Source organism: Doryrhamphus excisus, linkage group LG4 (genome assembly GCF_037039965.1).
Source record: "Doryrhamphus excisus strain RoL-2023G ecotype Guam linkage group LG4, RoL_Dexc_Guam_v1.1, whole genome shotgun sequence".
NCBI lineage: Eukaryota > Metazoa > Chordata > Actinopteri > Syngnathiformes > Syngnathidae > Doryrhamphus > Doryrhamphus excisus.
In genome coordinates this window covers 20,592,225-20,736,403 of record NC_136360.1, presented here as the reverse complement: position 1 = coordinate 20,736,403, position 144,179 = coordinate 20,592,225, and the positions used below count along the sequence as shown (strand labels likewise).

The 144,179-nt window shown below is 40.5% G+C and overlaps 7 protein-coding genes and 1 long non-coding RNA gene across 9 annotated transcripts in view; 4 read left to right on the top strand and 4 right to left on the bottom strand.

Moving 5' to 3' along the window:
• Positions 1 to 23,856, top strand: part of arhgef18b (rho/rac guanine nucleotide exchange factor (GEF) 18b) — a 79,605-nt gene extending 55,749 nt beyond the window's left edge. Inside the window, exons 26-32 of the mRNA XM_058072732.2 lie at positions 410 to 478; positions 598 to 645; positions 1,548 to 1,829; positions 1,914 to 2,063; positions 17,629 to 17,980; positions 20,995 to 21,138; positions 21,369 to 23,856. Of these exons, the coding sequence (XP_057928715.2) occupies positions 410 to 478; positions 598 to 645; positions 1,548 to 1,829; positions 1,914 to 2,063; positions 17,629 to 17,980; positions 20,995 to 21,138; positions 21,369 to 21,658 (1,335 nt within the window). The 3' untranslated portion in view covers positions 21,659 to 23,856. The remainder of the gene's footprint in view (positions 1 to 409; positions 479 to 597; positions 646 to 1,547; positions 1,830 to 1,913; positions 2,064 to 17,628; positions 17,981 to 20,994; positions 21,139 to 21,368) is intronic.
• Positions 23,857 to 54,284: 30,428 nt separating this feature from the next.
• Positions 54,285 to 67,300, bottom strand: enc3 (ectodermal-neural cortex 3). The gene is made up of 4 exons (XM_058073578.2): positions 67,038 to 67,300; positions 63,958 to 64,994; positions 62,765 to 63,540; positions 54,285 to 55,847 (listed from the first exon to the last, which is right to left on the bottom strand). The coding sequence occupies exons 2-3, from the start codon at positions 64,978 to 64,980 to the stop codon at positions 62,794 to 62,796; spliced, it is 1,770 nt and encodes a 589-aa protein (XP_057929561.1). The 5' UTR covers positions 64,981 to 64,994; positions 67,038 to 67,300; the 3' UTR covers positions 54,285 to 55,847; positions 62,765 to 62,793.
• A 3,511-nt stretch (positions 67,301 to 70,811) lies between these two features.
• On the top strand, positions 70,812 to 74,452 carry timm13 (translocase of inner mitochondrial membrane 13 homolog (yeast)). Its single transcript, XM_058073711.2, has 3 exons — positions 70,812 to 71,079; positions 71,256 to 71,324; positions 73,973 to 74,452. Exons 1-3 carry the CDS (start codon positions 70,960 to 70,962, stop codon positions 74,069 to 74,071), a joined length of 288 nt encoding a protein of 95 aa, XP_057929694.1. The 5' UTR covers positions 70,812 to 70,959; the 3' UTR covers positions 74,072 to 74,452.
• A 1,258-nt stretch (positions 74,453 to 75,710) lies between these two features.
• Positions 75,711 to 93,595, bottom strand: tmprss9 (transmembrane serine protease 9). Its single transcript, XM_078790355.1, has 16 exons — positions 93,585 to 93,595; positions 92,106 to 92,310; positions 91,896 to 92,023; positions 91,753 to 91,820; positions 91,496 to 91,671; positions 91,369 to 91,413; positions 87,991 to 88,104; positions 87,749 to 87,914; positions 86,293 to 86,567; positions 84,370 to 84,512; positions 81,817 to 82,063; positions 81,618 to 81,731; positions 80,013 to 80,181; positions 79,629 to 79,894; positions 79,420 to 79,556; positions 75,711 to 76,223 (listed from the first exon to the last, which is right to left on the bottom strand). Exons 2-16 carry the CDS (start codon positions 92,251 to 92,253, stop codon positions 76,062 to 76,064), a joined length of 2,358 nt encoding a protein of 785 aa, XP_078646481.1. The 5' UTR covers positions 92,254 to 92,310; positions 93,585 to 93,595; the 3' UTR covers positions 75,711 to 76,061.
• On the top strand, positions 82,400 to 92,499 carry LOC131129822 (uncharacterized). 2 transcript variants are annotated; one of them, XR_009129895.2, is made up of 3 exons: positions 82,400 to 82,436; positions 91,913 to 92,018; positions 92,113 to 92,499. It is a non-coding gene; the product is annotated as an uncharacterized LOC131129822 (long non-coding RNA). The 2 variants fall into 2 exon arrangements; XR_013627307.1 differs by lacking the exon at positions 82,400 to 82,436 and adding an exon at positions 91,270 to 91,563.
• A 919-nt stretch (positions 93,596 to 94,514) lies between the features above and the next one.
• On the bottom strand, positions 94,515 to 97,002 carry lsm7 (LSM7 homolog, U6 small nuclear RNA and mRNA degradation associated). The gene is made up of 4 exons (XM_078790356.1): positions 96,888 to 97,002; positions 96,558 to 96,648; positions 96,407 to 96,478; positions 94,515 to 94,921 (listed from the first exon to the last, which is right to left on the bottom strand). The coding sequence occupies exons 1-4, from the start codon at positions 96,891 to 96,893 to the stop codon at positions 94,779 to 94,781; spliced, it is 312 nt and encodes a 103-aa protein (XP_078646482.1). The 5' UTR covers positions 96,894 to 97,002; the 3' UTR covers positions 94,515 to 94,778.
• A 3,361-nt stretch (positions 97,003 to 100,363) lies between these two features.
• Positions 100,364 to 102,757, top strand: LOC131130079 (kelch-like protein 23). Its single transcript, XM_058074203.2, has 3 exons — positions 100,364 to 101,294; positions 101,937 to 102,348; positions 102,409 to 102,757. The coding sequence occupies exons 1-3, from the start codon at positions 100,364 to 100,366 to the stop codon at positions 102,710 to 102,712; spliced, it is 1,647 nt and encodes a 548-aa protein (XP_057930186.2). The 3' UTR covers positions 102,713 to 102,757.
• A 516-nt stretch (positions 102,758 to 103,273) lies between these two features.
• Positions 103,274 to 131,342, bottom strand: LOC131129735 (ceramide synthase 2). Its single transcript, XM_058073552.2, has 11 exons — positions 131,298 to 131,342; positions 131,028 to 131,228; positions 123,481 to 123,598; positions 120,026 to 120,144; positions 118,670 to 118,727; positions 118,430 to 118,480; positions 111,766 to 111,858; positions 111,210 to 111,338; positions 107,642 to 107,748; positions 106,518 to 106,674; positions 103,274 to 104,871 (listed from the first exon to the last, which is right to left on the bottom strand). Coding segments are annotated over exons 1-11 (1,233 nt in total). The 5' UTR covers positions 131,300 to 131,342; the 3' UTR covers positions 103,274 to 104,673.
• Between the last annotated feature and the right edge of the window lie 12,837 nt (positions 131,343 to 144,179).

Below are 144,179 nucleotides of genomic sequence, written 5' to 3'. Positions count from 1 at the left end.
CAGCAGTGAATGAGATCTTAACCTCACTATTGGAAATAACGTAGGCCTGCCTAACGTAGGGCGTAACAGGGCCTAGCTTAATTAACAATTTGTTATGCTCAGAGTCCAATAAAGTTCAATTCTCATTACCTTACGTCTCTTTTCATTGCCCAGTCCAGGTACATTGGAAACATAGTCAAGGAAGTGCCTTTTTATAACGGATAAAATCCGATTTACGGACATTTTCCGGTATACACATATAACGGATTTCGCTTATATCGGACAAAACCAGTGGGAACAATTGAATCCGATATATCCGAGGTTTACTGTAGTATGCTGTTCTCAGCTACAGTATGTTTATAAATATTTGTTTTCCATTTGATGATTTTGATAGCAAAAGATAACGTTGCGTACGGCTGGTGTTGCTTAGGTTCATGAAAGCCGCTGCACTCCAACCAGATGGAACCGGTTCTGGTCCAGCTCGTTCCCCGAGGCAGAGGTTGGCCCCACTTCTTTTATCCATCGCTTGTTTACATGCAACGTTGGCGGATTGAGGTGTTAAAGTGTGATGGGTTGGGATATTTTAATGTGGGATAACCTTCTCTCTTCCCATTGCAGTTCTTCGACAAAGTGCTAATGCTTTCACAACGGCTCTACAGTCTGCAGGTAACACGATGCCATTTGCACGCTGCCACGCTGTTTATTCATTCGCTATACATACACTTTAGGTACACGCCCCATAAAAGACCTTGTACAAGAGCAATCAAAAACGTTTTCAACCAAACAGATTGGTATCATCTTGGTGAAGGCATAAAAGCATCTCATTGATTACAATAATCCATTGTTCCAGACCCAGCCGTGATAAGTGAATTTCCACAAAGTAGGATTTAATCTTAATGAATTGAATATTTTCATAGTTAAAGCATAGAGAGCCTGTTTACAATTTTCTATATTTGCTTTTTAACAATTACAGAGCCCTCAAGACATGAAATAACACCCCTATAGTCACCTTTCCATTTGTATTACCCAATATAGTTGACATAATTGGAAAATAAGACATATTGGACAATTAACATAACGTTAACAGTTGGGGTTTTGTGGACAAAAGGCTTTACACTCCTATTAGCCAGTATAGTAGACAGAATAAGGGTAAATAAGCTGTGTAAAACGTAAATAGAACTCCTGCTGGAGCAGTGTTGCGGTAAATGTGTTCCCCAGGAACCTTAGTGTGGAGTCTAGTGCCTGCCTCAGAGAACACCAACACCCAGTGGCCAATGTAGTACACAGTACTACAGTTACAAATCTAATGCTTCTTCTGCCTTGCTTTTGTATTTTAGTTCAGATTTTTATATTTATAAAATGCATAATTCACGCCAAGATTAAGGACAATTTACTTAAATATGCATTGTTTTGAAAGCTAACATTCAGCCATGAAACGGTAATCATTAAGTTTTAAAAAATGTTGGATGTTTGGAGGCACGTCTGTGCTTTGTTTTGAAGGTTGCGCCACATAAATTTGACGACGCTTCTATGCTTTTTGTGTCTTTATTTCCCTTGGCTGGTGTCAGGCCATCATATCCCAGCAAGACAGCCACATTGAGCTGCAGCGCGTCTCGCTGACGGAGCGAGCCTCGCTACCCGGGCGCCACCGCGGCAACGTGCTCCTGGAGCAGGAGAAGCAGCGCACGCTGGCACTGCAGAGAGAGGAGCTCGCCAGCTTCCACAAACTGCAGTCTCAGCATCGGCAAGAGCAGCAGCGCTGGGAGAAGGAGTGCGAGAGGCACCGCCAACAAGTGGAAGCCACAGAGGCCAGGCTGCGGCAAAGGGAGGAGGAGTGCAGGCGGCTGGAGGTAACGTGGTCAGACCTACCTGACAGTCGGCGTATTTGCGTGACTTGCACTTCAATTACATCAACAACAAAACAATGGATGCAGGAGCGTCTGGCAGAGGAGAGGGTGGAGCTGGAGAGGCAAAGGGAAACGTACCAGCAGGACCTGGAGAGGCTGAGAGAGTCCACTCGAGCTGTGGAGAAGGAGAAGGAACGCCTGGAACACCAGAAGAAGATCAAGAGGAAAACCATCGAGGTGGGAGAAGGCGTACCACAGAAGGCTAGCGTTTAGTAGCGAGCAGAGTTATTCAAACAATTTTCATCACATCGGAGCACACAGTATGTTCAGGGCTAAACTCTCATTCAAACTTTTATTAATTCTCTAAGTAAGGCTTGAACATTCATAACCACTTTTTTTTTACCATTACATACTAAAGCCAGGGTGAACTATTGGGCTGATATGAGGTCATTGTGCTATACCGCTTATCCTCACTAAGGTCGCAGCCATGCTGGAGCCTATCCCAGCTGTCTTTCGAGGCGGGGTATCCCTTTACAGCCTTGTCGCTATCATGGAATAGTGTTTAGAACACATGGCTTACACTGTATCGTGCCAACTTTGACGTTGTTTTTTGTTTCCGGTGTACCAGCAGAATAGCATCCTTTTTCAAAATGTGTTTATAGCGTACTTTCAAGCCAAATGCTTCTGTATAGATGTTCCTTCGTAGCAGTCATCAGTGAAATGGCCGCTACCTTACTCTTCTGGAAAAGAAAACAAACTTACAGTATCACTCCAACACATCCGGCAGCAACACAAGAGTTTGGCATGACTACTACAGTAAAGTCTCGTTATATCGATATTGTCGGGAGTCGGAAAAAATATCGATATAACCGGACTGTCGATATATCCGATCCTGCGCCGAACTGCATTAAAAGTGGATACATCGATACAAAAGCAGCTTAAATCAATCTTTGCTGAAGGATTTCAATACCAAAAAAGAACACGGTGAACGGCTGCTTCCAGTCAACTTTATTTTTCACACTTCCACCACCAGAGCGCAGCACACACACCGATTCCCGCACTTCCTGGTTCACAGGTCATGCTCAACCCGCCCCACATAGCTGGCCAAACACATGCCTGCAACAGAAGAACCAACTGCGCTCGTGGTTTCTCTCGTGTGTATAGACTCTATACACACGAGAGAAACCACGAACGCCAGCATGTACATATGAAAAACAGTGATTATTGCAAGTGATAAAAAGATATCTGAATACAACACAATTAAATACATGTATTTGTACGCTTGTGTCTTCGTTGGAATAGGTGTGTATGCTATGTCAGTTGGTTCTTCTGTTGCAGGCATGTGTTTGGCCAGCTATGTGGGGCGGGTTGAGCATGACCTGTGAACCAGGAAGTGCGGGAATCGGTGTGTGTGCTGTGCTCTGGTGGTGGAAGTGTGAAAAATAAAGTTGACTGGAAGCAGCCGTTCGCCGTGTTCTTTTTTGGTATTGAAATCCTTAAGCAAAGATTGATTTAAGCTGCTTTTGTATCGATATAAGCAGACCAAATTGGCTGGCGGGAGATGAAAAGGGCATCGTAGTAACCGGATTATCATAATAACTGTGTATCGTACTAACGGAACTAATTATATCATAAAAGACTAGAAATTGGCCGGGAAATGAAAATAGTATCGTAATAAGTAGTAATTTGTTATAACCGACATCGATATAACGAGACTTTACTGTACTTTCAAGTCAAATGCTTCTGTATAGTTCCTTCGTAGCAGTCATCAGTGAAATGATCACTACCTTACTCTTCTGGAAAAGAAAACAATCTTACAGTATCACTCCAACACATCCGGCAGCAACACAACAGTTTGGCATGGCTACTATTTTGATGCAAAATATACTGAACCAAGTTGACCATCTATCTCCTTTGTTTGGCCTTTCTTCAACGGTCCCATGTGCAGACTTAATCACAAAATGCTTTCGTGCAAAAAAGTCAGTTCCGTTTGGGGCTTTGTCTGAAAGAGTTGTTGTTTCCAGCTCTCACGGCATCACAGTGGGTGTAATTATAAACACACACATCTAAACCACTTCAAGACGAGCCAACGCCCCATCTACGTAGCCCCCACCCCATTCTTCTTCTTTACATCTGTGTCCATCGTGGCTGGTTCCATACTTGCAGCCCATTTTCCTTTCCTTGCAGAACAATGTGACTTTGTAAGTTTCATGGGAAAGCTTTGACTCACTACGGTAATCCCTCGCCACTTCGCTCTGTGAATATTGCATCTTCACTCTCCCACCGTTTTTCAAAAGTATTCATTCATAAAGTATGGCCTGTTATTAGTCAAAAGTATGCATTTAGGCCGACCGTGTTCCCTCATTTATCATTCGCAAAATGTCCAGCAATATAATTGAAATCCGCAAAGTGGCCAACTTAATTTGTTAACAGTCATTATATATGAAGAGCTTGCAACCAAAAGGCGCTAAATCCATTTTGACTGATTTCGAGAAAATCAATGATTTTTAACTACGCACATATCAATCTATTTGGTCATCAAGTCTATATTGCAAATGAAAGAGCTATCAATATAGGTCATAAAAATGCATGCTATAAAAATCCTGCACACACCATGTATTTTATATATATTTTTTAATTATTTTTTTTTCCGGATTTAGCGCCTTTTGGCTGAAATGATGGATTTAGCGCTTTTTGGCTGAAATAAATTTGAAGTCACCTTTAACTTCTTCAATGGCATTGTTGTAAAAGAATGTAAGGTGCTTTAATGTGCTATGCTAATAAAATAATTACAACACAGAAGCCATTCTCAACATACAATACAAAATAATTATTATTAATTAAATTATTAAAAATGTTATTAAAAGCAGTGCTCATATTTGACTGCACCATGAAGGTGACAGTGACAAAAATCATCTCATTACAAACTCTTTACATTGTATGTTTTTTAGTACAAGTAAAATAATGTTTCTCATGAAAGTTGGAGGTGTCAAGGTAGAGACATGCCTTTTATGGCGTAAAAAAAACTTCCATGTTACAGAATACTGTAAAAACACAATTTGTGTTCTCCTGAATTGCATAACATACTGTAACTATCATACGTGTACTTAATGTACACAAACAAAACAGGATGCGCACTGATACTGGCTTTCTGTATGTGCAGTGCCAATTGTATTCTTCTCTCTGATTGGTCAGATTATCAATAGATGGGAAACTTGGGCCAATCAGAATAAAGAATAAAGAAAGGGATTTAGCTCCTTTTGGTTGAAATCTGAAATGGAAATAGCGCCTTTTGGTTGAAAGCATACATTTCATATCACTTTTTTTCATATTTTTTAAAATGATTTCAAGACCAAAATATGTGATTTGGATACACATGACAGAGGTCTATTAAACTCATGAAAAACATGCAACTTGGATTTAGCGCCTTTTGGTTGCAAGCTCTTCATATGTTTCAAGGCTGTACAGCCCCTCACCATACATTTTATACACTTTTCTCAGACAGGCATGAACATTTTCTTACTACATTTCTCTCCCGTTTCAACACTCAAATAAGTTGAAACCTTCCTTTCAATTGTAATGATCAACCAACAGGCGGAGACGACTAATCATTAAGTGACTATATCATTTTCAAGCATAAAAATGGCAAAATGACGCAAAACACAAATATTGTATAAGGCATTCAGATGATGTTGTGAAGTGTGTCGAGTGTCTGTTGACGGTTAAGACGAGCTGGGCGCAAGAATAAACATGCCGCTTGTCTTTTTTTGAGTAAATCATCATCATAATCAGTCGGCTGCGCGGCAGGCGATCACAAATTTTCTCCATTCAACTCTATTTTGTGCCAAAGTCCAAATAGCGTTTGAATGTAGCACAGATATGATTTACTACTGAGTAAAACACTGGCTTACATTAAAGGGGTAAGATGCAACACAGTGAAAATACACTGTATTTTTCAAGATTGGAAAAAAAGCTAATTGCGGGCTAAAAGCTTGGTGGCCACAACTGAAGGGACAAGTTCTTAAATGGGTGCTTGAACAACGTGCTGCCAGGAGAGGCTTGTCATTGGTGCAGTGCATCTCCATGATGGACATAGATGACTTTGCAGGTTGCTAGGGTGTCAGAGGGGTTGCAATCTTGTTGTATTTTTGGGGCAGTTGATTTGTGACAACCACGTTCTCTTACGTCATGAGTGCGGCGTGCAACACAAGCGTTCTAGGTGCACTTTATGTAGGGCTACCAAATGTTTCACTGGGGACATACGGGTGTGGACATTGTACGAGGCTCAGCCAGCCCACTCACTTTGATCGCAAGATGGGTGTACTGGTTTCCTACGGGCACCTACAGCTATCGTAACTGGGACAATCAGAGTGTAGGGGGAAGAGCCGCCCGCCATGGCTGGATAAGGTGCATTAATGTCTGATACGCTATGTGTGCAACCTCAGGGGTTGGAAGAACCAGAGTGTATGGCTAGATGAGTCGCTGCTATGTCAAGGCAATGAACACAATGTCATTTTAAACCTGCCATGGGGCGACATGTACTCCAGAGTGACTTATAGTCTGGAAATATTGTGTAACGATTGCGCCCTCCTATAGAGGTAACGAGGCTACAACGCAAACAAGAAGGTCGCGGGGGGAGCGGATATCAGCTGTAAGAAAAAGAAGGAAACACTGCCGAAAATGCTTGGTTGCCACATCACGGCAGTTTAATTACTCCAAAACCAAACCCCGCATGTCATCCCCTCCCAACCAACCTAACTAACTAACCAACTAACTAACTAAACGTCCCAGCCGCCAACAAAGACAACCATGAACCCCCAAATTAATCCCGAAAGTTTACCCCCCACCCCGCAAGTGTCCCAAAGTTCCCCGAAGAGTCAGTTCTTGTCCTCAAAACAGGTGAAAGCCGCAGTTCCACTCACGGATGCGCATCCACTTCTCCGTCCAATCCCTGGGTCCGGAACCTTGCCCAAAGTCCAATAGCTCAAACCGAGAGGGAAAAGGGAATCCCGTCAGGTGTCTCTTGACAAAGTTGGTCCTCGTGGCTAAAACGCCGGCTCTCAGCATCCCCTTCGGCGTGTGACGTCACAAAACTTTCTCTTTCCCAACCACCCCGGCGCGCTGGAAGAGCCTCCTTAAATACGCGCCCTCTACAGACGCATCTTCTCACTGCTGGCGCTCTTTGCAGATGAGGAGGATGCATGGTTACCATGTCTGTGGCTCCTGTACCTGTTCCCCTGTACACACATCATGACAGTAGTTTTTCTTACAGCTGAGTATACTGTAGTGACGCACTTATGGACCCCACTACCTCTGCTGATGGACTTCTGTGGCCATTACAATTGTGGTCATTCAACCTGAAATGCCCATACACACAGTCGCACTAGCATTTTCGGCTAAACGAACACCCAACTTTTGGCTGTGTTTCAGTTCGCCATTTCGTCATGTTTAGTTCGGGAGGGGGCGGTTAGAGCGTTACTCACTCCTCATGACGATGGTGTTACATTATGTCAATTTCTGTGTTTTAACAGCAAGTTCCATTTACATTGGCCAATTCCGCGAGTCTGTTAACATGGAAATCATAGGGCCTTAGCCCCCCCCCCCCTGAATAGCGTGGCGTGCGATGGCGAGGAGGAGAGGATAGCTGTGCTGGATGGCCCCATGATGATTCAGCACCCTTGTAATTACAAGCCTAGACTGAAACAGCCATGCACACAAGAGTGCTATTTGTTTGTTTGTGAGATTGCACTGCAAGATGGGACCTGAGGCCAGGGAGATGCAGGGCCGTGTCAGCACTTGGCGTCCACTGACATCATCCCCACACTATTTTCTTTTCATTCAGCCCGTTTGTGTGTTTTGTACACACGCAGATGTGAGGGTACGTACTGCGTATGCTACATTGTTGGCTCCACCGTGGGACTTTTCTTGGCTCCACACCCACACGCAATCAAAAACACATTAAAGTTCAGCCTTTTCATCAGCTATGACCCCGAGATGTATCCTAGCCTGATATCAGCATCCATTTAATGCCTACCATCAAGCATTAGGAGTCATCAGCAAACCATCGTGCTATAATTAGACCTCATAAAAGAAAGACGCTTCCTCTCATGTTTGTTTTATCTGTGGAGTTGAACACGTGTGGGAGGATGGAGCAAGTGGCGGCATGTAAAGACTTCGGAGGAGCGCCTTTCATGTGTTATCTCATTTGATAAGGAAGGATTTGGAGTTTTTATTCTCCGTGGGCTCAAACCCAGCACGTGCCTTCATTGTACAATCGTCACGGTTATTGATGAACCGTTTTCATGCCAGGTCATATGACTGAAGAAATTCTTTGGATAGACACATGCTCAAAAGCGGCCCTGCCAAAGGCAGTTCCATAGGCATGCCAGGCCAGTAGGTGGCGATGGCACTAAGTAGAGATTGATGCACTACTGTACATCTGTTACTGCAGCGGTAGGGTCTGCCATTACTGTTGGGAAAATATACAGTCCTCCTTTGCCATACAGTAAAGTCTCGTTCTATCGATATCAGTTATATCGAAGTACTGCTTATTACGATACTATTTTCATTTCCCGGCAAATTTCTAGTCTTTTATGATATAATTAGCTCCGTAAGTACGATACCCGGTTATTATGATAATCCGGTTACTACGATGCCCTTTTCATCTCCCGCCAGCCAATTTGGTCTGCTTATATCGATACAAAAGCAGCTTAAATCAATCTTTGCTTAAGGATTTCAATACCAAAAAAGAACACGGCCAACGGCTGCTTCCAGTCAACTTTATTTTTCACACTTCCACCACCAGAGCGCAGCACACACACCGATTCCCGCACTTCCTGGTTCACAGGTCATGCTCAGCCCGCCCCACATAGCTGGCCAAACACATGCCTGCAACAGAAGAACCAACTGACATAGCATACACACCTATTCCAACGAAGACACAAGCGTACAAATACATGTATTTAATTGTGTTGTATTCAGATATATTTTTATCGCTTGCAATAATCACTGTTTTTCATATGTACATGCTGGCGTTCGTGGTTTCTCTCGTGTGTATAGATTCTATACAGGCATGTGTTTGGCCAGCTATGTGGGGCGGGTTGAGCATGACCTGTGAACCAGGAGGTGCGGGAATCGGTGTGTGTGCTGTGCTCTGGTGGTGGAAGTGTGAAAAATAAAGTTGACTGGAAGCAGCCGTTCGCCGTGTTCTTTTTTGGTATTGAAATCCTTAAGCAAAGATTGATTTAAGCTGCTCGACATTGTTCTATACTATAGAACAATGTCGAGTGCATTATTGCCCACTTTTAATGCAGTTCGGCGCAGGATTGGATATATCGACAGTCCGGTTATATCGATATTTTTTCCGACTCCCGACAATATCGATATAACAAGACTTTACTGTATCAGGTGTTTTCAGGAATGAATTCATTCATGATGGCCGTCTCGTGGTAGATGAAGGTCTATTATTAGGCGAAACATATTGAAATACATGATATGTAGTATTCTGGCCACTGGGCAGCATAAACGTTACATGGACGAGACATCCATCCTCATTATCTTACCCTACTTTGCATTCTTGCAGAGTGAAAAAAGGTTCTCCCATTCCATGGATGTGCTACGTTTGTAGCTTATTTTTTGTCCTTCTTTCCCACTCCTTTTTTTAAGTTCAGAAGAAATAAATTTGAGGCTAACTGGTTAGATCACTTGTTTCTTAGATCACTGTCTTGCTAGCTAGTGACTGTCTAGACCAGGGGTGCTCACACTTTTTCAGCATGCGAGCTACTTTTAAAATGACCGAGTCAAAATGATCTACCCACTACAAAAATGCAAAACATCTATTTATTTCCAAATGTATTGAGGATTATTTGTACGTACAATGTATGTTGATGTACCTTACATAACCAAATGAGCCAATATTGCAAAACACACATAATTAACTATTAACATTTTTTGTAATTACCTGAGTTTACTTTGATGACTTGCACTGAATTGAATCAGCCAGGGATGCATAGTTCGGACAGTAGCTGCTGATAGCCAGGTTAGCCAGGCAAACGCACTTCGAAAAAGACATTGTGAAAAAAAAAGTCCACCTCCCATTCCGTATGGAAGTGATATGTTTTTGCCTTTTTACTTGGTCCAGCTACTTCACTCATTTTAGTGACCATAAACTTTAGCGAGGGCTTAAAATCTGACGCAATTCGCCGACTAGCTTAGCACTTTGCATCGTTGTTTACACATGAGCGGTGACCTAAAGGTCAAAATTCAGTTGTCATCTGACTGGTTGTCCTGTATGTCAATCAAGTAACGGGGATGGATGATAGGCTGACATCGTAAGTTCTGCTGCACTTAGAGACGTTGTTTGATTTGATTGGTCACCCGAAGGGCAACATTCAGTTGTCATCTGAATGGCTGCCCTGTATATCAATCAAGTGACGGCATTGATGCGAGGATGATATTTTTTTTTAATGTCACGCCGCGATCGACCAGCGATCGACCAGCACCACCTCCGCGATCGACTTAATGAGCACCCCTGGTCTAGAGTGCTTCTCGCATAATAGTTATAATTATAATAAGTTATAATAGCGATTTGGTGTAAACCGTGAATAATAGGAGCATAATGGTGACTATAGGGGTGTTATTTCATGTCTGCAGGGCATAAATGATGTTAAAAAGCATATCTAGAAAGTCATGAACATGTTTTCTATGCTCCAACTAAGTATTCCATTTATTAACATTGAATCCTCTATTGTGGAAATGGAGACCCGAGTTCAATCCCACCCTCGGCCATCTCTGTGTGGAGTTTGCATGTTCTCCCCGTGCATGCGTGGGTTTTCTCCGGGTACTCCGGTTTCCTCCCACATTCCAAAAACATGCTAGGTTAATTGGCCACTCCAAATTGTCCATAAGTATGAATGTGAGTGTGAATGGTTGTTTGTCTATATGTGCCCTGTGATTGGCTGGCCACCAGTCCAGGGTGTACCCCGCCTCTCGCCCAAAAACAGCTGGGATAGGCTCCAGCACCCCCGCGAATGAATGAATGATTCCTCTTAAGCACAATATCAAAAACAAGCATATCATTCATACTGATATAGACTTGGTGTGCTTTATTTATGACTTTCTTAGTGTTTTTTTTGTGCAGCTCTGGATGTTGATCTTGTTAGGTTCGTAGCTTGTCGCTTGCTCCGTCGTTTACACTCGGGAGCATGTGTTAGCTTTCAGCACCCTTTCGCTATGCCGAGATCCCCGCGGAGATACAAAGTATGAGAGGCTGCATAGCGGGGGTGAACGGCGAAAAATACGGTATAAAGACTGCATGTAGCAGTTTTACAGTCTGTCATCATGGTGACCATGACATGAAGTGCCAGCGGCGCAAACCCGGATGACTGCAGCTTGATTGCACTGAAGATTGAATCATATTTAACTTATTTAAAAAAGAGAATATTATATTTTACTTCAGTGGCTATTTTTCTATAATATTGGTTACATTTTAATAAAACAATTTGCTTTGACTTTTGTCTAAACTCAGTTAGTGGAAAACATATGTGCATATATATATATATTGTATACGGACATTTAACCTGAATATATGGGGAATATATGAGTTTTGGTCCATAACGCCCAGCTCTACTCTGGAACTTATTCACTGCTATAAACAAGGAACGACTGTAATGTCATTTTGTAAATTCAATTGTTTAGTCATAGTTTTTTAGTCATAGTTTTTTTTTTAGTCATTGTTTAGTTCAAGAGTTTAGTCATTTTTTATCAACTCCCACAGCGACAAACAATTATTGGCGGGAAGCACAAATCCAAGGAAATCCAGCTGGAATAGGTGCAGCTTCTGGAAGATCTAGAGAGCAGAGGGCAGAAATTGAGCATCATTGGTTCCATCCATCCATCCATTTTCTATGCCTATTATCCTCACGAGGGTTGCGGGTATGCTGGAGCCTATCCCAACTGTCTTTGGGCGAGAGGCGGGGTACACCCTCTGCATACGCACACTTCTCAAGGGTCTCAAGAGTCCATGAACCGTGAATGTGTGCGTTCGCCACTTTTTAGAAGTGAATATTTTTCTCTGTACGCACATTTTGTGTTTCTGACGTACAGAGACTTTTAGTCTGAATTCCACGCACATTTTTATAGATGCGGCCTCAGAACTTTTATGGCAGGTTTATTGTAACCACCAGACAGAGGATGTTAACCAAAACATTACATTGAAAACACATAAGGAAATACCAACCAGTAAGCACAAAAATGAGTCCTGTCCCTTTTAGGAAAGTACAATGGTAACTTGATTTTTGCTATTTATTTGTTCCCAAAGGTCAGATTGAAATCAATTGAAAATTTTAATAATTTTTTTAGGAAATAACGCTCATGCAGTGAATCTGTTCCAGACACCTTTTAAATATCATCAAAAATACATTTGATTGATAATAATTGTAGTTTTACTTGCAGAAGACAATACAAAATAAATATACATGACATGAAATGATCCTTTTTAAAATAATTTTACCGTTTTTACTGAAGAAGGAGAACGAAGGGGGATGCGTCTTCATAGTTTGTAAAGGTTTTTCAAACCTTTAGCAAATTGCTGCCACTTGCAACTTTCTTTGGCCCCATGACGGGTTATTTACTGTAGCTGCTGCACTGAAATACAAAGAAGGTCAATCAGTGAGTTGGCAAAACGTAGGGTGCTTTCTTTGGGCACGAGTCCAGTCATGCAACTCGGTATGTGAACAAAAGACACCTGTCTTTCATTCAAACCAGTCCACCGCAATGGGAAAGACCAAAGAGCTACCAAGGGACCCGAATGATAAAATTGTCCTGCAGTGGGCTGGAAGAAGCTTGGTGCGAAACAACGAAGCGAAAAAACAGTTGTGAAAAGGCAACATTTTAAAAGGCCACTTGTTCAACAGTGACCTGCATGGGTGCTTCCCACACTTTTCGAGTTATCCATTCAACCTCGGTCACCTCCTGTCTCCAGGCTGCTGTATCATGTTACCTGAGCCTGTCTCCTTGTGGATGGAAAAAAAATCCCCCTATGAGTAACGTTAACCTGCCCTGACCGCACTACTCCGCCTACATACCTGTGACTCCTTTCTTCACCCATCAGCCTGTAGCGTTTGTGTGCACAGCAAAGAGCACTTGGGTGGAGGGTGGATTCTATGGGACCACTTAGCATCTTTTCTTCATTTTTCACCTAAAATCTTGACCATTTAAACAGAAAATTAATCAATAGCTAATATTCAGACACTGAAGAGGAATTTTGTTTAATAAATATTTTTTGCACCGTATTTTAGCCACTAGATAGCAAGCTAACTAGTTAGCCTTGAATTTATTTCTCTAAACTTAAGAAGCCAAAATATTACCACTTCCACCCGGAATGGGAGGAGACCATGCCGTGTCATGCAAGTTAATGCCTCAATGATTTGTTTTGTGTTGTTACTGCCACCTACATACGTATATGTACATACTGTATCATGTGTACTTCAGGATATTCGAGTAATTGACCATAGTCAACCAACAAACAGCCATCATTTATTCATTCGTTCTTTTTATGAAAAAACGTGATATAGCGAGGGACGACTGTATTCTCACTCTGGTCCAGAACAAATGAACCACGATAAATGAGGAGTTACTGTACAGTGGAACCTGTTTATGCTGACACACAGAAAACAGAAAGACTCGTGTTCATGTCTCACGTAAGGATTGAATGATTTAGTTTTAAAAAAGTGTCCTTTCCTTTAAGAATCCCACAACATCCCATGAATGAGAATTGAATGTTTAGGACGTTGTGATCGTTTCGGGCTCACAGTGAAAGTCGTTCTCAGGCGATCATGTTACGGCTGATCACCCGGTGCAGGTTCGATACCTCAGCCGGCCGTCACCCTCCTCAACGGGCTCCATTGTGCAGTGTTAGCCCAGGCGCTCGACCGGCTCGGTACGATTTGGGAGTATCCGTGCGGTTTTCAGGATGAGAAGAACCCGGCTGTATAATTAGCTAGCACAAGCCTGTCATTAGCAGAACCCGCTGGAAGACGGCCAGTGCTAATTGTTTGTGTGCTGTCACTCAGGGCTGTTTATGTTCCCCCGCTTCCGCGCACGTTTCTTCCCTGGAAACCTGCCGCTCAGGCTGCAGCTTGCCAATCACCTTGTGCAGGGAACAATGAAGGTCTATGCTAAGACCAGGGAGGAAGACTGATGGAGGAGTGGGAGGGAGCCGGATTGAACGAGGGACTTTTGCTGACTTTTTTTCCCCACTGAAGGGGCCTCTCTGCGCCTCGGGGCGTCCCATCATGCTCAGCTGCTAGAGCTGGGCTCCTAACACGGTCACACTGGGATGGGTTTGCCCTCCACGGCTTGTGAAAGAGTCATGGAGTCTTTCTCATCACCACGGGAATGTTCTTCGTCATAATGTAGCGTGTGCATGCAGACAAGAAGCTAGTGTTTGCCTTCCAGTCTACCTTTCTGACCTGTGCTGTTTGCTTTAGTCCTTCTTCTTCAGGGAAACTCTGGCCAAATAAATACAGTAGAAATCTAAACTCTACTCCATCTTTCCAAGCAATCTTTGGTCAATGCGCATTTTTACTTAACTTTTCCATCTTTCCATCCCATCTCATCACTTACCCTTCCCCTTGGTTCCTTTTTCTGAATATGGTTTAAATAACCGTGACGGGATGTCTTCAAGTAAAGAAGAAACCACAACAAAGACTGAACCTTCCATATGGAGACAGTTTGATGAAGATGATGATTTCCAGTCCAATGGAAGAAACATGAAAAGCTATTAAATGCAGAGTGGACGCAATGGATATGCTAAACAAGCCCAAAACCTTTTTAATATCACGCAACGTGCCATCAAATGGCTTCCACCACTGTATAAAACAGGGTTAGGGTTCGTCTCCTGAAAAAAGGGACACAAGCACATAATAATAATAATAATAATTATTATTATTGTTATTAGATTATTATAATTATTATTAGAACTATTATGATTATTATAATTATTATATTAATGCTAATTATTATATTAATTATATATAATATTGTTGTTATATTTGCATATTTTACATAATAATAATATAATAATTATTATTTTAATTTTATTGTAATTATTATAATATTTTATTATTTTTAAGATATTTAAATATAAATATAAAATAATAAATAATAATAGCAGATTGCATGACAATTTTACAGATACAATAATACCAGGTGGACTGTTACGTGTAAAATATATAGTCGCCCCCCCCTCCCCGTAAGTTTTGTCATATCAATGCGGCCCGCGAGTCAAAAAGTTTGCCCACCCCTGGTATAAAATTTCACTCTAAGGAAGAGATAACCACAGCATTTATTTTATATGGCCTCAGATCTCAGCAAAAGTTATGTCAAAGCACTTTTTATAAGCACCACATTTTACTCCTTTATACTTTAACGGGTCCCTGACACGATTGACCAGCTTGGCTTAAATATGTCACATATTGTTGGCAATTACATTCTACATGGTTCCATTTTTGAAAACAAACGCTATATTGGCAAACCTTTGAGTAAACAAATGCTTCTCGAGGTCGATGGAGGACGTTTAGTATATTTTTCATTCAACTAGTAGGCATGGCAAAATGTTGTGTTGCTGCTGGATGTTTACAGGATAGTAGTGATGCTGTAAATTGGTATTATTTTCCAAAAGAGGAAGGTTAAAGACAACAATGGGAGAAGCAAGTGCAGAGAATGGATGGCGGAGACAGACGATACCTTTACACTTTTTACAAGAAGCATTTGTATTGAAAGTATGCTATAAACACATTTTTAAAAAGGATGCTATTCTTGATGCAGTACACAGGAAAAAAGACCAAGTCATGTCTTGTTTACACAATATCATCAAAAACACTACAACCTTTTCTGCAATTGTTTCTCAATAAAATTCCATTATTTTCCTTCACAATATTATATTCAAACAAATATTTTTGACTTAATTCCTGTAAAATTACAGGTGTTTTTTAATTTCAAGCTATTTAAATTTTCTTTTTATTCTAAAAAATTACAGCTTTATTTGTTGTTTTGTTTCTTTTTCATGATATTACAATTAAAAAAAAACGTCTTCCTTAATATTTCTGCTTTATGCTGCTAAAATAATTTTTCCTCATCTCTGAAATTTTAGACTTTTTCTCGTTAGATTATAACTTTTTTCTCTTAATATGTGGACTTTATTCTTATTAAATGACTGCTGTTTTTGTTAAATTATATTTTTAGAATGTGCCATCCAGGCCCCACTTTGGACCCCAAGATCTTATTATTGTGTCGTTTATGGAAATGGACTCAGGAACATATAACGTATATATTTCTGTCCATTATTTCCTATGGGAAAACATATAAACCGTTGAGGTTCTACGGTAACAGAAATAATAGCATTAGCAGTGCAACAGTGGTGGCTGTGTAGACGGACACTGTGCGGTGTCTGTTAGAGGTCGCTGTGGATTAGATGATGAAATCTTTATGTTCAGGTCATCTTTCAGTCTCTTTTGTAGTTGATTGTACAATGCACTGTTTGTTCCCGTTAGGCGTTTACATGTCTAAACAGCCTCTTTAGGCTTTTTGGGTGTGTGTGTGTGTGTGTGTCGTCCTTGCGCGCCTTTTAAGAACACATCAAAAGCCCACGGCAAACTTAGCGAAGCGTGTGCTCAGCAGAAAGAGCAGCATGTGTTTCTGATTCTCTCTGTGGCCCATAAATACGCCTTCTGCTCTACAGATTGTGTTTCTCTAATGGCACGGAGCCACGCCGAGGCTTTTACAATACGTGTGTGTGTCATGTCTGCTTTCAAGAGGCGCTGAGTCCACACACAACCCTAACCGCAGATGCACTATAAGCACTCCAGTGGTAGGTCACCTGGTCTTTACACTTACAGTACGTGATGTGCAAATGCCAGGGTGTGCTGGAGCCTGGGGTGCTCCCTGGACTGTTTGCCAGCCAGTTGCAACGCACATGTAGACATGCAACCATTCAACACCAGTTAGCGTCCAATTCATTATTATTCTAAACTTAAGAAAGTTAAGACCCTCAAACAATATACAACGATGAGCGAATTCAAGAAACAACACAAATGGTTGATGTTTGCTAAATACAAGGATGAAGAGTCTTGAACCAGTCATGATGTGCTATATATATCACTATATTGACACTTACTATGGTACCCATTATGGCATCGGATGCTCATATCACCTTGTACTTTGGTACGTGACAAAAAAAAAAACAACTATATTCGGAAAGCAGGAAGTGAACAAATGTAACAGTTACTGATTGTAAAAGTACCAGATGGAGGGGTAGGATTTAATAAGTTTTGCTTCTTCCTACTCCTTTTGGACATGTGGAACTGTGAACTGATTATGTGGGGAAGATGGCCAAGGAAGTCAACATGTACCACTTCCACACGGAATGGGAGGAGAGCTTTACACTCACGTCGGACATACCGTGGTTGATGTATGCAGTGTGACGGTGATCTAATTTCATGTTGAATGATGGAACATTACTGTCTAGTGGCCAGAATACTTGTGGTATGGTCACACAATATTCAAGTTTAGAAGATATGCAACTGAGTGTATAACAATTTTTTCTGTAAAAATTGCAAGAGCAAGTACATATAGGAAGACAGATGAAGTGAAGTGATTTATTGAACCACATTTTTTTAAAAGCTTTATTCGGCCACGTGAAATTATGCTGTGGTGCCAATCTGGCACCTGGGCCTTGTGTATTGGTGATTCATCAGCAGAGTTTCTCATCTGGTCCTCCCCTGTGCCTTTCTTCCCCCTTCAGGTGGGTCCTCTGTCCGGCAGTCTAAATGGGGAGCTCCTCTTGTCCTCTGGCCTCGGCAACGCCGCCAGCCTTTCTGAAACACCCCTGCCCCAGAAGCCCCTTGTGCGCGGCAGCCTCTCCGTGGCACCGGCCGACTACCCGGAGCGGCCCGAGGTAGCGTTGCGTCGGGACGCAGGCTCCTCCACCCTGCCACTGAAGACGGAGGTGCCGCTCCATCTGTTCAGCACCACCAATCAGCAGCACAAACTGGTGGGGGTGCAGCAGCAGATCCCCACCAAGCTGGCCGCCCTCAGCAGCGGCAAAGGGTCAAGAGTCAAGAGCGGCAAAGCCTCGCACCGTACTGACAGCACTGGTGAGTAGCCAGGCGCCATCATGACACTATTAGCGGTGCGCCAAAGTGATCCACAGGACATCTCCAAAGTCCTGATAAGGAACCTGCTTATGTCAGCCAGACTCTTTGGAAGGACATTCACACACATTTGTCAGCGATAAGCCAGTGAAATATGAAGTTGTTTATTTTGAAACTTTGCTCGTCTCCCCTTAAAAGAATGCAAAGCCACTGATGCACACACACATCTCAAGTTTTAATTACCATTACAATAATTATTGACTACAGTAAAGTCTCGTTATATCGATATTGTCAGGAGTCGGAAAAAATATCGATATACCTGGACTGTCGATATATCCGATCCTGCGCCGAACTGCATTAAAAGTGGGCAATAATGCACTCGACATTGTTCTATAGTAGTATAGAAGTATAGTAGTATAGTAGTATAGAACAATGTTCTATAGTATAGAACAATGTCGAGCAGCTTAAATCAATCTTTGCTTAAGGATTTCAATACCAAAAAAGAACACGGCGAACGGCTGCTTCCAGTCAACTTTATTTTTCACACTTCCACCACCAGAGCACAGCACACACACCGATTCCCGCACTTCCTGGTTCACAGGTCGTGCTCAACCCGCCCCACATAGCTGGCCAAACACATGCCTGCAACAGAAGAACCAACTGCGTTCGTGGTTTCTCTCGTGTGTATAGATTCTATACACACGAGAGAAACCACGAACGCCAGCATGTACATATGAAAAACAGTGATTATTGCAAGCGATAAAAAGATATCTGAATACAACACAATTAAATACATGTATTTGTACGCTTGTGTCTTCGTTGGAATAGGTGTGTATGCTATGTCAGTTGGTTCTTCTGTTGCAGGCATGTGTTTGGCCAACTATGTGGGGCGGGTTGAGCATGACCTGTGAACCGGGAAGTGCGGGAATCGGTGTGTGTGCTGCGCTCTGGTGGTGGAAGTGTGAAAAATAAAGTTGACTGGAAGCAGCCGTTGGCCGTGTTCTTTTTTGGTATTGAAATCCTTAAGCAAAGATTGATTTAAGCTGCTTTTGTATCGATATAAGCAGACCAAATTGGCTGGCGGGAGATGAAAAGGGCATCGTAGTAACCGGATTATCATAATAACCGGGTATCGTACTAACAGAACTAATTATATCATAAAAGACTAGAAATTTGCCGGGAAATGAAAATAGTATCGTAATATGCAGTACTTCGATATAACCGATATCGATATAACGAGACTTTACTGTATATGAGGGAATTATGTCATACCAATAAATCCTGTCATAGCTCTGCAAACCCATCATTGAAAAAAATGCTCAAATGAGGTGAGAGCTCCTTTATCCCCCTGCCTGTGATGCTTACAGCTTGTTGTAACTACAAAACAAACAAGCACACAAAAAAGTGCCAAAGGTTTACCAGAACCTCCGTGGCATCACCCCAGCTGCTCTGAGCATGTGCCCGAATACAGCGCTGGTTCTCCTGACCTCCAGCGGCACGTCTGCTGTTTGCAGCATGTGTCCGAATATAGTGCACTTTGCTGGGCCACAGCAGGTGGCTCGCTCTGCCCTATACTCTGGTTCGCCTGATAGCAGTGATGTGGTAGTAGTGATGATATACAAATAGATGGAATTGTTGAACTGGACTAGTCACAAATGCATTATTGATTGCAACACGCCGCAAGACATGACAACATCAGGATAGAATGTTGGATTTTGATCTAAAATCTGCATCAAAATGGAAGAACAATCCTGGCGTCGTATGCTATGGAAGGAGACGACAGTGCCAACGAGAACACCACTTGTGTGACTGGAATAGTCACCATAGTGCGTGCTGTGGGAAAAAGAGGCACGATGCTTGCCCTAGACTAGATGATCCTATTGTGGAAGATGCCGATGGAGACAAAAGGAGTGAAGGAGATAAAGGCTTTCCATTATAATGTTCTTGAACTAGTCAGGGGAGTGCATAGTAAGCTGCTTGTAGTGCGTTACTTGCAGCAAAAAGACAGCAGAAGAAGTTCCAAGTCTGTCAGAGTGTGGTTGAGCCTGGGCCGAATCACATATTGTCATCTTGTCTACAAACACCATGTCAAGCTGAAGTCAGCCATAACTGATGAAAAATATAAAACAAACATAGTATGGTGACACTGTTGTGTAGCCCAAGAGATGGCAGTTGCTCCAAGTAGTAGCCAAAACGGAACTGGCAATTAGCTAGCTTGTCAACACATCGGAAACAGCAGGAGGTCATTACGCAACAGTCTGACTCGCCGGGTAGTAAAGGCAAGACCGCTACAACCATCACACGCAACAGGTAAATAAGACTTACACAGAACAAATAATATGACCAGGGCAGGATAATAAACATCTATTTACAATAAACTGCCTCCCAGCATGCTTTGCGGCACTTTTTTTATCAAAAGTTGCTAAAGTTACATGTTTTAATTGGTGAACAAAATAATATGTTTCCCAAATTGATATTCATTTTATCATTTTATCATTGCGCCTGAAAGTTTCCCGCAGCCGGATGGTTGGTAACCTGCCTTACAGCATGCTTGGGGAAATGGTGGGATAGACTAAAATTCATGAAAACGTTTTTTATTGTGAACATTATTTTTAATACTGTAATGTTTCACTTTAAAACATCAGCCAAAAATAATACATGTTATCAAATCAGTTCCCTACCTGGTTTAGCACTTGAAACACACAGCTAGCTAGCCCGGAGTGCCCCGCCTCTCCCCACTGGGACAATGGGATAAATGTTTTGTAACATTTATTTTCCTATCTTATTCCAAGCCAAACAAATGATGGTATCCACAATTCACCTTTTCTATTTCACAATGCATTTACTTCTCACATTACTAACTAAACACCTGAATGAAAATCAGGTTTGTCCGCCTCTGCTGGGCCCCTCCAGCCGCATTTGAGGAGATCAGTGTGATATCAGTGATATGCCAGTTGTGTCAAGGCAATTTTACACTTAAACCACCCTCTTCATCATATTCCTCCTCCCTTCCACAGCGTCGGTGGACATGAAGCAGATTCTACCTCTGAAGCTGTCAGCCCGTGACGACAACGCCCTCAAAGCCAAGCGCTCGGTCAGCCCCCACCAGCAACCCCCGCTGTCTGCGCCTCCAATGCCTCCCTCTCTCCATCATCACTTAGGTACACACACACACACACACTCCCTGTTGAGTGGATTTCACACACCCATCTTTTGACCCCACCCTGCCGTTGTTCCCAGCCCCTCCCTGTGTAAACATCCATCAGTGGCACATTCTTCACTCTGATTAATAGCTGGCTGACACCCAGCAGCCTGCATGGCCACACAGTACCGGGAAAACAACACACAATCATCTTTTGATTCATTCATTCTCGAATCAAACCTTCAACAGATCCGCCCGACATGTCCGGACCGGATTCCCAGTCTACTGTCACCACCACCAGCCACCCTGCAACTCTCCAGAAGCCTCCTGTACCTCCTGCTCAGCCCCCCCTGCAGTCGTCCGTACAGCTTCACTCCACCCCGGCCCACTCCCAGACCACCGGCTCGCTCCACTTCCAGCCCCAGGCGCAGCCACAGGGCCTCAGCCCCAACCCCCACGTGCAGGTGCACATGCAAGGCCCGCCGCCGCCCTACATCAGCACAGAAGACCTCAACAAAGAAGATGTCATCTTCTTCTAGATTCACAGCCTGAGTCAAACAAAATGTGGCTTCTTTGAAGCAAAGTTATCCAAAGATGGCTGAAAGAGTCCAATGATGTGAAGACCAGACTTCCAGGTGCTGAAGCGTGGAAGGACCACACCTCCACAGGAAGTCCCAAGTAACGGAACACTGTCTGCTTGATGTCTGAATGCTCCATTCCTGACTCTTGAATGAGCCTTCATGGTTCTTTTTCTTACACACCAAACTCTATCTTACATCATTAGATCTTTTATCTTCTTAATTCCGCTTTAGGGCCTTTTTTTTTTTAATCAAGGTGCTGTTTCTCCGCTCAGACAAGCCCAGAAATGGGCTTAGTCAGCACGTGGAAAGCATCACACCTCGGAATTCCTTTTCTTAAGTCTTCTTTCCCTCATCCATCCATTCCGTTTCATTCAGTGAAGGTAGGGGGCAGTGTGCCCCCCTGGACTCAATCACGCTTCCCCTTTCATTTTAAACTTTTTAACATGACCTCCCCCTTTTTTTCTTTTTTCTTTTTTTAAAACGAAGTGTGAAACATGAATGTACAAATCACAGACATAGTGCCTTGCAAAAGTATTCAAAAGTATTTTCCAAGTACAGTAAAGTCTTGTTATATCGATATCGGTTATATCGATAGTACTGCTTATTACGATACTATTTTCATTTCCCGGCAAATTTCTAGTCTTTTATGATATAATTAGTTCCGGTTAGTACGATACCCGGTTATTACGATGCCCTTTTCATCTCCCGCCAGCCAATTTGGTCTGCTTATATCGATACAAAAGCAGCTTAAAGCTGAATCAATATTTGCTTAAGGATTTCAATACCACCATTAGCGAAATCTGTAAATGGCGTATTGTTTGATTTTCGACTAACACCGTTTCGGCTTTTCCACCGACGGACGGTAATTAGAGGATTACAGGTAATTAATATGAGGTAAGTATTAAACAATCTTTTGAAGTAAAGGAGTAAATATTTGTATAATTTAGAGGGAAGATTCAGTGAATAGACTTAGTGTTTTCATGACGAGGATGACGAGGATGATGAGGATGAAGAACCAACTGACATAGCATACACACCTATTCCAACGAAGACACAAGCGTACAAATACATGTATTTAATTGTGTTGTATTCAGATATCTTTTTATCGCCTGCAATAATCACTGTTTTTCATATGTACATGCTGGCGTTCGTGGTTTCTCTCGTGTGTATAGAACAATGTCGAGCGCATTATTGCAGTTTGGCGCAGGATCGGATATATCGATAGCCCGGTTATATCGATATTTTTTCCGACTCCCGAGAATATCGATATAATGAGACTTTACTGTACTCTGACCAGTTTTTGTGGAGTTATATGCACAAATGCTGAAAGTGGTCCTATGTTGCAGTGCTAAAGAATCCTTTGAAAAAGTTCCTGAATAATAATAATAAGGTAAAGTAAATGGCTGCATGAGTATTCACCCTTTTCAGGTCACCGAAACATTTGTTTTTACTTTGATATTAAGTTTTATTTTGCCTGTTTTTGTCAAAAATAACAAGTGATTACTTTTGCAAGGCACTGTCAGAGTTGGAATCCTGCTCGTCATTGCGATGACGGCCATTGGCGCTTTTGGCCCACAGGCGAAGGAAAAATACTTTCCTATGATTCCGTCTAGCAGAGGCTCGCAGGACAAAAAGCCTGAAGGTCATTGGTGCGCACACGTTGGACCTGCTTCAACTCTTCTCTTAGTCATGTTTGGGGAGGAGGGGGATGTCACGCAACCAACTGCCTGTCACTCCCTCGTCAGAGTGAGGTCACGCAGCGAAGCACTGTATCTTCTATGGCATACATGGTGGAACACCCCCCCCCCCACACACACACAGAAGCGTGAGTGACTTGATGTATACAGTTTTATGTACATAATGCAATGTATGCAATGTCATTTGTTGCAGATTTTTACACGAGGTACATGTCTATATGTGCATACATTGACGTATTATCCAAGTAGACAGGTTTTTTTAAATTAATTTTTAATGTAGCATGGAGGTCAAGTGCACTGCCAGCCATTTTCCACCCTCTTCCACACTCACTGAAGTGATGTAGCAAAAGCTTTCTCCATTCAGTCCGTTTCACCAAAGAGACAAAGCGTTTTTGGTACGCTTAGCCATGTTCTGCTTCAGTTGTTCATACAATGATCATCGGAATCCATACAAATGATAAAAGCAGCATTTTGATTTCAACATCCATCATCAGCGTTGTTGATGCCGCCGCCCAACAAAACATTTCTCATTTTCAAAAAGCTTGCCTGTTCATTGTTTGCAAAATGAGCACTGAATTTAGTCCAATATTATTAATTCCTTGGCCAAATGTTGAGTTTAAGGTCAACTTTTATTTGGTGAATGCATATCTTTAAGCTGCAATCATAATTCATTTGTATGGGACCGTCAAGAGGGGGGGCGTCCAATTTTCTTGCAGGAAGGGACGCAGGGGGGCCTTTGATACATTTTATTTTTTTTACAGTAAAGCTGTTCAAAGTAATCCAATGTATGTCAATTTATGCGAAGTAACCTGAACACAACAGCCCCATCTTAGCAAAGCTACTTAGCATCATATGTAATAATACACAATGAGACCTAACTGTCCATCCATAATTTGGCCCAAAAGGACAGATGAAAAACAAACCATACATAAACCGAGGCAATTTTTCACATGGGGCAGAAATGTAAATCCAACTCATCTGCACCAAAAAATATCAATCATACATCAATTTTATAAAGAATAATTCTTGTTTTTTGTGCAGAAAATGATGTGAAATAATTAGTGCTGTCAAATATGTTGTCAGATGATGAGTCAGCAACATTTTGGATGCTTTGTTTGGCCACTCCATTCCACAGAAGGGCAGCATCCAGGACATGCACATATTTATGCATGAATTATTTTTGCACACTGCAAACGATGCGAAACACTGAGTGTTGACCATCTCATTAATAAAGAATATATTTTATTTTGACACTTGCTATGGCCAATATCAAAATTAGAGGGCACCCAGACCACACTTTGGACACCGCTGACCTCGTAACATCACAGTTTGAACATCGCTGCCTCACTCTATCATGGTTTTTTAATAATGACTTTTAAAATGATCGCTCTTTTGTGGTTGACTACAAGCCATTATTGTTCAAACTAAATCTGCATATTTAAACAAATTGTAGCAATTTTTTTCCCAAATTAAACATTGTCAAGCATAAATGAACTAAAATACATGCCACTTTTCAACTTGTGATTGTCCTATTCTACATGGATCACCGGACTTGATTGCCGGAATAATAATAATATCATCATAATAACGTGGCTTGCTGTTGCGGTCATAACCCACGAAAGGCTAAAAGTCAACTCTGAACCCCTCAATACTTTCTGTCCTGCTTTCTTAAATGGCTTATTATCTACATAAATGGATGATTATGTCTACAATATTGGGTAGTAGGAGCATAAAGGTGACTATAGGGGTGTTATACCATGTCTGGAGGGCTCTAATCATGTCAACCGTATTTAGAACACTCGTAAACTCAAGGATTCTTTATTATGAATAAAGAATCCTACTTTGTGGAATTTCACTCATCACAGTGGAGTCTAGAAGCAGTGAACCGCCATAAAGGAGGGATTGTTGCAAGATTGGACATGCATGTATTGAGACAGAGGGTGAATCATTTCGGGCGTGAAGCTCTGTGTCAAAAAGTAAATGATAATGTAAAAAAAAAAATACTTTTGAAATCTTTTCAAAGAAGTTGTTGCAGTATTTGCTTTGCTTGCTCCGTCTTGTTAAAAGGTACCCATTCAACAAATGGAGAGTAAAAGCATACAACAGATTTTCCCGAGGGAAGGAAAAGATTCTCTGATCTGCAAATGTGCAGCTTTGAGAATGTTGAATGTGGAATATGCGGGCATCCACGGGAGTGCATTTTAGCTTCATCCTGAGATTCTACCAAATTACCCCAAACTGTATAAGTGGTGTATATGCACGCATTAATATTTGTGATAAAACCACTCAACATATGGCAACATTTCCCAATCTGATCCACACTTTGAGCTTTAAGGGTCCCTGACATGATCCATCAACTTGGCTTCAATATGTAATATATTGTTTCTAATGATGTTCTACACGGTTCCATTTTATAAAGCGAACGGTGAATTTGCAAAATGACATTTATAGTTGACTGTGCCAGCCATGTTGAACTAGTTCTCACTGTTCGGTCTCATTTCCAGGAGTGACGCCATCGGGGTGACTCCTCTCAGCTAAAGCAGAGTCAACAAACGTCTCTCGAGGTAGATGGTCAACTTGGTTCAGTATATGAAGAGCTTGCAACCAAAAGGCGCTAAATCCAATTTTCACTAAGTTGCATGTTTTTCATGAGTTTAATAGACCTCTGTCATGTGTATCCAAATCACATATTTTGGTCTTGAAATCATTTTAAAAAATATGAAAAAAAGTGATATGAAATTTATGCTTTCAACCAAAAGGCGCTATTTCCATTTCAGATTTCAACCAAAAGGAGCTAAATCCCTTTCTTTATTCTTTATTCTGATTGGCCCAAGTTTCCCATCTATTGATAATCTGACCAATCAGAGAGAAGAATACAATTGGCACTGCACATACAGAAAGCCAGTATCAGTGCTCATCCTGTTTTGTTTGTGTACATTAAGTACACGTATGATAGTTACAGTATGTTATGCAATTCAGGAGAACACAAATTGTGTTTTTACAGTATTCTGTAACATGGAAGTTTTTTTTACGCCATAAAAGGCATGTCTCTACCTTGACACCTCCAACTTTCATGAGAAACATTATTTTACTTGTACTAAAAAACATACAATGTAAAGAGTTTGTAATGAGATGATTTTTGTCACTGTCACCTTCATGGTGCAGTCAAATATGAGCACTGCTTTTAATAACATTTTTATTAATTTAATTAATAATAATTATTTTGTATTGTATGTTGAGAATGGCTTCTGTGCTGTAATTATTTTATTAGCATAGCACATTAAAGCACCTTACATTCTTTTACAACAATGCCATTGAACAAGTTAAAGGTGACGTCAAATTTATTTCAGCCAAAAGGCGCTAAATCCATCATTTCAGCCAAAAGGCGCTAAATCCGAAAAAAAATTACAAAAAAAAAATATATAAAATACATGGTGTGTGCAGGATTTTTATAGCATGCATTTTTATGACCTATATTGATAGCTCTTTCATTTGCAATATAGACTTGATGACCAAATAGATTGATATGTGCGCAGTTAAAAATCATTGATTTTCTCGAAATCAGTCAAAATGGATTTAGCGCCTTTTGGTTGCAAGCTCTTCATATTTTTCATCCAAATAGTGACTCATAGCCAAAATGTTGTGTTGCTGCTGGATGTTCAGAGTAGCCCTGCCACGCCGTAAGTTTGTTTGCTTTTCCAAAAGAGGGAAAAAAAAAGAAGTTGCCACTGAACAGTCAGTCACTCTTGTTTAGATAATATCTTCTAAACACTATTCCATGATGGCGACAAGGCTGTAAAGCATTTTACATGTAATGTAAACATCTATATGGATGTCTACTGTGGGGCGGCGGCAATGAAATCTGAAAAAAAACTAAATACCCTTTTTACGCTCATTGAGACGTCATTTAAATTTAGCGCTTGCTTTCAAAAATGTAATAATCTAGAAATATTTAAGTAAAGTTGATGAATCATGTCAGGTATCCTTTAACACAGACCTTCTGTTGGACCTTCCTACTGTATTTGTCAGTCGCATCACTGTACACCTTTGACCTTCCAAAACACAACACTTGTGATGGAGCTTTTATTGTGTAAATAATTCTACTTCCTCTGCCAACTGTACACTAGTCACTTTGGATAGTAGCATACTTGAAGGGGAAAATGAATGTTTATTTTTATGCTTGTTATTGTCTGTCAATTGACCTTCTAGCACACAAGAGTTTTGTATAATGAGATTTTTTATTGTATTCACAGCAAGATGTTAGAATAACCCATGGACTCAAACTGCTGCCTTAGACAAGTTTTAGTATTAAAGAAAACAAGTCCAGGAACGATTATGTTGTTTTTGTGTTGTTGTTTTGTGCGCCAAAAGACCGACAGCAGCAAAGCAATTTAGTTGTGCAGTGACGGTGTGTAATTGTATAACGTGTAATTGTGCCTCATTATTTACATGTCATGTCCACCGCTCATGAAAGGAATCCTGACCACCCACTGCCAGCATGTCTGACCAGGACCACTCACTTATTGGACCACCTAATAACACAAAGCTCTATTTCAGGTGCCGCGGTCGCTGTGGTTCTGTTTGGTACTGTAAGTGTGTGTAAGTGTGTGTATGTGTGTGTATGTGTGATACTCCTCACTGGGAAGACGCTGCAACAGTGGCCCTTTTTTTATTGTCTGCTGTCATTAGTGGCTTTCCTCTTGTCTCCTCTCAACTATTATTATTCCAGGCTGTTTCCTCCCTGGAGGGAAATGGCAGATTCCGGCGTCTCTCCCGGGCTGTTTGGACCATTTCATCCAGTCTCCACGTCTCTACGCTCAGGCGGCCTCCAGCTAAACAGTCCACAAAGTAACAACACAGTTCTCGCACATCAGTTCTCATAGAACTCGCATTGGTGTCCAAATTGTGGCCCTGGGCCGTTTCATGGGCACGGTTGGGTTATTTTTTTATTGGCTGCCAGCAATACAAAAACTCAAATGATACATTTTAACTGGAAAACAGAATTTTACAAGAATAAAATGTAAATATTAAAGGGACAAAAGTTGTAATCTTACAAGAAAAAGTTTTAATTTCATGAGAATAACATTAAAATTCATTTAGTAGCATAGAGTTGATGTCTTAAACATGTTTTTATGTAATATGCAAAACAAAAGTAATGATTGGGAAGTTAGGTGGAAGAAAAAGTTGGAAAAAAAACTAACCTAAATCTATGAGAATAAAGTCAAAATATTACAAGAAAAAATATTCTAATGAGAATAAACTTGAGATGAGAAGAATAATGCCACTTTCGATGCATGTTTCAGTAAAAGTACTACGAGACACAAAACAAAAGTTGTAATTTTTGGGACATTAGGTTGGGGCGACAACATTATAAGATATAAGAAAATGTACAAATATTTGGAAAAAAATACATTTTACCAAGAGTTTGATTCTAATGAGGAAAAAGTCTCAAATGCGAATAAGCTTGTAATGTAGCTTGTGATAATATTAAGAGAAGCAAACTACAAACAATAATTTTGGGAAAATTAGGTTAAAATAATATTCTTTAAGGTGAGAGTTTAATTTTTTTGTAAATAAAAAAAGCCCCTTTGTGAATCACCACCTTATCGTGGTGGAGGCGTTTGAGTGCCCTAGTGATCCGAGGAGCTATGTTGTCTGGGGCTATGTGTCCCCAGTTGGGTCTCCCAAGGCAAACCGGTCCGAGGTGACGGGACAAACTAAGAGTGATTCAGAAGACACTTATGATGACAACAAAGAGGAGAACCCGCACCCCGCCCGGATGTGGGATACTGGGGACTCACCCTGGAGCCAGGCCTGGGGGAGGGGCACGCAGTCGAGCGCCTGGTGGTCGGGCCTTCACCTGTGGCCCAGCCCGAAGAAGCACCCACCACCTACAGGGGCGCTGGTGGTCAAGGGCGGGTGCCTGGGCGACCTAGCCTTCGGCGGTCCAATCTGGTTTTTGGGACATGTAATGGGAAAGAGAGTTGAGATATTGCAACTAGATATAGTCGGACCCACAGTTTGGGTTCTGGAACCAAAGGGACGGGTCGGGGGGGGGGGTGAAGTTCCATCCATCAATTTTCCTCCACTTATCTGGGTCTCAGGTGCGATAGCCCAGACCTCCTGGTCCCAGGCCACCTCCTCAAGCTTCACCAGAGGACACTAAACCGTTCCCAGACCAGCAGTGAGACATAATCCCTCCAGTGTGTCCTAGGTGTTCCCCGGGGCCTTCTCCCAGCTGGGCATTCCCGGAACACCACACCAGGGAGGCATCCGGACTACATGCCCGGGTCACCTCAACTGGCTGCTCTCCATGTGAAGCAGAAGCAGCTCTACTCTCAGCTCCTCCCGGATGACTGAGCCCCTCACCCTATCTCTTAGGGCCAGTCCAGCTACCCTACGGAGGAAACTCATTTCAGCCGCTTGTATCTGTGATCTCATTCATGACCATGAGGATGAGGGCCGTGAGGATGGGAACATATATGGTACAGAGACCGCATTACTGCAGATGCTGCGCTGATCCACCTATCAACCTCTCGCTCCCACCTTCCCTCATTTGTCAGCAAGACCCCGAGATACTTGAACTCTCCAACCGGGGAAGGACCTCCTTCCCAACCGGGAGAGCAATCCACCCTTTTCCAGCAGAGAACCATGGCCAAGTATTTGGAGGTGCTGAGTCTCATCCCCGAAGCTTCACACTCAGATTTAAGCCGCCCCAGTATGAAGGTCACACCCCCATCAGGACCACATCATAGCAAATAGCAGGGACGAGATCCTAGAGTGGCCAAGTTATTAGCGTCTTGGCCACACAGTCAGGAGATGGGGAAGACCTAGGTTCGAATCTCCACTTGGACATCCCTGAGGGCAGTTTGTATGTTTTCCCCGTGCATGCGTGGGTTTTCTCCCGGTACTCCGGTTTCCTCCCACATTCCAAAAACATGCTAGGTTAATTGGCCACTCCAAATTGTTCATAGGTATGAATGTGAGTGTGAATGGTTGTTTGTCTATATGTGCCCTGTGATTGGCTGGCCACCAGTCTGGGGTGGACCCCGCCTCTCGCCCGAAGACAGCTGGGATAGGCTCACCGCAACCATAGTGAGGATGGATGGAGATCCTAAGGGTCCCCAACTGGACTCCCTGATTTTCATTTGATTACTTGAACATTTATTCATTCATTCATTCATTTTCTACCGCTTATTCACACGAGGGTCGCGGGGGTGCTGGAGCCTATCCCAGCGGTCTTCGGGTGAGAGGCGGGGTACACCCTGGACTGGTGGCCAGCCAATCACAGGGCACATATAGACAAACAACCATTCCCACCACACTCCATTCTCTCCCTTCATTCATGGCAGAGGATGGAATTGAACTAAAGTTAGTTTAGCAGGTTTAGAACATGTTTTTCTGTATTTTTCTCAAGCTGCTGCGTCTCCCATTTGGAAAACCACTTGCTTGGCATTTCTGACTTTACTTTAATGGAAGTATTGCAATACCTACTCCCTAATCTTCAAATATTCCAACCCTCAGGGTAGACACACTTCCTCACATCCAGCGTTCCTCAGTCAACTCAAACCACTGAGGAATTGGATGTCGGGCCCTGGGAAGGAGTCTCGTCGGTAGTTATTTGGCGTCTGAGCCTCATCTGGCCACAAAGTTAAACAAACAGATGGCCCGCACAGACAGACGTGAACACACAAAGACGCACAAGACCACTCACGGTTTATTCAGCCACATTGGAGACTTTTCCAGCATCTCAATAGGATTCAGGTCAGGACTTTGACTTGGGTCGCTCCAAGGTCTGTATTTGGTTTTTCTTAAGCCATTCAGCGGTGGACTTAGATGGCCGCACATTTTCCTTCAGCAGAATTCATGCTTCCATTTATCACGGCAGTTTTTCCAGGTCTCGCAACAGCAGACCATCACACTACCACCACCATGTTTTACAGTTGATATGATGTTCTTTTTCTGAAATGCGGCATACATTTACGCCAGATGCAATGATGTGGCCACACTGCAGAGCTGCGCTCTTGGGATCATTCTGGTTGGCCGGCCACTCTTGGGAAGTTCATCACTGTTCCATCTTTTGTAGCAAAGCTTTAGAAATGGCTTTTCCCACACTGGTAGATCTCAGTTCATCTCAGTTAGGTCTTAAAAGGGTGGCAATCCCTTTTTCACACAGGGCCATGTAGGTTTGGATTTGAATCGTGAAAAGTTTCTTGTCTTTTTGAACCTTTTGGCTGGAGACCCCTGACTTGAGCCACCAGCTCAAAGGGACAAGGTGAGGGTGGGAACACTGATGGATAAATTGAGATCTTTGCCTTCTGGCTCAGCTGTCTCTCTCCTCACCAGCGACCCTAGGAGGGCCTGACCATACCCCGTCTGGGCGACCTGGTCTTCGGCAGTCAAATCGAGTTCTAGTGTTTATTAATTATTCATTCATTTTCTACCACACCTCACAAGGGTAGTGGGGGTGCTGGAGCCTATCCCAGCGGTCTTCAGTCAAGACACCGGGTACACCCTGGACTGGTGGCCAGCCAACCATTCATTCCCTTCAGTCATGGCAGAGGATCGAATTGAACTCCGGTCTCCTAGCTGTGAGGCCTGTAAGCTTACCACTCGTGCACCATGCAGCCATTTACGGTATGGTTTAATTTCATTTGAACATGCATCTGAATGCATTTCATTCATTAATTCATTGATAAATATTTATTGAACTTAACAGGAAGTTCCACTCCAGAGTACACCACATCAAGATCAGACCCTGAGGAGGTAACTTTCCAACCTTCTATGAAGATCGTGCATATTTGACTGTATGACAGATGTGTCTTATGAATCATCTTTATTATGTCCTCAGGCTGAGCTTTCTGGACTAATTGATTAAGAAAAGGAATGTTTAGGATTGGGTGTTTTATCTGTTGCGTCTACACACACAAAGCTGCTTTTGTGTCAAACCCACAAAGCACACAACGTCCTGAAGGTGATGCCACGCAGATAGCCAGCCCAAGCCAGACACGCCTTAGAGAAGAATAACCTTTGTGTGTATTGACTGCACTCACTACAGCAAGATAAGCGGTTTAGTAGACTTTTATCACTCAGATTTACACATAGTCTCACGCTCGTGTGCTTTATTAGTTCATAGTTCATCTGGGACTGAATGAAGTTTTTGGTTTATCTTGCGACAACAAAAGGAATCCGCCCCATTCACCCTGGAAAAGGTCAGCAAGTACAAACCGTATTCATCACTGCTGATAATCACAAGGTGTGTTCATAAGCAGCACATCTCGGGAAATTATTGTGTACTTGGCGTAGTGGTGAACTAACTACACTCGAACTACACAACTGCAACCAGGAAGTGAGGGATGCTGCCTGGTTGGCTCCCGATAGAACTCTGCAGTCACCTACCATACAGTATTTCCTTTTTTCAAATCATAATGATCACTGATTTGTGGTTGACTATGGCCTATTCTTATCAAAAATATATCAAAAAGTTGTATGTAGTATTGTGGTCACTAGACATCAGTAATGTTATGAGATTACTTTGCCTTTCATACTGCATGGAGACCGACTACTGAGCCAGCAGAGCCCAGTCGACATGCCATGGCTGAGATTGAATGACAACAGGTTCACCTCACATTCCATGTGGAAGTGGTAAGTTTTTGCCTTCTCTGTCCTCCTTGCCTACTCTTTTTGAAACACTTTCATAAAGGGAAATATTATGCAAATTTTTGGACCCTTTTATGTTGTATATAGAGTTGTGGACTCCTATAGAGCAGCTTCCCGTCAAAACAGTTTGTTTTAATTTATTCTACACATGGCCCACCTCTGGGCATGCTCACTCTGGTGGGATTGGTCACACGCCCAAAGCGCTTGCTAACTATTTAACCCCACTTTCTAATATAGTGGGTATAGGAGTTATAATAAATGAATAGTGAAAAGAAAAGTATTTGGAGTGTTTTGGAGTTACTGGCAGCTCATGATCAACTGGTTGTAGACCCCTAACTTACCGTGGATGAACTCAGAGTGGTGACATAGCACCACCGGTATGGTGGAGCTCTGAGGCTGGATGTGAGAGCGCGGTGTGGACGCGCAGCGTGTCCAAAATGAATGCACCTTTCCCTGGCTCCAGCATCAGTGAAAATACAGTAAAGTCTCGTTTATATCGAAGTACTGCTTATTACGATACTATTTTCATTTCCTGGCAAATTTCTAGTCTTTTATGATATAATTAGTTCCGTTAGTACGATACCCGGTTATTATGATAATCCGGTTACTACGATGCCCTTTTCATCTCCCGCCAGCCAATTTGGTCTGCTTATATCGATACAAAAGCAGCTTAAATCAATCTTTGCTTAAGGATTTCAATACCAAAAAAGAACACGGCGAACGGCTGCTTCCAGTCAACTTTATTTTTCACACTTCCACCACCAGAGCACAGCACACACACCGATTCCCGCACTTCCTGGTTCACAGGTCATGCTCAACCCGCCCCACATAGCTGGCCAAACACATGCCTGCAACAGAAGAACCAACTGACATAGCATACACACCTATTCCAACGAAGACACAAGCGTACAAATACATGTATTTAATTGTGTTGTATTCAGATATCTTTTTATTGCTTGCAATAATCACTGTTTTTCATATGTACATGCTGGCGTTCGTGGTTTCTCTCGTGTGTTTAGAATCGAGAGAAACCACGAACACAGTTGGTTCTTCTGTTGCAGGCATGTGTTTGGCCAGCTATGTGTTCTTTTTTGGTATTGAAATCCTTAAGCAAAGATTGATTTAAGCTGCTCGACATTGTTCTATACCAGGGGTCAGCAACCCGCGGCTCCAGAGCCGCATGTGGCTCTTCAGCCTCTTTGTTGTGGCTCCCTTTGCATTCATTCATTCATTAATTTTCTACCGCATATCCTCACAAGGGGTGCTGGAGCCTATCCCAGCTGTCTTCGGGCGAGAGGCGGGGTACACCCTGGACTGGTCACCAGCCAATCACAGGGCAGATATAGACAAACAACCATTCACACTCACATTCATACCTATGGACAATTTGGAGTTGCCAATTAAACTAGCATGTTTTTGGAATGTGGGAGGAAACCGGAATACCCGGAGAAAACCCACGCATGCACGGGGAGAACATGCAAACTCCACACAGAGATGGCCGAGGGTGGGATTGAACTCAGGTCTCCTAGCTGTGAGGTCTGCGCACTAAACACTCGCCCGCCGTGCAGCCGCTCCCTTTGCAATGCTTGAAAATTTTTAAACACCCGAGTGGGGAAAATGCATGTCTTTGTAATCCAACTTTGTGTGAGACCATGAATGCATCCTGACTGAGTTCTGACTGGTGATTGGATGAGCAGACAGGATGCTATTCAGTTCTCTCTCACACAGGTAAACATGAAGGAAAATAAGTAATACTTTCCCAGAGCTATTTGGCAATTCTAAAAAATACATTTGAGATAATTTTAAAAAACTGCTGCATGGGAACTTGTTTGCGATGTAAACAAATCAAGTAAGTTTACACGTACATTTATGTAAGTTTATCGTCAATACTAGCAAGAGTACTACAAACTTGTCTTCTTATCTGAACTACTTTGATACCCCCAAATTCCCTCCAATGTTGTTTTAAACATACTATGTTTTGCGGCTCCAGGCTATTTTTCTTTAGTGGGCAAGGGGGTAAAATGGCTCTTTTCATAGTAAAGGTTGCCGACCCCTGTTCTATACCATAGAACAATGTCGAGTGCATTATTGCCCACTTTTAATGCAGTTCGGCGCAGGATCGGATATATCAACAGTCCGGTTATATCGATATTTTTTCCAACTCCCGACAATATCGATATAACAAGACTTTACTGTATTTCTCTCTTGCTGGGAATCACCAAATACAATAACTTGTGCCTGAGTTTCTCTCGTAAACAGCGTACCAGAGTGATTGTCTGGCTTACAGCAACGTCCATATAAGGAAACTTTGGCATGGTTTAACACCAGAATACAACATTCTTACTACATTTATAGCTCAGAATAGTGGAAAAAGTATAATGGATTGCCTTTAAGTTTAAAATAAGTCATTTGGAGAAGCTAACTAGTTGGCTCACTAGCTTGGCGGTGGTGGTGACCAACAGGCACATGCCCAAACACCAAAAAAAATCTTGGCGCTCCAGCGATGCGGATTGTTAGGATTGTTACTGTTAAACTTTGAACCTCTACGTTCAACCTTTGACCTTGACTGTGACCCCAGCAGCCTCTAGAACTGCCTCTGGTGGGAAGGGTTAGGGGTAAAAGACGTTTAGTTGAGGGGTTAACCCTTATGGAAAAAAAAAATATTGCAGTATATTGGCAAATATAATGCAATGTATTAGGAAATATATTTCCATATATGGGATCTTATGTTTATATTTTCCAATATATTGCAATATATGCATAGATCATATATGTGTATATATTGATACATATAAAAAATATCTTGCGATCAAGACCAAAAAAGGACTATATTTTTACATATATAAAATTGCATATAATTTGGGATATATAAACTCTCATATTATATATTTGGATTTAATATATTTCAATATATTGAAAGCGGTAATCATTTGTATATTCTGCAATATATTGCATGAATATATAATATATGTACAAAAATATATTATTCCATGTATTTATAATATATAATGTATTGGAAAATATAATGGAAAAATAATATTATAATATAATACAATATATTTAAAGTAATATATTGATAAATATATTTTCTTTTCGTAAGGGTTATCCGTACGGTTAGTGTTTGCTTTAGGGTCGGCCCTCTTTCTGGATGCATGACCATCTTAAAACAGTTTTTAAAGGGATAGTTGAGTTTTTTTTTTTTTTACATGAGGTTGTATGACATCCCCGTCAGCATGTAGTGCATCAACTGTGACTTACCTTTCACTTCAGCTGGGTTCTGGTCACATTTTGGTGATGAGGAACGTACTGTAGTTCCACTCAGTCAAGAGTTCGGCTTCTCAAAAGAGTCGTACTTTTGAAACACAAAAATGCCTAATATGATGTGCCGTTGGGGATCTTGTACAACTTTATGCGGAAAAATTCCAAACTATGCCTTTAAATGATTCTCGAAAGAAATGTTAACTGATGTAGAAGTCGTTAAACAATTAAGAATAAGCAGCGTGTTGGACGGTTAAGCCAGCTGTCCACAGTTTGAAGCAGTTTCCATCTGTGTGGCGGTGTGGGAGGTCTCTGTGGCATTTTCAAAGAACTTCTCTCTTTCCCTCACACACACACACACACACACACACACACATTTCTTGGTACCTAAAGTCAAACATGAGTGGTGCCAAATCAAATAGCCTCCTGGCACCACACACGGAAAATCCTCCCCATCTCCGAAAATGAAGATGTGGGCAAGTTTGTCTTTGGAAAGGCCTAAAAAAAAAGGAGCGTTTGTGCAAAGAAGTTTTCTTCTTCTATCAAAGCTGTTGCTGAGAGTCTGCAGGGGATGCATTTATTTGCTTTTAGAGAATAGTGGAAACAATGTGTGCACGGTACAAAGGAAAAGAAAAGCCCTGCAGGGAAGTCCATGTACACTGATGTCGACTCTCAGAAAGAAAAGCAGATGCAATATTGTTCTTTTCCTGAGAATGCAGCCTCAGGTGGTGCACTTCTCTGCAGTCCTGACGCGTTCAAGGCCTTCAAAAGTCCTTTCTGGCTTTTGTGTTCCAGGTCTGACGTTTTAACACGAAGGAAAACCAACCATTACGTTCTTTGTCACTGCCTTTTTGTTATGTGTAGTGTCGGCTAAAGAAGAAGCAGAAAGGAAGACTGTAAACAGGACGCCAAAACCATAAAGATCCAAATTGAGCACCAAATGGACAAACAGTGACTGTGCACTGCCTCCTCTGCACTTCCTTCTTTTGTTAGACCAGGAGCGGTGTAGTGCAGCTACATTGAAGGAACGCTCCCTGATTTAGGAGCAGAGCTGGCAGTGCTGAATGACTCCCTTGTTAAGGGGGCTTTAGGAAGGACCCAACCAAAGGACCACTAAAATCACACTTTCCATCAGGCAGGAAGCTTCGATTGAATTGCATTCCCATCCAGATCGTGGTTGTAGGGGCCAGCAATCGTAGCAGGGGTGCCCAGACTACCCTGTCTCTGGCCCCTTTCCGAGAACCACAGTGTGGATATCGAAGTATTCCCAGGCCGGTGTCTGAGGTCTACCCCAAGGTTTCTTCACCGACCACACATCCAAGAGGCATCTGAACTGTCTCTATTGCGGTCTCTCCTGCATGACCTCATCTGTAAGGATGAGCCAGTAGCCATTTCGACTATGATCTTGGTATTAGGGCAAGGTGAGGATCCTATCAGCTCGGCACCTCATAGGCGAGCCTTCGCCTGTGGTTGCCTACCACGCCAAAACCTGGTGGAACCATCCGCACGAGATCTGGTCTTCAACATTTCTCAGCGTTTCTGTGTCTCATCCTGCTGGTCAAAGTTGACAGCAAGAAGTCGGAAACACCGAGTATGCAACATCCAACCTCAGTCCTGACACTGAACCAAATCCTTTCTGACCCCCTTGTTTGTTGTTTCCAATCCTTTTTAGCGCATGACTCGATGAGCAACATGCCGTATCTACACACAAACAGTGGCAGTATAAATAAATAAATAGTTCATCAGATATACTTATAGGTTATCACATGGTTTGTCTGATATCAGCCTTTTGGATCTTTATGGTTTTGGCGTCCTGTTTACAGTCTTCTTTTCTGCTTCTTCTTTAGCCGACGCTACACATAACAAAAAGGCAGTGACAAAGAATGTAATGGTTGGTTTTCCCTCGTGTTAAAACCTTCGGTCTCGGGCTGATACTGACACTTGGGGGCATGATACCTGCCCTGATACCAGACAAATTGGTTGTTTCACAGATTGGTTGTTTCACGGGCCAGAGCAGCGCACTCTGAGTGGACAGCTACAAGGGCTGATACTGGACATGGTTAAACTCTATATTTTATCAGTATCACTGCCCTGGGCTTTGACGCAGTATCATTTCGGCCTTTTCCCGTATCATTCATGGGCGCTTTCTAGGGTACAGGGCCAATTAATATGTGATAATGTACTTTATGTACCTTATAATGATACGGGAAAAGGCCGAAATGATACTGTGTCAAAGCCCAGGGCAGTGATACTGATAAAATATAGAGTTTAACCATGTCCAGTATCAGCCCCCGTAGCTGTCCACTCGTAGCTGCTCTGGTATCGTGCCCGTGAAACAACCAATCAGAGAACAGCACACGAGTGCTTAGTGCCTAGTGCTTCTCCAGTCACCGAAAAACCCAAACTTGATTAATGGAACTTTAATTGTCAGACATTGATAAGATAAGATTGTTGATAAAATATTATTGTTGAAATATTTTTGCAATTGTTGTGTTTATACTGTTTAGATATAATACATGTAATAAACTGAACGTTTTCTGGAAACAAAATGGTCTTTTAATTAAATAGTATGTGATAATAAGATCATCACATGGTTTGTCTGGTATCAGGCCCAGTATCATGCCCCCAAGTGTCAGTATCAGCCCTTATAATAACCTATAAGTACGTCTGACGTCCAACCTTCAATGTCGGTTTGCTGATTGGCCAGTTCTAAATTCAACTTGCATGGTCAAGTGACGGCTTTGGAGTCTACCAATATTATTATTATTATCCCGTCTGTGAGTCACGTTAAAGCGCTAACTCATGGGTGGGCAAACTACGGCCCGGGGGCCACATCCGGCCCGCCAAGTGTTTGAATACGGCCCGCCCAATCTTTCCAAAGTATTTCATTTAAACTCAACATACAACCTGGCATCATGGCCTGAGCCAACCTTTTGATGGTTTTATCAATTTCGTTTTTGACATGGTCTGTTGTTTACAAAGTGCTCCTGAAAAAAGGGACACAAGCACATAATAATAATAATAATTATTATTATTAGATTATTAGGTTATTATAATTATTATTAGAACTATTATGATTATTATAATTATTATATCAATGCTAATTATTATATTAATTATATATAATATTATTGTTATATTTGCATATTTTACATAATAATAATATAATAATTATTATTGTAATTTTATTGTAATTATTATAATATTTTATTATTTTTAAAATATTTAAATATAAATATAAAATAATAAATAATAATAGCAGATTGCATGACAATTTTACAGATACAATAATACCAGGTGGACTGTTACGTGTAAAATATATAGTCTGCCCCCCCCCCCCGTAAATTTTGTCATATCAATGCGGCCCGCGAGTCAAAAAGTTTGCCCACCCCTGGTCTAACCCCTTACCCTCTAACTGCCTACCCCGAACCCATAACCCTCTAACCATGCTCATGGGGTCATTTAGGTTGGCCGGCCACTCCTGGGAAGGTTCACCACTGTGTTCTATGTTTGGCCATTTATGCATAATGGCTCTCACTGTGGTTGGCTGGAGTCCCAAAGTTTAGAAATGGCTTAATAACCATTTCCACACTGATAGATATATCTCAATTACTTTCTTTTTGGGCGGGGGGGGGGACACAGGGACTTTTTTCTCTCTTAATAATCAAATTTTCTATGATGCTTATCCTCACTAGAGTTGCTGGAGGTTATAGGGAGGTATGCTGGAGCCTATCCCAGCTGACTTCAGACGAGAGGCGGGGTACGCCCTGGACAGGTGTACGAACTGTATGGGAAACACTGCTTCAACAGATGAATGAAAGATTGTTTATATCCGTAGCAAACAGTGCGCAAAGGCAGACAGTAAAGGAGTCATTGTCCTGCCCTTACACATACGTAGATTGTCTATTCAAAAGAGATGGCAATGTCAAAGATCATCAATATTTAAATATAAATATAAAATAATAAATAATAATAGCAGATTGCATGACAATTTTACAGATACAATAATACCAGGTGGACTGTTACGTGTAAAATACATAGTCCCCCCCCCCCCCCCCTGTAAATTTTGTCATATCAATGCGGCCCACGAGTCAAAAAGTTTGCCCACCCCTGTGCTAACTCCATTCCGGTTTTCAGTTTCTTACTGCAATTTTCAGAAGCACGTGTCTTATGTAAGTCTTTTATTCTATTTTTTTTTCTTTTGAAATGTTTGTGCAATCAGGCTTCCTCAGTCGACACCTCATAGGGATCCCATTTCCCTTGAGCATGTTGTTCTTTGACCCCTAATGCATAAATCAGAAGAAATATGCTTCTGTCAAACACGCCCCGTGGTGTACAAGTGTAGAACCTTAGCATAGAAGAACAGGGTGAAGTTTTATTCAGCTTTTTCTTTGACATGTTGCAAAGTCGACTCAGTGCATAGTCATCTGCTAAGAGGAACTAATGCTAACACCGTAGCACATGACCATGGAGTGAGGAAGTGCATTAAATGGCGTGTAACCATCATGTCATAAAGTCTAGTGAAAGGCTCTGCGGTGGAGTAAAAACCAGTTCCACCGCAATATTGGACGGCTCCATTGTTAAATGTTTTTCACCTTGTTTTTGTTATTTCCAATTCGATCATTCCTTTGTCAGCCTGTCAGGAAGCAGGCAGACAATGGCAGCAGCAACTGGATCAGAAATAGCAACAAACCTCCACCTCAGTCCGTCCCAGACGCTAACGCTCGGCAACAAAGCTTCTCAGCACATAAATCATTCATTGTTGGGATGGAGCCTCGGCTGAGCTGCGTCTCATCTGTTTTTATTTGCAATATCAAAAGCAGAGTGAGCGCCGTGACCTCCCTTGGATGGGTTCTTTTAGCCAGGAAATGAGCGTCTGCTGTTTGTCACAAGACAAAATACTCGACCTATTGGAATTAAAACTAAAAGAATACAAAGTTATCTAATAAAACAATCAGTATTTTCCAGTTTGGATTCCAATAGATCAATTCTGCATATTATATTACAATATAAACATTATCGTATATATAATAAATATTACAAAGTACATGCCACTTAAAATGTAGGCTGAGTAGAGGCCTTTACATGATCTACAACCTAAGAAATCAGTCCAACATTATTATTATTATTATTCACAGGTTGCTTCTGGGAAGTTTGGTCAGTATCTTGTCCCATTTCCAAAATGAGATACAGTAAAGTCTCGTTATATCGATATCGGTTATAACGAATTACTACTTATTACGATACTATTTTCATTTCCCGGCAAATTTCTAGTCTTTTATGATATAATTAGCTCCATTAGTATGATACCCGGTTATTATGATAATCCGGTTACTACGATGCCCTTTTCATCTCCCGCCAGCCAATTTGGTCTGCTTATATCGATACAAAAGCAGCTTAAATCAATCTTTGCTTAAGGATTTCAATACCAAAAAAGAACACGGCAAACGGCTGCTTCCAGTCAACTTTATTTTTCACACTTCCACCACCAGAGTGCAGCACACACAGCGGAAAACACCCGTCCCTCGCGCCTACCCCTCCGGGTGGCAACACTCTCCCTATCGATAGTTCCGGGGTGAATTATGTCCCGGTAACCGGTAATCACTACAGCGTAAGTTTATTTTTATTTACTGTAGTACAAAATTTATTGTAGTACAAAAGCATGCTAGATACGCAATCCATGAACTCAAGGAGAAAATTACATGCCATATCAAAGATCCGCCCACTTTTAATGCAGTTCGGCGCAGGATCGGATATATGGATAGTCCGGTTATATCGATATTTTTTCCGACTCCCGAGAATATCGATATAACGAGACTTTACTGTATGTCTGCTTAGGGGAAGGTTTTAGGGTAAGATTCTGATGATGGTAGGATTAGGTTTAGTGTAACCCGCCTGTTTCACACTGCCCACGCTGGGGCTCGAACACGGGAATTTTGGAATGGAAGACGAGACCATCAACCCATTGTTCAGCACAGGTCCTGAGGTCTTACCAATGTTCACTTGCACAACCACAACGGCTGGCATCCTTTACATTAGGTTAGGGTTGGGGTCTAGATTTAGCTTTAGGTTGGGGTTACGGTTGGGTAGGTAGGTAGGGGTTTAGGTTATGGCTGAGGGATAGCGTAATGGGTTACAATTTTGGTTTTGCGTAAGGTTATGGGTTCGAATTTTTGTGTAGGGTAAGGTTATGTGTTAGGGTTTTGCTTTAGGGTAAGGTTATATCTTGGGGTTTTGGTTTAGGCTAAGGTTATGTGGTAGGGTTTTGGTTTAGGGTAAGGTAATGGATTAGAGTTTTGGTTTAAGCTAAGGTCGTGTGTTAGGGTTTTGGTTTCGGTTATGTCTTACGGTTTTGGTTTAGGCTAAGGTTATGTGGTAGGGTTTTGGTTTAGGGTAGGGTAATGGATTAGAGTTTTGGTTTAAGCTAAGGTTATGTGTTAGGGTTTTGGTTTAGAGTAGGGTAATGGATTAGAGTTTTGGTTTAAGATAAGGTTATGTGTTAGGGTTTTGGTTTAGGGTAAGGTTATGTGTTAGGGTTTTGGTTTAGGCTAAGGTTATGTGGTAGGGGTTTGGTTTAGGGTGGGGTAATGGATTAGAGTTTTGGTTCAAGCTAAGGTTATGTGTTAGGGTTTGGTTTAGGGTAAGGTAATGGATTAGAGTTTTGGTTTAAGCTAAGGTTGTGTGTTAGGGTTTTGGGTAAGGTTATGTCTTAGGGTTTTGGTTTAGGCTAAGGTTATGTGGTAGGGTTTTGGTTTAGGGTAGGGTAATGGATTAGTTTTGGTTTAAGCTAAGGTTATGTGTTAGGGTTTTGGTTTAGGGTAAGGTAATGATTAGAGTTTTGGTTTAAGATAAGGTTATGTGTTAGAGTTTTGGTTTAGGCTAAGGTTATGTGTTAGGGTTTTGGTTTAGGCTAAGGTTATGTGTTAGGGTTTTGGTTTAGGGTAGGGTAATGGATTAGAGTTTTGGTTTAAGATAAGGTTATGGTTTAGGGTTTTGGTTTAGGCTAAGGTTATGTGTTATGGTTTTGGTTTAGGCTAAGGTTATGTGTTAGGGTTTTGGTTTAGGGTAGGGTAATGGATTAGAGTTTTGGTTTAAGATAAGGTTATGCATTATGGTTTTGGTTTAGGGTAAGGTAATGGATTAGAGTTTTGGTTTAAGATAAGGTTATGTGTTAGGGTTTTGGTTTAGGCTAAGGTTATGTGTTAGGGTTTTGGTTTAGGCTAAGGTTATGTGGTAGGGTTTTGGTTTAGGGTAGGGTAATGGATTAGAGTTTTGGTTTAAGATAAGGTTATGTGTTAGAGTTTTGGTTTAGGCTCAGGTTATGTGTTAGGGTTTAGGGTAAGGTTATGTGTTAGGGTTTTGGTTTAGGGTAGGGTAATGGATTAGAGTTTTTGTTTAGGCTAAGGTCGTGTGTTACGGTTTTGGTTTAGGGTAAGATTATGTGTTAGGGTTTTGGTTTGGCGTAGGGTAGGTAAGAGTTTTGGTTTAGAATTGGTGTTGAGAGTAGTGAGATTGAGGTTTCATCTCAATCCTGTGGGGTTAAGTTTAGTGTAGCCTTCACGTTAAGGTTTAGCGTAAGGTTGGGGTTGAAGTTTAGGGTTTTGCTTTAGTGCAGCGTGGGGTTCTAGGTCAAGGTTGGGGTTTAAGTTAGACTTTAGGTTTAGTTTTGGGTTACGGTCTAGAGTTTAATTTAGGGTTGGAGTTTAAATTACTGGAGGCTTAGATGAAGGGTATTGTTTGTGTTCAGGACTTGAGGTTTTAGGGTAAGGCTTCGGGTATTGTTGGGGTTTTGTTTCATCCGATACCAGATTGTTTAAAATGTGTTTTCCCCAAAATACAAACAAACATTTGATGAAGTCTTATCACTACGAGGCGCTTGACTTGACACCCAGAGTGGGGGTCTTGTGCACTCTTAAAGGTCAGAAACTCACCCCCCAACCCCCCCTGCCCCCTTGTGTGTGTGTTTAATACAGCACGTGTCTGCTTGATTAGTTTCTGAATGAGGGGGTGGGGCACATGTCAGCCCCCTTAGCCCACAGACAGGCACAGATGCTGGGGACACGTCCTGCGTGGGATCCCTCTTTTGTATTATTCATCCTCACTGTCACATCCCATTTGGAGTGGTCAGCTGGATGTGATGCAACACACACACACACACACACACACACACACACACACACACTTGGAAAATGGAAATGGAGTTTGTTGAGCCATCGGGGGTTTTACATGTGTCACATAAGCAGCTCATTTGAAGATTTATTGGGTCTAAGTGTTGCTAGCAAGGATTCTTTTGATGGAGGAATCACGTGTGTGCGTTAATGTGCATGATGTGTCAACTCAGGCAAGATATCAAACCGGAGCGTTGCACACGTGCACCCCAGCTGGGAGCTTGCACGTATGTTTTATTGATGAGAAGAAGAGGAAGCGTGTATGAAGGAGGCGAGTCCAACAAAGGTCTCAGTGAAGACGACACTGGAGCGCTGGAGCCAACCACATGAATGACAAAGTATGCCACGCTCGTGGGGAATGTCCGCCGCTTGGCCCACGTTTCTTACTCATCGGCTTTTTTGCGTGCTTGGAGCTTTTGTTTGCGTTTAGTCTTTGAAAAGAGGCGCGTGTGTTCGTGCGCTGATGCTGGTGTGTTTGCAACTCAAAAGGGGTTGTGTTGCTCCAACAATACAAAACGCAAACACGCAAATAGTTGGGAAGGGAATTAGCATATTTGACTCACAAATGGTCTCCTTTTTGCTGCCTCATCAGTCCGTGATGGAGACCAGGGGCCTCAAACTCAATTTACCTGGGGGCCACTCGAGCTAGGGTCTGGGTGAAGCTGGGCCGCATCAGGTAAAAAAAAAATATATATATATATATATATATATATATAAAATAAAAAATATTAATAAATATATAATTAAAACAATCTTTGGAAACGCTCTGATAAAACATTAAATTATTATAATTATGAATTATGATAAATAAATTAGTGATTATTAAATTATTAAATAAATGTTTACTGTTAATTTTTATTTTTCGACACAAAATAAGATGGAAAAATAAATAAGCAAATCAAAAAACAAATGAAACAAATAATTTTTCATTTATTATTAAATTATTAAATAAATGTTTACTGTTAGTTTTTATTTTTCGACACAAAATAAGATGGAAAAATGAATAAGCAAATCAAACAACAAATGAAACAAATACATTTTTATTATTAAATAAATGTTTAATGTTAATTTTTATTTTTTGACACAAAATTAGATGGAAAAATAAATAAGCAAATCCAAAAACAAATGAAACAAATTAATTTTTATTTATTATTAAATTATTAAATAAATGTTTAATGTTAATTTTTATTTTTCGACACAAAATAAGATGGAAAAATAAATAAGCAAATCAAAAAACAAATGAAACAAATACATTTTTATTTATTATTAAATTATTAAATAAATGTTTACTGTTAATTTTTATTTTTTGACACAAAATAAGATGGAAAAATAAACAAGCAAATCAAAAAACAAATGAAACAAATGAATTTTTATTTATTATTAAATTATTAAATAAATGTTTAATGTTAATTTTTATTTTTCGACACAAAATAAGATGGAAAAATTAATAAGCAAATCAAAAAACAAATTAAAAAAATTAATTTTTATTTATTATTAAATTATTAAATAAATGTTTAATGTTAATTTTTATTTTTCAACACAAAATAAGATGGAAAAATAAATAAACAAATCAAAAAACAAATGAAACAAATTAATTTTATTTATTATTAAATTATTAAATAAATGTTTAATGTTAATTTTAATTTTTCGACACAAAATAAGATGGAAAAATAAGTAAGCAAATCAAAAAACAAAAACAATTTTCATATCAAGGCGGGGGCCTCAAACAAGCGTCCCGCGGGCCGCATTTGAATGAATGAATGTTGATATTGTATACCTATGTTTATGGATAATACCAGCAATACCTATAGAACGCCACTAGGGGACATCTATTCCCGCTACGACCACTTCCCCCACCCTCTAAGCTTTACAAATGACTTCATAACCTTTTCCACACCGATTAATTTCAATTAATCTCAGTTATGTTTAAAATGTGATTGATGTAATACATTTAAGTGTGATGAAACAAATCTGAAATCAGGAAGGGGTCAAACGCCGTTTCACACTAACTGTATAAATGACAATAAAAGCTTCATTCGTGCTCCAGTAACTCCTGGCTGACACTCAGCAATATTTATTATATTTACAATATTTATTCCCTCTTGCAAACTACGATTTAAACGGGACGTGTGGATATTAATTATTGAACTTTAACGTGTTGAATTTGTCCTATTTTTGTATACATTAAACAACAGGATGTTAAATCAGCTAAAATGTGCATAAAGCAAACATATGATCCAGTTTCATGTCGATAGGTGTATTAAAAATACTCAAATGATCTTTCAAAGCTCCAACCATGGATTAATTGCGAGTTAACTCTGGTGATATGAAATATTTTGGATGGCCTTCTTTAAAACGTTATTGTTATTGTAACAGATCATTATGATCGTATTATCATTGGGTATACTGCATTACGCACATTCAAACTCCGGTTTCCTCCCACATTCCAAAAACATGCTAGGTTAATTAGCGACTCCAAATTGTCCATAGGTATGAATGAGTGTGAATGGTTGTTTGTCTAGATGTGCCCTGTGATTGGCTGGCCACCAGTCCAGGGGTGAATGAATGAATATATGAATGTCCTATTGTCTCTGATTATGTCTACTATATTGGCTAATAGGAGTGCAAAGGTGACCATAGGGGTGTTATTTCATGTCTAGAGGGCTCTAGTTAGCGCGCAGACCTAACAGCTAGGAGACTAGGTACTCCGGTTTCCTCCCACATTCCAAAAACATGCTAGGTTAATTGGCCACTCCAAATTGTCCATAGGTATGAATGTGAGTGTGAATGGTTGTTTGTCTATATGTGCCCTGTGATTGGCTGGCCACCAGTCCAGGGTGTACCCCGCCTCTCGCCCAAAGACAGCTGGGATAGGTTCCAGCACCCCCCGCGACCCTCGTGAGGAAAAGCGGTAGAAAATGAATGAATGAGGATATCTAAGTTGTTATGTGTAATCGAGTGCTTAAATGTATACAGGAAGTGAAACTTCAGTGTGGTACTATTGAAAGACTTTTGGTAACAAGCATTAGCATACAGTACAGATCAGGTCTAGACGGCTCTAATAGTGTTAAAAGGAATATTTAGAAGGTCTCTGTGTCTTATTTTATCATTATGTCTAATATATTGGGTAATAGGAGTGTAAAGGTGACTATAGGGGTGTTATATTATGTCTACGGGGCTCTACCCGTACGAAAAGAAAATATATTACTTTAAATATATTGTATTATATTATAATATATTATTTTTCCATTATATTTTCCAATACATTATATATTATAAATACATGGAATAATATATTTTTGTACATATATTATACAATATATTATATATTCATGTAATATATGGCAATATATTCCAGAATATACAAATGATTGGATTTAATATATTTCAATATATTGAAAGCGGCAAATATATAATATATGAGTTTATGTATCCCAAATTATATGCAGTTTTATATATGTAAAAATATAGTCCTTTTTTGGTCTTGATCGCAAGATATTTTTTATATGTATCAATATATACACATATATGATCTATGCATATATTGCAATATATTGGAAAATATAAACATAAGATCCCATATATGGAAATATATTTCCTAATACATTGCATTATATTTGCCAATATACTGCAATATTTTTTTTTCTATAAGGGTAATAATGTTAAAAAGAACATTTCTAAGGTGGTAAACAAGTTGTCTGGTCTCTAACTCCCCAAATGTTCCATTTCCAAGTAAGGGACCCTACTTGGTGGTCATGCACTCATCACGGTGGGATCTGGAATCCATGAAGTTGCAGGAGAAAAAAGAAAAAAGCTTGTTTTGATGGGAATAAAAGTGGGTTGTGGCTTGGTAACCACAGGAAAATGTGGCTCTCAGGTTTGAAACCAGTTTAGAATCCCTGTCTTGTCGCCACTCTTTCGGTCTAAGAGTGCCGAATAGACAAGATACGTACATCTTTTTAAGTCATTTTAACTCGTTTGAACTTACTCTGATAATGTCATGTTTTCCAAATCCCAACATCCCATCCTACCAACATGCTGTGTTGATACAGTAGCAGTAGATACAGTACAGTAGCACCCGTCCTGGGAAACATGAGTGAAGTCGGCCCCGTGGCCCCTTCAGGGAACAAGGTCATATGAGGATGCCAAAGTAGTAGATGACAGAGATTGACGTCCTACGGACGCGATGGTTTGATTGTGATGGTTCGCCTGACAGTCCTGACATGAGAAGCTTCAAATGATTTGATTTTGGCTTTCCTGAGCAGTACACTAAAGTACTTTGATCTCGCCACTGAACATTCCGGAAGCGTAAACCCTGATATCACGGGTTGGGTTGCGCAATACGGCAGAGGATGTTATAGCAGTAATAAAACCAACAGTAATAGTATCAACAGTAAATAGTATCAACAGATACGATATGACAGTAAATAGTATCAACAGTAACGATAGCAACAGTAATATCAACAGTGAATAGTATCAACAGTAATGATATCAACAGTAATATCAACAGTAGATAGTATCAAAAGTAATGATATCAACAGGAAATAGTATCAACAGTAACGATATCAACAGTAACATCAACAGTAAATATTAACAGTAACGATATCAACAGTAATATCAACAGTAAATTGTATCAACAGTAATGATATAAGCAGTAACGATATCAACAGTAAATAGTATCCATAGAAAATAGTATCACCAGTAACAATATCAACAGTAAATAGTATCAACAGTAAATGGTATCAACAGTAATGATATAAGCAGTAACGATATCAACAGTAAATTGTATCAACAGTAATGATATAAGCAGTAACAATATCAACAGTAAATAGTATCAACAGTAACGATATCAACAGAGAATAGTATCAACTGTAAATAGTGTCAGTAGTAACGATATCAACAGTAAATTGTATCAACAGTAACGATATCAACAGTGAATAGTACTTGATATCAACTTGGTAGTGATATCAACAGTAATGATATCGACAGTGAATTCTATCAACAGTAACGATATAAGCAGTAACAATATCAACAGTAAATTGTATCAACAGTAACGATATCAACAGTGAATAGTATCAACAGTAACAATATAAGCAGTAATGATATCAACAGTAAATAGTATCAACAGTAACATCAACAGTAAATATTTTCAACAGTAATGATATAAGCAGTAACGATATCAACAGTAAATAGTATCAACAGTAACGATATTAACAGTAAATAGCATCAACAGTAACGATATTAACAGTAACAGTATCAACAGTAAATAGTATCAACAGTAAATGGTATCAACAGTAACAATATCAACAGTAAATAGTATCACCAGTAAATAGTATCCATAGAAAATGGTATCAACAGTAACGATATCAACAGTAAATAGTATCAACAGTAACGATATCAACAGTAACGATAGCAACAGTAATATCAACAGTGAATAGTATCAACAGTAATGATATCAACAGTAATATCAACAGTAGATAGTATCAAAAGTAATGATATCAACAGGAAATAGTATCAACAGTAACGATATCAACAGTAACATCAACAGTAAATATTAACAGTAACGATATCAACAGTAATATCAACAGTAAATTGTATCAACAGTAATGATATAAGCAGTAACGATATCAACAGTAAATAGTATCCATAGAAAATAGTATCACCAGTAACAATATCAACAGTAAATAGTATCAACAGTAAATGGTATCAACAGTAATGATATAAGCAGTAACGATATCAACAGTAAATTGTATCAACAGTAATGATATAAGCAGTAACGATATCAACAGTAAATAGTATCAACAGTAACGATATCAACAGAGAATAGTATCAACTGTAAATAGTGTCAGTAGTAACGATATCAACAGTAAATTGTATCAACAGTAACGATATCAACAGTGAATAGTATCAACAGTAACGATATCAACAGTGAATAGTATCAACAGTAACAATATCAACAGTGAATAGTACTTGATATCAACTTGGTAATGATATCAACAGTAATGATATCGACAGTGAATTCTATCAACAGTAACGATGTAAGCAGTAACAATATCAACAGTAAATTGTATCAACAGTAACGATATCAACAGTGAATAGTATCAACAGTAACAATATAAGCAGTAATGATATCAACAGTAAATAGTATCAACAGTAACATCAACAGTAAATAGTATCAACAGTAAATGGTATCAACAGTAACAATATCAACAGTAAATAGTATCAACAGTAACGATTTTAACAGTAAATAGTATCACCAGTAAATAGTATCCATAGAAAATGGTATCAACAGTAACGATATCAACAGTAAATAGTATCAACAGTAACGATATAAACAGTAAATAGTATCAACAGTAACGATATCAACAGTGAATAGTATCAACAGTAACAATATAAGCAGTAACGATATCAACCGTAAATAGTATCAACAGTAACGATATTAACAGTAAATAGTATCAACAGTTAATAGAAACCAGAGATAATGGTATCAACAGTAACGATATCAACAGGAAATAGTATCAACAGTAACAATATCAACAGTAAATAGTATCAACAGTAACGATATCAACAGTAAATAGTATCAACAGTAACGATATCAACAGTAAATAGTATCAACAGTAACAATATTAACAGTAAATAGTATCACCAGTAAATAGTATCCATAAAAAATGGTATCAACAGTAACAATATCAACAGTAAATAGTATCAACAGTAACGATATTAACAGTAAATAGTATCACCAGTAAATAGTATCCATAAAAAATGGTATCAACAGTAAATAGTATCAACAGTAAATAGTATCAACAGTAAATAGTATCAACAGTAACGATATCAACAGTAAATAGTATCAACAGTAACGATATTAACAGTAAATAGTATCACCAGTAAATAGTATCCATAAAAAATGGTATCAACAGTAAATAGTATCAACAGTAAATAGTATCAACAGTAAATAGTATCAACAGTAACGATATCAACAGTAAATAGTATCAACAGTAACGATATTAACAGTAAATAGTATCACCAGTAAATAGTATCCATAAAAAATGGTATCAACAGTAAATAGTATCAACAGTAAATAGTATCAACAGTAACGATATCAACAGTAAATAGTATCAACAGTAACGATATTAACAGTAACAGTATCAACAGTAAATGGTATCAACAGTAACAGTATGAACAGTAAACAGTATCAACAGTACGGATATGAAGAGCTGTGTGACTGTATCTTCCTACACAACTGTATCTTCCTGTGTTTTGGGGTGGAGGTGCTAGACGTGTTTTAGTGTGTTTTGCGTTGCTTTGCGGACTCTCCATTGTCCTGGTCTCTTGCTCCACTTGCTCCACTTCCTTTGCCATCCATTCCCAAATGTTCTCTATGGGATGCCAATGGGGAAGATACGGGATGCTCCAAAGGAGGGATGTTCTTCTCTTTCCGCCCTCACCTTGACACCCCACCCGCCCTACTTTGGCCAGAAGGTGCTCATCGATCCACCCTCAATGGTGCAGGCGTGTGTTCCCCTTGGAAAAGGTGAAGGGATGTTGCTTGTTCAATTCCCGTGCGGAGACCCCAGCTGGGGGCCCGGGGATGTTTGGTGCTCAAAGTCTGTCCGTTCCACTTCGGTGCCTCCTTTCTTACCAGCTAACCAAAAGCCCAAAGTGACCCCCTCCCATTTCATGGCAGTTTGCCCCCCCCCCCCACCTCCGCCCCTCCGTGGTTTGTTTTATGCGACCTCTGATGTTCTTTTGTCTGTAAGCCGACTTTCAAACGTTGGATTTATTCCTGTCGCTTTAATGGCGAGATGTGTTTGAAATTGCTCGCTTTGCACGTTTTGCATGACAATGACGGCCATTGATTGGCTCCCACTCGCCCCTGCTGGCCGCCGACCATCACCCCCCCCCGGCCCCCCCTTTTACCAGAGAGGCACGTTTCATCTATTTTCATCTGCGCTTCTTTGTCTTAAAGGAAGCTTTGATGAGCGGCCGCAGCCCCGCTGACACAAACACGACACGCTCAGCTGCACATGATGTCACCGCTTCGCTCGTCTACGTCCAATTAACACCAGCCCCCCCCCGACCCCCCCACCCCCCCACTCGCATCTCATGGCTCCACTTTTACTAGCATGTCCTCCATCTAGAGCTACTTCTGTTCCTCCCATGCCAGTTTTAGTGGAAGTTGTGACTTATAGTCATCCCTCATTTATTGCAGTCATTGGTTCCAGATTCCACTACGATAAGTGAATTTTTGCAAAGTGCGATTCAATGTTAATAAACCTAATATTTTGGACGTTAGAGCATAGAAAACCTGTTTATGACTGTCTAAATACCAGTTTTAATGTGATTGGAGCCCTCTACACATGAAATAACACCCCTATAGTCAGCCATGGCATGTCCGTCTCAGCCGTGGCATGTCCGTCTCAGCCGTGGCATGTGGGCTCAGCTCTGCTGGCTCAGTAGCCAATCTCCATGTGGTGTGAAAAGTAATATCACTGACTAGACATTCTTCATAAATGTTCTTCTTTATTCCCATAATAACTTTGATTTAATCAATTTCCCCAAAATTACAATTCTGTTTCCTTACTGTCCCTTTTAATAATTCAACCCAATGCTACGAAAATAAACCACCCTCAAAATAAAATTGCGACCTTTTTTTTGTTCAAAAACTTTTTTTTTTAATATTCTGATTTCATTCTCATAATTTTTTTCAACATTTTCTGCTATGTAATTTCCAAAAATTACATTTTTATTTTGTTTTATTTAGCTTAATATCACGACTTTCATAAAAAAAAATTTTTTACATTTTCTTCCTTTAATATTTCAACTCTATGCTACTAAAATGAGATTATTTATTATAAAGTTTTTTTTAATATTTTAAATATTTTTAAATATTTTCGCTAATATTTGGACTTTATTATGTTTTTTTTGTTCCAATGATAGCAACTTTCTTGTAGATGTTTGGATTAGAACTTTAATTTTGTCTCATTTTCCAAAAATGACATTTTCTTTTGTTTTGCATAATAATACTTTTCAACAAACGTGTTTTTTTCTTTTAATATTCCAAATCAAAGCCAGTAAAATCTTTCTCCTTAATATTATGAGTTTATTCCCGTAAAATTTTTCTTTTTTCACAACCATTTTTTAAATGACAATTTTGTGTTATTTTTTGTCTTAAGAATACATGTATTTAAAAAAAAATTCTTTAATATTTCAACTCGATGCTACTAAAATGACATTTTCCCTTATAATATTACCAGTTTATTCTCATAAAATTGCAACCTTTTCTTGTTAGAATACTACTTTTTTCTCTGTATTATTAATTTTAATTAGTTTCAAATTTTTTCCAGCTTTATCCATATGAATTTTATTCTAGTAATGATTGACGTTCTTTTGACTTTATTCTCTTAACTTTTTTCGCAACCCCTCCCAAACTCCAACTTTATTCATTTTGTTTTGTTTCTCATAATATGACATCTAAAATTGATTTTTATGCTTTCATATTTCAACTCGATGCTACTACAATGACCCTCAAAACATAATATTATCATGTTAATTCTGGGTAAATGTTACCCTTTTTTCCTTTTAATATTTGAACTTTGAACTTCCAACTTTGTGTTCTCATAATAACGTTTAAACAATCTCATATTTCAACTTTATGCTATTCAAATATTTTGCCTCATATTATGATGCTATTTTTGTAAAATTGCTCTTTTTTTCCTATCTGAAATATTTTGACTTTATTCTTGTCAAATTACTTTTGATGTTCCATTTGAGCTCCAGAAAAAAAAGAGGCCATTTTCCATAAAGAGATGACATTTATTTAGGAGGTAACAGACTCTCATCAAAATTAAGTTAGAAAACAGATTTGAGACGACCAAACAAAGGGTTAAGACAAAGATTTAAAAGTTAAGACAATGAAGACTGTGCAAATACAAATAAAAAACTAGGATTCTTATTAAAATATCCACTGAAATCTATTGTAAGATGCCCAGTGACGCATACAGTAGCTATAAATAAGATGTCTTTTTACAAGTCAGGTTTTGGCAGTGTTGGTGTTTTCAGTCCGACTGCCCGTGACAGGAAGAACACTTTGAAATGTCTTCTCTAAACAACAACAGAAAAACCTTTTGTCAGGAAAGGATACATTCATACAAAGAGAACATGATTCAAAACCAGTAGAAAAATATACACAACCCTGAGACGAGCACACCAAAACCTCTTCTCTCGCTCTTGCCAGCTTATTTCCTGACTTCAGGAGGACCAAGATGCGTCCAAATAGTCGAAGAACGGCGACAGGAAGGAGTCGCTCCGAGCACAAAAAAAAAAAAAAGAATTCTTCTTTGCTTCCACAGCAAAACGCTGATGGATTCAGTCAGCAGTTCGATGCAAATACAGTGGAACCCTTTTAAGTCCAAGGATCAGCTTGTCATTGTCGTTGCTGGTACTCCGTATCGCCTTTTTTCTACTGAATGCCACTCCTAAAACGACCGGCCATGGGGCCAAAGAAAGCTGCCAGTGTCAGCGATTTCATAAAAAGTGTCATAAACACGACTGAATTCAGGAAATAACACATTTTCTACTTATTTTGTACTGAATGTGACTGCTAAATAACACCCCATGGGGCCAAGGAAAATTGTGAGTGGTAGCAATCCAATAAAGAGGATGAGAAGCACTACTGAATTCAGGAAATGGCTCATTTTTTTAACTGAATGCGACTGAGAAATGACCTGCCATGGAGCCAAAGACAGTTGCAAGTCCCAGCAATTTGGTAACTAAGGTGAGAAACCCGATTTAATACGAAAATACCCATGAACAAAAGTCTAAAAAAAAAAAAACCCTAATTACACTACAAATTTTTTTGTCATATTTTAAGAAAAATTCTTGACGAGAAACAAAATACTGCTGTTATTTTTGTCACCAAAAAATGAAATGTGTGAAACTGAGTTAGCTTATGTGAGAGGAATCCAGGTTTGGACTACCATGCTTTTACTCTGAAGCTTACTTTGCACTGAACAGGAAGTGTTGGAATCATGGTTTGGTGCTGCTTAGCTTTTCATAGAAATGAGCCCAGCCGAGGACATAAGCACCGCTTTATGAGTTGGTGGTCTCAGACTTAAACGGGTCCCACTGCGCTCAATAAGTTAAGGATCCCTCCTTCTTGTGCCTCTTCCAATGGGGAGGGGGGGGCATGGGAAAGACACACAAAAAGACGCAGCGAGTAAACACATCCTGCAAGGGGAAAAAAGGCGCAGAAGACGCTCTTTCAGTCTTTTACTTTCCAGGAATGGAGTCAAGTCCAAAGTCCAAAGGCCAAGGATATCAGGAATACCAGCGGGGAACAATCATCCCGGTCGCCGTGGTCACCATCTGTGTGGAAAGAAGCGGAGACAAGGAGATTAAAGTTCTGGTCGGGGGGACTTGGGAGGCTGCGTGACGACCCCGGGAGGGCGCATGACCACTGAAGCATGCGGAGAATGACGCCAGCTCGTCAAAAGGGACGTCTTGTGCGGGATTAGTATGTAGCATTAATGGCGCCACGATACGGTTACGGTTAGCGCGTGGGCTAAGCCGCTCCAACCAGTCAAGAAAAGCAAAATCAGAATCACCTCTAACCAGCACAATTTCCCATTTCATTGTAGTATACAGCCGGAAACTGGAAAAAACAAGCCCCACTGAAGGCATCCGTCAGAACAAGCTAGGCTAGGAGTGTCCAAAGTCTGTAATAACCAGAAAACTCAAAAAAAGGGAAAACTTTTATGAAAATATTGACAGAAAAAAGTCACAATTTCCCGAGGAAATAAAATAAACTTAATAAATAATTAAAATAATATAACAAATATGAATTAAAAAATATTTAAAATAATCCATAAATGATTTTAGTAGTAGATATATATGAAATATTAAAGAAAAAAAGGTTTTCTGCCATATTTACATATTTTACTGTTCGTGAATATGGACTTCCCCTTTGAAATAATTACGATGCAAAGAAAAAAATAACATTTTAGAAAAAATTACTTTTTTCAAATTAAGTTGAAATATTAGAATATGAAAATAAACTCAGAATTCTACGAGAACATTTTCCAGAGGAAGGGTGAAATGTTTGGAAAATAATCAATAAAAAAAGAAAAGAGAATAAAGTAAAGAAAAGTTCTAATTTTGCTAAATTAGGTTGCAGGAAAAGTCAGAATAAAATGTAAATAAAATATTAAAAACTAGATTTATTTTTTCCACAGATTAAAGGAGAAGGAAGACTGAATATGTGGAAAAATGTAAGAAAAACAACAAAAACGGCACAAAAATTTTTTTTCAGCTGTCACAAAAGAAACAAATATTTGTGTTAAAGTTATGCTTGATATGCATCTTTTCCCTTTTTTTAGTCGGTAACTGACATTTTCCTGAAACGTACCCATTTTCTACTGTTGATTACTAAGGAACGGAAAAGGGTAGAAACAAACTTTTGTGTTCCTTTTTCTTTATAATTAAGTCATTAATAATTCAATTAACTTCCTAGTTAAAAATACTCTTTTTGATTCATTGGATGTCCTTCAGTTTTCGTCAAAGCTTAAGGGAGGAATTAACAAAAGCACAGCTACCATCATATAACAACTTCAATAATGACTTGGAGTGCATGAGAAAGTAAATGAACATTTACAAAGCCAATGATGTCATGGTGGCAAATGTTAGCATTCCCTCGACTTGTGTTAAATATTTGGCGTCTGTGATCTCCAGCTGCTACCTCAAGACCGCCTTGGTGGCGTTTTCGAAGAGGGAAAACGATGTTGATGATTTCACCAAATTAGCATATTTAGGGGCGACAACACTGCCAAGGGAGGCCTTTTGGGACCACAAACCACTTGAAGAAGACGTAAAGCTAGATCATCATCGCTGGGTCACCCCCGTGATCTGCCTGGGTGCACGCCGAGGTGAACGCTTCCAAATGGGAAGCTAATAGGACTTAAAGGCATTAGCTAACATCCTAAGTAAGCTTCTTGTGCGTTCAGGAAGCCTAATCCACAAAGCACACAACAAACTGCATCCAATCTACCAATCGGCGTCCACATTTAGGAACTTTGGACTAACTATTTTTCCACTAATGCCGAAATGTCGAAATGTAGATTAGAGCTGGTATCGGAAGTATCCATATTTCAGTATCAATCGGCACATCACTATCTGTGCTGCGACCCGTTTCATAGCGTTAGCATTGTTAGCATTGTTAGCGCGGTCCAAGGCGTCTCTGTGCAGCTGTGTGAGCATCACGCAACAAAACATGGTCTCCTCTTGTGCAACTCAATGTCCGCCACTTTGCCAACACTTCAGCACCAAGATTACATAATTGACGATGAATTAGCAAACCCAATTTTATCCACGGCAGATGCCCCCCCCCCCCCCATCAGAGCTCCATGACAGCTCCTGACTTTTTAAAAGGTTCTAATCAAATTAGCGCGGCTGATTATTCAGCCATTGCAAGCACCTCCCCTTTCTCTTACTTAGAGGAAAGCCCAATAAAAAGTCCATTAGAATTATGCAAATGAGCAGACTGATTACCCAAGGGAGCAGATGCCAAGTGTGTGTGTGTGTGTGTGTGTGTAATAAAAGCTTCATTGAGTTTGGGCATTAATAAAACATTAGTATTGAGTGACTTGGAGGGGGGTGGGGGTGGCGGGGGGTACTCCACACTCCTCCCTCGTCCCACTCTGACCTTTCCATTTTACAGCAGCTGCCCGGGACGCCACAAGCCCGCCGAGGAACAGCAACCCCCCCACTCCCTCAAGCGTGACCTCTGACCCTGCCAGGTGTACGCCATCATGCAGCCTCGCCAGGCGACGGTTGAAGCCGTTAGAATGAAGGGAAGTGCTGCTTATGTTTACCAGTTTGGTGTGACCAGAGGCGATGAAATGGGGGGGGGGGGGGGTAGACAATCATTTGTGAGGTCGTCACAGTTCACTGGTCTTCACGAGGGACCTTCAAAAGATTCTACTTTTACGTTTGACGTCCATGAAGATGGAAAGAAACGGCACAGGTTTCGTTCCAAATGTCAAATGTCTAGAGCAGGGGTGCTCATTAAGTCGATCGCGATCTACCAATTGATCGCGGAGGTGGTACTGGTCGATCGCGGCGTGACATTAAAAAATTATCATCCTCGCATCAATGCCGTCACTTGATTGATATACAGGGCAGCCATTCAGATGACAACTGAATGTTGCCCTTTGGGTGACCAATCAAATCAAACAACGTCTCTAAGTGCAGCAGAACTTACGATGTCAGCCTATCATCCATCCCCGTTACTTGATTGACATACAGGACAACCAGTCAGATGACAACTGAATTTTGACCTTTAGGTCACCGCTCATGTGTAAACAACGATGCAAAGTGCTAAGCTAGTCGGCGAATTGCGTCAGATTTTAAGCCCTCGCTAAAGTTTATGGTCACTAAAATGAGTGAAGTAGCTGGACCAAGTAAAAAGGCAAAAACATATCACTTCCATACGGAATGGGAGGTGGACTTTTTTTTCACAATGTCTTTTTCGAAGTGCGTTTGCCTGGCTAACCTGGCTATCAGCAGCTACTGTCCGGACTATGCATCCCTGGCTGATTCAATTCAGTGCAAGTCATCAAAGTAAACTCAGGTAATTACAAAAAATGTTAATAGTTAATTATGTGTGTTTTGCAATATTGGCTCATTTGGTTATGTAAGGTACATCAACATACATTGTACGTACAAATAATCCTCAATACATTTGAAAATAAATAGATGTTTTGCATTTTTGTAGTGGGTAGATCATTTTGACTCGGTCATTTTAAAAGTAGCTCGCATGCTGACAAAGTGTGAGCACCCCTGGTCTAGAGACACTTTCCAATGCTACCGAATGACAAGGTGTCTCAAAACCTCTGACTGCTGTTACAGTACAGTAATTCCTCACCACTTTGCAGCTACTTTGCAGCAGTTTTTCAAAAATATTTGAATAAGTCATGCTCTTTTGGTTGAATATTATTACTAGCACATCTGAAGCATTTGGGGCCTGATTGAAGCATAAAAATGATGCATTCAAAGATTCTGTGTCGGTATGATGACCAGTATTCTACACTGCTGGGGACTACAGCTATGGACATTAACCCAGGCGCCAAGCTAAAACTCCACACATTTACAGTCTTACTTGTGTTTTATATGTCCTATTATGTCTACCATATTGGGTAATAGGCATGTAAATGGGATTATAGGGTTATAATTATTTCATGTCTTTCTTATGTGCCAAGTACCTAACTAAGTATTCCATTTATAAGTACGTCATCGGGTCTGGAACCGACTAACCGCCACTAAAGAGGGATTACTGGAATGCAACGCTTGCTAATAGAATGGTTAGGAGGATCGCTATTAACTACACAAGATGGCAGCGGCTGCATTTGGAGCAGCACAAGTGGCTTTATCTAGCTCTGCATGCGCTGTAAAATGTTGGTTTGACATACATACACACACACACACACACACACACATATATATATATACACACACACACACGTATATACATTCATTCATTTATTCATTTTCTACCGCAGTGGAAAATGGGGTCGGGTGGTGCTGGAGCCTATCCCAGCTGTCTTTGGGCGAGAGGCGGGGTACACCCTGGACTGGTCGCCAGCCAATCACAGGGCACATATAGACAAACAACCATTCACACTCACATTCATACCTATGGACAATTTGGAGTGGCCAATTAACCTAGCATGTTTTTGGAATGTGGGAGGAAACCGGAGTACCCGGAGAAAACCCACACATGCACGGGGAGAACATGCAAACTCCAAACAGAGATGGCCGAGGGTGGAATTGAACCCTGGTCTCCTAGCTGTGAGGTCTGCGCGCTGTACATACATATACATGTTTTTTTTATTTTATATAATATATGACAGTGGGTTCCAAGATAGCTAGGTTTTCTTTTCTACTTTCTCATGCAGTCCAAATCATTACTAAAGTAAAAATACAAAGAAGCAAGATAAATATAATCTGAGGATTTGTGGTATTCTGTCATCCACATACACAAATAGTATTTGAGTAAAAAATATATATCATATCGCTTGGACTCAATCAACCGATACCATGCAATCATTCCAAGTGATTATTTCTTATCAGCAATTATCAATCATTGCTAGCATGTCTGTATAACGCTTACTGGTGTCAAATCGTAGAAGCGACATGCACACATGTTTGCTAATAGGAATGCAGGCCACACCTTCATTCCTCCCAAATTAGAGGAACGATGGCTGGCTTCCTTTTTAAAGGACGGCCAATGTCAGCAATGGGTACTTGTATCGCTCCGTATGTGTGCAAGATAGAAAACAGCTGAGTGGAGGTTTTCAGCAGCATAAACATTCAATGGAAAATACATTTATACACACACACGATTCTCCCTCTCTGACCCCAGCTGAAAGTTGACAGCCTCTGGAGCTCAGTATTTTTAGGCAGGCATTAGTCTCGGCTGCCAAAGTGAGCAAAATATAGCTTTGCTTCTCCTGGTCTTACTCGTGCTGCAACTCCGCTACTTCTGTGTGTGTGTGTGTGTGTGTTGCCGTCTTTCTATACTTGTGTGACATCCTACCTTTTGTTGTGTGGACACAAGCGATCCTTCTGCTTATTCTTCCCCCGCGCTCTGCTGTAATTAAACATAAAGGCAGCAGGGCGGTCGCCACGGTAACTACAGAAGGATGCAGCGCCTTGATCTTTTTTGACTTAAGCCAGCCTGTCTGTCTCCAGCCGTGCCCCCGAAACCAGAATGCGTGCCACTGAGACAGTGGTCCCTTGCCGCCCCTCACACCCAGCTGTGTGTACGGTCCCTGAGGGCGGCGTCTGGGCTTTACGTCACCCTCTTGGCATCAAACGCCACGCAAGCCCGTATGGAAGTTACAATCTTGTTTACCAAAGGGGGGGAAATGTGGTCTTTTCAAGTCCCAGAAAACGATCTGTCAAAGTGAAAATAACATGCCTATAGGAAAAGCGCTACATTGTCATTTGCAATTCCAGCATGCACTCGGGAAGTTCAAAGCTACTCCATGTGGAAAACAAAAGGGGATGCCTATGTTTAAATAGATGGAAAAGTCTCGCAATGTAACAAAAAATAAAATCAAAACCAATGAGCCAAAAGTACGTAACCATTCAGTAACTCCACTTGAATTTGCCCTCCATCCCTTGTCACTTCTCCATGGGAACTTTAGAACCAGCATCACCTGGAACGTCAGCACAGCAAGGTTGAATAGAAGAACTTGACACACTTCTAAAGATCCATTTCCAAGCTTTACAATCGTCTGAAGTTGATGATGGGGGGGTTCCTGTCATATGATAGTCATCTCTCGCTAGATCGCCCTTTTTCCAAACATTTACCAGAAGAACAGCTGTAATTTTATGAGAATAAAGTCAAAATACGGGACAAAATTGTCGTATTCCAACAGGGAAACAGAAGAATAAATGGGTAATATTATTTCATTTTAAATGGTTTCAATTTCACTTGTGTAGTACCTTTCCTCCTCCAAGGTACTCAAAGCGCTTTGACACATCTAAATGTTCATTCATATTTTGTTGTCGTTGTAATTATCCTCTATGAAATGTATTTTATTTTCATATTTTGGGTCCCTGGAGTGGATGAATTGGATTTACCTTATTTCCCATGACAAAACTTGCTTCTTTTTTGGTACATTCATACTAAGGAAAACTGAGGTCATTCTATGCGTTTCCATTATGAAAGGTTGTGGTTATCATATATAACTGGCTTCTAGATTAAAGTTTAAAATGTGAAGTTTGGTGTCTGTTAATTGTTTGCGTGCCTAGCGGGCAGGTTATGAGGTGTGCGAGGATTCTCAAGAATTTCAAGCACCAGGATCCCACAGAAGCTCCCTTATCCAGGACTCCCAAATGAAAAATAATGACCTTAACAGCCAATCTCTGCTGGGAAAATACACTCAAGCCCAAAATACTTTGCTCTCATAACCTCCAGAGGCCCCAGCCTCGACTCCTCGACTGAGCGGGCCGGCCCACTCGCCTACCTGGCACTACAAGCTCAGGCCTGATCCGATGACAGAGGTCCTCTGTTGAGGCACTCGCTCTGTAATTAGCAACGCCGCTGACATTCCTCCAGCTCTGCAGACCAGGGCTCCAGTGTGTTTATCCAACACCCGGTCGCCACAGCGGCGAGATCATGTGTAACCTTGACAACAGTACGGGCCTGGAAACTGGCCCGGTCCGGCTCAAACACACATTCACCTGCGAGCATGTGAAATGAGGAGGGAGGAAATACTCACCGTGGGAAGATCAAGGCGTCCACATGTCTCTAGGCTGACAGGTACTTCCATGTACTGACGAAGGCGGTGGGAATGAGCGAGTAGGGAACGCTGGTCACGCTGTCCCAAGAGTCCGACGACGGGTCGTAGCAGTCCAGCGTCTTACACCTCTGAGCCCCAAAGTACCCCCCGACGACGTACAGTCTGTTTCCCGACGCCACCGCGTGACAGCTGATCCGTTTGGCCGTCACGTCGCCGAACTTGGACCACTGGTACGTTTCACTGTTGAAGCGGTACGCGGAGCTGGCGGAGAACTCAGTGTCGCCCCCGATCACAACCACGTGGTTCCCGACCACCGCCGCCGCCGTGTAGCGCCAAAGCTGCGGACATGCTGCCGGGACGGACCACCGGTTCTGGCACGGGTCGAAGCACTGAACCTTGGGGTATTTGTCTCTGTTGACACTGGTGCCTCCAAAGGCAAACAGCTTGTTTTTGGCACCGACGACAGCGGCGTTGCTCACGCCTTCTCTGAGCGGCGCCACAAGCGTCCATTTATTGCTTTGAGGGTCGTACTGCTCCACCTGTTTGAGAGACACGGACGGGGAGGCGGGGAAGGATCCCGCCAGGGAAGTGTGTCCTCCCACGACGTACAGGATGTGGTCCAGCTCCGCTGACCCGTGTCCGAATCTGGCAACCAACATGGGCGCCGCTTTGGACCACTCGTCATGCAGAGTGTCGTAGACCCAGACATCTTTGGAGGCGCCGTTCTCAGAGCCACGCCCCCCAGTGACATAAACCTGCAACACAACAACCACATATTAGGAGTGCCACGACTTGGAAGTTCCCCATTATGAAAAAAATGTGATTTTTATTGATGTAAAAGTAATGTGTGCCTACAGTCTGTTTCTGACCACCAAAAAATGACGACGTAAATACAGGCTTCGCTACACATCTTAAGATAAAGCATGGATCTCTGCCAGCTGTAAGTTTCATCATTTTCTTTTTCTTTTAGGCTAACCTAGCATGATGTTGCTGTTAAAATGTGAGTGTAGTGTTAGCACTTTAGCATCACATACTATCCCACACCATGTTAATATGACAAGTGTTACAGTGTATAGGTCAAAAGTACACAACAGCACTTCTTTGAGACTCCAACAGTTGAAAAATAGTTGCTAAAAAGTTTGTTGCCCAGATGGACCTGACAATGTGGTTACCTTGCAGCCAATGGCGCAGGCACTGCACTCCTTTCTGGGGCTGGGGATGTCCGTTTTGGGGGTGATCTCTTTGGTCTTGTTGTCAATCACATAGACTTTGTCGCACATGAAGGTTTGCCCGCCAAGCAGTAGCAAGGCTTGGCTGACCTTCCTGGGCCGGGCGCAGAATCCCGTCACGATGCCATCGTTCTGCAGGATCCTCATCTTGCAGCGCACAGCATCCTCCACGATCTCCCGGCCCACCTTGTGACACATGACTAGCTCCTCCGAGGCCACGTTGTTGAGCAGGTACGTCTCCGGCAGAAGCGCCAGGCGGACGCAGCGCAGCAGCTCGGGCAGCTCGCTGTGCCGCTGCTCCATGTCGGCTTTGACCCAATCAATGACTGCCTCGTACACCAGGCTCTCGTCCTCAACCTCCAGCTCCTCGCTGAGAATCAGCTCGCGCACTTTGTCTCGGGGGAGGTTCAGGAAGTCCTCGGTTTTGTAGAGGGTGGCGAAGTTGGCCAAGCACATCCTCCACGACAGCTCGTACAGTCTCTGGCATTGGTGAGCGTCTGACAGCAGCATCATCCCCAGACAGTTGGACTGGTGCAGGTTCTTTTCCAGAAACTCTGCCGCCGCGTCCCTGATGTCATGGAACTGGAGCATGTCACCAGCCTCCAGGAGGGACTCTGCATTTTCCTCATTGATGATGACCCGGGCCGAGTAAGCATAGTCCAGCAGCAGCTCCAGCACCTCGGGATGCAGAGAATCGTGGAAGTTGACTTCTGCGTCGCGGCTCTCCCTCAGTCCGCCGCTGAACATGGCCTCAAAGTAGCGACTGCAGGAGGCCAGGACCGCCCGGTGGCAGGGGAAGGCCTGGTTTCCTGCCTTCAGGACCACATCGGTGAAGACCTTACGCTTGCGAAGCAGGTTGAGCTGGGTCAAAAGGCTGTCGGCGTGCGACGTCTTATGGAAGAGGTGGATGTTCATTGAGCCCGAGCTGGAGCGAGACTTTCGGTTTTCGTGGCTACTGACGGACATTTTGGATCTGGAAGCTGGATGGGGAACAAAAGTGGTCAGAAGTTTACATGCAAAACTTGGATAATGACCCCAAACACACATCAAAGCCCCAAACTCAACCATACTGTGTATAACATTTGAAGAGCTTGCAACCAAAAGGCGCTAAATCCAATTTTCACTAAGTTGCATGTTTTTCATGAGTTTAATAGACCTCTGTCATGTGTATCCAAATCACATATTTTGGTCTTGAAATCATTTGAAAAAATATGAAAAAAAGTGATTATGAAATTTAGGCTTTCAACCAAAAGGCGCTATTTCCATTTCAGATTTCAACCAAAAGGAGCTAAATCCCTTTCTTTATTCTTTATTCTGATTGGCCCAAGTTTCCCATCTATTGATAATCTGACCAATCAGAGAGAAGAATACAATTGGCACTGCACATACAGAAAGCCAGTATCAGTGCACATCCTGTTTTGTTTGTGTACATTAAGTACACGTATGATAGTTACAGTATGTTATGCAATTCAGGAGAACACAAATTGTGTTTTTACAGTATTCTGTAACATGGAAGTTTTTTTTACGCCATAAAAGGCATGTCTCTACCTTGACACCTCCAACTTTCATGAGAAACATTATTTTACTTGTACTAAAAAACATACAATGTAAAGAGTTTGTAATGAGATGATTTTTGTCGAAATCCATCATTTCAGCCAAAAGGCGCTAAATCCGAACAAAAAAATTTATTTAAAAAAAAATATATAAAATACATGGTGTGTGCAGGATTTTTATAGCCTATATTGATAGCTCTTTCATTTGCAATATAGGATTGATGACCAAATAGATTTATATGTGCGTAATTAAAAATCATTGATTTTCTTGAAATCAGTCAAAATGGATTTAGCGCCTTTTGGTTGCAAGCTCTTCATTTGTGGACTATGCCTCAAATCCTGGGTCCGTGCCAGGAAACCGACCAATTCTGCAAAGAAAACTGGTTAAATATCAAGACGGAATTATACCAGAAGCTTGCCTCTAAAAAGCATCACAATTCAAACGTGTGCCATCAATCTGTAGCGGTTTGTATGGGAAACGCTGACATTCCAAAAGCTTGAATAGGGGTGAATATCATACAAGTACACTCCTTCAACTTCCTGCCCAAACAAAAAGTGGTTGCCAACAGCAGGTTGTTAGGCGGTAATATAACTTGGCCCTGGTAGGTTCAGGGGAAATGAACTTCAGACTTTAGCCAGTTAAAAGGCAAGCCGACACAGAGCACTGCCTACACAAAATCCCTATAAAACATATGTCAATGTCCAAACAAGTGGCCTTCACACACAGCCATGTTGCTAATGACACCAGCGTGCCTCCTTATATCACATTTCCACATAAACATATCAAAACGTGTCAGGAGACATGAATTGTCCTGATTATAGTCACGCAATGTACATGATACATACTCCATCCAATTGCAGCGAGACTTCATGCATATACATAGTTGACAAACATTATTATTATTATTATTATTATTATTCGGTCTGGACTACGAATACAGTACTGAACTACAAGTGTGAATGCACCCTCAGGTTTAATCACAGGACCTGCTTTTTACTTCCCAGGACCAGAGGTTCCAGGAATGTTCCAGCAACAACAATAGCAGCTTTGAGGGTCCCAGCCCAACCCATTGACAAGGTACCACCTCACATGAGTCACTTATTCTTATGTAACCACTTTTCTAAACATCCATCAAGTGGATTGGGACACGTTTGTAGTGGGAGATCGTACACCTCGTCCCGGTGTTTGTCCTTTGGGAGAAAAAAAAAACTAAAAGAGGCAATAATAAAGGGTGCATGCCACATTGCTATTGTTGCACTGCTGGATCACATTAAGTCGCCTTTTGAATCTTGGTGCTCTGTGGGCTTGCGTGGACGGACTCTGGGTGATATACAACTGATTTTGTGCAGCGAAAAAGTAAAACTCAACTTGAAAGCTCGCCTTAAAAAAACACACGCACGCAAACTGTGGATTTCAACTTGTTGGACATGCAGGAGAAATAAATAAATAGAGAATGTACACAATCTTACCGTAATAACGAAAGCGACGCGTATCCGGATTCTTTTTGTCGACGACTTCACTCACAACTTTTTCCCCCCTTTAAATCTAAGCCAACCAGCTTTCCCAGTTTAGGATTATTTTATGAGCCAAACTCCTCGATGACTTATCCATTTGTGGCGATTCCGATGACTTTCCAAACAAAGTTTAGCAGAGGAGAAAGGAGTTGGGAAGCTAGTTAGCTCCACCAGGACAGCCTGTCTACACTGTGAATGACGAGCACGAGCACACAGCAGCAGAGCGCTGGACTGTCATGCGCAGTACAGTCCAGGTTTTGTAGCGGCAGCAGGGGTGGGCGGGTCCGTCCATATGCTGATATTGTCAATAGCAGGGGTGCCCAAACCTTTTACAGCGAGGGCCACATAGCGAGAAAATGAAAAGATGCAACTTTGCCAATTTGATATTTTGTAAAGTATGCTAATAAGTTATATAAGTTATATATATTTCAAGATGCGAGCTTTAAAAGCCTATTATTAATATCAACTTCACCCCCCATTTCTAAAATGCTTTCCTCCCTAAATGTGTAAACTTTCTTTTTAAATCATCTTTGGAAATGTTCTCAATTTTCTTCTTTCTAACTTACTTTACTCTTAATATTACTAACTAGAAAAGCACTTGGAGAGTTCAAGCTCCATAGTTCCCCCAAAAAATCACAAAAATTGACAGCTCGTGTTAGTAATGCTAACACGCTAACACCTATCATATTACCGCCAAGTTAAGTATGCTAATCTTAGTATGATAACACCTAGCATTATAGTGCATAGTGTTTATATACTGTATGTGCCTATGAAAAGGGATGTTAATATTAGCATGCTGGCAATATTAACATGCTAAATTTAGCGTGGCAACTCCTAGCACATTATCAATGCTAACATGCTAACGTTAGAATGCTAACACCTAGCATGATAGTGGTGTTATACTGTACAGTACATATGTGTACACATGAAAATACCAAACAAATACCAAACATACTAATGTTAGCATGCTACCAATGCTAACATTAACATGCTAGCACCCAGCATGATAGCGCAATGTGGGGAGGCTAAATGTAGATAAAATATAAAGTAGAAGAGCTATATCATAAAAATTAAATAAATAAAATCAATATTTAATGACAATTAAATAAAGTTGGGGTGCACGGTGGAGAGTGGTTAGCACGCAGACCACACAGCTAGGAGACCCGAGTTCGATTCCACCCTCGGCCATCTCTGTGTGGAGTTTGCATGTTCTCCCCGTGCATGCGTGGGTTTTCTCCGGGTACTCCGGTTTCCTCCCACATTCCAAAAACGTGCTAGGTTAATTGGCCACTCCAAATTGTCCATAGGTATGAATGTGAGTGTGAATGGTTGTTTGTCTATATGTGCCCTGTGATTGGCTGGCCACTAGTCCAGGGTGTACCCCGCCTCTCGCCCAAAGACAGCTGAGATAGGCTCCAGCACCCCCTGCGACCGTTGTGAGGATAAGCGGTAGAAAATGAATGAATTAATATATTTATTTATATATGTATTTATTTAATAACAAGAAAATACATTTAAATATATATAGAATTGATATGAAACAAATATATATTTAATGGAAATAAAATTAACTAAATAGCCACTGAATCAAAATAAAATACATCTTTAATCCAAATAAAATGCTTTAAAATAAAATAGATATTTAATCAAAATAAAATGGAATTGTCATATCATGAAAATCATATAATCAGTATTTTAGGAAAATGAAATAAAGTTTAAATTTATTGAAATAAAATCAATAAAAATTTATATTTAAAAATATATAAAAATTAAAGCTATCTGTAATATAAAAATAGAGATTAAATAGATTAAATTAAATGAAGTCAATATTTTGTACAAATTAAATAAAGTTGATATTTATTGAAATAAAATAACATAAAATGGCTACTTAAATAAAATGATTTAATCTCATACAATAGAATAGATATGACATTAAATCAAATTTAATTAAATAAAATCAATATTGCACTAAAATTTAATAAAGTTGAATCAAACAAAATAGATATTTAATAAAAAGAGAATACATTTAAATATAATCCAATATAAATTAAATACATCTAAATTAAATAAAATAAATATATATTGGAAAATATAATCAAATTATACAGCTTTTGAATCAAAATGAGATTAGACACATAATGAGACATAAAATTAAATAATATAATACAGATATTCAATCAAAACAACAGATAGTGAATGAAAGTAAAATAATATAAAACAAATATAAGATAAATAAGATACATGATACTAAAGATGTCCGCCATGTTTTTTTTGTAATTGGGAATACATGTGACTTCATCCAAATTACTGGTACTGGTGTACCCAAAGGAGGCGAAGATCGAATGAATTCATGTTTCGCCCCCCTCTCCCCCCCATCAAGTCTTGTGGCTACAAGCCAAACTGATCCTATGTGTTTGGATGTCCATGTCCATGTGTGTGTGTGTGTGTGCAACTGGTGATTAATTATTGCAGACCCCCCTGGATTATTCCTCATAGTCCCCCACCCCAGCATTGCAACAATCCCCTCACTGAGCGTGTTTGGAGGACAGTAACCGTCGCTCTTTTGTTGCCTGCACACTCACTGTACGCTTATTTTCCTTTCAGCCGAGGCAGGTGGTCTTCTCAGTGAGGTCATCCCGTCTGACACTTCAGGAGAGGAGGGGGACCGGGGGGGGGGGTAGGCATTCACTAAAATCCATACTGCTGAAGCTCCATTGACTTTGTATTTGCAGCAGTTTTCATTTTAGTTCTATCCCAGCTGTCTTTGGGTGAGAGGCAGGGTCGCCAGCCAATCACAGGGCACATATAGACAAACAACCATTCACACTCACATTCATACCTATGGACAATTTGGAGTCGCGAATTAACCTAGCATGTTTTTGGAATGTGGGAGGAAACCGGAGTACCCGGAGAAAACCCACGCATGCACGGGGAGAACGTTCAAACTCCACACAGAGATGGCCAAAGGTGGAATCGAACTCAGGTCTCCTAGCTGTGAGGTCTGCATGCTAACCACTCGCTTAATTTAATTTTCACTTAATTTTCATTAAATATTTATTTTATTTATTTAATTTTTATGACATAGCTCTTCTACTTTATCTTTTATCTACATTTAGCCTCCCCACATTGCGCTATCATGCTGGGTGCTAGCATGTTAATGTTAGCATTGTTAGCATGCTAACGTTAGTATACTAGCCTTGTTTGGTATTTTCATGTGTACACATATGTACTGTACAGTATAACACCACTATCATGCTAGGTGTTAGCATTCTAACGTTAGCATGTTAGCATTGATAATGTGCTAGGAGTAAAAATTTAGCATGTTAATATTGCCAGCATGCTAATATTAACATATCCCATTTCATAGGCACATACAGTATATAAACACTATGCACTATAATGCTAGGTGTTATCATACTAAGATTAGCATACTTAACTTGGCGGTAATATGATAGGTGTTAGCGTGTTAGCATTACTAACACGAGCTGTCAATTTTTGTGATTTTCAAATTTCTGGGGGAACTATGGAGCTTGAACTCTCCAAGTGCTTTTCTAGTTAGTAATATTAACAATTTATTAACAAATAGTCATTGTTTTATACCTATACTTACTCAAGCCTGAAGCGCCCTCAAAAGTTGGGTTGTGGATTTTAACGGCATTACGTTGCCATCTAGCGGGAAGAAATCGTAAAACACGCACGACAAAAACTACAATTCCCATCTCGCCCACAACGGAAATGACGTCAGCAAGCCGCCGTTTGCTGTCAAGGGCACCGGGCTCCTAACGTTATCTTAACTAACAGCGGCTACCCACACGTGTGTTTGCAAGCGGTCTTTTAAACTCCTACAATCCTCAAAGGACTTTTTTTTTCCCCCACCATGGACGGGTTCGGTTCGGACTTCTCTGCAGGCGGGGCTGGAGGCAAAATGGACACGGGCACGATAATGGAGCAGGTTAAAGTCCAGATCGCGGTGGCGAACGCACAGGAACTGCTGCAGGTGAGAAGCTAGCAATGCTAACTGGAGACTCTAAAGGCTAACATTAGCACTTTTACTGAGTATGGTAACATATCACTGTGTTTTTGTCAATGACACCACATGAACTGGCATCTGTAGAAGTCAACTTCCCCCCCTCAATGGACTTAAGTCATACCATGTCTATTCCCTTGTTGCAGAGAATGACAGACAAGTGCTTCAAGAAGTGTATAGGAAAACCTGGAAGCACATTGGACAACTCGGAGCAGGTATGACCTCGCATGCAAAGTTTCTTTAAGTTGTCCGCTGTTGTCCTAAAACATGTACTACATGTACATGTACTTTTTCCAATCATCACAAAAAAAAGGTGAGAACCACTTGGTTGCATCACTCCTCACAAATCTGCATTGATAAGGACACATTTCATAACAGAAATAAGTTACAAAGACTCAAAGTAGTCACAAAGTCAACTGACTACTTTTTTTGGGTGCAATAAAAACATGCCGTTTTATCAATGCGATCGCTTCTCCCACAAGTAATTGACTGTAGCAAACCTGCGCAAATTTGTAAACAGAACGACTCCAATCCAGTGTCGGAAAACGTACCACTTTAGTAATGCCATTGCTCCTCTCACAAGTAATTAAGGATGTGTTGCCCATACCTGAAAATAATGCACAATGTCAGAGAAATTGTACTAAAACAGGAGAATGTAACGTGACATTTAATTCGTGTGAGTGCTCCTCTTGCAGGTAATTAACGAACGTGGCGACCTTTCATATAATGTCATCAAAATGACTCGAGTGACACTTGAAGTAATCCACAGTGTTAAAAAAAAAAACGTGCCATTCGATGAATGCCATAGCTCCTCTTTGCAAGTACTTAATGAACGTGGAGACGTTGCACAAAATACATAATGAAAGACTAAATAAGACAGGAAATAATCTAGAATGTCGGAAAAATGACTGTAGACTAGAATTTGCCGTTTAATAAATGGGATCGCTCCTCTTGCAAGTAATTAATGACACAATGTCTGTATGGTAATTGGAGTGACTTGAAATTAGAAATAATCCACAGAGTCATAAAACTTGCCGTATCACAGCAGAATATAACATGCACACCAGAGTGACTACATTAGACAAGAAATAATTCATCATGTCAGAAAAGTTGCAGTAAAACAACAAACTCGAACGTGCCAGTGAATTAATGCGATTGCTCCTCTTTGCAAGTAATTAATGATATTTTGTGCAATTAATGCGATTGCACAAAATATGTCATCCAAATGATTCATAATGACTCTGGAAATAATCCACCATGTCAGAAAACGTGCCATTTTAGTTTATGTGATTGCTCCTCTTTGCAAGTAATTCATGAACATGGCGAGGTTGCACAAAATATGTCATCAGAGGACTGTAAATAATCCACTGAGTCAGAAAATATGCCAGTGAATGCAATTGCTCCTCCTTGCAAGTAATTAATAAACGTGGCAACCAGAATGACACAAAATAAGACTAGAAATATTTGAGAAGGTCAGAAAAGTTGCAGTAAAACAGCAGACCAATATGCGCCGCTTAATTAAGGTGATCGCTCCTCTTGCAACCAATTAATGACCGCGGCGACCTTGCACAAAATATGTCGCCAGAATGACTCCAAATACAAGTAAGACCAGAATACAGTAAAGTCTCGTTATATCGATATCGGTTATATTGATAGTACTGCTTATTACGATACTATTTTCATTTCCCGGCAAATTTCTAGTCTTTTATGATATAATTAGTTCCGGTTATTACGATAATCCGGTTACTACGATGCCCTTTTCATCTCCCGCCAGCCAATTTGGTCTGCTTATATCGATACAGAAGCAGCTTAAAGCTGAATCAATATTTGCTTAAGGATTTCAATACCACCATTAGCGAAAATCTGTAAACGGCGTATTGTTTGATTTTCGGCTAACACCGTTTTGGCTTTTCCACCGACGGACGGTAATTAATATGAGGTAAGTATTAAACAATCTTTTGAAGTAAAGGAGTAAATATTTGTATAATTTAGAGGGAAGATTCAGTGAATAGACTTGGTGTTTTCAGATGTGTTCAATATTCTTGGCACTAGCTTTACTGATAAATTATGAAAGTAAACTTACAGTATTGCTTGATCAAAGAAGCAATCTCTTGTTGTTTGAAATAAATCAATGCATCAGATTGTTTAGAAATGTTAAACAATATCGAATCTTTTGTGTGAAAAGGGGAAGCAGAAGATGGAAGATTTTTTTTAAAGTATTGCAGAATAAGTAATGTAAACGTTGCAGTTTTTGTTTTCCATACATGTATTTAATTGTGTTGTATTCAGATATCTTTTTATTGCTTGCAATAATCACTGTTTTTCATATGTACATGCTGGCGTTCGTGGTTTCTCTCGTGTGTATAGAACAATGTCGAGTGCATTATTGAATATTTACTCAGTCACTATTGCAAGAGTGCGTTATGAAAATAATAAATGTTGAAAAAAAATGTGACCCATTTGACTTTAACCGAATTGTTATGTATATGAATGCAATCATCTTTTGCAACAATGTTTATGGTTTTGTCTGCTGAAGCGTGAGGATTTTGCATTGGTTGAATTTTAGAAAAGAAATAGTCCTTAAAAAAGTGTAAAGACGTTTTTATTTAATGCATAAGTTTATTTTTCACTTCACTACAGTACAAAAGCAGGCTAGATACGCAATCCATGAACCCAAGGAGAAAATTACATGCCATATCAAAGATCTGCCCACTTTTAATGCAGTTCGGCGCAGGATCGGATATATCGATAGTCCGGTTATATCGATATTTTTTCAGACTCCCGAGAATATCGATATAACGAGACTTTACTGTAGAAGGCGCCGTTTCATTCGTGCCATCGTCTGCTTTGTTTGTCCCTGCAGAAGTGCATCGCCATGTGCATGGACCGCTACATGGACTGCTGGAACACGGTTTCCCGGACGTACAACTCCAGATTACAGAGGGAACGAGCTCGCCTGTGAAAGTCCACCCCTTCCTCCTCCCCCAGAGTCCTTCCCTTTACTGAGCGCTGCTCATCCCCAGAGGAGTGCACTGACTTCTTAAGGGTTTTTTTTTTTGTTGTTGTTGATTTTTCTTCCAATACCTCCTAAACAGGCTAGCAAAGCCTGTGGACCGCAGCATAGTAATGTGAACAAGACCTATAACAGAGCTCCACTACTACTACTACAACTTTTTGTTTTTTTAATGTCATAAAAATCTGGTATTGTGGCTAAGAAGTAAAGATACAGTGATAATAACTGTTGGCTGTGTGTGTATGTTGGAATTGTGGGAAATCATGCGGCATAAGTGGGAATAATTGACCATAAATGCACTTCAATCCGATCCAGTTCGGTCGGTTAGCCGTACCCATTCCGATTTCTGATCCCTTAGATACGTTTACTTGGCCGTGGTTCCATATTAAAGCTAACGGCTCTGGTATCGGACTCGGAAGATATCCAGATTCTGGTGTCGGTCTTGGATTGAAATCTGAAATCAACGGGACAAAGAACATGATTTATCAATGGTGTACCTAATGATATGGCCAGTCAATGGAAATGACCTTGTTGGTTCTGATTTGTTTGTTTTTTTAGCAACTTTTATCAGCACTTCTATATAGTCATAAACAATACAACCGTCTATGACGACATGTTTGTAATGAAGGAGAGAAGGATGGAAAAACAATCGGTAAATCTTGACGTCCATATTGATGCTTTTCCCACTTTTCTGACCCATAAATGTAGTTGGAAATATATTACTATTAGAATTATATAAGTATTCTGGTGTTAAACCATACCAAAGTTTCAGACAATTAGGTTTGCGCATTTCTAAGTGAGCCCCAAAATAAGTTTGGGGTGGCTCTGAACACTGGCTTTAAATTTTTTTTTTTTATGTTATGTTATATGGGTGTGCCCGTATACAAGCTGCATAGGACCAATCGCAGTTGAGTGTGCGTACACAGAGGGGGGGCCATAGGTGGAATGAATTAAAACCGACTGTTCAAGGAAATACAGCTGGAATAGGTGCAGATTCTGGAAGGTCCAGAAAGCTTTCTATGCACCATCACACTACCACCACTATGTTTGACTGTTGCTATGATGTTCTTTTTCTTAACACCTTTTGTCAGACCAGACAAAATATTTTTCACATCACCGTATATTATATAGGTCTAGTGGTTAGCGTGCAGACCTCACAGCTAGGAGACCAGGGTTCAATCCCACCCTCGGCCATCTCTGTGTGGAGTTTACATGTTCTCCCCGTGCATGCGTGGATTTTCTCCGGTTTCCTCCCACATTCCAAAAACATGCTAGGTTAATTAGCGAACTCCAAATTGTCCATAGGTACGAATGTGAGTGTGAATGGTTGTTTGTCTATATGTGCCCTGTGATTGGCTGGCCACCAGTCCAGGGTGTACCCCAGCCTCTGGCCCGAAGACAGCTGGGATAGGCTCCAGCACCCCCGCGACCCTCGTGAGGATAAGTGGTAGAAAATGAATGAATGAATGTATATTATATATATTTTAAATCATTTAAATTTTTCATTGTGTCACAAGTGTAGGCGTGGTCGGGGGGAGGAGGCCGTGGAATCAAGAGGAGAAGAAAGCAGATTCACTCCGTACACAGCTTGAGCTTTATGGAGTATTTTTATTCAAAGAAACATGCTAATACCATTTGAAACGCCCCTGAAATGAACACAACCTCAAACGCATCATCTGTCTGTACAGGAAGTACACCTGCACCTGAATGTGTATACTGTATGTTTATTATGGTGCTTGTAGTTAGCAGGTGTACCCAATGTCCTAGTTGTAATAAATACTCGAATAGTTACATAGTTGAAGATTCCCACAGTAAAGTTCCGCCCAGCACCCGTGCCCCCAGGAGGCCACCAAAGTCAATACTGTTGCGATTGAGTGTAATGGTTTTTCCATCGAGTCCATTGTCACGTTGTCGTGGGTCAAAGCTGCTTGTCCCAACCTCAGAAGGGCAGGAATGTGGATATCCATTTCCTTACGGAAGTCACTCGAGTGTAAACCCCCGGAAAACCTACTCGCCCGCATCCGTGTCCCCAGCTGGTCACCCCAGCCACAAACCACGGGCCGGAGCCTTCACGGCAGGTCAGCGGACCCCCCGAGTCTCCCTGCATGATGGAGGAGAGTCGCTTTAAGTGTAAAATGAAGTGTAAAGGTGGTTCCAGTTTGATGGCTTGGAGGGAGGCAGGAATGCACGTGGGTTTCCTTACATGGGAACATTACATGCTGGGCACGGCTGAAAGGGAGCTCTGTGTCTCGAGGACAAAAGTCTCTTCCCTCCATTAAGAGGGATAAGGAAAGCAACCTTACATATGAAGAGCTTGCAACCAAAAGGCGCTAAATCCATTTTGACTGATTTCGAGAAAATCAATGATTTTTAATTACGCACATATCAATCTATTTGGTCATCAAGTCTATATTGCAAATGAAAGAGCTATCAATATAGGTCTTAAAAATGCATGCTATAAAAATCCTGCACACACCGTGTATTTTATATATATTTTTTTTATTATTATTTTTTCGGATTTAGCGCCTTTTGGCTGAAATGATGGATTTAGCGCCTTTTGGCTGAAATAAATTTGAAGTCACCTTTAACTTCTTCAATGGCATTGTTGTAAAAGAATGTAAGGTGCTTTAATGTGCTATGCTAATAAAATAATTACAACACAGAAGCCATTCTCAACATACAATACAAAATAATTATTATTAATTAAATTAATAAAAATGTTATTAAAAGCAGTGCTCATATTTGACTGCACCATGAAGGTGACAGTGACAAAAATCATCTCATTACAAACTCTTTACATTGTATGTTTTTTAGTACAAGTAAAATAATGTTTCTCATGAAAGTTGGAGGTGTCAAGGTAGAGACATGCCTTTTATGGCGTAAAAAAAACTTCCATGTTACAGAATACTGTAAAAACACAATTTGTGTTCTCCTGAATTGCATAACATACTGTAACTATCATACGTGTACTTAATGTACACAAACAAAACAGGATGCGCACTGATACTGGCTTTCTGTATGTGCAGTGCCAATTGTATTCTTCTCTCTGATTGGTCAGATTATCAATAGATGGGAAACTTGGGCCAATCAGAATAAAGAATAAAGAAAGGGATTTAGCTCCTTTTGGTTGAAATCTGAAATGGAAATAGCGCCTTTTGGTTGAAAGCATAAATTTCATATCACTTTTTTTCATATTTTTTAAAATGATTTCAAGACCAAAATATGTGATTTGGATACACATGACAGAGGTCTATTAAACTCATGAAAAACATGCAACTTAGTGAAAATTGGATTTAGCGCCTTTTGGTTGCAAGCTCTTCATATACTACCTCCACTCAATCCAGCACTCACACAAAATAAAGGCTAGATACCCAGGACTAAGAGAGATGTATATGTATTGCTGTTGATCCATATACAATACATCATCTATTAACTGGGGCTGGCCAAGTTAACGCCTTACTAACGTGTTCAATGAATTGGAGTACTGCTGTATTTTTTATTGTCATGTAAACAGTGGTACTTTGGCATATGAGTATCTTTAAAAGCGAGTCATCTATGGGCTGATTTTTTTGCTTTGAGCTGTGAGCTAAAATCTGAAAGAAGTGATGATGCAACTCCACAATAGCATAGACCGCATGTTTGGTGCACCATAAAAATGTCTGTCCCTTGGGGGGGGTGGGGGCATGACAGAAAATAATTGAGAAGCACTGATATAGCCCAAGTACACACTAAAAATGACTACAAATCTGTCAAAATCATCAAAAAATGGCTGAGATTGAATGAGTGAATTATGAGTTGTTAATCGTTTATCCCAGGGGTCACCAACCTTTTTGAGGCCGAGGGCTACTTTGTGAGCACGGATAGTATGAAGGGCTACATGACGTGTTTGCGGTGAACTTCCAAAATGACAAAACTGCACGGATCACTTTTTAGTAATGAGAACAAAAGGAATAGTACAGTAAACCTCGGATATATCGGAAATTCGCTCACAACGGACAGATAAAAAAGAACCGATTTTTCTGTAATGCATTTCCAATAAAAATTCATTGCATATATCAGATTTTTTATAACGGATTTCGCCTATTTCGGACAAAATCTCCAGTCCCGTTCCAATTTCCCTCGCAAATATCGGATGGCCGCATGGTGTCTTTCTCCTGGCTCCAGATTTAGGACAAATATAAAAGTGAGTGACGTCAATAATACTAGCACAGCAGTGAATGAGATCTTAACCTCACTATTGGAAATAACGTAGGCCTGCCTAACGTAGGGCGTAACAGGGCCTAGCTTAATTAACAATTTGTTATGCTCAGAGTCCAATAAAGTTCAATTCTCATTACCTTACGTCTCTTTTCATTGCCCAGTCCAGGTACATTGGAAACATAGTCAAGGAAGTGCCTTTTTATAACGGATAAAATCCGATTTGCGCATATACCGGATATACGTAAATCCGATATATGCGTAAAACGGACATTTTCCGGTATACGCATATAACGGATTTCGCTTATATCGGACAAAACCAGTGTGAACAATTGAATCCGATATATCCGAGGTTTACTGTAGTAGTAACACTATATTGATTATTTTCCACAATAATGGTAACAAAAACATATTTTTTTAAACAAGAAACATTTATTTATGTGCTCACATATTTGAAAGTCAGAGGGAACACCTTTCTGTGATTTTTTCACCTGCCTAGTGAAAAAAGTCCTTTGTTTGTCCAAAGCTGCCTTTAACAAACGGGCCTTTTCCGTCCTTAATGCGCTACCGGGTGGGTAGCTCGCATTGAAGCTTTCGTGACAACTTTTGAAGTGTCTCTCCACATTGTGCCGCGTTGGGTATTGCAACAGTCATCCCGCAAATAAGACATACATTTTTCTTCAAAATACGTAAAGAAAAATTGTTTTTCGCTTTTCTGACATGTTTTTGGGGGCTAAACTGCACGAGTAAGCTAACTCCTTACCACCGCTGCACTATATCGGAAAAGCGGTGATCGGACGCGTGCACACACATGAACTTTGACTTGAGGTAAGAGTTTGTTTTTTTGTTATAAGACAATTTAAAAAAATACATTAATGTAAGCTATTCTGATTCAAAATTTTAAGCACAAAATAACAATGATAATTTGTGACCAGTGCTATTTTTAGCATGGGCGCCCGCGGGCACAGCGTTGGTGACCCCTGGTTTAGCCCATTAAGCCCTAGTATTAAGTACTAGTATAGGCCTTTCAGCTAAAATGCCACTAAAGTATGAGTGTTGGAGTTTGAACGAGCTGTAGGAACCATGGTAGTCCATCTTACCAAGCAGGAGTCCCTGCCTCCTTGCATGTAACCAGCACACATCATGTGACGAGTCAGCGTGTTCCCGTAAGACTCCTGGCACGCCGCCTGCTCGATGATGCTCACTGAGGCTTTCTGCAGCAGGTTAGTCAGTGAACCTTTCGCAATGACGAAAACAATCCCGTCATAATATGGACCAAGACTAGAAATCTTCCAATTCTCCGTCTTACCTCCTTCCCTCATGGATCCCCATCCTGAGATGTAGCACTCTGCATCCTCCAGGAAGCCGTGTACTGGCGAGGGCAGACACACGGGCTGGATGGTGTGGGACACGGGGGCTGGGACCAGCAGCTCCAGCAGGGCCACGTCACGGTCCATGCTGGTGCTATTGAAAGCTGGGTGGATGATGACCCGCTGGATGGGGATGACCAGGGCTCCCACGCCTGAACGCAGCACAGATCCCAGCCTCGCTGCCCAGTAGGTGGGGTTGGGGTCACTGCAGGTGGGGACCAAACAGGGTCAAGCGGTGTAGTATCGCTTTAATAATGATTTGGAGTGCATGAAAAAGTGGAAAGGGAAACTTGATGTGGGATGGGTGTCTTCGAATGGAACACCTTTTGAAGCAGTGTGCCGCCGTCAGTAACCATTTACTGTGAATGAGCGTGGCGCCGCATTGGTGCCGTCTCCGGTACTGGAGGCTGCCGATCCAAGGCCACTCCCCCCTGCGAGCTGTGATCCCACCCACAACCCTGTTGGAGCCCAGCGCAGGACGTTCACCGCATTCTGAAATGGAAAAATATCTTAGATCGGGGGTGTCCAAAGCGTGGCTGGGGGGCTTTTTGTTGGCCACATAACATTTAAAAAAGAAAATACTGTAAAGTCTCATTATATCGATATTCTCGGGAGTCGGAAAAAATACCGATATAACCGGACTATCCATATATCCGATCCTGCGCCGAACTGCATTAAAAGTGGGCGGATCTTTGATATGGCATGTAATTTTCTCCTTGAGTTCATGGATTGCGTATCTAGCATGCTTTTGTACTACAATAAATTTTGTACTACAGTAAATAAAAATAAACTTACGCTGTAGTGATTACCGGTTACCGGAACCATCAATAGGGAAGGTGTTGCCACCCGGAGGGGTAGGCGCGAGGGACGGGTGTTTTCCGCTGTGTGTGCTGCACTCTGGTGGTGGAAGTGTGAAAAATAAAGTTGACTGGAAGCAGCCGTTCGCCGTGTTCTTTTTTGGTATTGAAATCCTTAAGCAAAGATTGATTTAAGCTGCTTTTGTATCGATATAAGCAGACCAAATTGGCTGGCGGGAGATGAAAAGGGCATCGTAGTAACCGGATTATCATAATAACCGGGTATCGTACTAACGGAGCTAATTATATCATAAAAGACTAGAAATTGGCCGGGAAATGAAAATAAGATATGCCTTATAAGATATGCCTTTATTCGTCCCTCAGTGGGGAAATGGTATCGTAATAAGTAGTAATTCGTTTTAACCGATATCGATATAACGAGACTTTACTGTAATTATAAATATAATATAAAAGTTGCCATTTCATGAGGATAAATAAATAAATGTGTAATATGAGGGAAAATAATGTCATTTTAGTAGCATAAAGTTGAAATATTAAGAAACATGTTTTGTTTTGTAATATGAGAAACAAAACAAAATAAAGTTGTTTTTGGAAAATGAGGTTGCAGAAACAGTAATGTTAGGAGAAAGTCAAACTATTACGGGAAGAATCGGGAAAGTCATAATTATGAGACGAAAATTTAAAACATAAGAAGTTAAAATATTTGGAAAATTACAAAAAAACAGAAACAGGGAAACAACTTGTCATTTTATGACAATTTTAGTAGCATGGAGTTGAAATACTAGAGAAAAATGTTTTTTTTGTTTGTTTTAAAATCATAAAGAAAACAAAAAAATAAAAAATTGTTTGGGGAAAAAATAAAAATCCTGAAAATAAAGAAAAAAAGGAGAGCAAAAAAAACGGAACTTGATACTAATAATATGCGTTTGCACAGATCACAAAGCTGATACAGTTTTAAAAAATAAATATATATGACTTCTAAAGTTTGGGGCGCCTAAACGAGTCTCTATTGTGTCCTGACAACAGTAGTTTTGAACCCCAAAACAGTGAAACCGATAACGTCTGGGACTACGTGATCAGTTGCCGAGTGTCTTTTATATTTCATCATACCACAGTTCCTCTCGTCAGCTTGATTGGGGCAATCTGGGACTCCGTCACATTCTGGGTTGACTTTGCTGATACAGGAAGTGGCGCTGCATTGGAAGCTCCCGCTGCAGTTGGAAACTAGAAGACATGGCGGGGAAATTGAGAGTCGCGTGTGTGCATGGCAGTGAATTGACTTGCAGCCATTGGTCTTTAGGGCAATTACCAGGAAGTACTGGGGCCGTCCTGGGACTGGATGGATGATGACCACTGGCAGCTGGAGCAGTGACAGTCCACTCAGGGACTGAGTAATGGGGGTCAGTTTGGCGAAGAATCCAGTGGTGGAGCTTGGTGACCCGGGAGTAAACCCCGGGCCGGTTGATCTGAGCGCAGCCGATACCCCAGCTCACCACCCCAGCCAGGAAGAACCTACCCGGGGCACCCTCGCACACCAGAGGCCCCCCAGAATCGCCCTGGCAATGAATAGAAAACAATGAGTAAACATTTTGCACAAGGGAGCGCATTCACAGCAAATGAAAGAAGGAGAGAAAGAAGACAAATAATCTTACACTTCACCTCACAATGATTGGCAGTGCACAGCAGAATAAGAGAATGGACACTTTTGAACTGAAAATGATTTATTAATCAATTTGTGCTTCCGAAAAATGCACAAAACTAAATTAAGGTTCAAGTCAAATAGTATGAAATTAGCTCTTAATGGGTCAGTTATGTCGTAGAGACGTACCAATCCCAGCTAACTTTGGCCAAGAGGCATGATGTCCTCATTGCCATGTCAACAGAACACACCTGAGTAGCACGCTATGAAGCAGGAAGTCCACCATGATGGTGAGCAAGAGTAGACTAGACTAGACTAGACAGTCTTTAAAGTGGACCTATGATGCTTTTCCCGCGTTTCTGACCTATAAATGTAGTTAGAATGTTGTATTCTGGTTCTTAAACCATGCCATAGTTTCAGATAATCAGGTTTGCGCATATGGAAGTGAGCTCTGAAAGAAGAGCGGGATGGCTCTGAACGCTCCGTTTCAAAAGGTGTGGTAAAACTGTTCCTTTGTGATGTCACAGAGGGGCGGGTTTTCTTATATGGGCATGTCTGTAACCCAGATAAGTGCTCTGCTCCTCTGTTTACTTGCTAGCAAAGCCACGTTTGTTTCCGATTCCTAACAACGCCACCATCAGGCACAAGTGGTTGGAGTTCGATTCCCTAAAGAAATACATTTTAATCTGTCAACGGCATTTCACACTGGACTGTTTTGCGTTTCCAACGTTACTTGGTGGTGTGGACTGACCAAGCAGTAAGTAACAGTTTATCAGTGTCCTAACTGTGTTTAATCACGGAGCAAAAGCGCTTGTATACACGGAGCGGGGTTGCTAATAGCCGTTTCCAATCACAGTTCGTGGCCACATTCGGTTACCGATGCTAAAAAAAATGCTAAAGATACTTACCACTGAGAGATGTATTGGAGTAACCTCTTTTCTTGAGAAACTTGGGACTGTCCAATCTCTACTTCCGGATCGGATTCGGGATGCAACACATATTTATAAAGATAAATCGTCGTTTATTATCAACTTCTATACCGTTCGCAGCTAGCGTCACAAACAGGAATTCCTTTTAAGTACTTGCTAGCAGTGTTGGACATGTGACTTTAAAAAAGTAATTAGTTATAGTTACTAGTTACTTCTAAAAAAAAGTAACTGACTTACACCACTACAAAAGTAACTAGGTACCAAGAAAAAGTAACGATTGAAAACCATTAAAACTACGAAAACGCAATATTACTAAGCCTTAGCCAATCCGCGTGTCGTATGTGCTCTAAACACCCGCCCACTCGAGTTCTCTGAGCGTCTGAAGACGCAATTTTACTACACTTTAGCCAATCCGCGTGTCGTTTGTGCTCTAAACACCCGCCCACTCGAGTTCTCTGAGTGGCTGAAGACGCAATATTACTACACTTTAGCCAATCCGCGTGTCGTATGTGCTCTAAACACCCGCCCACTCGAGTTCTCTGAGTGGCTGAAGACGCAATATTACTAAAACCTTAGCCAATCCGCGTGTCGTATGTGCTCTAAACACCCGCCCACTCGAGTTCTCTGAGCGTCTGAAGACGCAATTTTACTACACTTTAGCCAATCCGCGTGTCGTATGTGCTCTAAACACCCGCCCACTCGAGTTCTCTGAGTGGCTGAAGACGCAATATTACTACACTTTAGCCAATCCGCGTGTCGTATGTGCTCTAAACACCCGCCCACTCGAGTTCTCTGAGTGGCTGAAGACGCAATATTACTAAAACCTTAGCCAATCCGCGTGTCGTATGTGCTCTAAACACCCGCCCACTCGAGTTCTCTGAGTGTCTGAAGACGCAATTTTACTACACTTTAGCCAATCCGCGTGTCGTATGTGCTCTAAACACCCGCCCACTCGAGTTCTCTGAGTGGCTGAAGACACAATCTTACTAAACCTTAGCCAATCCGCGTGTCGTATGTGCTCTAAACACCCGCCCACTCGAGTTCTCTGAGTGGCTGAAGACGCAATATCACTAAACCTGAGCCAATCCTCATCTTACACCCTCCCTTGTCATTCTGCAACATTCTCACTGCGCTGCAGATTAGTTTTGAAGTCGGTGATATATTTTTAGGCTTCAGTAACGTGCAGTAACGGGGTGTCGAAAATGGTAACGGCGTTATGCTGACAGCAAAAGTAATTAGTTTGATTCTGGAAGAACGAGAAAGCATAATAGGTCCCCTTTAAGTCAGTACTCACCTGACAGGAGTCCACCTTGCCCTGCAGGAAGCCTGCACACATCATGTTGGCTGTGATTGCTCCCCTGTACACGGGCAACTTATTGCACACCTTGGAGTCGATGATTTTAACCACAGCTTTTTGCAGGGTGGGAGGCACGTCGCCTGAAATGGAGATGATTGGATTCATTTAGGATGTCACAAATGTACCTCACATTTCAGCAAACATTTATTTTATATATTTCTTTGATGCAAAATATCATAGAAATGAAACTCGGATGTAGTTTAAGTAGTCAGTGTACAGCTTGTACAACAGTACAGTAATCCCTTGGCACTCACAGTTTTTTTACGAAATACAGTGGTATGAAAACGTTTGGGCACCCCTGGTAATGTTCCAGATGTTCCTTTCTAAATGACTGCTTGTTGGGATCATCCATTCCAGGTCAATATATCATATAGCAGACCAACACAGGGATAGATGAGAAGGGAAATGAACTTTATAGAATTTACAGAAAGTCCGCAATCATTATTTAAACTACAGTAGGCAGGTGGATACATTTGGCCGTTATTGTTCATTGACCCTTGACCTGCATACACAAGTGAAGCCAATCATGAGAAAGGGTATTTAAGTTGCATCTTCTCGAAAGAGTAGCACCATGGTAGCCTCAAAACAACTGTCACATGACCTGAGAGCAAAGACTGTTCAACATCATGGTCTAGGGGAAGGATACAAAAGCTAGCTCAGAGAGTTCCACTCTGACGAACATAGTGAGGAACTGGAAGGCCACAGGAACAGTTCTGGTTAAGACCTGGAGTGGCAGGCCAAGAAGAATCTTACATAAGAAGAGGCCAAGGATGGTGAGAACGGTCAAAGTCAACCCACAGACCAGCTCCAAAGACCTACAACATGATCTTGGTGCAGATGATGTCACTGTGCATCCTTCAAGTACACACGGAAGAAACCTTTTCTGGAGTTGCTTGAGGTATGCTTCATTTAAGAATAAGGTCCTGTGGACTGCTGAAATTAAAATGGAGTTATGTGGACTTACCAAGGGTCGGTATGCATGGTGGATGAAGAACACAGCATTCCAAGACAAACCCTTGCTACCCACAGTAACATTTGGTGGTGGTTCCATCATGCTGGGGGGCTGTGGGGCCAGTGCAGGTACTGGAAATCTTCTTCAAGTTGAAGGTGGCATGGATTCCAGTTGGTATCAGCAGTTTTTTGCCAACAGTCATCAAACCTGACTCAACTGGAGATGTTTTGGAAATAGGAATGATCCAAAATATCTTCAACCAGAATCCAGACCTTCATTGGAAGCTACGGATGATCCCAACAAGCAGTCATTTAGAAGGGAACATCTAGAACATACCCTTTTTCAGAAGATGCATTCAAAGATGGGTGATGTGTAGTATTCTACACTGGTCATTAGGTGTCGGTAATGCTACACTGATGAGACAATAGTACCCACTGTACAGGAAGTACTGTACAGAACAGGAAGTCATCAAGAACAAGAAGGAACTCCCCCGCTAACTTGAGTATTTATGTCTTAGTTTCTCTTATTACTACTATATTGGATAATAGGGGTGTAAATGTGACTATAGGGGTATTATTTCATGTTTAGAGGGCTCTAATAATGTTTCAATAAACATATTTAGAAGGTCAGAAACAAGGTTCACAGACCACAAACAAATCCATCCATCCATTTTTTATGCTGCCAATCATAGGGCACATATAGACAAACAACCATTCACACTCACAGTCATACCTATGGACAATTTGGAGGGGCCAATTAACCTAGCATGTTTTTGGAATGGGGGAGGCCAATATGCTAACCACTCGGTCCCCGTGAGGCCCCCAAACATATTTCCCCAACAGAATATAATGACATCCGAGTTTCATTTTGTTCATGTTTTGGGGGTACACCCCTGCCGCAGGACTCACTGCTGAACATGTGCAGAGAGCCCCATCCTGACACCACGCATCTCTGTCCAGGACTGAAGACGTGAGACGGGGAGGGCAGACAGGCAGGTTGGACGTACGGACTGAAGGTGAGGGGGGTCTCCAGCTCCAGAACAGCCACGTCAGTGTCAGTGGTCATGGGGTTGTAGTCCGGAGACACTCTCAGTGTCTTGATGTTCACTGTTTTGGTCTGGGACTCCTCGCCGCTCACCAGACTGGCCCCGACCAGGGCCGTCCACTCTTTTGGGTTTTTGTCCCTGATGAATGTATGGAATGTCTCATACGCTTCAGAGTTCATGCACTGCATGGACAAAAGTACTGAGACACATCTTCATTGATCAGTCAATCAATTAGGTCAGTTAGCCTGAGCTGGAGGTGGAGGTCCTAACTCATTTTTGGGACCTTCACATTGTATAAAATATATCATAATAAATTCAACATTTTATATAAGGTCCCATAAGTTCCTTTCAAATATTAATCTTTCACTTTATTAATGATTAGTGTCACTAATAGTAATTCATCACACAGCAGCTTAACACCTAAAAGATGTATTTGGCAAATGTTCACACATGCCCCAATATGAGTTTAAAATTGAAAAAAATACACAAAAGGTTTTCCCATTAGGCATGGTGTCTGAGCAACGCATTCATTGGAGCACTGCAATGACATCAGCCTCTTTCAGGGTCAGGGTCTTTTGGCTCCTTCTGGTGGACAGAAGCAGCATTGCAGTGCTGGCCACCATTTTCTTCTATGCGTCATGCATTACGGGAAACTTTTTCTTAACTGGTATTAGCACATGTTTGTAAACATTTCAGTGTTAAGTTGCCGTGTGATGAGTTTACTGTTGTTTGTAAGACGAAGTCAGACCGAGTCAGACTTTTAAACTGAATAATGACCCCTGCCAATTCCCAATGGGTTGACAAGCCTGTTTTGTGTTTTTCATAGCTCATGATTGGCTCCTGTCAAATAAGGAGCCGACTGGTTCTCAGGGACTCGTATGTGCCACAATATGTCATTTTATGACATGGACACGTGCGGCTTATATACGTACAAATCTGGTATGTCCTCGAAATTTCGTGGGTGCAGCATATACACCGGAATTTACGGCATGTTCCACATAGTTGTATTATGTTAATTTTTGCAGTTAGCCTGAGCTGGAGGTGGAGGTCCTAACTAATTTTTGGGACCTTCACATGGGTTCCGAACATGACACCCCAAAACTTACTCAGTAGTAGCTCAGTAGCTCCCCACCCCATGCCTGAAATCCAACAGGAAGGCGGCCATTTTAGTGTGAAGTGGCGAAATCCAGTTCTTGTATGGCACTTGTTTGGCACTACCAAGACATTGTATGCTTCCATCTTTGTGGGGACCGTTTGGTGTCCCAATATCTTTGTCCACACTGCCTATGAAGTTCCTATACGCATTTGTTCCTACCCACCTCTCGAAGCAGTGTGCCGCGCTGACCAGCCACCTTTCGTTGATGATGGAGGCTCCACACGTGTGTTGTCCGTGTAGCCTCAGACTGACCTGCCACGGCAGCTCTCCTTGTCGAGCATCTTCGCCGCCCACTATGCGGTTCCCCGCGGCGCTACGCAAACCACACGCTACAGGGGAAGAACGAGGATAGATGACCAGTGCTCACCATTAACGTGAATAAGAAGAGAAGGAAAGGAGGTTTACCACAGTGAGCTTCGTCAGATCCGTCGGCACAGTCTGCGACAAAGTCACACTCTGGGTTGACTTTAGTCACACACTCGCCATTGTCACAGCTGAAGTCGCTGTCAGGACAACTGGCTAGAGTTGGGTGGAATAAATGGGAATATAGTATTAATATAGGATTAATTATAATACATGACAAAATTAATATATATATCTATATATGAATATGGTGCCATTTCAAATTTTAATTAAGTCATTTTTTGTATTGGATGACGCCCAGATCTCAACCACTGTCTAATTAATTAATTTAATTAATTTATGGCATCAACCCAAGTCAATAAAGTCAATTGAATACAATAAAATGGAATCTAATTAATTTATTAAATTAAAGAATAATATAGAAAATCTAAAAATAAATAGAATTTAAATTGAATTAAATTGAATAAGCTAAAAAATACATTGAAATGCAATTGATATGTTTATTAATACACAACAATATGTTTTAAAACTATGTTAAACATTGTATAAAATATATCATAATAAATTCAACATTTTATATAAGGTCCCATAATTTCCTTTCAAATATTAATCTTTCACTTTATTAATGATTAGTGTCACTAGTAGTAATTCATCACACAGCAGCTTAACACCTAAAAGGTGTATTTGGCAAATGTACACACATGCTCCAATATAAGTTTTAAATTGAAAAAAAAAAATTTTCCTTTAGGCACTGTGTCTGAGCAACGCATTCATTGGAGCACTGCAATGACATCAGCCTCTTTCAGGGTCAGGGTCTTTTGGCTCTTTCTGGTGGACAGAAGCAGCATTGCAGTGCTGGCCACCATTTTCTATGCGTCATGCATTATGGGAAACCTTTTCTTAACCGGTATTAGCACATGTTTGTAAACATTTCGGTGTTAAGTTGCCGTGTGATGAGTTTACTGTTGTTTGTAAGACGAAGTCAGACCGAGTCAGACTGTTATACTGAATAACGACCCCTGCCAATTCCCACTGGGTTGACAAGCCTCAGTTGTGTGTTTTTCATAGAGGGTTAGGGTCAGGGGTTAGGGTTAGGGTTAGGGTTAGCCAATCTCATGATTGGCTCCTGTCAAATAAGGAGCCGACTGGTTCTCAGGGACTCGTATGTGCCACAATATGCCATTTTATGACGTGGACACATGCGGCTTATATACGTACAAATCTGGTATGTCCTCTAAATTTCGTGGGTGCAGCATATACACCGGAATTTACAGCATGTTCCACATAGTTGCATTATGTTAATTTTTGCAGAAAACTAAAGCTTTCATGCTGTATGAGGTATATATATACGTATATACATAGTATATATAGGTTTTCATAAGCACATTAAGCATGTTACTAAAACAGCATTTTTTCATCTTCGCAACATTGTGAAGATACGACCTATTCTATCCACTTCTGATGCAGAGACCCTAGTCCATGCATTTTTCATGTCTGGCCTTGACTACTGTAATGTACTGCTTTCTGGTCTTCCGATGGCAAGTCTCAAAAGCCTGCAGTTAGTACAAAATGCTGCAGCATGACTTCTTACAATACCATATTACCACACTATACCATACCAATACAATTACCATATTTCTCCAATACTAGCCAACCTGCGCTGGCCCCCACTTCATTTAAGATGTGACTTCAAGGTTCTGCTTCTTGTTTACAAAATATTACACGGGTTGGCACCTTTTTATCTGGTTGGCCTAATTGTACCCTATGCTATGCTCCTAATTGAAACCTACGCTCACAACACGCCGTTTTTTTGACAATCCCGAGAGCCAGAAAGAAGTATGCGGGCTCTAGAACCTTTTCCATTCGGAAATTCGCAATCGCCATTGCAGCTTGGTCATCCTGGAATCTGCGGTCCCTTCTCAAGGTTTCTTTTTCCCTAATGGGTTTTGAGTTTTTCCTTGCCCTGATAGGGGTTCAGATCAGGGGATGTCGTCTATTGTCTATCATCGACTGTATCTACTGTATCTACACTCTTAAAAATGCTGAGTTGTTTTTTTGACCCAACCGCTGGGTTGAGCCTGTTGGGTCATTTAATTGGGTAATTTTTTATTGAATTGGGTATTCTGAGAACCCAATTCGCTGGGTTATCTCTGTTGGGTGCTAAGTTATTTGCTGCTGGGTTGTGATTTCCATTATGTAAAAGTAAAAAATCCCAAAAATCAAAACAAATAAAAAAAATATATATATATAAATAAAAAATATATATATAATATATATATTATATAAATTATATATTATATATATATGTTATATATACATATATATATAATTTAAAAAAATATATATATACATATATATATAATTTTTTAATATAAATATATACATATATAATTTTTTTTTTTTTAATATGTAAAAGTAAAAAAATCAAAAAATAAAAGAAAATTAAAAAGATGATATATATATAATTTTTTTACATTTTTTATTTTTTTACATTTTTTACTTTTACATAATGGAAATATGTATATACATATATATATATATATATATATATATATATATGCATACATATACAGTAAAGTCTCGTTATATCGATATTGTCGGGAGTCGGAAAAAATATCGATATAACCGGACTGTCGATATATCCGATCCTGCACCGAACTGCATTAAAAGTGGGCAATAATGCACTCGACATTGTTCTATAGCATAGAACAATCTTTTTTGGTATTGAAATCCTTAAGCAAAGATTGATTTAAGCTGCTTTTGTATCGATATAAGCAGACCAAATTGGCTGGCGGGAGATGAAAAGGGCATCGTAGTAACCGGATTATCATAATAACCGGGTATCGTACTAACGGAACTAATCATATCATAAAAGACTAGAAATTTGCCGGGAAATGAAAATAGTATCGTAATAAGCAGTAATTCGTTATAACCGATATCGATATAACGAGACTTTACTGTATATGGTATATTGGCAACCCAATTTGCTGGGTTGAAATAACCCAGCAGTGTAGTAAATATGAACCCAGCGTTGGGTCATATGAACAACCCAATTGTTGGGTTAAGATAACCAACCCAACTTGTTACGTTAAAATAATCCAACGTGAGGTTGGTCCAATGTTTAACCAGCGTTGGATTGGGAAACAACCCATATTGGGTTGTTTTTAACCCAGCATTTTAAGAGTGTACTGTTGCCTGCTTGTTAAGCCCTTTGAGGCTCTTTTGTGATTAAGGGCTATATAAATAAACTTGACTTGTATATTAAATCACAGTCATTTATGATATACACTCAACCCGTTTTTCACTCGTTGAAGGGAATGATCGAAACAATATCAAGATGCACGATTATTGCACAGCTGGCCATAGTAAAAGTCACAGTATAACTGTATTGGAGTATTGGAGTACAACTGTGTAACTCACCTGTCATATCTTCTCCAATAGCATAAAAGGACTTCCCACTGGCCCCTGCAGAATAACGGCAAGGATGAGACAGACAACGCACGTGTGACCCCCGCCAGGAAGCCAACAGATGGGCCATGTTTGCTACCCAGTAAGACGATAGCGCTGATCTGTCCAAACTCAGGCACCTCCATCGGGTTCCCGTGCATCACGGAGGTGAGCCCTGCTCTCAGCAGGTCTTGAATGAAGTTTTCAGAATACTGCTGGACTTTGGAGACCCAGAAGACCAGTCTGAATGTGGCCATCACGTCACCGTTCATGTTGCTGGGGGGGGAAAAACAAAAAAACGGAAGGTTTGATTCTCTTTGACAACAAAAATGGGGCTAATTTTGCTTTGTTCATTACCCATAAGCTATGACGTTGCAGTCAACATAGTGATGGGACACCGAAGACGAGGCAAAAACATTCTTAATCTGTGAAAGGAAATGACACTCCACAGGACACTCCATAGTAAATCCAAGTTGACGTTTTGGTGGTGTCAGACTGACCTTTGTGTTTAAAACAGATGTCAGCACTATGGAGAACCCCGAGTTCTGATCCTGCAGAGATGCATTGTACTTGAGACCCTTCAGCTGCATCGTCTCCACGAAGTAATGCTGCTCCTGCACCAGGTACGCTGCAGCCCCCCCACCGGACAACATGTGATCAAATGTCCTATGTACAGTATGTCGACGTGATATTTACCAAAGAAATCTCACCAATAAGCAGTCCCACAAAGACTCCAACTATGAGGAAGACTATGAGGAAGACTACCAAGGCGCTCCTGTGGCATGTGGAGTCGGAGGGAGCAGCAGCAGAGGGTCCTGGGGTCGACCACTGGCCTCCCCCATCCTTCCTCAGATCCATTGTGGAATTTGGCAGCACTGAGATGACAATTCACATGGCCGACCTGAACCTGAAAAGCTAGCAGAGATTTGAAAAAATTAAATTGAATAAAATTGTATTCAATTGTATAAAATAAAATGTTAATGAAATTGAATGATGTGAAATATATTACAATAAAATAACATTAAACTGAATTTTTAAAAACATGTTCAATTAAACATTGAATTTGTATTGAAATTGAAGTAAATAAAAGTGAATTAAATGTAATTAAAATGTTATTTTTAAATCAAATTGAATTAAATAAAATCAAAAGCTATTATTACATTATATTCATCAACATTTAAAAATATGAAATTAAATAAAATTTAATTGAATATAAATTAAACAGAATAAAAAAATAATCAATTTAAATTAAATCAATTACAATGAAATAAAATTAATTACTAAATAGTGAAATGAAACAAAATTACATTAAATTGAATTAAAAAAATAATTAATTTATCTAAAAAAACGAAGACAATTAAATTAAATAGAAAAAAATGAAAAATAATTAAACAGAACTGAATGGAGTAAAATGACATTTTTAAATCATACAATGAAATACATAAAATAAAATGGAATCAAATTGAATAAAATGAAACCAAATTAAATGGAATTAAATACAACTGACTTAAATTTAATAAATTACATGTAATAAAATTAAATTGTATAAAATGCAATTAAATGAAAAAACATTAACATTAATGGAATACCATGAAATACAATTACAGTACACTAATTTTTATTTAATCCATGAAATTAAATGGAAGAAACTGGAAGAGATATTCAATTAAATGGAAGAAAATGAAATGCATGGAACAATGCATGAAATAAAAATAACAGACAAAAAGAACACATGACAGTACATATATGGACCTTATGTTTATTATTGTGGTTGTACTTTACAGTGGTGCCCAACTGCACTGCATCTCACTTTAGTCTTTTGGAGGCCAATAACCTCACCAAATATTAGAAACACTTGATGCAGTGCGGAGTAGAATATTGTTATTCTCAGCTTTGGTGACGGCAAAATGTGTGTGTACTTATATTGTGTAAGAACACAGGATGTTTATATTTAACATGCAGGCCATTGTGTTTCAAAATCATTCACTTAAATATGAATTGTATGCATCCATCCAAAGAAATGCTATGCATTTAGGCCTTTCACAATAACTTTTGCTAGTTGATAATTTTGCCCCGAATTTTCATCGTTAATTTGATAACATTTGTGATTAAAAATTCTTAAAAAATGGCACATTATAAACATTATATGGCCTGTACATCGGTACATAGGTGGAAGAAAAGTAACTCACCTCCTTTCCCCCTCCCTCAGTCCATTTCCATTCAGCTGCACAGGAAGACACGAGTGAATGGACAACCAAGTCTGCAAGCAACCCCTATTTGGTCCACCTGAGCTGGGGGGCGTGTCCCACGGGTAGATCACCTTTTTTAGTTGACTTTAGGAAATGGATGCAACATCCCAAATCCTTCCTAAGACCTTCCTCCTCCCAGCTTCCTTGATCCCTCTCTAGGCTTATAAGTGTTGTTTGAGGTCACACCTTGCAGGTAAACATGAAAACTCCTACGAGGGTAATGTAAAGGATGAAGAGCCTCCTTGTTCCACTGTAAGTGCTCCACGGACACGCTGACTGAGCCGAGAGGCGGAGCTAAGAAGGCCGGAATTCTTTTTCCCGGCAAGACTGCTTCACCTGGCAACCCGACGTTGAAGTTAAATGTACAGCCCGGACGAGAGTGTCAGCTTGCTTGCAAAGCTGTTAATCTCAAGAATATCTTCCGCTGGTGTGCACGCAGCTCACCTTTACAACACACAATACTCATGTTGAACGTCATGTTTGGAAAAGAGGATGGCGTTAAGGTTGATCCAAGGGTTTGTCCTCTGAAGAACAATTGGTGCTTCCACTGCCGTCCTTCCCGACATCCCTTGTGGACATGCCTGTTCAAACCATAAAAACTTGTTGTAGGTGTGTCCCATTAGTTCCTCTAACTCCTTTTAATGTTTTTTTTTTAATATCGTTAGAACACACAGAAAAGAGGATTGTCAACGAAGGGCAAAATTTCGCTTTTCCACTTTTCCTTTACTACACTACATGATACCATGTGTGGTTATTTGATCCTCATGTAGCTAAAAAGGTAACCAAAATATTAAAAAGAGGTGTCAGTGCGATGCAGTGCAGTTCCGCACCACTGCAAACTGCAGCATCATTCAGGGCTTTGCACAAAAGTACAAAACTCAAAATAGTTTTATTTCTTATCAAAAACAAGGAAAAGGGAAAACATTCCTGACAACACTTCCCAAGCCTCAACGTAAAAATTGCACTTCAAAGCGAAGTACTCCCAAGTACTTTAACTGAGTGTGTGTATATTTTAAACAAAAAAGACATTATTGTGTAGGCATTGGAGCTACTGTGATTTTAAAAGAGAAAACAAAAAAAAATCCTTACAAAATATCCAGACATGCGCACGTACGTGTGTATACAAAGTGGATGTTAGCCATCCTGCTGCTGTATGAAAGGATTGGGAATGGCCTCCATGCCGTCCTGGGGACAGATGAGCACCACTGACGTGCCTCTGCAGACCACCAGCCCCAGCTGCCTGGTGTCTTCTGTCAGCTTTAGCTGGTCATCAGGATCTGGATGCACGTCAAGAAGGAAACAGCTCAAAAATGAACTCAATCACATGAAATATGTGTTGCAATTAACCCAAAAACACACAAAACACCAGAAAACAAATGCTGACGGGACAATGCTGCACATTGAAACCACGCACACAAACAACTGCAGGAGAGAAATGCGACAAGTTGAAGAAAATGCAATTTTGTCAGGCCACACCTGGGGACCAAGACCTACTCTATGCTAACATTAGCTATACAAATGGCTAAGAGAGCCATGAAAAGCCACATATTAAATTGAAAATGTATTTCTGTGAGAGCCATATAATAATGTTTATATAATGTTTACAGTGAATGCAGGCATTTTTAAGCAAGACCGACAATTTTAGAAGATCATAAGGCTCTTTTTTAACAACATGATAATACTGAAGCTAGGCCTGTCCCGCTAATGGATATATCCATTTATCAAGGATTTAAAAAATAAATAACAGGTCGGTAATGATGAGTCCTTGATAAATTCACATATAAGTGTTAGTCTCTCTGTGGTACACAGGCTGGATGACAAGAGGGTTCACGCTGCATGTGTCTGTGCATTGGCTCTGTATCAAATGAACAGAGAGCCTGTTTGTGCCAGTAGCAGGGCTACACAAGTGCTAGTAGTTAGCAAGCAGAGGCTAATATGAACGAAGGCACAGAGGCGATTTGTAAGGTGAATGCCACAGTTCCAGTGTGGCTGTGCAGCGCAGCCTTCCTCCTGACAGTCAACACATACCAGCAAAATTTGCTATCGTGACAGGCCTAACTGAAGCTATCCAATAATCAAAGTACCATTAAGGTTTTGCACTGCACTCATCTTTATTTTCGCCATCATGTTTGTCAAAAGGGTTGGCTCTGCAAAATTAGCAAGCTGACTATTTGATTAAAAGGAGGGAAGTTTACTAATTGACATCACAGTGACCCGGGTAGGCTACCGTATCATCCGATAATAATCAAGTTTTCAGTCTGACCTGGAAAATATGGGAAGGACAACTAGCATTGGGTCAGGCCACCCTCACGGCAATGAATCAATGAGAATGTTTTATATTTTGAACGTTACTTATAACACTGTGATTTTTGCAATGTTTTATTGTAGAATGTCAGCAAAAAACATAAAAATATAGATTTTATCATGTCTGACAGCCAGATGCAGTCGTCAACAGGTTCCCTACTCCTGCTCTATAATGTTGAAAAATACTACAGTTAAGACAAAGAAAGTAGTTCTTAGTAGTAGAGCATTTGTTTTTGCAGTGCGACTGTTGCATGTGTTTTATGGTGTATGTGAATCATTTCAATTTGAGCCACTGTAGGTCTCAAAGCAATTCATGCAAAAATTCAGATTTGTTTTTTTTTTCTTGTGCATGTAAACGTAGTGACTTTTTTTTTTGCAACATCAGTCATCGAGTGTCTGCTGACAGGAACGAGGTCCTTGGGCTCAAAATGCTTGGGAACCAGTAGGTCGTTGCTTACCTCGCATATACTCGATGGTACCGTCCAACACCAAGTTCAGTAATGGGTCAAAGCCTTTCAGAACACCGCTTGCTGAAAGTGAAAGGTACACATTACACCACGTAATTAACACAAACGTCACACCGACTTGAACCATCGTGACTGAACCCACCTTCTCGTCCTCCTTGAAACTTAACCCGAATAGGCTTGTCAATGTATTTTGACAAGTCAAATATACTCTCCTTCTTCTTCTTGTCTTTATCCTAAGAACCACAGAAGGACATTGTTATTTAGTCGCATGGAAGCTAGCAGGGCCAGGCTAACAGGAGCTAGCATATCTAACAGTTAGCAACCTGTAAAATATCTATAATTGCCACATTCACACTCGTAGCATATATTGAAAGACGAAAAAAGTGGCGTGTGATACATTGGTAGTGAAGGGCATGTATAAAAACACGCATGACACAATGACTATGAAATTTGAATGACAACACGAACTCACCGCCATGTTAGCAGCGACACGCGGAAGTAAAACTTTGACCTCGGGCAAGCTCCACCAATTAGAGTGAAGAAGGGAGAAAATGGAGGGAACGACGTCATTTTTTGAAAGCTGAGTGATCAACTTCATCTCGGCAAGTGAGGAGAAATTCAACGTACAGTCCAAGTATACAGGTATGTAATTTGTTTGCTGCTGTTTTTGCCTTCTTGGCCGTAATTCACGGCCGTTTAAACTTTTCAGTGAGTTTCTACAAAATACGCTAAAAAGATAAAACAAGTTATCAGCTTAACTTCCGTAGTACGCCCTGCGCGGAAGTGGCCGCCATGATGGGAAGCAGAATCCAGAAACAATGCATTGTTTAGATGTCCTTGGCACACTGTTCAGTCATTAATTGCCCTGACGTACGATCCAAAAAAATCAGATTTGGTGTTTTTTTGGTACACCAAAGCAGGCTTATGTCATAAAAACTTTGTAGAATTATAACACTGGTATTCGTATATAAAAAGTGCCCGAGACTCAACGTGTAGTCCCACACAGTATAGCTTACAACTGCTTTGTGTTGTTTTACCGCTACAATGTAAAGACCATTTTACAATGCCCAGTGGCGACGTTCAAGGTTCTGAGTGACAAAAGACCAGATACGCGTTCATTCTTGCACACCCCTCTTATCAACGTCACATTTCCGGACTTCAAAATAAGAGCGCTGTATCACATTTGGCTCATCGTGTAAACAAAATAAAATACATCTGTGACTACATCTCCTTTAAAGGGAAAGCCCAAACAAACAAACAAAAAATTATGGGCAAATTCATGTTTGTAAAAAAAGGATCGGTACCGGATCACATCGGAAACACTTTTAAAAATCGAACCAGTTACTTACAGGTCAAGAGAGTCAGCAAGACCGCTTTACAAACCTGCGCTCTGCTGCCCCTCTGTGGTAGGATGTCGCGGCACGAGTAGAAGTTCATGGAATCAGGGAATTCAGGGAATTTTCAAATGGATATTCACACGGAAATGTTTTTCAGGTCACAACGGATGGACGTTATGTTATGGTTTCTGGGTGCCATGGAAGGGAATTTTTCCAGAATGCATCTCTGTATGGAGTTTGCATGTTCTCCGCATGTGTGTGTGGGTTTTCTCCGGGTATTCTGGTTTCCTCCAACATTCCAAAAACATGCTAGGTTCATTGGTGACTCCCAATTATCCATAGGTATGAATGTGAGTGTGAATGGTTGTTTGTCTATATGTGCCCTGTGATTGGCTGGCCAGCAATCCAGGGTGTACCCCACCTCTCACCCGAGTTCAGCTGGGATAGGCTCCAGCCTACCGTGACTTTAGTGAGGATAAGATGTATGAATGGGTTTACAGAATGGGAAAATCTGTCATTTCCATGTAGACGAGCGATACCGCTGTTTGATGAAAATGATGATGTGAGCTTTGATGACAAGAAAAGATAATGTCTGAATATTTGGACTGGCATGACCCACCCCAGTCGACATTCTCCTGGTACATACATTTTGTCATAAGTCCAAATGAACCTTGGAAAGTGGACAAAAACAGACTTGTGTGTATGCATTCTTTAACCTTGTATCGTTGGGTGAATCATGTGGTTGCATCATGTGTCTGTTGACAGCGCCACATGTAGGTGTGCCTTGTGTATTATACGTATTTCTTTCACCCATGATCCGTTCCCAACTCAAGTACAGTAAAGTCTCGTTATATCGATATTCTCGGGAGTCGGAAAAAATATCGATATAACCGGACTATCCATATATCCGATCCTGCGCCGAACTGCAATAAAAGTGGGCGGATCTTTGATATGGCATGTAATTTTCTCCTTGAGTTCATGGATTGCGTATCTAGCATGCTTTTGTACTACAATAAATTTTGTACTACAGTAAATAAAAATAAACTTACGCTGTAGTGACAGGTTACCAGGACATAATTCACCCCGGAACTATCGATAGGGAAGGTGTTGCCACCCGGAGGGGTAGGCACGAGGGACGGGGGTTTTCCGCTTCCTGTTGTGGCTTTCATGTCTTTCATGCCTTTACGTAGCAAGAGAGTGCAAGTTAATGTTGGCAAGAAAAAGTTTTCTCCCAAATTCGACACTCCGCCTCAGACTCCAGTTCTTCGGCGCTTCAATGCATTAAATAAAAACGTCTTTACGCTTTTTTAATGACTATTTCTTTTCTAAAATTCAACCAATGCAAAATCCTCACGCTTCAGCAGACAAAACCATAAACATTGTTGCAAAAAATGATTGCATTCATATACATAACACAATTCGGTTAAAGTCAGATGGGTCACATTTTTTTTCAACATTTATTATTTTCATAACGCACTCTTGCAACTCAGTACATGTATGAGTACATGTATGGAAAACAAAAACTGCAACGTTTACATTACTATTAATGTACTTATTCTGCAATACATACTTTAAAAAAATCTTTCATCTTCTTCTGCTTCCTCTTTTCACCTTTTAACACAAACGATTCAACGCTTGTGTCTTCGTTGGAATAGGTGTGTATGCTATGTCAGTTGGTTCTTCTGTTGCAGGCATATGTTTGGCCAGCTATGTGGGGCGGGTTGAGCATGACCTGTGAACCAGGAAGTGCGGGAATCGGTGTGTGTGCTGCGCTCTGGTGGTGGAAGTGTGAAAAATAAAGTTGACTGGAAGCAGCCGTTCGCCGTGTTCTTTTTTGGTATTGAAATCCTTAAGCAAAGATTGATTTAAGCTGCTTTTGTATCGATATAAGCAGACCAAATTGGCTGGCGGGAGATGAAAAGGGCATCGTAGTAACCGGATTATCATAATAACCGGGTATCGTACTAACGGAACTAATTATATCATAAAAGACTAGAAATTTGCCGGGAAATGAAAATAGTATCGTAATAAGTAGTAATTCGTTATAACCGATATAACGAGACTTTACTGTATTTACTAATTCGCCACAGTGTTGATGCAAATTTTTGTCAACTCGCAAGCTATTTGTCATATACAGCACAGTACATGTGCAAGTCGTGCCAACTTTGCACCCTTCTGTATACACTGGTTTGGAAGTGGAATTAGTTTACACAAATAAATTTTTCATATGGCCGCATTTTTCAAATGCTCTCTAAAGCCATCTACTGTATTGAGGGCCACAAAAGGCCCAACAAATATGCCGTTATCAACTCAAAACTAAAGAAAATTACACTCTTAAAATTGGATTTTCTCGTCGTTATTATTCACTAACATTATTGCCTCCTTCAGAGCTGGAGTGCAACAACCCAAAGTGTTTACATTTCCGTTCATTGCGTTGCTTCTGTGATTAAATCTTTGGCCATCAATGATTGCAGTTAACAGTTAGCATTTCAAACTGTGTTGCCATGAACCAACAGTCAGTCATGAGGGACCGTCTATTTATAGCACCAGCTGGTGGGCTGTAACCTAAAGGTCATTAAGCTTTGTGCCAAAGACGCTTGCTTGTCGGGACATGGCCTGCGTATCAGACGACTTTCTGAAAGAGCGGACAAAGAAACTAGAGGGAGATGAAAGTGCTGTACAGCCTGACGTCACGCTACAGGTGGACGGAGAGTCTTTTCACGTCAACCGTCTCCAGCTTGCTCTTGAGAGCCCCTACTTTCGGGCTCTGTTTTTTGGCTGCGGCGTTGAAAGCACTAAAAGGAAAATTGAGCTCAAAGGGGTCTGCTTGCAGCATTTCCGCGTGTTAATGGACCACAGCCGGACTTCCATTCTCGCTTTGGACAGAGAAAACGTTTTAGGGCTTTTCGAGACTGCGGATTTCCTCCAGCTGGAGAGAGCCAAGCTGCTGTGCTGCAAGTTTCTTGAACGTGAGCTCCATGTCTGCAACTGCTTGGGAATGATGGGCTATGCCTGGCAGCGAGGTTGTACTCAGCTGTACGCCGCAGCAAGGCAGGTGGTCCTCACACACTTCTCTGCTCTTGTCTCAGAGGAGGACTTCCTGTCTCTGCCAAAGGACACTGTGGCACACCTTCTGGCCAGTGATGACCTGGTCATCTACAAAGACGATCTGGCCCTGGAGGCGACACTTCGTTGGGTGTCATTTGACCCAAAACGAGAGGAACACTTTCTGGAGCTTGTTGAGCTGGTGAGGCCAGAGTCTCTATCGTTGCCGTTTGTTTCTAAACTTCTGGACTCCATGACACAAACGTCTAACCCCAGAGCCAAGCTCATCTACATGCTGAATGAACATTTCCCAACATCCTGGTCGCTAGGCAGGTCCCTGCAGAGGACCAGGGCCAAAGAAAGTCTCTTTGTCTTGGGCGGAGCTCATGATCAGGAGCAACAGGCATCCTATCAGTTTTACCCACTCAGTGGAAGATGGCAAAAGTGTTCACCTCTGCAGAGGAAGAACCTCACACAGTACTCGGTAGCCGCAGTAGGTAATGATTGATGTCGATTGACAGCAAATGTGGGTACACCTGCGCTATCTAATGACATCTAATACAGGAAATGTCCCTGTGATGGAAGGACCGGTCCAGGATGTAGTTTACCTTTCGACTTTAGTCAGCTGGCATAGGTTCCAGGACGTGGTATAGAGCCTCAACCCTTGTTGTTGCAAGGGTTAGGGTTATGTTACTACTGCAACCTACTACTTAAGAGTACTGTTGCAGTAGTAACCACAACCCTAACCCTTGCAACAACACATCATCAGTAGTTGTAAAACTGGTCTAATAACTCGCATTCCCTATTAGTTGGCTGCACAATCCAAAATTTGGTGAATTCTGCTTCACAATGATCGGAAGGGCTGACATCGAAGAATCAGAAAGCTTACTGCTGCCTACTACTTACTACTACTGCAACAGTCCTAACTCTAACCTTTGCTAATTCTAACTACTATAACCTACTACTTTCTACTGCAACAGTTGCAGTAGTAACCCAAACCCAGCTCACATTCCCCATGGACCATATAGGTTGGGTCTTTAACGTATTGAATGTCATTAGATCCAGGTGTACCTAGTCATGTGACCCACTAGTGTACTCACCACTTCCTGACATGTTGGTCTTTGTCTTTCATTATGTAGGAGACAGTGTGGTTGTGACAGGGGGCTATTTCCGCGATGTGCTGTGGTTCAGTGTGGACTGGGTCAGAAAATACGAATGTGGGAACCAACGTTGGGTGGACGGGCCCGCTTTGCAGAAGTCCAGACACAGCCATTGTTCCATTGCTCTTGATTCTTTCCTGTATGTCTTCGGGGGAAGCATGGATGAGGGGCTGGTGGCTGATGTTGAGAGACTGCGCCTGGGATCAGATGGGGGCTGGGAAAGTGTCAGTCCCATGATTCGGGCAGTGGAAAGGGCAGCTGTAGCCTCTCTGGGCTCGTGTATCTATGTGGCGTGTGGCCTGGATGAAAACGGGGAGGCGTTTGGTGGAATACAGAAGTACGACACCAATCAGGATCACTGGGTTGTAGTCTCCTACTCCCCCTTTCCACGGTGAGTCAATTACAACTTCATAGGTGTGAAAATAATGTAACGATTTGGACCGCTCCGTAGATATGACCTGGTTGCGACTGAGCTCAACGGCGCCCTCTATCTGTTTGGAGGTCAAGCCTTGCGCTTTGACGTGGAGACGGACGAGTGGACAGTTCTGGACGAGGAACCTCTGGAGAATAAGTTCTTCTGCGGTTGCGCCGCAGTTTGCGGCCAAATATACCTGCTCTGCGAAAAGAAAGGCAACAAAGCACTCCCAAACATGGTTTTGTTTGACCCTTACATCGACACTTGCATGGAGGTGGACAACGCTCTACCCTGTCCTGTGCCACTCAGAGGCTGTGTCGCCATTCACGTGCTTACATGAAGACGCGTGATGCTGACAAAGACATTCACCGAGCACAGCTCTCATCTAAGACGCTTAGTGAAGAATAGTGTTGATAAAGTGAATCTTGGACGACATTTTGTCTTGATGTTGTAATCCTAGTTTTACTAGGTGTCGCTGATATTATAGTAAGTATAATTGCATCTTTGTTACATGAATCATGTTCGCTACATGCCTTTGTTTCTGGTGTCGAAAGAAACACAAGTCTCTGCAGAGAGCTTTCTATCCACTTTTAATGAAAAAGAAACATGGAAAAAGATGGATACAAACATGTAGGGTTGGTGGTTCAGCCCTTTTAGTGATTGACACTTTCTTATCCCACACAGATCCTCGAGTGGATCTCTATTCAGTATCAATAATCCCAAATCCACACTTGTCAGGCTATCATGTGATGCTTCACAATGTGGACTAAATACAGATATATTTATATATGCTGTATATATTTGATCAAGAGCTGTTTAAGTGGCAGATCTGAGATTTTCGCGTCCGTCTATGTGCCACTAATGCCCATCTGTGTGCACACACTTTATACGACTCCCGGGCTGCAGTCACCAAATGTTTATGGGAATCATTTGCCAACAGTCACAGTTTGCCAAGTAAAGCTAATCCGACACGGTCGTGTAAATACAGCAGCCAAGGCACAAAGCTGAAGTGGCTCAAGTAGAGCAAACTAAACAACAACAAAAATGATATTCAAAGTACAAAAAAAAAACCCATCCAAAGATCATATATTACATAAAGGGATGGATTTGTATACATACAGTTTCTTAGGATATGTTCTTCATTGTGCAGCAGGGGGCGCCATAACTCTGTTGTGATATGATACCGATTTTTGTTTGTTTCTTTATATACGTATATACACAACAAATACATTAATATATAATTTAAAATTATTTTTAAATAATTCCTGTAATTAGATTATTCTCAGTGTAATTTTGGGTGTTTTTAGAGTTGCCCTATTATAAACATAAATATACAAGTAGTATGAAGTAGATTAACAACACATTTGTCTCTTTTTTAAATCACCTGTGCACGGGTGATTCAACTTGGTCCTGATTGAATTGTTCCAATTTCATTCATTCATTCATTTTCTACCGCTTTTCCTCACGAGGGGCGCGGGGGATGCTGGAGCCTATCCCAGCTGTCTTCGGGCGAGAGGTGTACACCCTGGACTGGTGGCCAGCCAATCACAGGGCACATATAGACAAACAACCATTCACACTCACATTCATACCTATGGACAATTTGGAGTGGCCAATTAACCTAGCATGTTTTTGGAATGTGGGAGGAAACCGGAGTACCCGGAGAAAACCCACGCATGCACGGGGAGAACATGCAAACTCCACATAGAGATGGCGGAGGGTGTAATTGAACCCTGGTCTCCTAGCTGTGAGGTCTGCGCGCTAACCACTAGACCGCCGTGCCGCCCTAATTTAAAATTATTTTAAAATAATTCCTGTAATTAGATTATTCTCAGTGTAATTTCGGGTGTTTTTAGAGTTGCCCTATTATAAATATAAATATACAAGTAGTATGAAGTAAATTAACAACACATTTGTCTCTTTTTAAAATCACCTGTACACGGGTGATTCAACTTGGTACTGATTGAATTGTTCAAATTTGTCATTTTTCATTTGTTTACTTTGTTATTTAATGGTAGTTTTGACCTTAATCCTTATTAGCCCAGTCTAAAAAACGTATAAAAAGCACTGACAAGAAACAACATAAATATCAAACCAAAACACAATTATCCCAGTCTCCAAACTCAAAGAAAGGGGCAGAGTTTCCTTCCAACGTGACACTGCGACCATAGATGTACAATCATTTGTGCTTGTCTAACAAAGAAGAGCAGGATGCAGGCCGACGGTGGTCTGAAATCATCAATGGACCGTGTTGATACAGTATGCGAAGGTACATATGTGTCAGAAATGGATCCATGTTGTCTATCTGGCTTTGGGCAGTCTGCTGTTGAGATTCCTCTGATTGGTCAAGTTGTTGAGCACACAGTTGTTGGCCAGCGACGCCAGCTTGGAGTTGATGCTGCCTTTTCGCTGCTCCCAGCTGCTCTCGTCCCATTCTTCTTCAGGCTTTTCGTCCTCGTCCGCTTCGCTTTCCTCGTCGCTGCGCTCGTCACGCTCCACCTGTTGACAAGAGGCACTTGTGACGCTCATAAACTGCTCATTATTGCGCCATTTGGATGTTTGAGATGCGTAGTCAGATATATCAAGGCTGCTTTCGCAGTGACGGCGGAATGTTGCACCTCAGTGTGTGATAGTAAAAACATTACGTGTGGTTTCTGAATAATTTGACTTTTTCTGCAAATACTTTGAGACCATATCACTTGCTACTGTTTTCTCTATCCATCCATCTTCCTCTGCTGAATCAAGGTCGGAGGCAGCAGTGGCGTTCCCAGGCCAGTGGAGAGACATAGTGTCCAATGTGCCCTGGGTCTTCCCAGAGGTCCCCTAACGGCCAGACGGCCCAAAACGCCTCCCCAGGGCAGCCGACGGGAGGCACCCTGACCAGATGCCTGAGCCATCGTCATCTGGCGCCTCTCAATGTGGAGGAGCAGTGGTACTTTGAGTTTCTCCCGGATGACAGTGCTTCTCACATGATCTCTAAGGAAGACCCAGACACCCGACGGAGAAAACTGTACTTGGAATCTTGTCCTTTCAGTCACTACCCAAAGCTAATGTCCATTGGTGAGGGTAGTAATGTCGATGTAAATTGAGAGCTTTGTCCTTCGGCTCACTAGAACGGACCGATGCAGGGTCCACATCACTGCAGACGCTGCACCAATCCATCCTTTCATCACTTGTGAACAAGACTCCCTAACTTGGGGCAGGATCCCATTCCTAAATGTGAGATGACACTCCAGAACCATGGATTCGGAGGTGCTGAGTCGTTTCACACTCCAACCGATCCAGTTGAAGGTCAAGGCACGATGAAGTCAGCAGGACCACATCATAATGCAAAGCGCAGAGCCACCAAACTGGAATGCCTCAACACCCTAGGAATTCTGTCCATAAAGGCCATGTACAGAATCCGGGACAAAGGGCAGCCCTGGCGGAGTCCATCCCTCACAGGGAAAGGGCCCAACTTGTTGCTGGTAATGCGAACCAAACTCTGACCCCAGTAATACAGAGAACAAACAGTCTGAATTAGGTGGTCCGATACCACATACTCCCAGAGTACTCGCCACAGAATTCCTTGAGGAACACAGTTGAATGCCTTCTCCAAGTCCACAAAACACATGTAGACTGGTTGGGCAAACTCCCATGCCCTCTTAAGGACACTACCGAGAGCGTGGAGTTGATCCATGGTTCCACAGATCTCGTTGGAAACATGTTTCAAATGTTGTTGTAGGTCTGCCCTGTGCATCTTTTTGACATTTTTTATCCCCAAAAGTAGCTGGAGATAACGAAGTCAAGAATTTCGTTTATCAATCACTACTCAGCTGCCACCAACGGTGGTGCTGTTGATTCGGTGTCGATGACAACTTAAGATTTGCGATGGACATCGAGTTGACAGCTTGTGGCTTTTAGCTCGTTGCCTAACGATCTCGACAGTCAATCCTCCGAGCCTGGTTGCAACCCAGGTGGAACATTGGGCAGACTTGGGTTACATCTTATCTTATCATATCTTATCAATTTATTTGTGATCTAAAGAAGAGGAAAACCTGGTATGTTTAGTTCCATCCATCTACATCCATCCTCCTTTACTTGATACACTCGTATAATGTATAAATACTGTAGGTTTGGAAAAGCTTAACTCTAAACTCTCTCACCTTTCCCATGAAGGCAAACTTGTAGACCATGCGCAGGATGAGGTAGGCCCAGAAGATATGCAGCGCTTGCAGCACTAACAGCAGGCTATTGAAGAAAAAATAACCAAAGAAGGGCTGGAAGAACTGCAGAGATACTATCAATGTTGTGTGGATGACTCTGGAAACATAAAAAAAAACACATGAAACTTTTATTATGTGGTTATTATGTTTATTATGTCACAAAATTAGTGACAGAGAGAGAACGAGCATGTTAGTACATATACACGACATGTTATGGGCAAAAGCGAAATGAGAAACATTTCTTAATCAGTCAAATGATCTACAGTAAACCTCGGATATATCGGACTCGGATATATCGGAAATTCGCTCACAACAGACAGATAAAAAAGAACCAATTTTTCTGTAATGCATTTCCATTAAAAATTAATTGCATATATCGGATTTTTTATAACGGATTTCGCCTATTTCGGACAAAATCTCCAGTCCCGTTCCAATTTCCCTCGCATATATCGGATGGCCGCATCGTGTCTTTCTCCTGGCTCCAGATTTAGGACAAATATAAAAGTGAGTGACGTCAATAATACTAGCACAGCAGTGAATGAGATCTTAACCTCACTATTGGAAATAACGTAGGCCTGCCTAACGTAGGGCGTAACAGGGCCTAGCTTAATTAACAATTTGTTATGCTCAGAGTCCAATAAAGTTCAATTCTCATTACCTTACATCTCTTTTCATTGCCCAGTCCAGGTACATTGGAAACCTAGTCAAGGAAGTGCCTTTTTATAACGGATAAAATCTGATTTACGCATATACCGGATATAAATCCGATATATGCGTAAAACGGACATTTTCCAGTATACGCATATAACGGATTTCGCTTATATCAGACAAAACCAGTGGGAACAATTGAATCCGATATATCCGAGGTTTACTGTATCAGGTGTTGGCCAAAACCTGTTATTTCACTTTGAAAATAAACCATCTTACCAGTAAGAAAATAAACCATCTTACCAATAATTTGTAGGACTATTATTGTCCAGCAAAATGTATCGTGACAGGCCTAGCCACAGACAGTATATGTAACATGACGTAACACAGCACCTTCCCCCGTAATGCCCACATACCTGCAAGGAAACACCACCAGCCGCGTGACCAGGAAGACCAGAGCAAAGACCACAAACAGCGAGTCACACGTCCGCGTCCAGCCAGCGTAGTGGAACATCTTGGCCGACTTCAAATATGGAAACAAAATATTATTTGCACAAAGAAGGAAGTGAAGCCATATATCAAACTGTCACCTTCCGAAATGACACGATTAGCTATATTTCGGCAATGATATGATAAACATATAATGACCTCTGTCAAGGTCGTTTGTCCAGCTCTTTGCTAGTTGGTAGGCTACTTCCTGGTTCATGGAAGATGATGGACAGACAGACGGTACAATAACTGATGTCGGGTGGAATGATGAAGTAGCGTTTACTGTAGGAACGGAACTGGAGGAGTCTGTTGGAAAATAAACCCTGCTGCTCCTCTAATGTCCGATGGAGTGGATGGGTGGGTTTGTCCATGATGGAGAACAGTTTGTCCGTGTGTCGTCCTTTCTCTGACTGGTAGTGATACTGATATTGACTTGGATATTTTTATACACCGTATTTTCCAGACTATAAGTTGCACTTTTTTTTCATAGGTTGGCTGTTCCTGTGACTTATACTCCAGAGCAACTTATAAATAAATGTGTTCCATAAACACTGGACACCTTTTCTGTTCATGTTTATTTTTTGTGTAGCTGCATAACCATTGTGTTAGCATATCTTACACCTATTCAGCCTGTTCTCTATTCTTTTATTGTTAGAACTTGCCTTCCAAGATGACTTAATGTTTTGGTCAAGTAGTTTGGAAAATAAATTACCCGCAAAAAATGCGACTTATGTATGTTTTTTTCTACCTAATTATGCATTTTTGGACTTGTGCGATTTATACTCCGGAGCGACTTATAGTCCAGAAAATACGGTATATATACAGTGCATCCGGAAAGTATTCACAGCGCTTCACTTTTTCTACATTTTGTCATGTTACAGCCTCATTCCAAACTGTATTAAATTAATCTCTTACTTCAAAATTCTACACAAAATACTCCATTATGACAATGTGAAAAAAGGTTTTTTGACATGTTTTGAATTTATTAAAAATAGAAAACAAAAAAATCACATTTACATAAGTATTCACAGCCTTTGATTAATACTTTGTCTGTGCACAGCCATTTTCAGATCTCTCCAGAGAAGTTCGATCGGATTCAAGTCTGGACTCTGGCTGGGCCACTCCAGGACATTCACGGAGTGGTTCTGAAGCCAATCTTTTGAGATCTTGGCTGTGTGCTAATGTCTACTGTCTATATGGTCAAGGTACATGACCAGTCTACTGAGGTCAAGAGCGCTCTGGAGCAGGTTTTCATCCAGGATATCTCTATATATTGCTGCATTCATTTTTCCTTCTATCCTGACTAGTCTGCCAGTTCCTGCTGCCGAAAAACATCCCCACAGCATGATGCTGCCACCACCATGCTTCACTGTAGGGATGGTATTGGCCTGGTGATGAGCAGTGCCTGGTTTCCTCCAAACATGGCGCCTGGCATTCACACCAAAGAGTTCAATCTTTGTCTCATCAGACCAGAGAATTTTGTTTCTCATGGTCTGAGAGTCATTCAGGTGCTTTTTGGCAAATTCCAGACGGGCTGCCATGTTCCTTTTACTAAGGAGTGGTTTTCGTCTGGCCGCTCTACCATACAGGCCTGATTGGTGGATTGCTGCAGAGATGGTTGTCCTTCTGGAAGGCTCTCCTCTCTCCACAGAGGAACGATGGAGCTCTGACAGAGTGACCATCGGGGCCTTGGTCACCTCCCTGACTAAGGCCCTTCTTCCCCGATCGCTCAGTTTAGAAGGCCGGCCAGCTCTAGGAAGAGTCCTGGTGGTTCCAAACGTCTTCCATTTACGAATAATGGAGGCCACTGTGCTCATTGGGACCTTCAAAGCAGCAGACATTTTTCTGTATCCTTCCCCAGATTTGTGCCTCAAGACAATCCTGTCTCGCAGGTCTACAGACAGTTCTTTTGACTTCATGCTTGGTGTTTGTGCTCTGACATGCACAGTCAACTGTGGGACCTTATATAGACAGTTATTATATTTCCAAATCATGTCCAATCAACTGAATTTACTGCAGGTGGACTCCAATTAAGCTGTAGAAAGATCTCAAGGATGATCAGTGGAAAAAAGATGCACCTGAGCTCAATTTTGAGCTTCATGGCAAAGGCTGTGAATACTTATGTAAATGTGATTTTTTTGTTTTCTATTTTTAATAAATTCAAAACATGTCAAAAAAATTTTTTTTCACATTGTCATAATGGAGTATTTTGTGTAGAATTTTGAAGTAAGAGATTAATTTAATACAGTTTGGAATGAGGCTGTAACATGACAAAATGTAGAAAAAGTGAAGAGCTGTGAATACTTTCCGGATGCACTGTATTTTTGTAGTTTTGTAAAAAGGCAAAAAACCCACCAAAATATACAACAAAGCTTTGTGTTGCTACTTTGTGTTTATAGCTGGGTTTTTTTGTTTTTGGTGTAATTATATTTTCGACAATGTGCCGTGGGCCAATAAAAACAAACAAAAAAAGAGCCACCAGTGGCCCACAGGCTGCACTTTGGAAACCGCTGACTTAAACCTCTGCCCATTTAAAACCCTTTTACTTGAACTTTTACTGTGTCAAAATGACTGGTTTGCTACAGTAAGACAGCAAAGCTAGTGGAGACTTTTGCACATACTGTACATAACAAACTCAACTCTGCCGGGCTCTTACAATGACGTTGCCAACGGTCTCCACTCTGCGGTGCCTGGAGGCCATATGACATCCTTCAGCTCTCGGATGATGAGGCAATCGGGACTTTCATAGGTGCCGTCAGACTGCCGTCAGACCGCACCTATTGTTTTGTTTTCACACGAGCCAATAGGGCATTTATTTCACGTATGAGGCTATGCGAGTCGGAATATTTCTGGAGTAAAACCACAATGACTGCATTCAAGTCTGGTTTCCTTGGAACGTCACCAGAAATGACAAATGCTACGTTAATTTTAGAGCCAAATAAAAATGCACTGCCAAACAATGCATACCCTACGCTTGGTGGAGGTCACATTCATTCATTTTCTACCGCTTATCCTCACCAGGGTCACGGAACAACCATTCCCACCCACATTCATACCTGTGGCCAATTAACCTAGCATGTTTTTGGAATGTGGGAGGAAACCGGAGTACCTGGAGAAAACCCACGCATGCACGGGGAGAACATGCAAACTCCATACAGAGATGGCCGAGGGTGGAAGTGAACTTGGGTCTCCTAGCTGTGAGGCCTGCATGCTAACCACTTGTCCGCCGTGCAGCCGCACATGCTCATATTTCAATTTTATTATGGTAACATTCTTTTACCCAACCAAAATTTCCTAAAACTGCAACTTTATTCTTTGATTTGTTTGTGTCTCATGATATCTCAACTGTAAAAAAAATTAAATTGTTTTATCCTTTAATGTATCTTAATATTTTGACTTTATTCTCGTAAAATAATGTTTATTTTTTTAAATTGTATTTCTAGAATGTTCCAAGGGCCAATAAAAAAACAAAACAAAAAAACTACTGAGTTGTACCTCAAGCAGGAAGTCAGACGAGTCGTGCACCAGCATCACAAGCGTGCCAACTCTCACGAAGTTGCTGCAGTAGGAGAACCCGATGAGCAATATGGTGGCAATGTGATGAACAACCTGCTCCTTGAAATCCTGCAAGGCATCATTTGAAAAGCTCACACCGTGTTGGGGGGAGATTTAAAGTAACAGATCATGCACTGCATGCAAGATATTTGCAATATCCTCTTTGGGCCTACTGTATGAAGTAAGAGGATATGAAAAGTTCAAACAACCATTTAACATGAGAAAATGATTATATAATCGAAACAATTTCGGTCATTTACTATTGGGTTAAAAAAAATATTTGTGACATAACATGATAATAATAATCATCCAGTACATAATCCGCATGGATATTGCAAGAAAAAAAGAACAACATTTGTATTACACACATAGGAATTAACCAAAGAAAGCAGCCGAGTGCTTTTTAACCAATCTGACTCAATGCGAGCACAAGTAGATGAAAGAAAGCATTAGAATTTTGGATTACAACAGGTTTTGTGTTTTTTGTGATACTTACTTTTCTCCTTACGTCCACAGAGACACAGAGAAGCAGGGACAGATAGAAGCCCAGTTCCAAGATGTAATACCAGTAATGGGCACTGGTGACCAGCTGAAACAGGTAATTCAATGTCAACACAATAACACGGTACATCCCAGGAAATTAGCTGGAAGCAATGACAAAGTGTACGGCTGAGTATTAGGGCCACATTGAACAAAAAAACAACAGAGATTTCGAGAATTAAGTTGTAAATTTACAAGAATAAAGTCCCAAATTCTTTAGAAAAATAGCCATAACGATACATTTGCTCAAGGCCAAAGGTCCCATTAGCCCCCCCCCCCCTTTTCATATATAGCTGTCTCAGGCAATGCCTGTTACGACGAGGTGTATATAATCTGGGAATAATAATGTAATTATATATTATATTATTATATTATATTTATATTATTTCTATTTGTATCATTATATTATATATTATTATTATTATTTGTTATATATTATTATATAATATTATGTTATATATATAATATAAATAATATTTATAATAATATAAATAATATTAATACACTTTTTTGTCATAAATGTTATATAAATGTTATATATATATAATTATATAATCATATATAAATAATAATAATAATAATATAGTAAATAATCTGGGATATTATTATATTATATATATTATTATTATTTATTATATATGATTATATAATAATATAAATAATAATAATACACCTTTTTCTCGTAAATGTACAACTTTTTTCTCATAAATGTATGATTTTATTGCCTACATCCCAGATTATTTACTATATTATTATTATTATTTATATTATTATATTATAATATATAATAAATATATATATAATAAATATCTATATAAATATATATATATATATCATACATATAAATGTATGATTTTATTGTCTATATCCCAGATTATTTACTATATTATTATTATTTATAATATTATATAATAATATATAATAATAATATAGTAAATATTATAATATTTATATTATTATATAATAATATATAATATATAATAATAATATAGTAAATAATCTATTTATTATATATTATTATATAATAATATATAATAAATAATAATAATATAGTAAATAATCTGGGATATAGATCATACATTTATGAGAATTTTTTTTACATTTACGAGAAAAAAGTTGTATTATTCTTATTTATATTATTATATAATAATATATAATAAATAATAATAATATAGTAAATAATCTGGTATATAGACAATAACATCATAAATTTATGAGAAAAAAGGTGTACATTTCTGAAAAAAGATTGTAGATTTACGGGAAAAAGTAATACATTTACAAGAATAAAGTCATACATTTATGAGAAAAAAAACGTAATCATCTTCCGCTGGAGATTTTCGGAAACACAAGCACATCTGTGGGTCTAAAAAGGTTGGGATAACCCACCCACTAACATTTTGGTCCTGTCTTGTCATCAATGAAAACAATGAAAACTATTTCTCACTATTTGTCGGAGTAATATCACTTGATGAGGCCTTTTATAACATTCCAGTACTGTATGTTTGATTCATGCTGATATTGAATTGATATCAGTATCAGCCGATATTCAAGGCCGCAATATTGGAATCATATCAGAAGTGACCCACGGTAAACCCGAGACCACCGTCGACCGCAACCACATCAAAGTCAGCACCCGCACAAACACACACACGTGCATTCAGGACTCAATCTGTCACATTCACAGACACTCTTTTTAACAAAACAAGCCAGGTCAGTATCCTTGAATATATTAAAGGATCTGTTCCTTTGAAAGTGAAAGTATATATGTATGTATGTATATATATATATGTATGTATGTATATATATGTATGTATGTATGTATATATATATATATATATATATATATATATATATATATATATATATACAGTGAAGAAAATAAGTATTTGAACACCCTGCTATTTTGCTATTTCTCCCACTTAGAAATCATGGAGGGGTCTGAAATTTTCATCGTAGGTGCATGTCCACTGTGAGAGAGATAAACTAAAAAGAAAAATCCAGAAATCACAATGCATGATTTTTTAACAATTTATTTGTGTGATACAGCTGCAAATAAGTATTTGAACACCTGTGTATCATCTAGAATTCTGACCCTGAAAGACCTGTTAGTCTGCCCATTAGAAGTCCACCTGCACTCCATGTATCATCCTGAATCAGATGCACCTGTTTGAGGTCGTTAGCTGCATAAAGACACCTGTCCACCCCATACAATCAGTAAGACTTTAACTTGTAACATGGCGAAGACCAAAGAGCTGTCCAAAGACACCAGAGACAAAATTGTACACCTCCACAAGGCTGGAAAGGGCTACGGAGCAATTACCAAGCAGCTTGGTGAAAAAAGGTCCACTGTTGGAGCTATCATTAGAAAATGGAAGAAGCTAAACATGACGGTCAATCTCAATCGGAGTGGAGCCCCATGCAAGATATCACCTCGTGGGGTCTCAATGATTCTAAGAAAGGTGAGGAATCAGCCCAGAACTACACGACAGGACTTGGTCAATGACCTGAAAAGAGCTGGGACCACCGTTTCCAAGGTTACTGTAGGTAATACACTAAGACGTCATGATGTGAAATCATGCATGGCACGAAAGGTTCCCCTGCTTAAACCAGCACATGTCAAGGCCCGTCTTAAGTTTGCATATGACCATTTGGATGATACAGAGGAGTCATGGGAGAAAGTTTTATGGTCAGATGAGACCAAAATAGAACTTTTTGGTCATAATTCCAATAAGCGTGTTTGGAGGAAGAAGAATGAAGAGTACAATCCGAAGAACACCATCCCTACTGTGAAGCATGGGGGTGGTAGCATCATGCTTTGGGGGTGTTTTTCTGCACATGGGACAGGACGAGTGCACTGCATTAAAGAGAGGATGACTGGGGCCGTGTATTGTGAGATTTTGGGGAACAACCTCCTTCCCTCTGTCAGAGCATTGAAGATGGGTCGTGGCTGGGTCTTCCAACACGACAACGACCCGAAGCACACAGCCAGGAAAACCAAGGAGTGGCTCCGTAAGAAGCATATCAAGGTTCTAGCATGGCCCAGCCAGTCTCCAGACCTGAACCCAATCGAAAATCTTTGGAGGGAGCTCAAACTCCGTGTTTCTCAGCGACAGCCCAGAAACCTGACTGATCTAGAGAAGATCTGTGTGGAGGAGTGGGCCAAGATCCCTCCTGCAGTGTGTGCAAACCTGGTGAAAAACTACAGGAAACGTTTGACCTCTGTAATAGCAAACAAAGGCTACTGTACCAAATATTAACATTCATTTTCTCAGGTGTTCAAATACTTATTAGCAGCTGTATCACACAAATAAATTGTTAAAAAATCATGCATTGTGATTTCTGGATTTTTCTTTTTAGTTTATCTCTCTCACAGTGGACATGCACCTACGATGAAAATTTCAGACCCCTCCATGATTTCTAAGTGGGAGAAATAGCAAAATAGCAGGGTGTTCAAATACTTATTTTCTTCACTGTATATATATATTCCAAGTGGCGCCCTGGTCTTAATTCTGCGAAAGGAATCGGGTGACTATCTAGAATCAAAACAACACTCGAGACAATGAAAGGAAGTACACGGAGGCAACAGAACCCGCAGAAAAGGAAAAGCTGCAACAATATAAGCAGCAGCAGATACAGGAAGCTGTGTTCAGTGTTGTCACTTTGAGGCCGTGAACCCTGGACGAGAAGGTTGGCTTCTCTGCAGGAATGTCGACTTGCAGGCATGCCTAACTGTCATTAGCGGCAGCTATTACCTTTCCAAACTGACAAATAACAATCAAGTGTGAGTGCATGGCTGGGAGGCGAGGTGAATGATCTCTAAATGTCCCGTTTGAGGACACAACAGACGCTTGAGACAATCCCAGCTAGGCCTGCTATGATAATCATAAATCAATTCAGCGCAATCTTGATCATTTTGCAAGCCTCTCGCTCGATATATTTACGAATGACTCCAGGCTGGATGGCAAGAGGGTTTGCTCGCTTTTGCACATTGTCATTTTGTGACATGAGAATGAAATAAATCATCCAAAACAGTTGAACTGGGCTCCAGCATACCCGCGACCCTATTGAGAGCAAGTGGTACAGAATATGGATGGATGCTACCATTGTCTCTCGAGACAGAAGGATAACTACTACAGTAAACCTCGGATATATCGGATTCAATTGTTCCCACTGGTTTTGTCCGATATAAGCGAAATCCGTTATATGCGTATACCGGAAAATGTCTGTTTTACGCATATATCGGATTTATATCTGGTATATGCGTAAATCGGATTTTATCCGTTATAAAAAGGCACTTCCTTGACTATGTTTCCAATGTACCTGGACTGGGCAATGAAAAGAGACGTAAGGTAATGAGAATTGAACTTTATTGGACTCTGAGCATAACAAATTGTTAATTAAGCTAGGCCCTGTTACGCCCTACGTTAGGCAGGCCTACGTTATTTCCAATAGTGAGGTTAAGATCTCATTCACTGCTGTGCTAGTATTATTGACGTCACTCACTTTTATATTTGTCCTAAATCTGGAGCCAGGAGAAAGACACCATGCGGCCATCCGATATATGCGAGGGAAATTGGAACAGGACTGGAGATTTTGTCCGAAATAGGCGAAATCCGTTATAAAAAATCCGATATATGCAATGAATTTTTATTGGAAATGCATTACAGAAAAATCGGTTCTTTTTTATCTGTCCGTTGTGAGCGAATTTCCGATATATCCGAGTCCGATATATCTGAGGTTTACTGTACTACTGATTACCTCATTGTGCACCAAACACATTTTGCTGCATACAAAACACATACGTTGACCAAATTGTATTCCTCATAAAATTGTACATTCAAATGAGCTGACTTCTGCATCAACACATAATTTGAACTTTCCAAATTATTTCTCCATTTTTGTTACTATCCAGACAATAACAAAAGTGACAGTGATCTAAAATCTGAAAATCCATGACATGTGTTTTGTTTCATTTTTATTGTTGTATATACTGTATTTTCTGGACTATATGTCGCACAAGGACAAAAATGCATAATTGCGTAGAAAAAAACATACATAAGTCGCACTGGAGTATAAGTTGCATTTTTTGCTGGTACAGTAAAGTCTCGTTATATCGATATCGGTTATATCGATGGTACTGCTTATTACGATACTATTTTCATTTCCCGGCAAATTTCTAGTCTTTTATGATATAATTAGTTCCAGTTAGTACGATACCCGGTTATTACAATAATCCGGTTACTACGATGCCCTTTTCATCTCCCGCCAGCCAATTTGGTCTGCTTATATCGATACAAAAGCAGCTTAAAGCTGAATCAATATTTGCTTAAGGATTTCAATACCACCATTAGCAAAATCTGTAAACGGCGTATTGTTTGATTTTCGACTAACACCGTTAGTAAGGTGAGGTAAGTATTAAACAATCTTTTGAAGTAAAGGAGTAAATATTTGTATAATTTAGAGGGAAGATTCAGTGAATAGACTTAGTGTTTTCATGACGAGAATGATGAGGATGATGAGGATGAAGAACCAACTGACATAGCATACACACCTATTCCAACGAAGACACAAGAGTACAAATACATGTATTTAATTGTGTTGTATTCAGATATCTTTTTATCGCTTGCAATAATCACTGTTTTTCATATGTACATGCTGGCGTTCGTGGTTTCTCTCGTGTGTATAGAACAATGTCGAGTGCATTATTGCCCACTTTTAATGCAGTTCGGCGCAGGATCGGATATATCGATAGTCCGGTTATATCGATATTTTTTCCGACTCCCGAGAATATCGATATAACAAGACTTTACTGTAATTGATTTTACAAACTACTTGACCAAAACATATTATATTATATATGATATTACTTCATCTTGGAAGGCAAGTTCTAACAATAAAAAATAGAGAACAGGCTGAATAGGTGTAAGATATGCTAACACAATGGTTATTCAGCTACACAAAAAATAAACATGAACACAAAAGGTGTCCGGTGTTTATGTAACGTAAACACTTTTTTCATTTATAAGTCGCACTGGAGTATAAGTCGCATTTTTGCGGGTAATTTATTTTCCAAACTACTTGACCAAAACAGACATTATGTCCTCTTGGAAGGCAAGTTCCAACAATAAAAGAATAGAGAACAGGCTGAATAGGTGTAAGATATGCTAACACAATGGTTATTCAGCTACACAAAAATAAACATGAACAGAAACGGTGTCCAGTGTTTATGTAACATAACAGTTTATTTATAAGTCGCTCTGGAGTATAAGTCACAGGATCAGCCAACCTATGAAAAAAAAGTGCGACTTCTAGTCTGGAAAATATAGTAAATATGGTCATCCGTGCATGGTTATTTTATAACAATGTTAAAGTTTTTTGCTTTGAATGGTCTGAATCAATGTTACTGTCAACATTATTTTATCGGCTATAATTTGTGACAGGCCTAATTCCAGCAGATTTAGGGTTGGCTCCACCCTGGTAATCACCATCCAGTTACAGGGCGATTGAATGGGGCGCCAATGTGAACCACTACAATGCCAACGTCAGTAGTTTTCAAAGTGTGATGAACACTGTTTTTCAATGCCATAATAAACATACAAAATCTTGTCTTGCGTGCTCACCTGTTTGGGAAAACCCTGCCAACACTCTCGGTAGTCCCACAACCACGGAGACTGGGATGTCACAAGATGAGAACATGAATCTTCACAACAAACAAACTGTCATCTTTTATTTATTATTATTATTATTATTATTATTGCACTGCAATAATAAACTATTGTTAAATCAATTCATGCAATGTATTATATTTCCTTCCATTAGATTATATCGTTATTCATGATCAAGAAAGCCAACAGACTTACATCAAACAAAGACCCGAGGCCTGCTGTGAAGGCTGCAAGGTAGAAGACAAAACGCCATCTGCAACACATGAAAAGAAAAGAACACCACACATTAGGTCACATGGGATTAAAAAAAAAAAAGATATTTTATGAATTTGCCTTTTGACAAAGGATTTGAAATAGTGGGATTGATTGATGATACAGTGTTAAGCTAATGTCCCAATGTTTTGCGTCATTAACTAAAGAGCATATTTATATATATACAGTAAACCTCGGATATATCGGATTCATTTGTTCCCACTGGTTTTGTCCGATATAAGCGAAATCCGTTATATGCGTATACCGGAAAATGTCCGTTTTACCGATATATCAGATTTATATCCGGTATATGCGCAAATCGAATTTTATCCGTTATAAAAAGGCACTTCCTTGACTATGTTTCCAATGTACCTGGACTGGGCAATGAAAAGAGACGTAAGGTAATGAGAATTGAACTTTATTGGACTCTGAGCATAACAAATTGTTAATTAAGCTAGGCCCTGTTACGCCCTACGTTAGGCAGGCCTACGTTATTTCCAATAGTGAGGTTAAGATCTCATTCACTGCTGTGCTAGTATTATTGACGTCACTCACTTTTATATTTGTCCTAAATCTGGAGCCAGGAGAAAGACACCATGCGGCCATCCGATATATGCGAGGGAAATTGGAACGGGACTGGAGATTTTGTCCGAAATAGGCGAAATCCGTTATAAAAAAATCCAATATATGCAATGAATTTTTATTGGAAATACATTACAGAAAAATTGTTTTTTTTTTATCTGTCCGTTGTGAGCGAATTTCCGATATATCCGAGTCCGATATATCTGAGGTTTACTGTACTTAACTCTACCACATATTACTTGTATTCCAATATGCTTAATTAATTTTTCCAAAAAACGTAATATACCAAGAGAGCGATAATTAAACCATAATACTGTGAGGGATGACTGTATACAGCGACTGTATAATTCATTTTATATGAGATTTGATGGCAAAAAAACAAGAAACTCCAATTGCATTTAGTACACATTTTCAGCTCAAATACCCTTTGGCACTCTCAAACTAGGACTACAATCTACCTGTGGCACTGGGTTTCAGAGTTACGACGCCACCTACTGCACGGAGTTGTATCCACAAGCTCCACAAATAAACGCAGATAGGCCCTTTTCATTGTGAGAGAGGGTGAACAGGAAACGTACAATTTTTCGTAGCATCCCGAAATGTATTAGTGGCGGGCTACCTTCACTTGCGTCCTATTCAATCATTCACAACATTTCTTGACTGTATTTCAAATCCCTTGTGCGCGATGGTACGGAAGATCATTGGACTGAGACTGACGTGGCTTCGCAGAACTTTTTTGTGTTGCTGGGTCGGTCCTGGTTGCGTCTGTGCCTGAACCAGGTTTGAATCTTTGCCTTGGAGAGTCCACACTGCTTCCCCAAGATGGCCACTTCACTCTGAGGGAGCACAAACACAGCACCGACTGAATGTTGACTGCCGAGAGGCGACATTTATTCAACTTTTTGGCTGACATTTCTGTTGCCATTTCATTCCAGGATATGCAAATTAGGCCTGATTGTTCATGTGACCTGCTCTAGTTCTACTTCCTGGTAAGTAACATGGTTGTTTTTTCTTAAACCCAGTAGTCTTCATTTTCTTTTTGCATGTATTTGACCCACCAAGTGTTTTTTTGTTTGTTATCACACTTCATCTTAAGTCCCTATGGGTGCGAAACCTTGCTTGTCTGCACATGAACGCTGATGTTGAAACTCAGAGAAGGGTGGAGATGTGAACCTGTAATGTGTCTGAAACCCGTCTGTCCACTGATGACATGAATGGAATGGGGGGAAAAAAAATAGTATCTGCGTTTAGTTGCTCCAATTATACAGCAATTACAGTACTGTCGTGTACCACGTCTGTGTTTATTTTTCTTGATAAAGTGGTGAACAGGAACGGAATATTCCTACACAAAAACCTATTTGGCAGGGACTTGGAAAACAGGTGCCAACTCCCAGACAACGCAGATAAAACTGATAACTTTGGCGTGAAAATGCACAGCGCAGACCATCGCACTACCACCACCATGTTTTACTGCTGATGTTCTTTTTCTGAAATACTTTTACACCAGGTGTAATGGGACACACACCTTCCAAAAACTTCAACCATAGAGTATTTTCCCAAAGGTCTTGGGGATCATGAAGATGTTTTCTGGCCAAATGGAGACCAGCCTAAATGTTCTTTTTGTTCACCAGTGCTTTTGGTCTTGGAACTCCGTTTTCTCATGATGGGGTCATGAACACCTGACCTCAACTGGGACAAGTGAGGCCTGCACTTGGCTGGATGTTGTTGTGGGGTCTTTTGTGACCTCTCGGATGAGTCATCACTCTGCTCTTGGGGTCCTTTTGGTTGGCCGGCCAAGACCAACTTCACTCTTTGCTCTTTTTTTCCCATTTGTGCTTTTTTTTAATTCCCAAATAGTTCAACTTAACTCCTTAAATAATAGTAGTAATATTATGACTTCATTCATTCATTCATTTTCTACCGCTTTTCCTCACGAGGGTCGCGGGGGTGCTGGAGCCTATCCCAGCTGTCTTCGGACGAGAGGCGGGGTACACTCTGGACTGGTCGCCAGGCAATCACAGGGCACATATAGACAAACAACCATTCACACTCACATTCATACCTATGGACAATTTGGAGTGGCCAATTAACCTAGCATGTTTTTGGAATGTGGGAGGAAACCGGAGTACCCGGAGAAAACCCACACATGCACGGGCAGAACATGCAAACTCCACACAGAGATGGACGAGGGTGGGAATTGAACCCTGGTCTCCTAGCTGTGAGGTCTGCGCGCTAACCACTAGACCGCCGTGCATATTATGACTTCATGCTCATAATATTTTTACTTTATTCCCGTAATACTATGACTCTTTTGACTGAAAATCTACAACTTTATTTTGTTTTGTTTTTATCGCAATATTCTGACTATCAAATACAGTAAAACTCGGATATATCGGATTCAATTGTTCCCGCTGGTTTTGTCCGATATAAGCGAAATCCGTTATATGCGTATACCGGAAAATGTCCACCACATTCATTACACGGATGCGCAATGCCATGGGGGAACTTTCTTTGATCCATGTTCACAACCAAAGCTGAAGATTATAACATCTTTGTATGAATTACAAACATGTACATGAGCATGCACAACGAAATAAAAAAAAAATCTCTCGAATCTGTAGAAATGCCTTCTTGTTGCTATTAGGGAGGTTTAGAAACCAAACGATAAACGTAAACACAAACGATAAATAGCATGTGACGTCATTATCGTTTGCACTTACGTTTATCGTTTGGTTTCTAAACCTCGATAATAGCAACAAGAAGGCATTTCTACAGATTCGAGAATTTTTTTTTTATTTCGTTGTACATGCTCATGTACATGTCTGTAATTCATACAAATATGTTATAATCTTCAGCTTTGGCTGTGAACATGGATCAAAGATGGATCAAAGGCCACGATGCTGCCACCCGATATATGCGAGAGAAATTGGAACGGGACTGGAGATTTTGTCCGAAATAGGCGAAATCTGTTATAAAAAATCCGATATATGTAATGAATTTTTATTGGAAATGCATTACAGAAAAATTGGTTCTTTTTTATCTGTCCGTTGTGAGCGAATTTCCAATATATCCGAGGTTTACTATAAATACATTTTTTTTCCATTAAAATGTTACCTTTATGGCACTAAAATGACATTATTTTTCATCATATGAGTTTATTCTTGTAAAATTTCGCCTTTTTTCTCGTTAAAATCCAACTTCATATTTTGACTTTATTCTGTGTGCACAAAGCAAGGTCCATAAAGACGTGGATGACAGAGTCTGGTGTGAATGAACTTGACTGTCCTGCACAGTCCTGACCTGAACGCCATAGAAAACCTTTGGGATGAATTGGAAAAATATGAATTGAAAAATTCCTATAAACACTCCACACAAACCTTGTGGACAGCCTTAATAGCTGCAAAAGGTGGACCCACATCCGATTGAACCCTATGGGTTAGGAATGGGATGGCACTTAAGTTCATATGTGAGTCACAGCAGGTGAGCAAATCCTTCATAATAATATAGTCGCAGGTAGGTTGGTAATTCGATTGGTAGGTACTGCATACATGTATGTACTTTGGTTGGTTGGTTGGTAGATTCATTGGTTCAAAAGATGGGAATGAAGCATAAAGGCAATATTTCTGTGTAGATTCTCAGTCATTCAGGTCTTGGTGATCCACAACGCAAGGGCTGAATGGAGGCAACCGGTCTCTTTTGAGGATGTTCAAATTCTGAATAAAAAAAATCTATTATTTGGTTTGAAAGAGGCATGGACGAACAATGTCCCGACATGTCTTCCCCCAAAGACTGTCTCATTCCACAGGAAGAGAGGCCACAAATGAGCTGTTTTGTCACCAGGCAGACCAACAAAAATCCCAATCAAGATAAAACTACCAGAGACTTAAACAGGAAGACTACACACTTGAAATTTCAAATCGAAAAAGCCTTTTGGGTTGAAACAAGAGTACAGTTGCCTCCCTTCAGACCTTGTGGATAAAGAATAAAGGTCATTCATTACCATTTACTACCTCGTTAGTGTCAGAACATATGCTGCTGATTGCAGAAACAGTTGCTCGAGGAAAAGCTTTTTTTTTGTGCTTTCAGAACAATTTATCCTGTGAAGGTCATACGGAGCATCCCATTAGTCTGCATGCCGACCTTTTGCACATGCCCAGAACACAAACACATACTTGTGACGGCTGCCGCGACTTCTGTTTGTAGAAGGTCTCTAGCTTTGGAAGCGGCGCAGCTTGAATCCGAACGCGATCCTTAACGCCCAAATGTTTGCTTAACGGGACAGCGATGACCCTGGGGGGGGAACAGAATACAGAATACAAGGATCAATTGTTGAAGCGTCTTTAATATTAACGACATCAACAGCTGCCTGACGTGACGCAACCGTGACGTACGGCATGAAAGAGACACTTGATCGCCGTCTCTCACAGACACACACACACACAACAATGACGGAGAAGAAGAAGGACAATGTTGTTGTGATCACAAGAGAGCTTGATAACAATGGGTGTGTGTAACACTATCTCGGAGATAATCATCCTGTCACAGGCGAGGAGGGTAAGCTCAGGAAGAATGAGAAGGTCAAGAAAGCACACGCAAACACACAGTCTCTGGTTACGCACCCCCCCCCCCCCCCCGCCCCCCACACACACACACACACCTCAACATCTAATTGGTTTTCTGCATGTCTATATTGCAACACACGTGCTCATGTGTTGTAGACAGGGATTACGCACAGGCCAGCTGGAGTCATGTTCAGTATTAAGGGTAGATAAAATGGCATCTGGTTAGATACAGCGTGTCAAACAGGACTCCTATCTACTCCTCCATCACACGTCGCTGCGTGTCACCGTCAACGTCGGCACTATTCCCAAGCTGTCAGCCAGCAGAACCAGTCATGTCTGCACGTACGTTGCCGTCAACATTTTCCACCAACCACTCCACTTACACCGGGGGTCTCTAGTTTGAGGCCCCCGCCTTGATATGAAAGTTTAATGTCAGTGCGGCCCGCGCAAGTTTGATATGGATGCTGTATGGTATCATGTACCCAGAAAAAATTATTACGTTTGATTCATGTTCATGTTAAAGGTTAAATAACTGTTAATAGTTATCCTCCCTATCCGTGTGGAAGTGGTAAGTTTTTGGCTATTTAAGTTTAAAGGAAATAACTTGAAGGCTACCGTTTAGGTCGCTAGCTCTCTAGTTTGCGAGCTAGCATGTGTCTCAAGACCCTGCAGTTGCGCAATATGTTGTAAATAAAAAGAGTATAAATGTGACTATAGTCGTGTTTTGTCATGTCTACAGGGCTCTAATAATGCTTTGTTCATTTTAATCTGAAAAAAATCATTTGTCTACCCACCAACAATATGTGGTTTCTTAACTTTTTATTATTTGCCGTTTTATTATTATTATTATTATTATTTATTTATTACTGATTTATTGATTTTCTTTATTCTTGATTTGTTTATTTATTTTTCATCTTATTTTGTGTAGAAAAATAAAAAGTAAGATATTTGAGAACAGTGGAATGTTTTATCAGAGCTTTTCTTATAGAAAATTGGAACCAAAGCGAAGTTTTTAAAAAATTTTTGTTTTTAATAAATGCGTTTTTTTTTTTTTTTTTTTTGGAAAACCTGATGCAACCCAGTCTCACCCAGACCCGAGCGCCAGTGGACCCCCAAGTAAATTGAGTTTGCGACCCCTGACTTACACAGACTTGTCACGTTTCCCTGTTTTGCAACAACAAATCGACAACAATAATAGCATCTCTGTTGTTGTCATGGTGATCCCCGCATCCCCTACTTTAGTCATCTATAACAGCGGCCCCCAACCGCCGGGAAACTGTCAAGTGCAGTGCTAAAAAATACTCCAACACATGTCGACATAACCAGCCCCATTTTTCATAAACCTACCTAAAAGTGATCCACCGTTTATGTCAACATTTCCACAATCCTTAACAGAAACATGAACACATCTCTCTCTTTTCTTATGTGTTCTAAAGAGAGAAAAACAGTTAGCATGAGAAAGCTAACAATGCACTTCATGGGACACACCTACAAAGAGAGACGACAGGTTCGGTGGCAGGTCCTAGGGACAGTCAGCAGGTTTGCATCTGAGGGACGGAGGGTATGGGAAAGGGGCCTGGTTGTGGGGTGCTTTGTGGGAGTAAAAGGACTTGGAATTGGATGCTGTAAGGCACGTTTTTCTTTCCAACCATTTTCTCCAGCAGGTGATTTCATGGACCCTCAAACCAAAGGAGGGTTAATCATTCAAATCACCTGCTTTAGCGACCGGCTGGAAAGAAAAACCTGTAGTGTCTCGGCCCTACATGGCACGAGTTTGACACCCCTGCAGTAAGGCTTAGGGAGCCAGTGGAAGTGGACGTGAAAAACGCATGAATGAGGGTTTCAGCTGCAGGGAAAGAGGGGGAGCGGCGAAGGCTCGCAATGTTCTCCAGGTGGTGAAAAGCTGTTTTAGTGACTGCTTTAATGTTTTGGAAGAAGCTTAGTTTACTGTCAAAGATGACTCTTAGGTCCCGGTACTAGACTGAGGGTGAGAGGGTGGTGCTGTCAAAGGAAAGCCGGGAGTCTTTGGCTGAAAGGGAGTTGAGTCGGATTTGGTACGATCGAGTTTCATAAACTTTATTTGCATCCAGAAGTTATTATCAGAAAAGCAATTTGAGATGGTAGAATGGGGCTGAGGGTTGATGAATTTAGTGAATATATAAAGTTGGAGGTTGAAGTGGAAACTCAGACCATAGTGATGGATAATCTGGCCAAGGGGGAGAAGGTAGAGGACAAAGAGGAGAGGACCAAGCATCAAACCTTGAGGGACACCTTGGGAGAAGGGGGCAGTAGAGGAGGAGTAGTTATCAAAAAGGATCAACTGTTCCCATTCTGTGAGGTAGGATGTCCAGAAGGTCCAGAAGGATAAGAATGGAGAGTAGGCCAGAGTCAGAGGAGAGGAGGAAGTCGTTTGCGACCTTGAGGAGGGACGTTTCTATGCTATGGTGAGTTCGGAATCATCATTCATCCGGATTCAAATTCTTCATAGTGTTTGTTTTTTAGGATTTTTGGAGCCATTGTGGATGAGGTTAGAGTAATGAGCGTGGATCAGGATGGATTTGTGGATTTCGCTGAAGGTGGTCCGTGTATGCTTGAAAGTGAAATCCATTTTTTTAGAGTCTTTCAGATGGTGGAGGTCCGTGGTGAACCAAGTGGCTGAGTATGTAAATGAAACAGTCTTGGTTTTTAAGGAGGGGTATTTGATGAGGTAGTTGGCGAGAGAGTTGATGGATGATGGTCGATAAGGTTGTCCGGGTCATCCAACGATGGAGGGGACGTGTAGACGAGGAATTGCTGAGTGAGGCTAAGAATTCTTCGGGAAGGATAGATTTGATGTTTCTGAAGGATATGGTTTGTTTTTCTTTGGGAACAGGAGTCTGATGGTGGATTTGGAAAACGATGGCTACATGGTCGGAGATGTGGAGGTTGATGCTGAAGAGTTCCTGAATGTTGCCGCAAGTGGAGCAGACCAGGTCCTCGGCAAGTATGTTGAGTAAGATTGAGGCAGTCCAGGAGGTCCAGAAAGGCTTGTTTGCAGTTCTTATTGTCAGTGGGGGTGGGGGAAAGTAGTTTAAAAGCAAGCAGGAACCAGCGTTTCATCCGTAAACGATAGCAGCTACTAATCATGGCGGACTTCTGGAGAGCCACTGCCAACGACTACTTCCAGATCTCTTTGAGCCTGAATATATGGAGGATGAGCGACAGGTTTTAGAAGCTGAGGCCGCAAAAAGAGAGATCAGATGTGGGGCGATTATCTGTTTGTAGCTGTTCATATGATTGTTCTTGTTTCCTAGTCAGTACAGATTGTTGTTCTGTCGCCTTGTTTTGAACAGCGTGGTGGCGGTATGAGGCGTCACTACGCCAGAAAAATAGTTCTTTGTGTTAGTCGCTATAATAAAAATGGGGCTTTATAGTCCAAATAGGTGTGTCCCGATACATGAATTGTTAGCGCCCACATGTTAGCTGTTTTTTTTTAACATGAACATGAACATGAATCAAACGTAATAATTTTTTCTGGGTACATGATACCATACAGCATCCATATCAAACTAACATTAAACTTTCATATCAAGGCGGGGGCCTCAAACTAGTGTCCTGCGGGCCACATTTGGCCCGCGGGCCGCGTGTTTGAGACCCCTGTTCTAGATTGATAATGCATTCTTTGTTTTTATCCAGAAACTGTACTGTATGTAGACACTGGACTCCGCCATGTGTGAGACGTGAAAGCATCACAAAGTGGGGATTATCTGTCATGACACTTGAACCGTCGCTGTCACGTGTAATCCTTTATGAAAAGCTCGCTTGGGAATGTTTTGCTGACTGACGAGGCAGCTAATTGTTTCAGCTCCTACAAAAATCATCAGCCGTCACTCGGCCATAAATATGTAAACACACCGAATACTTGGCACGCCGACATCAATTCCCTCACGTCATCACCGGGGTATTGTTTGTTTCCGTCCTTTCTCTGTGCGCCGCTGGGAATGGTGTAATTAGCACATCGGGGGGTTTACAATACAGCTTGTGATGGATGGTAGCAGAACCACAGTAAAGAAAATACCACAATAGCAGCTTTTACTAGGTTTTGCTGCAGCCTCCTATTGGGACCGTATGGTCAGAACCTTTTAGATGAGAGGATGCAGTCAGCAGCTAAAAATGTCTAGTCATGATATTGGTCTCCTCCCTGCATGTCTGATGTACACCATCCAACCACACACACACACACACACACACAAAGTAATAATGCAGCAAACCAGCTAGCATGACGGGCACACGTGGGAGGAACTTGACACCGCAGTCATTCCAACAATAGGTACACCTACACAAGCTAATGAGATCCAGTAAAATAGCTGTACCAGGAAGATTGAAAAAAGATAACAATGCTGCATTTTGGTTGATACTATCAGAGTGGGCCGCCGTACTTAACAAGTCACATCAAGTCAAGTCAGTTTTATTTATATTCTAATAGGGACAGATTTGTTTGCGACACCCTGTCCATGAGGATACGAATGCTATGGATGCTATCAGTTCAGCCAACGAGATGGTATACGCAATTGGGTCTACAACACGGGACGAGATTTTAACTTGACTTTTTAAAAAGTACAATAAAAAAATAAAGCACAGTAAAGTCTCATTATATCGATATTCTCGGGAGTCGGAAAAAATATCGATATAACCGGACTATCCATATATCCGATCCTGCGCCGAACTGCATTAAAAGTGGGCAATAATGCACTCGACATTGTTCTATAGTATAGAACAATGTCGAGCAGCTTAAATCAATCTTTGCTTAAGGATTTCAATACCAAAAAAGAACACAGTAGGTGTGTATGCTATGTCAGTTGGTTCTTCTGTTGCAGGCATGTGTTTGGCCAGCTATGTGGGGCGGGTTGAGCATGACCTGTGAACCAGGAAGTGCGGGAATCGGTGTGTGTGCTGCGCTCTGGTGGTGGAAGTGTGAAAAATAAAGTTGACTGGAAGCAGCCGTTCGCCGTGTTTTTTTTGGTATTGAAATCCTTAAGCAAAGATTGATTTAAGCTGCTTTTGTATCGATATAAGCAGACCAAATTGGCTGGCGGGAGATGAAAAGGGCATCGTAGTAACCGGATTATCATAATAACCGGGTATCGTACTAACGGAACTAATTATATCATAAAAGACTAGAAATTTGCCGGGAAATGAAAATAGTATCGTAATAAGTAGTAATTTGTTATAACCGATATCGATATAACGAGACTTTACTGTATATGACAATATATTCCAGTCGACTCATATAATTTCTGTGCTACGGTCTTCCACACTGTATGACTGACAAAAGGTCTCACTCTGTTCATGCCATTGTTCTCAAGGTGCTAAAAGCAACCCTCCTCTTGCCTATTTGGAGGCAAACAGACCGCGATATATTGAGACCGGCAAAATGATTTCATGATTGAATCTTGCAAGATCTTGTGACAGCCCTGACACATATAGTAGTAATAATAATAATAATAATAATAATAATAATAATAATAATAATAATAAATTTTATTTATTAATTCTGCTGCTGGACCTTAGAGACCCTCATTCACCCCATTCTCCACTGAAAGCTAAATGTCAAATGTTGATGAGCAAAATGTCGATGTTGTCGTACGTAATTAAAGCGACCAATGTATGTTGAAATATTTCATACGTCCTCCGTGTGCGTTGAGATTTTATTCTTTCATGGTCAAAAGTTAACCACCGAGTGCCTTTTAGCTTTTTGGATGTGTGGTCTACAAACGTGAATAACCACCGTTGTGTCTAAAAAAACATCAACATTAACAGCCGTCAAAAGTAGGGATGTCCCGATCGATCTGCTGTATTTTTAAAGATCCGATAATATCGACTTGCGCCACGAAATCGGGCCAATCTGGTTGCCGGTTGCTTGTGAAGTTAGTTTCAAATTGGACGTTGGATATAACGGTCCATAGCTACAGCGGTAGTTCCCCCTCACTGTGCCGGGACCTCGCACAGGAAGTGCTGCTCTAACCGCTGGTTGTTTATATCAGGGACTGTCAATAAATTACTATCGTGTTGAAGAGACTAGCTTTTAAAAACAGTGATATATTCCAAATTGATCTATAACCATGTTGAATGATTTTTTTTTACCCTGTATGTATTTTCCAAGGGTACTCTTTCAAATTTTATCTTTCATAAAATGAGGGAAGACTGCAGGAAAAATGTGTCAAAAAAAAAAATCCAAAAAATGTGTATCGGGACATCCCTTGGGGATGGGCAAACTTTTTGACTCGCGGGTTGCATTGATATGACAAAATTTACGGGGGGGGGGGGGGGGGGCAGACTATATATTTTATACGTAACAGTCCACCTGGTATTATTGTATCTGTAAAATTGTCATGCAATCTGCTATTATTATTTATTATTTTATATTTATATTTAAATATTGTAAAAATAATAAAATATTATAATAATTACAATAAAATTAAAATAATAATTATTATATTATTATTATGTAAAATATACAAATATAACAATAATATTGTATATAATTAATATAATAATTAGCATTAATATAATAATTATAATAATCATAATAGTTCTAATAATAATCTAATAATAATAATAATAATTATTATTATTATTATGTGCTTGTGTCCCATTTTTCAGGAGCACTTTGTAAACAACAGACCATGCCAAAAAACGAAATTGATAAAACCATCAAAAGGTTGGCTCAGGTGGCCCCCGGGCCGTAGTTTGCCCACCCCTGCCTTAGAGGCACAATAATAATAACAAAATCATCATCATAACAAAATGGGCTAACGTTGCGGCCCAGCTAAAACTCAACCCCTGTCCGATTGTGGCCTCAACAGACACATACGCACATGGCGATAATTTGGTTATCCAGTTCATTTTTGTTCATTGTGTGATTTATTTATTTATGAACGTGCCTGGCGTCCATCAAGAAATTTTGGAAATATGGTTTTCAATATTTGTAAACAATTTAGTACGGAATTCCCATCTCTAGCCCAACGTGGTAGGATTATCGTGTTTGGACAGTCAGCAGCAGTTCCAAACATTGGAAATCATTTCACAGCGAGCCCCTCGGGAATACACAGCATCCCCACAGAAGGAAAAATGACGGACCAAGATGATGAGTCCATGTAGTATTTGTAATATAGTACCTCTCAAAAACATATCTGAAGGCGATGAAAGCAAAGGCCACCGGCAAGGTGTAGATGAGATCTCTGGGTAGAGGATAGCGGCCCTGGTTCTGGTTCTGGTTCTGGCTCTGGCCCTCCATCACCTGCATGTCTCGCCAATGCATGCCAGGTGGTAGCCAGTACCTGTCCTGCCACAGCCACTCATTCACCAAAGCCTCCATCCTGCCAGGAAGAGGAGAGCAGGGTTTTCAATCTTTTTTATATCTCCATGCAGTGGCTTCATGCACTTACATCCCAGCAGGAGCAGGTGGCGCAATAACGCGTTAAAGACTCGTAATAGCGCTGTCACATTTGATTGACGTGTTGAAGGAAAGACCCCCACGCACACCCCGCAGCAAGTCAACACAGAGAAAATGAACCGAATTGTACCGCGGAGACGCACACTACCACTCCTAACGTTAATCAATTTAAAAAAAAAGGCGCGGAAAGCACCCCTGCCGCACACATTTATGACGCACACGGTCTCAAAACCCGCCTTTTCAAATCTAACATCTGTGTTTCATCAAACGTTCCCGAAAGAAGACAAATGCGCCATCTCTTACCTGCCTGCGCTCCTTTCAGGAGGATGCCAAGCGCTCGCGTCAATTTCAAAGAGGAGGAGTCTGCCTGCTGCTTTGCACGGAGGGGAGGGGCTATGACGTCAGTGCGGGAGGCGGGGGCGGGAAGCAGTGGCTCTCGTGCTGCTGAGGTTTTTACTGGTAGTCTACCTTGTAGGCTGTTTTATTGGAAAGAACATATTAGATATGATTATATTATAGCAAAATATGTTGCTTTATATCGGGTTCTCAAATGGACCCATATTTCCCGGTGGACATTAATTCACGACACACGTTTTCATATTTAGTTTTATTTATTTATTTATATGTATTTGTATTTATTATTATATATCAATGGTGTTTTTTAATTTTTTTTATCACTTTATTGACGTCAAACCAAACAAATGTATTTGTTTCTAGGTATGTTATTATGCAAATGAGGAGGAACATGAACATGTTCCATGCATATAAATAATGCAACATTTCAACTATACTACTATAACTTTCCACCCAGAATGCATCCATGACCCACTTTTGGGTCCCAATTCATAATATTACAAACTAGCAATAGCACTAAGTAGGTGGCTGTCAATGCTAACTAATCCCTAATGAATATGGCTAAAAATGCTACTATGCTGATGTTTGCATGCTGGTAATGCTCACATGCTAACACACAAGGGCACAATGCGTTTGTATGAGTTGTACTTATAAAAACTGCAAAGAATGCTACTCTGCTCACATATCAATGTTAGCATGGTAACACCTAGCATAATAGTGTTTATAAAAGTGTCTACCTATGAAAATCCTGCTATGCTAATGTGAGTATGCTACCAATGCTAATATGCTAACAATTGACATGACAGCAGAAAGTGTTTGTATAGGTTCTACTTATAAATAAAAGTTTGTTAAAAGTTGCTGAAATGGCTAAAAATGCTACTATGCTAATGTAAATTTTAGCATGCTAACACATTAATGTTGCCGTACTAACAGCGAGTATCTTTTAGATGGCTAAAAATGCTAAAATGCTTATGTTAGCATCCTAGCATACTAATGTAAGCATGCTAACATGTAGCATGATACCCTTAAGTTTTTATATAAGAAAATTGAAAATAGATAAAAATGAGACTGTGCCAACATTAGCATGCTAGCAGAAAGTATTTGTTCTACTTATAAATAAAAGTTTGATAAAAGTTGTTGAAATGGCTAAAAATACTACTATGCTAATGTTAATATGATAGCAATGCTCACCTGCACTACCATGCATGCCCTCAGCACAAATTAGTTTTATTTATAAAAACCGCCAAAAATTCTACTATGCTAATGTAAATTTTAGCATGCTAACACATTAATGGTGGCGGGCTAACAGCAAGTATCTACTCATGAAGATAGCTAAAAATGCTAAAATGCTTATGTTACCATCCTAGCATATTAATGTTAGCATGCTAACATGTAGCACGATACCCTTAAGTTTTTATATAAGAAAATTGAAAATAGATAAAAATGAGACTATGCTAATGTTAATATGATAGCAATGCTCACCTGCACTACCATGCGTGCCCTCAGCACAAATTAGTTTTATTTATAAAAACCGCCAAAAATGCTACTATGCTAATGTAAATTTCAGCATGCTAACACATTAATGTTGGCGTGCTAACAGCAAGTATCTACTCACAAAGATGGCTAAAAATGCTAAAATGCTTATGTTAGCATCCTAACATATTAATGTTAGCATGCTAACATGTAGCATGATACCCTTAAGTTTTTATATAAGAAAATTGAAAATAGATAAAAATGAGACTATGCTAATGTTAATATGATAGCAATGCTCACCTGCACTACCATGCATGCCCTCAGCACAAATTAGTTTTATTTATAAAAACCGCCAAAAATGCTACTATGCTAATGTAAATTTTAGCATGCTAACACATTAATGGTGGCGTGCTAACAGCAAGTATCTACTCATGAAGATGGCTAAAAATGCTAAAATGCTTATGTTAGCATCGTAGCATACTAATGTTAGCATGCTAACATGTAGCATGATACCCTTAAGTTTTTATATAAGAAAATTGAAGATAGATAAAAATGAGAATATGCTAATGTTAATATGATAGCAATGCTCACCTGCACTACCATGCATGCCCTCAGCTCAAATTAGTTTTATTTATAAAAACTGCCAAAAATGCTACTATGCTAATGTAAATTTTAGCATGCTAACACATTAATGTTGGCGTGCTAACAGCAAGTATCTACTCATGAAGATGGCTAAAAATGCTAAAATGCTTATGTTAGCATCCTAGCATACTAATGTTAGCATGCTAACATGTAGCATGATACCCTTAAGTTTTTATATAAGAAAATTGAAAATAGATAAAAATGAGACTATGCTAATGTTAATATGATAGGAATGCTCACCTGCACTACCATGCATGGCCGTCAGCACAAATTAGTTTTATTTATAAAAACTGCCAAAAATGCTACTATGCTAATGTAAATTTTAGCATGCTAACACATTAATGTTGCCGTACTAACAGCGAGTATCTACTCATGAAGATGGCTAAAAATGCTAAAATGCTAATGTTAGCATCCTAGCATACTAATATTAGCATGCTAACATGTAGCACGATACCCTTAAGTTTTTATATAAGAAAATTGAAAATAGATAAAAATGAGACTATGCTAATGTTAGTATGATAGCAATGCTCACCTGCACTACCATGCATGCCCTCAGCACAAATTAGTTTTATTTATAAAAACTGCCAAAAATGCTACTATGCTAATGTAAATTTTAGCATGCTAACACATTAATGTTGGCGTGCTAACAGCAAGTATCTACTCACGAAGATGGCTAAAAATGCTAAAATGCTTATGTTAGCATGCTAACATATTAATGTTAGCATGCTAACCTGTAGCATGATACCCTTAAGTTTTTATATAAGAAAATTGAAAATAGATAAAAATGAGACCATGCTAATGATAGCAATGCTCACCTGCACTACCATGCATGCCCTCAGCACATATTAGTTTTATTTATAAAAACTGCCAAACATGCTACTATGCTAATGTAAATTTTAGCATGCTAACACGTTAATGTTGGCGTGCTAACAGCAAATATCTACTCACGAAGATGGCTAAAAATGCTAAAATGCTTATGTTAGCATCGTAACATATTAATGTTAGCATTCTAACATGTAGCATGATACCCCTAAGTTTTTATATAGTTTTTATATAAGAAAATTGAAAATGGATAAAAATGAGACTATGCAAACATTAGCATGCTAGCAATGCTAAGTGCTACCATGGTAACACCTAGCACAGATAACGCAGTGTACATCTCCTGATTGAGTTGGAATGCTTTAAATTGGTTGAGAACCGTTCGAATGGTGCAAGTTTGAAAAATGTCTCGTTCATTTTTAGTGGAAATAAGAAATGTAGGGGAATTGTTGGATTTTTGGAAAATGTGGGAATATTTTTTAAATATCTAAAATGGTCGCACACAACAATTTAATGCTTGAATGGTTTGAATTGGAAAATGAAGTAGAAGTTAGAGGCCAAAAAAGGGCGGTTTAATAATTTGAAGGTGTGAATGTTTGTGTGAATGTGTAAGCTTTGAACAAAGGCATAAAGAAAATATACCGTTTAACAATATCATTCATCAGTAGGCGGTTCATTGATAAGATTTAAATCTGTGCTCACATGATGTTTACTTTTCATACCAGTCATACTCTAACAGCAGAAAAACTACAAGAGGAACATTCCACCCTGAAAGCAAGATAAGCGGTAAAAATATTTTCCTTCCTATGCAGCACAATGACCACATAGTAGAAACTATATAACCCACCTTGAAACTTTTCTTCACTCCAGTGTGACCTCAGGGTGTGCGGTGTATGTCTCAACATTAGGTACACCTTCGCAAGCTTTGTCAAAGAGACAATGATGCTGGCGGAGAGTCAAAGAGGTATTCATTGAACAAAAAGTTTTTAGGAATGAGTGTATACTATAGCAGGGCTGTCCAAAAGTTTCCTTTTTCATAAAAAAAAAAACAAAATGAAGAGTGTGGGGTCCATTTTGATATCCTTCATATTCCCATTAATGTCAATTCAACACAGGTCCAGTTATGCTATTGCATACGTAAATGTACAGAAAAAAACACTGTTGCTTTGCAGACTAAATCACCATTTTCAGGGCTTTAACATACTCAACAACTCCTGACAAAAATGTCCAGTAGATCACTGCTATAATGGCGAGAATGTCTATATTTACTACAGTATTAATTGGCCATGTACCCTAGAAAGCGCCCATGAATGATACGGGAAAAGGTCGAAATGATCCTGTGTCAAAGCCCAGGGCAGTGATACTGATAAAATATAGAGTTTAACCATGTCCAGTATCAGCCCCCGTAGCTGTCCACTCAGAGCGCGCTGCTCTGGTATCGTGCCCGTGAAACAACCAATCAGAGAACAGCGCACGAGCGTGAACACACAGTGTTTGTTTTGCTGCCGTCTGTGCTCTGTCAACACGTCAGCGGTTGACACTCCCGGCGAAAAAGACAAATAGGGAAAATAGCAAACAGAATATTAGAAATGGAACGTTTTATCACCATTAATGAGGAGGACACTCTTGAAATGATCGAAAAAACTAAAAATGCAAATAACAGTCGGAAAACCAAGGGCGACCTCAAGCTTTTTTCCGAATGGCTCGTCAACTGCAAGAACGAACGAAGACTGATAGAAAGTATTCCCCCGCCTGAGTTCGACAAATACATGTCTATGTTTATTTTATCAATCAGAAAAGAAAATGGGGATGAATACGAGCCTGATTCTCTCAAATCAAAATTAAACTCTGGCACATTACATGATGGACCTTCGGTCTCGGGCTGATACTGACACTTGGGGGCATGATACCTGGCCTGATACCAGACAAACCATGTGATAACCTATAAGTATCCAGGTGCTTCTGTAATTTGTAATTTGCACTGAATTACATTTACACCCTTACTTACGTGGTCGTGGCGCTGGAGTGGGATACGCGGTCGCAGAGTTGGAATGGGATCCTTAATCACGGATACGCAGGAGACCCCTACCTGAGCTCCTCACAGCCCGAGACAAGACCATGAAGAGACTTTTTTACAGTCACAGACCAGAGTACTGGACTAATCATGTCATATTTTCTGGTTCTAGTCAGGACTCGAGGAGTAGCGTTCTGGCAGGCTACATGCACAGTAGTAGTTGGTCATTTTAGTTTGCAGGTGCCACTTCCACTTGTTCTTTGTCTGATTGGCCGTGTTTCATTTGGTTAAAAAATGGTCTTTCACTGCGCTTTTCCACTTCAGAGGTGCTCAAAGTGCTTTGACACTGTTAGCACACCGACTGATGACGCAGCATCAGGAGTAACTGGGGGTTCAGTATCTTGCCCCAAGGGTACTTCCATGTCATCACGAGACAATCAAACCCCCAACCTTCAGGTTAAAAGACCAAGCTTGTAGAATATGCAGAGGGACAATAAAAAAAACAAGCTGCGTGCCACAAATGGCCCCCGGGCCGCATTTTGGACACCCCACATTCGCAATGTGTAACATTAGACGTGTGTGAGGGATTCCTGGAAACAAACTTCCCAGGTTGTCGAACGCAACCCAGGGCGTCTCGTTACACAGCACAAGGAATTGGCGGACTTGAACTCCACCCAAGAATGTCGGTCCTTGCTGTGTGTGTATGTGTGTGTGTGTGTGTGTGTGTGTGCTGTACCTGAACCACAACACGCTCTAACCTTGTTTTGAGTGGGCATGCAGGGCTCGTTTGAAGCGAGATGTGAACCTGCAGGCAGAAGAAGCATGTGACAGCGGCAGCTGATGAGTGAGATGTACAGATGTTTTGTGTGTGTGTGTGTGTGTGTGTGTGTTACATATTTGGGGAATTCTCACAATTGTGGGAATGGGAATGACAGTTCTTGCAACGGGTTTATTACTTTTAATGCAAAGAGACATGCATTCAACATGACAGTTGCACACCTACCCCAACCAAACAAGTGAAAATGTGTATGCTATTGTGCTACAGGCAAGATAATATAAAAAAAAAAGTGTGTTATGCTAATAAGAGCAGAGAAGGAATGTGGGCTGTCTGGAATAAAAGCAGGTCAATTCATTGAGTCTGGCATGCTTCCACTCTGCAGTCACTTAAACACTTCACACAAATGCCACAATAGCGTTAGATAGCATGAATGCATATTGCTCAAAGCTGATGTCATTGTATGTTTTCAGATTAGATTTCACTGTCCAGGCTGCTCAACATAGTCCGTTTTGACGCATAGTTTGAAGTGCTCAAGACACCAAAACAGTGGGAAAAATGACTTTGAAAGGCATATTTACTATTTTAGATGTGTTCTTCAAAGTTTCGTAACTAAAATATAAAATTCTAACTTCAAGTTTAGCAGGCTTAAAAAATTACAACTTTATTTTGTTTTGTTTGTTTCTCATAAAATACTTTTTTTTTTTTAAAGAGGACCTATTATGCAAATTTTTTTCTTCCCTTTGACTTGTGGACTCCTATAGAGCGCCTATACACACGAAAACCAGCACACAAAGCTTTTTAGATCTTCCAGCATCTGCACCTATTGAGCTTTAATTTCTTGGATTTCGTTTTTCCCGCGAAAACGGTCTGTTTTAATGTATTCCACTCACAGCCCGCCTCCAGGCACGCCCACTCCGCTGTGGTTGGCCACACCCTAGTTGCGAACCCAACTTCATAGGAGTTGATAAACGGTATCGGAGGACAAGTTTCTCAAGAAATGAGGTTACTTCAAGACGTCTCTCAAGTAGCTTTACTGTTTTAGCGTTAGGTTTCTACAACATTGGTAACGTCTAATGTGTTTTGCTGGAAAAAACTATGGTATGCTTCCTGTATGCACACTCTATAATGCTACACAGACAAGGACTTACACAAAATCAAGACAGTTAGGACACTGATAAACTGCTTGCTCTTCTGACTCTTTTACACGACCAAGTAACGTTGGAAAGGTGTAGGGCTTCAGCACGTTTGTGGGCTAGTCCAGCTGCATAGTGGCCCAGTCCAGTGTGAAATGCTGACAGATTAAAATGCATTTGTTTTGCTAGTAGGGAATCAGGAACTCCAACTACTTGTGTCTGATGGTGGCGTCTTTAGGAATTGGAAACAAAGGTGGCTTTCCCTTGTAAGCCATTGCTAGTAACGTAAACAGAGAATCAGAGCTTGGGGGAGAGCAGAGAGCTTATCTGGCTTACAGACACGCCCATATAAGGAAGTCCGTCCGTCTGTGACATCACAAAAGAACAGTTTCGTCTTCTGAAACAGAGCATTCTGACCCATCCTAAACTTCTTTCAGGGCTCAGTTCCAAATACAGAAACCTGATGATGTGAAACTATGGCATGGTTTAACACCAGAATACAACATTCTAACTACATTTATAAGTCAGAAAAGTGGGAAAAGCATCATAGGTCCCCTTTAATGTTTTAATAATTATGTAATTATGACTTTATTTCCTAATATTTTGACTCATACTTTTTCCACAATCTCATTTTCCAAAAATGACAAGTTGATTTGTTGTTTTGTTTGTTTATTATATTTCAAATGTGTGCTACTAAAGTGATGTGTATTCTTATAATACCACATTTATTTCATTTTCATAAAATATTGATTATATGATTTTCATGATATGACAATTCCATTGTATTTTGATTAAATATCTATTTTATTTTAAAGCATTTTATTTGGATTAAAGATGTATTTTATTTTTTAATTCAGTGGCTATTTAATTTAATGTTATTTTCAGTGAATATATATTTGTTTCATAACAATTATATATATATATTTAAATGTATTTCATTTTTATTAAATACATATATTCATTATTTCTTTCATTTTCTACCACTTATCCTCACGAGGGTTGTGGATGTGCTGGAGTCTATCCTAGCTGACTTTAGGTAAGAGGCGGGGTACACCCTGGACTGGTGGCCAGCCAATCACAGGGCACATATAGACAAACAACCATTCACACTCACATTCATACCTATGGACAATTTGGTGTGGCCAATGAAGCTAACATGCATGTTTTTGGAACGTGGGAGGAAATGTGGGATTGTAATCGTACATGAATCGAAATCAAGGTTGGAGGTTCGACGGTGATTTCGATTTTTGCCAAAATCACCCAGCCCTGCTCAAATCTGTACAATCTGATGCCCAACGCTCCCTCAAAATTTGCTGGACAGGGCGTGTCAAAATAAGTATAATAATTTCATAGTTGTTTATGTAGCTATGACGGCAGTATGACAAAAACGTTTTGTTCAGTGAGCATTTTCATTCTGTTGTTGTTGTTTTTTTGCTAACATTTTTTGGTGTCATGAGCACCAGATGTTAAGGTTAAACACTTTCAGTTCCATTTGTCTTTGACAAAGTGCTAACAGGTTGTTGACAGGCAGTCGAGTCAGTTTCTTGCAGGAGCATCGCTGAGCTTCCTTTAGCACGGACTGCAACCAAGGCCACAGTGGAACCCCTGCGTTTACTAGGTGTGGACGACAAAGACAAAAGACATGTTCTCTGTCAAATTGTGGCAGACTTTTACGTCATTTACCGTAAATTCTGGTGTATCGTCACCATCTAATCATGGACAGTCATTTTGTGCTTCATGCACATGTTGCCCCTCCACCACCTGTAGGGGTTGTATACCTTGAAAATCCTGTGGTACAGAATAAGGAAGACAATCCACGATGACTTGACGGATATTCACCCTCAGGATTTATTCTTCCTCTCAAAAATAACAACACTTTAGATATTATAAGACGATTACATCAACAATTACCAATTTGCTTCCAGACACAGTTCACATTTAGCTAGCACAGCTAGCCTGCTTCATGCTATTAACTGTACATTAAAGCTGGCTAGCATTAGCCATTTCGCTTATGTTCAAATGCTCTACAACACATTTTGTAACAAACATTTAGCAGTCAGCTGTTTACTCTAGCAACTTTCTAAATTCTTTACAGCCGTTAAAATATAAATTATCTCTACTTTGTACTAACCTGTGGTACAGAATAAGGAAGACAATCCACGATGACTTGACGGATATTCACCCTCAGGATTTATTCTTCCTCTGTCGTTTTGTCACCTACTCTATACCACCATCGCTGCTAGCACCCCCTAGTGGACCTTGTGGTATTACACCCAAACGCCAACAATGGAGATTTGCTTATTTTAGAAACAAACATAAAAAAAATAGTAGGGTGTCTTTTTTCATACATATACAATTCAGTTGTAAAAGAAAAAAAGAAACCCTACTATTTTTTTTATATGTTAAAATAAGCAAATCTCCATTGTTGGCGTTTGGGTGTAATACCGCAAGGTCCACTAGGGGGTGCTAGCAGCAATGGTGGTACTTCGTCCGTACTTCGTCTCGACATGTCCTCAGGCTCTGTTTGTCACTATCACTCAAGATGTGATATCACTCAAGGAGAACCGCGGAAGGCTTTTTCAATGGAATACCCCTCTAGTGTCCAAACATGCCTCATGGCGGCACAACTTCAATCACTCATTTTCCGTGATGGCTTGTCCAGCCACTCAAACTAATGGCCCCAAGAAGCAGTGACCTCAGAGGCCATTTGTCTGCAGTCACCCCCCAATATTCCACTCAGCCAACAACAACATGGCTGGGGAGGTGGAAATAAGTACAGGAAGGGTGCCAACTCCCGGCTTGTCCGAGCTGCGGCAGAGCTAGCTGGACCTCAGCCATCTTCTAGCCAGGACCACTCCAAGAAACCCTTTTCTTTCCCATGAGACATAGGAAACCCGTGATTCACATAGCGTACTTTACAGCAGTGATTTTCAACCACTGTGCCGCGGCACACTAGTGTACCTTGAGAAACCGTCAGGTGTGCCGTGAGGAATTATCCAATATCACTTTTTAAAATTAACATTTATTAATCATCATTTGCAAATATTATGTCAATAGCCATGAATATATGGACCCAAATATTCCAATTGCATTTGGTATTTTTGCTCAAACGGAAAGAATTGAACAGGGATGGAATATTCCTTTAACCAATCCGATTGAGGTATCTTGTATCCGCTCAAACGGAAAGTTGTCAGGGTGCCTTCTTCTTCCTGGTGTTTTTCTTCTTCTGTTGTTTATTGGCGGTTGGCAAGCAGCTTTCGTGTGCATTACCGCCATCTGTGGAACAGAATCTAAACCCTTCTATACGCCATTCACAAGTGCAGTTTTATTAAAAAAGAAAATATATATCTATATAAAACATGTCCTGAGTTTAATTATAAAATATTAGCAAGATTGAATTTGATCTTTTCCTGTTTAAATTGATCCCGGGTGCGTTCTTTCATCGCATGCTCAGATATGACGTAACACGCAGATCCAGACGTTCTTCACTTTTAAAAATGGAGGCCAGCAATCGGCACTGGACTAAGCAAAGTTTGTTTTTGATTCAAACTAAATTCCAAGACTGGACAGATGAAAAACTGGCAATACGGAGTTATTCCAACAAGTGAAAGAAAAACTCGGGGAAGCCGGTATCACGTGATGTTGATGTTTACTTTTTACTGGGCATGCCCTATTGACTATTCTGGTTGATTTTCACGGCGCATGTAGACAAGAGATTGGAATATTCCTTTTATCTTTTTATCTTTTTCTTTTATCTTATCTTTTATCTTTTACCTTTTATCTTTTATCTATTCCTTTTTTCATTTTTGGTTAGTGGTGTGCCACAAGATTTTTACAATGTAAAAAACGTGCCATGGCTCAAAAAAGGTTGAAAATCACTGCTTTACAGATCAATAGCTTAGATTTAGGTTATGTTCAGAGTAATTGAGATGCCCACAAAAATGTATATTTTTGATACTCTAATAAAGGCTGTATTATGCTCGGGTAAGTATCTCATCCATAGTTCACTTGGACTTGGACTTGGAGGTGCAGATTCTCATCCCAGACTCACCAAACTGTATCCCCCTATTTTTTTTATAGGCCTAATGATGCCACTGGCTAGTAGTCTTTCGTATCAAAGAAGGCTCAGAGTGACATTGGCGTGTATAAAGACAGACATTTAATAGAAAACATTGCATGTCTAGATGTCCACCCACGCCCCCCCCCCCTCAATGTTTTTGTTGTTTTTGAAGAGATGTTAAAGATTGGGGTTTGAGCTTTGGGTGGGCTTACAGTCGTCATGTTTGTACCCTACTAAATAGTCCGCAGGCTTGCTGGTCTGTGAGTCACTTTCCAAGGCATTCTTCATTTAATCATAAAAAGGATACAAACATTATGAACTAACTAACTAAATGTGTAGGTTTTCCCATAAATGTTCTTTTTTTTTTTTTTTTACCAAATAGCCAAATTTGCGGATTTGGTGTTGATGGTGAAAGACTCAAACTGCTGCTTCTCTGGAACATTCCAAAGATTCTAAATGATCTTAAGGTCTGGACTCTGGTGGTCACAACCCACGTGTGAAGATGATGTTATTTGAGCCACATAAATGCCTGCTGTTGCCGTCTTTTGTCTGTTTCATGGAAAAACCAGCTCATTCTGTTTCTGTTCGTTCTTGCAGTCAGCTGACCTCGGGACCATTGAACGTTGAACTGGGGCCAGCTGGAGCGAATCCAGATCATCGAAGGCTTGTACCGTAGACACCCAGAACATCACTTCTTGGCCTCAGGTGCCCATGACACATCACATAGACTTTTTCCATTGCTCCATCTTGAACATCTATGGCAAACTAAACCATTGTTTTCTACAGAGAATTAGATATTCTTCTTGGGGTCTGCAACATCAGCAATGTGACAGTGATATCATTTTCATTCACTTTACATTGAAACACAATAGGGACAATACATTACAAGTACAGTCGTACCTCGGTTTTGGTACGCCCCACTTTTCGTAACATTTGTTTTTTGTCTAACATTTTGCCTCTGTTTTCAAACAATATCGCATGTAATGCTAAGAGTCCAATGGCCCGGTGCCAGTTGGTGCCAGTTGGTGCCAGTTGGTGCCAGTTCGCGCCAATGCAATTTGTTGTCCTCAAACTGCCTCACAACTGGTGGTGGCCCGTAACGGGCACCAGGAAAATTTCAAAATGTTTAAAATCTTTGGCGCGCCACTTGCATCAAACAATCAGTGCGAAGTGTCCACCGCCAAACAATCCGCCTATTGGAATCCCCCGGAATGTAATGGCGCGAGCCAAGTTGCGGCAATGATGCTAGGAGTCCACTGGGACGGCGCCACAGCGAGCCACTACGCGCCAATTACATTAAACTGTGACACAAACTAGCACCAACTGGCGCCGGTCCAGTGGACTCCTAGCATAACAAACCGTTTGCCCTGTACCGTATCCTTATGAATGAACTGATGAATTGGGTTTATACTATAAGTTCCTGTGAGAAAGGTTTTCATGTTTTGGTTTTTGACAGAACTTTTGGAACTAATTAATGAGGTTCCGCTGTCCCTGTCCCGATACACTTATACACTATATACTCTACCCTGCACCCTATACCCTATACCCTATACCCTGTACCCTGTACCCTGTACCCTGTACCCTATACCCTGTACCCTATA

Coding starts and splice junctions, on each gene's coding strand:
- enc3 (XM_058073578.2), bottom strand. CDS start 64,980: ATGTCCGTCAGTAGCCACGAAAACCGAAAGTCTCGCTCCAGCTCGGGC. Junction 63,541..63,957: donor CCTGCGCCATTGGCTGCAAG/GTAACCACATTG, acceptor GTTGTGTTGCAG/GTTTATGTCACTGGGGGGCG.
- LOC131129735 (XM_058073552.2), bottom strand. Junction 111,339..111,765: donor CTGTGGACGTAAGGAGAAAA/GTAAGTATCACA, acceptor GATGCCTTGCAG/GATTTCAAGGAGCAGGTTGT. Junction 107,749..111,209: donor CGTCTGACTTCCTGCTTGAG/GTACAACTCAGT, acceptor CCATATTTGAAG/TCGGCCAAGATGTTCCACTA.
- timm13 (XM_058073711.2), top strand. CDS start 70,960: ATGGACGGGTTCGGTTCGGACTTCTCTGCAGGCGGGGCTGGAGGCAAA. Junction 71,080..71,255: donor ACGCACAGGAACTGCTGCAG/GTGAGAAGCTAG, acceptor CCCTTGTTGCAG/AGAATGACAGACAAGTGCTT. Junction 71,325..73,972: donor CATTGGACAACTCGGAGCAG/GTATGACCTCGC, acceptor TTGTCCCTGCAG/AAGTGCATCGCCATGTGCAT.
- LOC131130079 (XM_058074203.2), top strand. CDS start 100,364: ATGGCCTGCGTATCAGACGACTTTCTGAAAGAGCGGACAAAGAAACTA. Junction 101,295..101,936: donor GTACTCGGTAGCCGCAGTAG/GTAATGATTGAT, acceptor TTCATTATGTAG/GAGACAGTGTGGTTGTGACA. Junction 102,349..102,408: donor TCCTACTCCCCCTTTCCACG/GTGAGTCAATTA, acceptor ACCGCTCCGTAG/ATATGACCTGGTTGCGACTG.
- lsm7 (XM_078790356.1), bottom strand. Junction 96,479..96,557: donor GTTTCAAGGAGGACGAGAAG/GTGGGTTCAGTC, acceptor TTTCACTTTCAG/CAAGCGGTGTTCTGAAAGGC. Junction 94,922..96,406: donor TACCATCGAGTATATGCGAG/GTAAGCAACGAC, acceptor ACGTGCATCCAG/ATCCTGATGACCAGCTAAAG.
- tmprss9 (XM_078790355.1), bottom strand. CDS start 92,253: ATGGATCTGAGGAAGGATGGGGGAGGCCAGTGGTCGACCCCAGGACCC. Junction 81,732..81,816: donor GACGGCCCCAGTACTTCCTG/GTAATTGCCCTA, acceptor CATGTCTTCTAG/TTTCCAACTGCAGCGGGAGC. Junction 79,557..79,628: donor GGGATCCATGAGGGAAGGAG/GTAAGACGGAGA, acceptor TCATTGCGAAAG/GTTCACTGACTAACCTGCTG.